The sequence below is a fragment of the Triplophysa dalaica genome, chromosome 7, assembly GCF_015846415.1.
Source record: "Triplophysa dalaica isolate WHDGS20190420 chromosome 7, ASM1584641v1, whole genome shotgun sequence".
NCBI lineage: Eukaryota > Metazoa > Chordata > Actinopteri > Cypriniformes > Nemacheilidae > Triplophysa > Triplophysa dalaica.
Genome location: NC_079548.1, coordinates 11,775,133 through 11,908,158, shown reverse-complemented (window position 1 = coordinate 11,908,158; position 133,026 = coordinate 11,775,133). Strand labels below are relative to the sequence as shown.

Sequence of the window (133,026 nt, the reverse complement as noted above, 5' to 3'; positions counted from 1 at the left end):
GAAGAGTGTCAGCATTTAGATTAATGCAGCTCTATTGACCTCTCCACTTTGGCCAGGAGATCATCTCAGGGGACATCTAGGCAGCTCCTGTTTACAAATTCCCAAGCGCACAGTCTCTTAGCAAAATGTTTTCTTTTTGACAATGGGTCAACACAAATGATCGGGAAATAAAAACACAGACACACACACGCTGTGCTAATTATCACCATCTGGTCAATAACATGCCAACAACGTACGCTTATCAAGCGAGGAGGCACGCTTCGCTGCCGAGGCCCGTCATAGAGTCACCATCTGGATGATGAGTTCACACGGCTCGCCGCACTCTATTCTCCAACACAAACACTGCCTTGCGCTACAGCGTGTAAATTAAGTCAATAGATATACTGTGCAACAGCTCTGTCTGTCCGCAGATGAGTGCTGTTTCTGTGATATCATGTCTGTTCAGGAGCTTTCGCACAAATCTAGACGAACAGACCTGGTCTGGGTGATCAGCCTTTGAAATGGAGAAGGTGGTGGGCAGAGGTCCATTTGTTCATAGATTACGGCGTTGTTATTGATATAAGAATGTTTTAGCTGTCCAGTTGTCAGGGCGATCTCTCATGTTTTGGAAGCTGCACAAGCAGGTTGTATATTACACCAAGCTTTGAGCCTAACCATCTGTCTCTGCCAACAAGAGCTTTTTACTCCTTATGTTAACCTCTTCATCTTATTCTGTCTTTTTTACCCGCCCCCTCCGTCACCTCTCCTTCTCTCTCCATCAATCACCGCAGAAGCCCAAGGCTTCGTCCATGGACTCCAATACCAAACTGACACGCTCTCTGCCCTGCCAGGTCCAAGTTAGTCAAGGGGAGAATCTGTGAGTATGAAACTACAGGACTGGCATGATTTGAACAATGCAGAATATATAGTAGAGCTGATCAGAGAAGATAGAGTTGCGTTTTGTTTTCTTTGTTGCAGAAACACAGACCAGTGGCCACAGAAACTGATCATGCAGCTCATCCCTCAGCAGCTTTTGGTAAATGTGAACTTTGTTATTCTCTGTTACATAGGATTTTCCCCCTTTTAACAAGTGGTTACTAAAGATACAGCCGCGTAAAAATTAGGAGACTATTTCAATTTTAATTTAATCTAGATATATTGTCTAGATATATTTTCTGTTGAATTTCAACAAACTCAAACCTCAGGAGTGACAAAGTCATCCAACAGCTATGTGAAAGACTGACAGGATGACAAGACACATTAAATCTGTGATCAAAATCGAGGTTATCACATATTTTTTTTTTACAAATATTACTGTTTGCAATATTTGAGGTCCAAAAAGGTACAGAGCATCTTTTCTGTTATTTTTACCTGTTTCTCCAGTCTTCATTTTCTGCAAATAGAAACAATATTTATATTTTCAAACCTATAGACACACTTGATTACACACTTGATCCACTATGAGTTTGTGTTGTTTAAATTACTCACGTACGGGCGATTGCCAACGAAAAACACAGACATATGATTTGGTTTCACTTACCGTGTCATGTCCGACATCTTTTAGTGCTGGGACCGCTCCATCTATCAGTTTCAAACGATCTGGAAATCCAGCGTTATATCCACTGTTTATATACCATCCATCACTGAAATAGTGAGAGAACTTGAAGGGTGTTTGTTGTTCACACCACCGCAAGAGCTGCAGGTGCAGGCCCGCAGCGTAGCCAATCTTGATGGCAAAAGTGTCTTCCTATCGTTGTTACGTAACGGTTTTTCATGTTCCAAAAAAACTTTCAAAAAACCTAGGGGGAGTGTATCGAGCACAGAAACAATACATAATGGACCTTTATCACATTTGCTGTATCCGGTAAGCGAAGCCGTGTGTCTCTTTTTTCATTAGCATAACAACACACTTAAAACTAATTTCTGAATCTGCTAACCAGAGGTGTTACTGCAGCACCCGGCTGCTTTAAAGCTGAATATCGACCTCCTCACCTCAGTTGAGGATAGCATGGGTGAGATTGATATTATGAAATGAAGTGCTTTTCTTTTAAATTAACATGTGGAAGTACGTTTGTGTGGAGTATGCGCTTGGAAACTGAAGATGTTTATCTCTTTAACTTACTGAATTGTTACTATAAAAATATCTCCCATCCAAATTCACATTCTGAATAATAAATACATTTATTTCCTAACCTACTACAGTCCTTTGTTTTCTCAATTACACATGGTTTTATTGTAATGAAAGTGTAGTTTTTGAAGTAAAACCAGAGGTATTTTATAGAGCTTGGTCATTTTTTGTAAGAGCAGTGTTGCCTAAGTGCGTTGTTAGTCCCTAAAATAGCTGAATGCATGGTAACTGCCTAAAAGAAATCTGATGATATGAAACACTTAATTAATCTTAAAAGAGTAACGTGATGACAGCTCGACTACTTTGAATATTAATGAATTTTGGTTTATTTGTGAATTACATGCTGCAAAATGACTGTCAATGAAAAATCTTTCAAAAACAACTGGTGATTAAAATGATTTAATACAAATAAATGCACATTGTGATCTTATTCAGCACACTGATCACTAATTTAGAGCACTGACTAACACCTTGTGATGAAATAATCAAGTATGTTTACCAGCCATTGCTTTTACAGATCGGATTTTAAAACTTCAAGATCGGTCGAGTTCGTAAAAATCTGTTCACAGTAATCATCAGAATATCTGGTCTCCTGTCTGGATTTTGAAATCATTTTGCGGACACTCATTATAAGAGACATTTAGTCAAATATGCCATTGAAGCCTATAAAAGTAATCACAATAATCAATACACTGCTTCGACAAGCACTTCCGGTGTTCAATTCCTCCGTGATAAAGTTCCATAAATCCAATCTTGTTTTTTGACAAGTTGACTATGTTTAACAAGAGAAGCCAATACGCTCAACTTTGTAAAGAAGTCAGAATGCATGAAACACCGTTAAATCACCCCTTTAAATTTGGCAGAAGGATTGTAAGTATTTCACAGAAAGAAACAAAAATGATAATTTAACCTAAACAAATACTATAAATGGTAAATTCAAAAACACTGAAAATAGTTTTTAAATGGTCCTTTCATTTATAAAATGTTCTGCAGTTTTTCAGCTGCTACTACTTAACACACAAAGTCATTCTTATTACAAAAACATTTTGTAGATCACTTGCAGTTTTACATTAACATTTTTTTTGTTACAATTTACCAATCTTCCATTAATGTGTACAAAGACATTTCAAGTGTCAGTGCAGTACTTTCATACAGAACTGCGATTAGTCTTTGCCAACCATCTCAGTCATCTGTGTTTACCTCTAGAGAGTAAACAGTTATTTCTCCTGAAGTTTTCTCACATTTTTTTGCTGCCTTGCAAGCACTCTGTATGCCCTTTGGGAAATGCAAATCTATTTATAATTCTTGCTTGAGGGTTTTTAACCCTCTCACTTTCTCTCCATCTGTCTCTTGTCTTTCAATAGACTACTCTTGGTCCTCTGTTTAGAAACTCACGTATGGTGCAGTTTCTCTTCACCAATAAAGATGTGGAATCATTGAAGGGGCTGTATCGCATTATGGCAAATGGATTTGTGAGTATACTTACGGCATCAAGAGATGAATCTGAAAATTCCTCTTAAAGTCCAAGTGCGGTCCAAATGCAGATTTCCAGGAGGGCATATTGAAAATGTTTTGCTTTTAATGTCTCAGGAAACATTTTTGTGTATTTTTCTAATTATCATTAATAAATGCTTAACATTTTATCAAGTATATGCAATCCCTAGGATCAAACCCACGACAAGAAGTATTTGTGCCTTTTAATTTTGTTATCTCTTAACCATTATGCAAGGATAATTTTCCAATTTTAATTTTCTTCTTCTACAGAAAATATGACATTTGTAACGACACTTTGTTACCTCTAGGGGGTGTCCTTCATCTGCTTTTAATGTCTGCAGCAGATAATATAAAATATAATTTTTTACATTTAGCAATGGAAAAAAAAGTCTCCCAAAACAAAATGAATAGCAGCAAAGTCAAACCACCAGCACCTCTGATGAAATAGGAAATGAATCTGAAATGAACTTGTACCCTGAAGCTAAGTCACTTGACACAGACGAACAGATCTGTCAGTAGTGAAACACCATTAACACTGATTAAATTCAGTTTTAGACTCTGTCTGTGTCTGAGAAATGCCTGCTTAGTTCATTTTAATCCTGTGCTCAAATACAATCATGTGGGCCCAGGCAGCTCTCCAGTCACTTTAGTTTGATGAGTGGATTGGCACATAGCTTGATGTATATTTTGTGTGTGTGTGTGTGTGTGTGTGTGTGTGTGTGTGTGTGTAGGCTGGCTGTGTACACTTCCCCCACAGTGCGCCGTGTGAGGTGCGGGTGCTGATGCTGCTCTACTCGTCTAGGAAAAGGATCTTCATGGGTCTGATTCCAAATGACCAGAGCGGATTTGTTAACGGCATTCGGCAGGTCATCACCAACCACAAACAAGTGCAGCAGCACCGCTCCGTAAGTTACACATACAAGGTTTAATTTAATTTCCAACCATTTCACCAATCTTCACGCATGAAATCACTGCTTATGGGCGGGGTTTTTCTCATTGGTGTGAAACACACACAAATTCATGTTTACAAATATCAGCATGAGAGCATAGACACAAGAATGACAAATACAGAGACAAATGACTCTAATACAGTTTTATTACATTACTGTGTGTTAAAGGCTTCTCATTATAATTCCACACTTGTCTTGTTCTCAGATGAGCAACGCAGCTCAGATGCAACCCGGACAGGTCCAACCCAATCAGAACTTCCTCAACAGACCGCCCGGTCCCATCACGCACGGCAACGTGCAACAGCAGGTAAGCCAGCAGCGCTGCCCCCACCCCCCTCTTTCCACCTGTCCGGCTCACACTTCCTTTCTCTGGCCCTGTGAACTGACCCTGTTTGTAAATCTCCTCTGCTTGAGACTGAATGACATGCATGCTGTTCTAAACCTTCCTCGACTTCTCTTCCTCTCTACCCTTCTCGTTTGCTTCAGTCTGTGGTGGTGGGCTTACCCTCCGTCAGTCAAGTCACACTGATGGAGGACCAACAGAGACAAAACAACATGGTGAGATTGAGATACATAATTACAGACGCACACACACACACACACACACACACACAGAAGAATGCATTTCCTGCAAGCATGGCTCGGATTCCAGCAATTTCAGCACCAATCTTGCGAGCGGCACCACATACATTTTCTTGTACATTTTCTTAGTGCAAAAGCACCCTCACTAGCCCGGCCCATGTCCGACAGCTTATCAGGATTCTCAGCCGGAGTCCAACTAAAGCTTGTTCTGTTTGTTGTACCTCCGCATTACAGGCTGTTGCAGCAATTAAAATTGTTCAGTTTTGTTTTTAATGGCAAATTATTCATATTTCGTTTCATTTTTTCGTTATTAAGGTAATTAAGAAGAATGTTTGGAGTATTTTTTAGGTTGTGGATAAGGTGCAGAACGCATAGTTTGATTGCCAACTGTGCTGGAGCATGAGTTTAAATTAACAATTCGCATGACACTGTTTAAATTGTTAAAATAGTTTAGAATAAATAAATAGTTAAAAAGTATAACAATAGTTTAGTTTTTAATGGTAAATGATATTATATTTCGTTTCTTTATTAGGTTTGTTTAGTATTATTCTTGGGTATTTTGTCTGTTGCTCAGGCACAGAACGCAGTATGTTTTCATCCGTGCCAATTTTAATGATTTGAATGCATGATGGGCATGAGTCTGCTTAATTTCCTCCTTAAAAAAAATTACACGGATGCTTGCCACACGATTATATGGTGCCCTGTTTCACTGTGTCCTAAACTTGTCAATATATTTGGTTTGTCGGACATTAAGCAGAGTTGCTCAGACCGATCGGTGTGTACCACAGGAGAAAGCTTCTGTCATTAATTGCTCTCGCGTTACTTTGGTATAAACTGATAGGTCTGCTCAACTCGCACATAAAACATAATAAATCAAAAACTTAACATACTCTGTTGTGCTGAGAGAGTGTACGCTTTACTTATGGGTTAACTCTATATTTATATTTATGCATTTGGCAGATGCTTTTATCCAAAGCGACTTACATTGCAGAATCCTATACATTTATACTTGGGTATGTGTAATCCCCTGAGATCGAACCTACAACCTTGCGTTGTTAACACAATGCTCTTACCACTGAGCTACAGGAAAGCGTATCAACTCTGAACAGTCGCCGCATCATCATAATTATGAATGTATGATCTGTTCCGGATAGTAAAGTGATACTGCCATGCGGGGGAGTGGGACAATGGCACTGTGAAAAAGGCCCGATGCGCATGCCGCGTTTTAATATATGGTAATAAATAAATTAGTTCAACTGTTAAACACTTTTTTGCTTAATTTTTTGATGGCTCATGCTATACATGTTTTGACTGTTTGTGACCTCCCATTTTACCACATGTTGTCACTTTTGCTCTTAAAATGCACCAGATTGCAGCATTTAAATTCATTTAAATTCCATGATACCACAATTTCAGCCTGCCATAGAGAAACGCAAATAATGACACCGCATGTTTGTACAAAAAATGCAGAAGATATTGGGAGAATTTTGTGTTGACGTAATAAGATTCTTTTTCCAAAAATTACCCGATAAATGGTGAATATGTACTGAAGGAAGAAGCAGAATGTACAGTTCCTCTCTTGCAAGTCTGGTTTACGTGCTGCAAACTGGCTTAAAAACCTGGAATATTTTCCATCTGTTTGAATATCAATCCGTGGGTGTGCTGTCTGCGGCTGAGACTAGAGGGAGGGTGGAAAATGGTCATGTACAGTTACTGTTTTTGGTGCAAGAAGCCTTGACTTGTGTTTTAAATAGACTTCTGGGAAAACAAATGCTGCAAAATTGCAGAATCTTTCCTCTTTAATGCCATTGACACTGCTCTCATCTATTATATCATTCTCTCGTTGAACTAATACGTACATACAATATTCTACACCCTTTTTTTTGTCTTCTGTTGCATTTCTTCATCACTGTAATTTTGGCTTCCATTAGATGAGAGCAGTCGCCACGGGCAATCAGCAGCCACCCGTCACTGGTGCTCTTCCCAATCAAGTAGCACAAGGTCAAGCCCAGGCTCCCGGCGGCATGCTCCGCCTCCCAAACCCAGGAGCCAATCCCCAACTCCGTAGCCTCCTACTAAGCCAACAGCAGCCTGTAAGTGTGTTCGACAAAGTGATTTACTTTATAAACAATTGTTTGAAATTCTCATCGCATCATCTTTCTTTCCTTTACAGCAGGGTGGGCTGCAGGGCATGCACCCCATCCAGCAGATGGGTCATCCAGCACCAGGAGGGGGTGCTCAGATGCAGGCCCAGTGGAGGCAGCCTCACCAAGGTACTGTGTTATTTACAGTAAAGTGGCATGAACGTCATTTAACATTGTTTAATTATATTTTTCATTCTCACAGGTCCAATGATGATGTCTAATGGTCCTCGGGGTCCAGTCTCACAAAACTCTGGGATGCCCCTGGTGTCCGGCGTCATGGAGGATGAAATTCTCATGGACCTTATTTAAGGATGACATTACTCATCATTCTTTGCTTCAGAGGTTTCATAACAGAACACAAGAAGTCATTTTACGTTTTGTTTGAAGCATAATGGAAGAATAGAGGCATTTAGGTGTGCTAAAGGAGTCGTATTTTCATACTCATGTATTCACCAATATATTTACACACAAACGCATTTATCACAGAGTCCTGTGGGCGGTAATGTTATTGTTTATCAAGTCTGTGCGAGTGTAGGGCTGAGAATGTTGCAAAACCAGGCCTCGTTTCATCGCCCTCTAACAATACGATGCCTCATTCAGCCCAATAAAATTAATCGATCAGGTTATTATTGTATTTTTATGAAAGTTTTACTTTCTATGGATTTTACTTTTCTTAATTTGTCTTTCGAAGTCTCGACTATGTTGTTTTATTAAGCTGAAATAAAGTTAATTTTGTCAAGCAATTTTTGTGTAAGGTCTGTATTTGAGTCTATAGAGCTCAGAATGAGTAATTGCCGGTGTATTTGTGGGTGTGTTAACCTGGTAGTGGTGTGCTAGCAGCCGGTAAGTGACTGAAATAGGCTGAGTGATAGGTTGCAAAATGCTTCATTCTGCCAAACGGTGTCACAGTCAGTGTTAAAATTAACCACTCCAATATGTCATGGAACCATACAGTGGACCCTTGTGCCAAGTAGTTCTACCAGATGGCTGCACTTGGCCGTGCTTTTCTTAGCATAATGTGGAATCGTGCTGACCACGTACACACATTGGACAGTGTACTAATGCTAAACACATGCACATTGTTGTATACAGTAAGCACATACCTTACGCTGTATGTGTGCTAGATAATTTAGACATCGTTTGGCATAAAGCATTGAAAACACGACTCTGATCTTGTGTGCTGAACAGTTATTTATAAGCTAAGAATCTGATATGATTTCTGATCATGCTTATTTTAGACAACCCCGAGGCGGTCATTATGAAACGGCATGTGATTAATGCAAGACATACTACATATCTGTCACATTACCAATGCATGTTCTAGATCCATCACAGGTCGAGCGATTAGTTCATTTCTTTGCAATGAACCACTGGTGTAACGGGATCATGGGCACGCAGTCCATGTCAAGTCACCGACTGCATTCCGGAAGGATTGTTAAACAGCCTCCGGTCAGAAAGCAGCCAACCATTTTCAAAACAATGCACACATAGACGTTTTCTACGCGATTTCGTTTTTGCACATGAACACATGTGGACTGCTCACTACACAGACACGCATTCTCACACAGACAGGAAGTGATGTTAGTCCCTGTCACCTGGGAGACGGATACGGTTGCTAAGATACACTGACACCGGGATCTGATTCTAAGCCATTTCTCCATCCCTTCCTTGCACACAACGCGTGCACTGATAGATAGAGGCTCTTCTGTTTCACATTGATGCCTGCTGATCCTGTTTGCTGTCATCCAGGTCACGTCAACATCTGAATCGCTTCGCGCTTTCTTCCTTCACTTTTTATATTCATTTAATCTCTTTTCATCTCTTTCTCGTTCCTTTTTCACACTCTCTGGTCTGTGATTCCTATTTAAAGCACTCTGTTTAGTTAGCGCTCCTTAGGATCTGGAGACTGTTTGCACGTATCGCAGTTTGATGTGTGTTGATGCCCATTTTCCGTCTAAATAAAGCATAGCAGCGAGTAAATAGCTTTTGCAAGTACAGTGATGACTGGGGCATGTACTCCAGTATGTTAAGCGTAAGTTGAGGAGTTGGGCCATTCTGCTCACTCATCTGGAAGAGAGAGTATTGTTGCAGTTCCAGTGGCCGTATGGCTGCGTTTTATCTTGCAGCGTCTGCTCTATCGACGTTGAGCTGTGGCCAAGGGAATAAGTGGGTCACAAAGCCACAGAGAGTTTGTTTTGGAGGGGGAATGCTTGAACTGACTTTGTTTTCGATATAAAACACAGTGGCTGCGGAACAGTTTTATCCCCAGAGATGTTTCTTCTGAAACGGTAAACAAATGTGACATCTTTCCAAATGCCAGAGTCATCAGACCTCAGGGCAGAGAGCGTTAGTCTTAGTAGATGCAATGGCTGAAACAGGACCATTGTTGCCGCCTTTGCCAGCTTTACCAGCTATGAATATTAAACTATATATATTGAATTGTTTTTGCCCCATGGCAACAGGATTGTTTTCTTGTAAATTATTGACAGCAGAGGCCAAACATACACAGACAAACTTCTGATGCTAAGTCCTTTTCCTTAGCATTAAACAATTTGGAGGATCTGTTGAAGGAAACGCAATATACTATACATGACTATGTCTTAAGAGGTCTATACAGACCTTACATAATAAAGTGTTTTGTTTTCATTTGCTTAGAAAGAGCTATTTCTATCTACATACACCGCGGGTCCCCTTGCATGGAATTCACCTTGTTGTTTCTACAGTAGCCCTAAACGGACAAACTATTCTATAGAGTGCGTTTCATAAGTACATTATATCCTTCGACAAAGATGCGAAAACGTAACGCCATCTTAGTACTGTGTCAGCCACCATAGTTCTTCGAAACGGGGGGAGTGAGCCGTTGGTTTCAATTCGAAACGTCATTCTAGATGCTGCTTAATTTCATTCACTGGACCTTTAAATTCTTAAAGTTCTTTAAATTTGATTAAATTTAGTGCATTTCAATTTAAACAATGTGCTATGTAAGTGTATTGACTGATTCTCATTGTGCAGGTGTTTTCACACAGCTAGTGTGGTATTACAAGGTTCTATTTTAAATTTTTTCAGGGTTTCTTGACCATTTGAAGAGTTCATTCTCTGAGAGCAGAGATGTTTATTGGGTGTAATTGCACACCGGTTTGAAGCTGATCTCTCTCTTCTATGTTACGTGTCCAGGCGCGGCGAGGCAACAGCTTGATGGTGAGGTGGGGCAAAAGCGCTGCCCAGAGCGCCATACTGACCATCTCTCTGAACGGGGTCAGTTTGGGTCAACATTAGTGAAAAGTGGAAGAAAAAAGGGCTAAAAAGATGCAATGCATTTCCTTCACAGATTAAACCTGATGCAAATCCGTAGCACGTCGGATGACACACGTGTAGGAACAGGAAGCGCTACTGTGATGTATGACAGGAAATATTATTAACCATAGAAGCCTTATGAGAAATGGTGTGAACGGGAAACACACAAGCTTATCAAAACAGGTTCACTGAGGTGGCAGTGTCAAGGTGCTTGTATGGTCAGTGGGCAGTGCCGCTATTTTTGAGCGTTGTGATTGGTTTAGCCTGCTTCACATATGATGTGGATGTGAGTGTTTTGTAGTGCAGGCAGTGATCCATTAAATGACTCCTGCGATGCTAACATAGCACACAAAAGCAGCCATCCAGAAAACATCCCCTCATGGAACATGTGCATCTTTACATGATTAAAACATCTCAGCAATCAGAGCAAAGCAGAGCACTAACATCACACTATAACACTATGCTCTCACGAGGTAAAGTGTGTGCATTTGTGCTAATGCTGTAGTTAAACTTTAATGCAATTGTAAGCAACAGCATTGCTTTCATTTTAGATGATGCGTGGAGTGTCGCACACATGACTGCATTGCAAATCATCATATTGTTTCGTCTTTCAAGTAGGCATGCAAAGAACAGGAGCCCCACCTTGATGTCAGCCAGCGAGGACAATACGGGGCTTGACACAAATATGGCATAAATTACTTAGCGCATTAAATATATTCTGACGTGCCCTTGAGATTTTGAGTTTTGATGGAGCTAAATGTGCTGACACGGTCTGCTGCAGCAACGTTAGCCACATGTCTGCTGGATCAGTGAAGAAAAGTGTTACAAAAGCACTGAGGCACAGAATGGCTTCTCTAGAACTAGTGCACGAGCAGTCTTAACAGGATGGGTGCTTCTAGGGGTGGACTTCCGGACCTTAAGCCCTCAATGCTCTTAATCATGTTGTCCTTTCATGCTTGGCATTTTTTTGTCACTGGCACAATGAGTCAGAGCTGAAGTTTCGCTTTAGATGTGATTTCGACTAGCAAACCACATTGCAGACAACTTTTTTTTCCATAAATATTTTTTATCACTCACCCTTTATGCTTGTCACTGGGTTTTGCAAATATCTAACCCTAAAAGTATTTAAAAGTGCTTGTCAATTCAATATTTTCATTTGAAATGTTTTTCCATTTCCTGGAAAAGAGCAAATGTGGAGGTTTTAAATGGACGGCAACCATATCGTTGAAATTCTGTTATAAACTGATGATGCAGTTCATTTATTTTGCCATTGTCAATAACCATGATATTAAAAACCATTATTATCGATATCATGTTAATACGATATATGATAATACTGCTATTCAGCACCTGTTTAAAATGTTTCTTTAAGTGTCACTCTCTCTGCTTCACTACACTCAAATTTTAAGTATAGGCAAAGTCTGTTTACGAAAGTCGTCCCCCTCAGCAGCCACGTTTGCAACCCCTCTGGGCAGCCATTGACAGGGCCACCCACATATTTCAAAAATCGCTGGAAAACAATTAAACAGCATTCTTGTGATCAATACAGTAGTTAAACATGACATGAACTGTATCATAACTTTGGTTTGCTTAGCTTAAATTGCACTATACATAACTTTTTTCAAGATCGCTGATCTACTGCGTCTGCTCACAGGCTGCCAAGCATCTCACGAGAGCCTCATCCCAGAGAATCGTGAGTCTACTGATTGACGATTGGCTGTTTTACTTGAATGTGGACTTCCTTCGTTAGAGCGGCCATATTGAGCGTTGCATTCCTCTCTATTCATTGTAACGGAACATCTTAATATTAATATCTTTAGTATAAGCACTAGGCTAAAAAATTTTTTTAACGCATACCATTATTTATTTATTTAATCTTAATATTGCTTTAAATACACACTTTTGGTCAAGATAATAGTGTAGATAAATTTTGATAGTGTGACAACCCTTTGGACGTTTTCATTGGACTAACGCACCTGGCGCCAAGTCAACTTCCAGATGCAGTATAAGTCAAATAATTTATGTAAAATATACAGAAATATTTGCCACAATGCACATTTAAACCTTTCAAATACTACTTTTGAACTATTATTACCTTTATATATATTTTTAGTTACAATAATATTTCACATAAATGCCACCTTACAGATGTAATACTTGAGAATTCATTTAAAGTGTGTTGCGTCGAAAGCATTACTATATTTCAGTAATGGTTTTCGTTATGCATCCACAAAGGTCCAGACTAAGCCCTGAATTGCTTCTGACCCTTGAACCTTCTAGAACCTCCCCTTCTTACAATAATAATTGCATTATAAAAATAAAACAAAAATTCTAATCCTTGTGGAGGATTATCACAGTGTACAAGCAAGCTCAACCGAGAAACTGTGCATTTGCTAAAGCTAGTAAATCATTGCAGCGCTCAAAGTTCTGCGCGCTTTCCCGCAGCTCCCCTTGAAGGGCGGTAATCGTACACACAGAGCCTAGTGTTGTTCAGAGAGCGAGAGCAGTGGGCACATTCCGTCTTCATCGTGTGAACTGCATTAATCTGCCGGCCAGCCCGCATCACTGTTCATTTAATGGCCTGTGGTGTCCGCATAATCAGTCATATCTCAGCCACCCCACAGAAGAGAATAAAGGTTTACAAAGATGGAACTGGGACAACACAGTACACGTGGCTTACGTACACACGTTCTGCAATGTCGCAGGCTACCATACCAGTTAAGCGGGGGAACTCTGGGCTAGAAGAAGGTTTTGTTTTAATTGGGGTGAAAGCGGAGGAGATGAGGCGATTGTAAATGAGGAGGGGGGACAGCTTGGAGTCTTAATCAATAGAGATTGAGGGCTTTGACTTAGAGAGAGAGAGCAGTCAACGGGGAGACAGAGAGAGATCCAGGAAGATTTCAACATAGGAGGGTGTCTGTGTGAGAGGGGAGGAGATTGGAAAGAGGAGAGAGAGGGAGGACGAGAGACACGGTGAGAGAGAGAGAACCGGAGGGAGGGAGGGAGGGGTATCCACTGCACTGTTGTGTGACTGGAAATTTAATAGAGAGAGGGAGGGAGGGAGGGAGAGGAGCAGGATGCTGAAGCTGGACGAGAAAGAGAGAGCGAACCCACTAGTGGAGAATTCCAGGGGAGAGCTGCGGGCTATGAACAATGCCTCCTCTACTACTGCATAGTGCAGGAGGGGGCAAAAGGCAGGAAAGGAAGGGGGCGGGTGGGGGTATTCAAAGAGAGCCAGGGAGCTTATGGTATAGATGTGATGTCAGTGAAGTGTGTGCTCTACTGTGTGCTGCAGAGAGCGGCGGATGCAGGGAGGACAAAAGTGAGGTGAAGGGGGTTCGTTCGGGGGCATGCTGATTTGAAGAGTGCTGGACCGTAAAAGAACCCGTGAGAAAGCAAAAGACGATTACGTACATCATTTCAGACTAAGAGACAAAACAGGCTGTTCCATCATTTCCTAGCAATTCAAAGAGAAAGAAGTATAAAGAGAGGTTGAGTCTGGTAATCTTTTCATCTGGTTCAACTTGAATAGACATTGTTTGTGTACATACTGTACTTGAAGAAAGGAACTATCCGCAGACCAAAATAGGGAAAGAAAAGTTGCCTAACATTTAGACTGTTATCAATTCATCACTAATCATCCTTCTGATATCTATTACTTCCTCCCTGCCCTATACCCCCCTCCCTCACCCTCTTTTGCAGAACACATTTTTCCCTCTGACCTCTCCCTCCTCCTCTCACACCTCATTTACCCCCAATTCCTCCAATCACCAACTCAAGTTGCCACGCCCCCATCTATCGAACGATATCTCGCACAATTATTTATCGCGATCTTGCTCAACCTCCAAGAAAAGCAAGCTTTAAATAAGGATGAAGGGCTGATTGAAGGAAGCGTTTAAAGTCATACGCTGGTGATCGCGAACGGGGGGCGGATTCGGCTACTGTATGCGCCTAGGCGTTGCTATGGGAACGCAACATCCGAAGCTGCGGCCGCGCACATGCGTTTTATCGCTCTCTCTCACACGCGCGCGCACAATATCACTTCCATACAAAAATTTGAAGTATGAGCCCGCAGCATTTCCTAAGCAAGTCGTTCTTACAGGTGTACAGGCCATTATCAGATTTCACTGCACATGATGTCGATCGAGCGCTATAAAGGGATGGCGAGCGTCTGTCTCCTTCATAGAGCAAATCGATTGACATGTCCTGCGCGTCTGATGTGACATGCATGAAATAAGGTCTTATTGACATTCACCTGCAACATTGCTCACCTTGGAAACTGCCCCCAGAGACAAACCATGAAACTCCGCTGTGTGTAGGCCTACACGTGTATGGTTGTATAACGGTAAACCCACGTTATTTATTTATTTTTGCTTTCTGGGTTTGAACTTTAAGTTATTCCAATTAACTGTATGCTTCTAAATAGCAACATCTATTATTGCATGGACTTTAATGGTTGGTAAAGGTTTTGCAATAAACTGTTATTCTAGTTTGTGTTCGGTACAGGTTCAGGCAAATATTTCTCTAAATGTTTTTAAACAGATTTGGATAAATTATTATATCTTATATGCAGTTCGTCTGTAAATGTCCTGTGGTTAAGTTAGTATCCTGCGTGTATTTTTCCACCTGACCCGCCACAACTCACAGACAGTGCTGCTTCTCTGCGAAAGGGTGAATCAATTTAAGAGAGAGAGCGAGAGAGAGAGAGAGAGAGAAAGAGAGAGAGAGAGAGAGAGAGAGAGAGAGAGGGGGTTAGACAGCGAGAGCTAGGGAGACTGAGAAAGACAGGGGAGAGGAGACATCGACTCCGCACCAGAGCTTCTGAAGGATATATTTATATTAACAGCAAATTAAGCAGAAAAAGGTAAGAAACAAATATCGTTGTACTAACTGCACAAATAAGTAGCGTATTTGTGCGTGTCATGTTGTGTTTTTGTTTCGCAGTCCAGGAAATGTGGGAATAAATAGTAATCGCAAACATCGCGTAGGCTACTATAACGACTATTGCATATTTTATATAGTTGTCATCTACATTAACCTAAAAGTTTAGGAAAATGTTGTTTTATTTTGTATGAATACAACAGAATGAATGCGGCAGAATGTGTGTGGCTCAGTGTATGTCCAGTTGCGCGCGCGCGTGTCTGTGCGTACGCGCGGTGGCGCACATCGATGTAAACTAATGAATGTGTGCTGTCGAGACACCTTTTAACCAACATGTAGTGACCTAGAACCATAAATCAAAGATGCAGTACTTTCGGTTATTGGTTTGCTTGTTTTTGCCTTTTTAGTAACGAGAGGCATTCGTTTTGATGTGATCGCACCTGCTTGCCTGGTAAAATGATCTAAATATTTTGGAAGCCTAAGTTAAGTCAGTGGTGGTAATTGATATTACGATTGTAATCAGGGTTTTGTTTACAACACGCAAAAGTCAACCTCATCACATTGTGTGGGAAGGATGCTCACCAATGCGCATTTTCTTAGTTTACTTGTCACGCTGTTTCTCGGTTTCGAAATAATCTATGTAGCAACGCACGGCATAGGATGAATCTGTCGGTTGAATCTGTCTAACGGCTACTATGGGTTAAGAGTTGATGGATTTTTGGGAAAATTATTTTATGTTATCATTTTGAAGACGTTTGAATTCATGGGCATAAATACAAAGGCACCGTTTGGCCTGTAATAAATCACTGAAGCACGCGCGAGCCCCAGCACTCAACAAGAAACAAACAGATTAGGTCAATAAATATAAAGATTTACTGCAATCTGCAACAAAGTGATACCAAGTTTGTAATGCTTATGTTATTGCTGTGGTGTTATTGTCTGTGACAGAAGTAGCTCATGGGCATGTACGCTATCTGATAAAGTGTGTGTGACATGAGCGGTGATGACTTGGGCATCTGTTGCTGAAGGAAGAGGAAGCACATAAGGCACTGGGGCAGTTCTTCACACTAGTTCATAATGCTGTTGAATGAGAGCTGATAGTAAAACACTCTTTCTGTTATGATGTCATATATACATATACATATTGATATGATATATTATTTCTGTGTAATTTAAGAATGAATACGTGCTACATTTTGGAATAGCTTGGCAATTTATGGCCAAAATTGTGATTTGTTCGGATGATCTAGAGTTTGAGATACTTCTGTAGTGCAGAGAATGATTGGCTTTTTACAGAGCTCTCAGGCTCCATTTCACTCCATATCAGAGAGAAATGGGCTTTCATTTCTTTCGTCATATATGTTCCCTTGGCAACATAAGCCATGACACACCACATTAATACATTTGAAAACAGCTTCGAGGAAGACATTTCATTGCAAGACAGGTGTCACTGGGCCAAAATGGCTGCGATCAGAATGATGACGGATGTTTGTTGGTAAACAATTGTTTTAATCATGTTGAGAAGCGGAGCATTTAAATAGCATTAGTCAGAGACGGTATGGTTGAGTGCAGATACACCAGCGCAGCTGCTAAAAATATGACCGGTAGTCTTAAAATGTGGAATCACAGAGGACCGTATTCATAAAAACCATGCACCATGTTAGAATTAATGCATGTTAATAACTTTCTAATGCTTGGAGTGAGCCGTTTACTAGATATGGATTTTCTTAAACATACAGGTGTTAAAATGAAAGGAGACATGAAGTTTTATGAATGATAATTTAAATGGCTTCATTAGTGCCATATTCCTCTCTCTGACTCTGCTTGTGAGGTATATTTCATGAGAAACTAACTGATACCTAATTCTGCTCTTTTGCTTTTTAAATCACAGGTTTGAGTGTGTGTGTTGGTTGACCTTTGATGCTTCACCTCACTTGCGTTTCATGTATCGTTTTTTCTTTGCACCATGGGGCTTTTGACTTCAGTGGGTCAAAAGATGGCAGACATCAGCCAATAGAGGAAGGTTTACACAGACATGCTTTAGGGAACAATTCACTGAGAACATAGGCATTGCTCCCTCAACCATTCTGCTTCAATTAGACCCTTCAGGGCTGCAACTCAGCAAGGTGCTTCTCAATGCCTGTGGCAAAACTAAATCTAAATAATTAGACAATGATTAAAAGGTGGTTTAGAGGCACACAAGGATGAAAGCCTGTTGACATCAAGGAAAAACAAAACACAGTTGCAGAACAGAACTAGTTGTACTGCTGTGGTTAGAATATGTAAATATAGAGATTAAGATGCTGCTGAACAGTTCAATATTCATTTTCTTCTACACGCTGTGGCCTTGACCATCTTTTAAAGAGGTGTTACCACTAGAACCCAAGCATTTGTGAAAATGCTTTAGAATATCAATAATTTTGAGTTAAATATAACTATTTTCTTTTTCAGATGTTTTAGAAATGAATAAAGCAACTTCATCTATTTAGTGTCTGTGTGCCTAGGGTTTAAACGTTTTGTGTTGCATTTGGTTTTCTTATTTATTTGTTTACTTCACCCTTGTTTATCTGTTTTCAGATCAGTAATAAAGATGTCCTGTAATTTATGAATTAAACTACAGCTCTCTTGAATTATTTCAGTGGTAAATCTGTCTTGTTTGCTCATAGAAAATGACAATGATAAGCAAATACACACACGCAGGAGATGGTTCAACACATCTGTACACTTGTCTCATAGCCAGATATTTAGATGCCTTACAGAAATGATTATACGGACACACACGTACTGGACTAAACTGCCACACATGCTTTTCCACGCAGTCCTCGTTGTACGTTTTCTTCTGAACAAAACTTGGATGTAAAAGAGAGACTGAGAGGACGTGGGAGGGTTTTTGTTGCTTGTTGGATGATGTTAACCAGACGCTAGTCTTTGGAGCGTCTGTGCCATGGGATCTGAGGGCTGAAAATTATGGCTGATGACATGCAGAGAAATATTGCAGTACAATATTGCTGATTGACAGCAGCAGTCAAACGATTGCAGTCCATATATGAGGATTTGTCTAAAGCGGTGTAAAGGGACTACACACACCGAAATGAGAAAAGCAAATAATCACATTCTGCGTTTAAATTTGAGATTCATCTTCCCTAATCTATTGCAGGACGATTTCTGCACAAGCATCGCCGAGCGAATGTAGTCTCCATCCAAGGTCATATAACACTATGCGAGAGCATAATGTTTAATGCATCCTGCTGTGCGTTTCATCTACTGTCTGTCTGATTTACGACTTTGAGGAAAGTTATAAAACCGTCTTGAGGGAGTCTGAGGTGTAATGTTTAGGGACAGAAGTTACACCATCATAACAAGTGCAAGACATTACTGGATTTCCTCTTTTATTTTAAAGTGCCGTGGATAAAATATAAACTTGTTTTAGACGAGGGAGGAAGACAATCCTTTTGGCTGCCTTCTTTGCCAGTTCAGGCTGAGCTGCTTTGGAACGATCTGCTGACTAGAGGGGCAAAGTCACAGTTTTTGTACAAAATGTCTTCGTGGCATTCAGGACACGGCACTTTTGGCCGGATTGCGAGAAGGCCATCTGCAGTCTTCTAAAGAACTGAAGGGATGGCTGGACTGGAGACAACTGCTGAATTGACCATTGCCCGAGAACACGCTCCTCCCTTAACGCCTCGTGCATCCGATCAGGGGTCGATATGTAGATAGTCTCTTATAAATCATCACATGTCAACTTGTGTGCGCCGGCACGGGGCGGAAGAGGCGCGGCGAGTGGTCTGCATACTCTGGCGCCGTTCCAAAACCAATAAATGAGGTGGATTGAGCCGATCGAGCCATGCAGGCGCTGACCCATCATAGTGCTGATTCTGGGCTCTTGCTCTCTCCCTGCAGAGCTGGGGCGTGGGGAAAGATGGCCAGGGCATAATTAGTAGTGATTGCTTTGATTGAGCTCCTCAGACCAGGCCTCTGTGCTGGTCCTTCAGGGGAAGAATGAAGACTGTCAGACCTTTAATTATTGAATAATTGTCAGTAAGGAATGGCAGTGCTGAGCGATATAAAATGAATACCCTAATCCAGCCCGAAGTGACATAATTAGAAATAGCGGGAACGTCTCTACGGACAGGAAGAGCTTGTGCCGTTGGAGTCTCCTGTGGCGAGGTCTGGAAACCCAGTGGAGCGGTGGAAGCCCACTCATGTGAAGGTAAAAGGCTTCGGGGATGGAAGGACATGGGTGAGAGGTCTGTCATTATGTGAGGCGAAAGGTTGAGGAGCTGGGCAAGATCTTACTCATGTGTTAGTAAAGATGGACAATGGGCATGCTTGGCCAGCATCAAGTTAACTTAATTGCTCACAAGGGATTATTAATGGGGCTGTGTGAAAACAAGGCAGCCCATGTGTTTAGATTATGTGTCCGTTAGTAGTTTTAACCTGTCCCGGTAAATTTAGTGCTGGTTTCAACCAGATTTTAGAAGCAGGTCACTTTCAAGGGAGCATTCTTAAAAGTCCATTGTATGAAATTTAGTTGCATCTAGTTGTGAGGTTGCAAATTACAATCAATGGCTCACTCCACCACTTCCCCCTCCCTTTCGAAGCACCACGATGGCTGACACCAAACTAAGATGTTCACGTTTTCGCTTTTTTGCCGAAGGAGATCATGTATTTACGAAATACACTCTGTTGGGTAGTTTGTGTGTTTGGGGCTACTGAAGAAACAACTTGGTGAATTCCATGCAAGAGGACCCACGGAGTAAGTAGATAGAAATAGCTCTTTATTTTGTAAAGTCTCTGAAGACATAGTACACCTCTGAAGACATAGTTATGTATATTATATTGCATTTCTGTCAATGGATCCTCCAAAAAATGACACACAGCACCTTTAACTCTTCAAAAAAGTGTATTGACTTTGAATGGAGAAAATATGGAGGGAGTTTAAGTTCACACATTCTTTCATTGCGTATTTCTGTTATGGCTTTACTTGAGTCATAAACGTTTCAGGCCTGTGATGTAATTCTGTACAGCTTTTTGAGGTAAGACGGGATTCCTTCAAAATGTACAGTACACTATGCAATGTGTTTGTAGTGACTGCAGCCATGCTGGGATTTATCCATGCGTGACTAATGCTAACTGCAAGTGATGGCACTATGTTTAACCCATTACGTTTGACTCAAAACACATAAGAACATCTGGAAATATTTCAGCCATGATCTTAACGCACATTGGCAGATTCATCCTGTCAATGCCAATGTCAACCCAAGATTGAGTCACGTGTTTGTAAGTCATTGATTACAGGGCAAACGCACGTTGAGATGTGATGCTACAGTATATAGATAAAGGATAGTCATGCTGATATTTCAAAATGAAGACAGACAGGAACTGCCTACTTCATGAGTAAACATCTAGAGCCTGACTTGCAAGGGTGGTCAGACAATGGTTCGATCATGTGTGAATAAAGCTGACTTGGGGTAATGGAAGTGGTCAGGCTATGGTTAGCTCATGTGTTTGGAGAGGCAGTTTGGTAATGAGAGCATTCAGGCTTCAGTGACCTCACAATGGAGGCACGATGGCCGTTCCACTGCATTGACCCAAACTATCTGGAAGGAGTTTGATTCGGGTCACCGGAGGAATAAGTGAGCCAGAGGAGGAGCAGAGCTTTGTGCAGCAGTATAGACAAGGCAATGTGTTTGTAAATGATTGAGAGAACTCATGTATAAGTCTGTATGCATTTGTGCATGTTTTTAACTTTTAGTTCTCCCGAAAATAAGCGTTTTGTCATCATTGTGTGTAATGTGGCTGACTCTTTCTTCGGTGGAACATTGAGAAATGTTTCAGTGGTTTTGTGTCCATACAATGGAAGTCAATGGGGGCCAGTGTTGTTTGGTTACCAACTTTCTTCTAAATATCTTATTTTGTATTCTGCAGAAAGATGAAAGACATGCAGGTTTGAATGTCACGAGAGAGTAAACGATGAAAGCATTTCGTTTTTGGTTTTAAGTTTTTTGACTGCTTTCTTTTATTTTAAAAGGTGATATATTTAGAATAGTGGATTAATTTAGAATAACGTATAAAAAGTACATTTGTTTTACCCCTTATATCTACACGCAACTTTGACTTGCCTACTGCAAGCACTTTGGCATAATTTGCACAATGATACACAGTATTGATGTTTATGTGTGTACGCACATGCTTTTGTCTGTGTATATGGGCCATTCTACAGAATTGGTGCAAAATCAGAGTTGGAAACATCTTGAAAATTCATTGTTTTAAAAAAAAAAAATGAATGTAAGCAAATTGTATAATATCAAAGGTACACATTTCTACTAATTGTTCAGTTAATTTTCATATTTTAATTTTAAAAAGTTTTGGAAAATTCATCCTCTCCCCAAATTATGTCAACACCGAAACATAATTGAATAAGAAGGACTATATTTACATATAAAAGTGTGTTTAAGTCTACTTTTTAAATATATTTTTGCTATTTAAAAATGTCCACATATAAATCAATAACATTTCCACTTTTAACAATATTTCAAGTTTCATTTATGAGATTTGTTGTATATTGAATCCAATCTTTCTTTGAAATCAGTATGATGAATACTATACCTTTTACAAAGTTAAGGATTTATTAGTTGGATATACATCGAAACCAAACACAGTCATAACATCTTAGTTGATGAATATATGTGCTTTATTTTTGACCGAACATTACATGTTGGTAATGTTTTGGTAGTGATCACAATATTTAATCTGTACAGCTGAATCAAATTTTAACATTTGATGTTATTACATATAACTAACATATGTTGCACATACGTAGCCAGCACATATAGCAGACACAAATCGGACAGTAAATATCTAATAGAAAACCTACAGCTCACATACTATATCACAACTTAAAGAAACTAAAATACTAATGATTTGCATAAATGCACAGAGAAATGTTTATTTCCCATAAATAAAGGATTAATTGTTCCTTTTTCTCAACAATGATACTCTTTTGGTAGTGAAAATCTTTGAACACTTTTGAGCTTTAAAGATGCTAATCAGCACATGATCGGCAAGCACAGTTCATAATTACATTTTATGGAATAACTCCCAAAAAAGTTAGCTTAATTGCAGAAAAAAGATGTTTGGTAGTGACTTTTGAACAGATTTACTTAAAAATGATATGACGGATCTACTCACCATTAAGCTTATAAGAGAGAGGGACACAGTGATGATTCTTGATAAAAAAAAATGAGGTGTGGCTAAAATCAGTCTCAGCCAATGGGCTAAAATTTACACTGTTTCGGTAGTCAGATGAAAATCCAGGACAAGTTTTTACATAAAGTTTAATAATTCAAAAATAAAATATTAAAAATAAATTAACTTCACAAAGGCACAAAAATTATATAATTTGCATAAATTGAAATTTAGGGGTATGGGTTCGGGCCACCCATCTTCAAATTGAAAGTACCCAAAAATTGATAATTTTATATATATTGAGCAACTGATATTTTAAATATTATTGTGGGTTTTGAAAGATGATAGAAGGATCTTAGTAAACAACTAAGATTTGAATCCTTGAATGCTTTTTAAATGTGTTTTTTATGTGGATCAACAGTTTGCACAAATTCTGTAGAATGGCCCATATATACAAGAATTTCTCTTTAATCTGTATAAACACATAGTACAAGTGAATGTGTGAGAATACGCATGTTGACTGTTTTTCACAAAGCGAGCCAGCCAGAATACAACATATCACGAGGACGATGATGATGTCTGATTGGAATTTCCCGACTCCAGCACAGATTCAGAGTCTCATCTGTGCTGTTTTTGTGGGGTTTTAAGCAGACATTGTCCCTGGGGGAGAGCTGATTTACTGTGAAGTGGTGGTCACCACGAGGTGTGTTTGTGTGTCTCATATTAATGGCATGCTCCAGGGTAAGAGGAAATAGTCACGAAGGAAGGTCTTAAATTTTAAACATACTTCACAATGCCATAGAAATATGTGCTGTATAGGTCCATTAGAGAAAGTGACGAAAGAGAAAAATGTACACCTTAATTGCATTTTTTCTAGTTTTGGAGTGAGAAAGATGTTTATGATAGTGACGCGATGCAGGTGAAAATTGGAGTTCACTAGTCCTCGTCACAGTACTATGACGAGGAGGATAGAGCTAGTTAAAAGAAGCACGAGTTAGGAACTATATAGACCTATGACCAGGTGGTTATTAACCCCAAATAAACACTTTAATAATCAATAAATAAATATTTGATTGGCAGAATACCAATATCGACCAATCAGAATCAAGTACTCTACAGGGCCATGTAATAACATCAGAGAAAGATAGAAGTGTCCGTGGTGTGACGTCAGCATTGTTGCTGTGATAAATCAAAGCCTTGGCTCCACATTTAGAATGATTATGCAGAGTGCCATCATGCGAATGTCCTGGCCTTTATTTCTTAACCCACACAATTCTCTCACTCCCTTTCTCCCTCCCTCTCAGGGATCCTGTGGGTGCTAGAAGTCTGCTGGGGGTTGACTCAGGCGTGCGCATTTATTTATTTCATTTACTTGTCCTTTCATTAATTTTTTGCTCGACCTTGTCATCTCTCTCTGTGTAGATACAGCCCCATGTAGCAGCAGTGGCAGTGCAGAGAGAAACAGGAAGTCCCAGGTGGGGTTGTGAGTCCCCAGCGCAGTGCGATGGAGCCGTCCCAACCACGTAGCCTCGGAGTCGGGCTCTGGTCGTCAGAAGCCACTGCTCATGTGATGGTGACACGCAAGATGGTGAGTTAGGCGGTTACTATAGCAACCCCAGGCTCTCAGCGCGTGCTTCCATTTCACCCAGTGTGGGAGAGAGGGATGGAGGGAGAATGCTGAAAGAGAGAAAGACAGCTGCCAGGAACTGCAGGGAAGGGTCTGGAGAGCAGAGAAAGAAAAAGCGGTGAATGAACAAGGAGATTGGGTAGGAAAGGACAGAGATGTCCATATGTCCACCTGCAGGCGAGCGAAACAAACAGACAGGTTTGCATGAGGGAAAAGACCTCAGAAACGAAAGCACTGCAGCATTGGCTGTCACATAAATGCAGCTTTTCTTTGCTCCGCTCTATTCATGTCCATCTCTCCTCACCTCCCTCCCCTACCTTACTGGCTTGCTTTGATTTTGATGGCACCGTGCTGAGATAGACATGGTGTATGTCTCCACAGTGACAAGTATCCATGGAGACATCCATCAGTCAGTATGTGTCAGCGTTTCCATGGGGACGAGGATCTGGGGGTGTTTGTCAGTCCTCTGTGTTCTTTTCTTATGCTTGCTGTGATAGTGTTTATCTGTGTTAGTGTTAGTCGTGGTGTCAATCAGCGTTTGTGAAACATCTAAATGTTAAACAACTGCATACAGTAACATGACTGTGCACAAAAACCTTTACACTCATACAGTCTGGTCTGCCATTTGTTGATGGTAAAATGTGTTACATAGTATATGTCATTTGCAGGTTGATTCAACATAAAGCATAAACACTGCGGCTCATTGCCGCATTTTAAGTAATTGTTGTTATTGTTTGTTTATGCGTATAACTGCTGCCAGTTTGTTTGACGTTCTATATACAGTGTACATTTCGAGCACAAGTTTTGTATTTTTTGCAGGGTTGTTGAGTAGAAAGTTTATATGTTTTACATTTTAATGCTTTAGAAAAGGGAACATGTACAGTTAGCTTTTTGTTATTGCAAAATAAATGCCAATGTCTGTACCAGGTATGGGAACAGACGGTACTGTGACAATCGAAGTGAAGGAGTTTATTCTGCGTTATCAACCATCTGACTGTATGTCATCCTGCTTCGCAATCCTGACACATGTGTAAATTATCTGTCACAAAATATATTGTTTTGAAATATTATATTAGCCCATTTGTAGCAAATACAAAACTTCCAGGAGGAATAAAATTCGAACATGCAATTTAGTTTAATTATTTGTAAATATAACCTTATTTATGTTATTAATTAGGCATTTTTATAAAAAAAATTGTAAGTTAATTATTTGTAAAAAATAATTTTCAAATAATTTAATAAAATATGTCAATTATTAATGATATAAATATGGCATGCATGTTTTATTAGTTTTATACAGTACACACCTTGAAATGTCACGACTAGCCAATCAGAATCAAGAATCAAAATTTGTATTCTAGAGTGCTGTTCAATAATGTTTGTTATTAAACGTCCAAAGTCATTTCAAATGAGTAAACGCACCTTAAAGCTCCTGTAAATACAAACATTACACCCAAACATGTTTATACTGAAAGACAAACATCACACTCACGCACAAGTGCAGACAGAGGCATAGATTTCACAAGAGGATTCCAAGGCACACTGACCGAGACACCCGTCTGCATGATTCTAGCCTGCAGAGCCCCATAAAATCAGAGGAACTGAAGAGAGAGAGACACACAAATGGACACAAAGAAAGATGGTCAAAAGTGCTGAAGTTTTCACCAAAGCCCCTGGAAACATGGATTGCTGAGATGAGCTGGCAGGGCGTCAGGCGCACAGTGTATCAGCGTGATGGTTTACATGCTTCTGTAAATGGCTGAGAGACGTTCTGATTAATAGCTGCTGCTCTGCTCCCCTCGCAGCCAAACAGGAATCAGGAGGATCAACACTTTAACACTGCAAAGTGCCAATTAATTGTTTGCCAGAAGCACTTGTATATATGTCACACAACCTAGGGGTGTTTTGTTTCACGAAAGCGCTTCTATTCAGAGAGAGTCGAGCACAAGCTTTGGCTGTGGTGCCTCGGTAATGCTAAATGCAGATCGTAGGTTCTTAAAGGGATAGTTCACCCAAAAAGCGAACATTTCTTCTGCAGAACACAAGAGACGATATTTGAAGAACGTTGGTAACCAACCAACACTGACCCCCATTGATTTCCATTGTATGTGCCCAAAGCCACAGTGACATTTCTCAAAATATCTTATTTTGTTTTTCACATAACCGTATACTGTAAGAGAACGTTTAAACTATTATGTTGCAGTATAAATTGTATTAACTCTCCAAAGCTGTTCTTTAGTCGCTTTTGGCTCTTTACAATTGTAGATTATGTCTTTAGTCTTTGAAAGGAAGTGTAAGAGTGAAAAATCTGAATGTGTTTGTATGTATCTGTGAGAGACAGTGTACAGTGTGTGCCTAACATCTGATAAGATCACAGAGCGCTTATGACTTGTTTTTCCACACACACTCGATGTATCAGCGTGCCCTGCAGGTGTGAGTTATTTATACGGCTGCCTCATATGTGCACGCGCTTGATATCGTACAATCCCGCGCCATCATCTCCAATCCTCCGTTGTAACATCACTGCATCCCCGGCGAAACAGAGCTTTAAAACTTTATGACACATGAGAGTGGAGGATCTCTCCTCTGCCATCAGCATCCCCATCATTCCCAATCACAGCCCATCACATCTCATCCAGCCCCGCAGTCTCTCACAGACTGTTAGAATCCGTCCGCAAACAGATCACGTCCTCGGCAGACGGCGATGTTTCTCTGGCGTGTAAAAGTGAAATAGAGGCTGATCTCGGGTCTGGATTAATTTGCTGTGATATGACCATCTGTATGGTGGTGAGTGTTGGTGCTGGGTCCCGTGTGGCCGCGCTCACCTTTCGGCTCGCCTAGCCGTGGGAAGAGTATCGACTGTCACCATCGATTTACCTGTACAAACATCCAGTTCGAACCCCACGTAGAATATTTCAATAACCTGGGGGCTCCTCTCCCCAGAGCCTGCACATAAATCAGCCACTACACAGGCAGCACAAAGCAGTGGAGTTAGCATACTATTAGTCATGTCTCATACAGAGGGGAGCCGGCCGCATTGTGCCAGCGCCGTGTATAAGTGGACGAGCGCGCGTGGAGGAGTGTGTGGGCACGTAACGTCAGAACCTCATTCATTGGTGAAAGTCTTGGACTTGGCTTAAACAGCTGCGAATCTTAGAGTAATGCAAGCGTGGTGCCCATTATTTAGTTGTGTGTAGTGAGACTCAGAGAAAGGGTGACAACCAAAACTGTAGTTTCAAGCGTTATTATACGTTATTAAAAACATGCATATGCAGTGGTTTATGTCATTTCAAATTTTGTTTAAATGTATATTTTCTTATCCGTCTGGTGAAAAGGCATGGGCCTGCTCAATATGAACAATGTACTAACTGTGTACACTTACAAAAATTATTCTGAAATCCTCTGAGGAATCTTTTCATTGTTTCATCTATGAAAAGTTACAAAATATGACATCTTTAATTTGCACGGTGGGAGTCAGCCTTTATAGTTTTATACATTCACAGCACAGAAGCAAATGGGTTATGCAGTTAATGTGAAGCGCTACTCATATGCGTACCATATGCTAGTTAATAAAATCATACCGATAGCATGAAAAGGATGTGGAAACCGTAATTGGATTGGAGAATTAATTTTATTTTAAAGCGGCCGTAACACACACGGTTTCTGCCAATCTCATATTAATCTTGAATACCTATAGAGTAATATTGCATACTTATGAGTATTTAGATTGATCACATTTATAAAAGATAAATACAGCTTTACGATTATTTCAGAATCCATACGGCGCGTGGGAGGAGTAGGCTGAAATAAAGCACGTGCACACCCATTGTCAACAAAAACACAGACATCAGTTTCACTCAACGCATGTTGTTCATGTCCGGCATCTTTTAGTGCTGGGACGGCTCCATATATCAGTTTCAAATGATCTCCAGATCCAGCGTTATATCCACCGTTTATATAACATTCATCACCCACATGCAGTGATCCAAAACAACACCTGAACTTCACAAACGTATCCTCTCTCTCCTGCACATAAGTGAAAGTGACGTCTGCGCATGCGTCTTCTCCTGCCCTCATTGCTGCCGCTTTTCCGGGAGAATTGTCCAACAAGGGACTAAGAAAATTTGTTACGAAACAACTTTATATGTTCAAAAAAGACTTTCCGAAACCTGTACATTAGATGGGGGGATTGTGTCGAGCACAGAAATACCACGTAATGCATCCATCTCGTTTTTTGACAAGTTGACCATGTATCTCAAGCATGAGAAGACAGCACGTTTAGTAAAAGAAATTTGTAAAGAAATCAGAATCCATGAAACACCCTTGCATGGTCGCTTTAAAATAGATCCCACATGGACTGTATCCTTAAATATACTGTAATATGATGACTGTTTGATCATTCATACACAGTATAATGTGCACGTGAAAAGCTGAACAATTGTGCTAAAGCTGTGAGATTTTACTTATTTGATATGTTGTTGAAGTGAAGACAGGTGCAGAATGCATAACTGAACTGGTTTTCTGCAATCTGAGATTGTTGTTTGGATTTGAGAAAAGACACATATGGGGCCTGTGTACAATGTGTGTTTAAAGGAGTAGCAGCTTGCATGTTTTTTTACCACTAATGTTACTTAAAGGAACATTTCTTTACTGACATCATTTTAAAACCTATGCGTTTGTACCCCCATAGCAGAATATCTTAAAGCGGCCATTCCCTGTGATGCCAATTTTCAAACTTTAGTTTGTGTGTAATATTGCTGTTAGAGCATTAACAATATCCGCAAAATGATAAAGCTCAAAGTTCAATGGCAAGCGAGATATTGTCTTTAACAGAATTTGCCTTTCAAGGACTACAGAAAACGGTTGTAATCGGACTACAGCCCTATTTTTCCCGGGTTTATGATGTCACTATTCCGAGTTTTTGAGAAACCTCCGCCCAAAGGATTACGGCAAAAAGGTGCGAGGCCTTCCTTAGAGAAGAGGAAGAGCTGCTGGAGTAGTGTTCGGTTATCAGAGATTGAAAACATTTGATTGAGCTACGCGCTAAACTACTTTCACTTACATCACAGTCCTACAGCTGGTAATAATAATTCGGCTACACATTCAAAGAAAACCAACGGTCAAAATTTTACATCGGCTGTGAAAGCTGTTCTGTGCAATACACTGATATTGTGTGCGTGTGTGTGCGCTTACCTCTAAAACACTTCTATGAAACGCCCTTTGAAGTCTTCCATGCAAATGTCTCCTGGTCAATCTGCTTGTTTTATTATCCAACTTATGTCCAAAATATAACGTCAAAACTAAAGCTTCTGTAATTAGTGTTAATTAATATAACCAGACTGACCTAATTGGTCCAGTGTCATTTCCCTCACCATAGTAGGAAAAAATTTAGATCTCTAACAAAGATTGACGTTTGCACATGCAGTAGCAGACCTCAGTTACACTTCGATCGATCCACATGTTTTTATCTGATGAAGTGAAGTGGACGCCATTGTTACTGTTTATTGCTAAAAGCCAAAACTTATGAATGCACATGCACTGAGAGGGAAACCGACCAATCACAACAGCCAGAGAAGCTAAAACTCGGTGAAATGGTAAGGGTGGGCATCTTCAGACACACGCTCTAAGAAGGGAACCAATCCCGACCGACCTGGTCAGCTTTACCAATCAGAGTGTTTCGGGAGGAGGGATTTTATATAGACCGGAAGAAATCCAGTCGTTTTGTTAAAAGAGGCACAGCGGTGAACAATAGACTTGAATTATGTGAAATATAAAGTGTTTTTTGAAACTAAAAACATAATCAAAGCTTCAAAAACTTTAAAAGAATGGCTCCTTTAAAGTATCATTATGTAGCTTTTGCTATAAAACTAGTTTATAGTCCCCAATAGCTACCAACCTAAAAAAAAAGGCTCCTGTGCTACTGTATACTCCTGGTGTTCTCAAGCTGAACTGTGTGAGAAAATGAAGATATATGAAACAACAGGAGGTTGAGTGAAAAATGACAAAATGTGAATTTCTGTGTGTACTACCTCCCAGAACACCCTCACTCAGCTCAGAAAATTTGTAACTCCCTAACAATTTGAAAGTGCCTTTCCCGACATATAAATGAACAATGTGAGAAAAAGAGAGCCTTTTGCTTCAATATGCGATACATAGTCTTTTTAAGCGGGTGAGTACCATAATGTTGCGCAACGAGTGCATTTATTTATGTAAAAGCTTTGGCTCAGTGCGTCTCTGAGGCTGTTTACTTGGATTCAGTATGGCAGTTTAGAACCCCCAGACCAATGCAATAATAGCTGACAAGATACAGATGAAAATGAGGCGGAGCAAACCCTCCTTAAAACAAAGATTTGTTGACTTCCCCAACCTAAGGCATGCAGCAGGACTGCAGCTGATCTCTAAGGTTACCAAATCGATAAATAATGGAGAGAAAAGTTAAATTTATTTCCACAGTCGTTCCACAAACCTTTATGTGGATGAACAGTGAAGGGTGCACTTTTACTGACCATAGAGAAACAACAGAATGAAAACCATGTCAGCTCCATTCCCACGTGACTGTCTAAAAATAAAATATTGCTACGCATCACATTAAATTAGCCCAACAGAGCTTCATTCTTTCTAGAAATAGATACACTGTAATTGTAAGATATATATATATTGTATTTTGCAGTGATGTGCTTGATATGAACTTGGTATAAAAACATACCAAAAGGCAAAGATAAATGTTTACTGTTTACTCACAGATCCAAAAATTCCCATGAATCTGTGATGCAGTGCCTGCGAGCTTGGATTTAGACATTAAATTTTTCGAGGAAACAAAATCCGCATCAAACATTCAGGGTATCAACAAAAACTGCTCATCGTAGAAAATATGGTATCACCTTTTATTATTTGTTTAACTAAAAGGACTGCATTGTCATAAAAAATACATTATTTTAATAAGCAACAATTTAAACATTTAACAGTATTCACATTTATCTGGCCTTAAATGACACTCAGTTTGAACGTTCTCTCAGTGAAGGACATCGGGCACATAAGCAGATGTGAAAATTGATGGGTAGATTAGTATCAGGGATGTGTTGGATTCCTGTGGACTGGCTCTCACTGTAAGTGCCACAGGACAAAACTGACCATCTTATTAAATATTATGACCATCCTAAAACAGGATATTAATGTAGACCATAGGTAAACTTGTCAAAACCTAGCTAAAGTATTTTAAATAAATATATTGTTTAATGCATAAAATCATCCTACATAACATAAAAAAGATTCTGTGAAAACAAAACATTGCTATCTTTAATATTGACTGAGGTCATGTGAAAGATTTAAATTATTGGGAAATTAATGCTTGAAATCAAACTTTGATGCTTGTTATCGCCAAATTAGATTTTGAGTCTTTAGTCTGGGTCACTTCATAATGCTTATAAACATTCTTTTTTAGAAATGTACATAAGATAGGAAGATACTATGTACCAGTGGTTTGAAGTTGATCTGACCTAAAAACTGCTCACAGGTCTCTTCAGAGAGGCTCACAGACAGTAGGATAAATGCACTATATTCAACTGCAAGCATCTTTAAAATGTTGCATAATTACAATTACTTTAGAAAAGTGATAATCAGGGTTTAGGCCAAACACAATGTGTGTTTGTTTAGACGTTTTTATAGGAAAACTAACAAACTGCCATCAATAACTCAATACATACATTAATGAATTTTTAATGTTTCATTTTGAGGACATTTGTTTACAAACAGTGCAGGTACTAGGGCTTTCACAATCAGATTTTCTTTAGTGTAGTGTCCGGCACTGGATTATTAAGGTTATTATCAGATGTGTTGTATCATCAGAACTACTGCCATAAATAATTTGTAATGTCATAGGTTGTCCACTCTTATATCTCTAAAAAGCATTAAAATGACTTTTTAAGCCATGTCAGGGTCATCATGTCTCCCTAATCAAACCGTATGATAGCCTTTAACCACAAATGTACTGTTTTGAAATGACTACTTCTTACTACACCTTAGCCTGCGAACACGATGTTAAACACCTGCGGTTTAGAATAAATAATTATTATGGCATGCAGTGATTTAAGTATGCATCCACAGTATGTAAGTCTTTTCCCAATGGTGATGACTGCTGTAGAGTTTATGTTAGTTCGCTCACTGTCTGGCGTGATGATAAGGTGCTTAACTCACAGCTGAGTCTAGTTAACAGACTGTATGGCGTTGTGCGGAGAAAATGTAGTGCCCAGTTATTGGATTTACTTACATTTTATTACCATCATTGCAACAGTGAGCATCTAGCGTTTTATGTTATCTGCACCGTCAATGTTGTTGTTTCCCGCGCTGTGAAGCTGTGAATACTCTTTGAACATGATGGTCAGATATCTTTAGAGATATCGCTCACTGAATGCCAGAGGCCATTCTATATAATTCTATGTTTTCTGAGAGCCCACGGATTTATTGATGTCTTGTGTAGTAGGAAATTTCCCTGTAATAATACTCTGGTCTCTGCTAAAGCCGTGCAGCCACCCAACTTAGAGGCAACTGCAGCTCAAATTAATTGTCACACAATTTTATTACAAGGAACACAATAACAGCTCAACATACACGTCGTTGTGCCAGTGCATCTGTCAATGGCAATCTGCCCGACAAATAATTACCATTTTTCATCATAGGTCCACATGTTTTGTTGTATAACAGCAGATGAATGGGTTATCTCGGGGGTTCTGCTTACCCGGCAGATTTCTTTATTTTAGCAGACCCCCTTGTATTGTGGCGTCCCACCCCAAACATCTCAGAAATAGGCACAGTTACTGGACTGAACTTTGAAGTAAAAATAGAATAAGCATTTCTTCCTCGCATGAGCTGGCATACATACGGCCGAAGGGGGGATTGTGCTCACATTAACAGTGTTTTCCTTCAAATCTCTCGCTGCGTTGTGTTTGGTTCATGATAGGATCTTAAATGCAGTATTGAGGCATCGCTTGATATTACAGGTGATATAATGGACAGTTTTGAACAGTAGCATTCAACAAAAAGGCCGCATCACAAGCCCCAGAATCCATGTTAGTGGCATATTTCTAAAATTGGACTTTCCCTGAGGAGAAAGCAGCACTCAGTAACCCCTGTGTGACTGCATTCAGCATCGGTGCTAAAAGTAAGACATGTTGTAAGTGTGTGTATACTCATTGAAAGGTTAAATGTGATGTAGTTCAACTGGTAAAGCATGATACTGGCAATGTCAAGCTCATGGGATTTATTCCCAGGGAAAGCTTAAATGTTCTTTAAAGGGATGGTTCACCCAAAAAATGAAATTTCTGTCATCATTTACTCACACTTTCTTTCTTGTGCAGAACCCAGATTATTATTTTTTTTATAATGTTTGTAACAGAAAAACAACGGTCCATACAATAGAAGTCAATGAGTACAACCGTTGTTCGTTTATCAACTTTGTTCAAAATTTCTACTTTTGTGTTCTGCAGAAGAAAGGTTTGAAATGACAAGACGGTGAGTAAATGATGACAGAAATGAAGTCACTTAAACCTTTTGAGTCACTTAATCCCAATGAGACGGAAGATGCGATTGTGTGCTTTTCCGCATCGTGACATATATCCGATTGAAACGGGTTCAGAGGTTAGAGGAGATTTAGGATGGGGCTTAATGGTGCTCCTTCACTTTGGTTTGTTTACTATGGTTTGTTGGGCATGGAGGGATAAGAATGGGCAAAGAAGGCCTGGTCATTGGGCATTGAGTATATTCTTACCTCTTTTTGTTGCTTACGTCATGTGTTGGAGAGTTGAGAGGGGTAGAGGGGTAGAGGAGCTTAATGTTTTTGATTAAAGATTACAAGTGCAAATGAAAAATATAAAAATAATGGTGCGCAGGGATAAATCATTTATAATAATCACTGCAACACTTTGTAAAACACTTTCATGGTGATTTGTAAAATGCATTAAATGTAATGTCATTTTTTATTTTAAAATATTTTTCCAGCCTAACATGTAGATCTTTACAAGTTAACTTTACCTGAAGGTTGAAATTAAAAAACTGAATGTCTACATGTTTGTGTAATTCCGTAGTCACACTAGACTTCTCCTTTCATTGACCTCTATTGATTCGCATGTGAATGTATGTGGCTGACAGAATGAAAGCTTGTGTAAAAAATTCTCATTATGATACATTTTAAAGGTCAAGTTTGGTCAACTCAGACCTGTGAATTTGTATCATGTGACAATGTGTGACCAGTAGAAGATTGAAAGATCACGGCATGACCTTTTTGAAACGTAAAAAAAGCATTTTGTAAACCAATTAAGCTTTACATTAACAAAAATAACAATAGCAGTGTAAATATTTCCATATATCCATTGTGTGAACTCTTTTAGTCCATTTCTGAAGGTTTTTCTGGTTGTTGCCCACACAGTATCTCACAGAAGTGAGTACATCCCTTCACATTTTTGTAAATATTTTTTTATATCTTTTCATGTGACAAAAATGAAGAAATTATACTTTGCTACAATGTAAAATCGTGAGTTTGCCAAGTGGTTGATGTCCTCAAGACAACATTTTTTGTCGACCTAAGGAAAAAAAAACATTTTTATAGATTAAACCTAAACCCACATCAAACCCCAACCCTAACCTTAAATTACCCCTCTGGAAGCACATAATCCTGGTTGGAAGATTAAATTTAAAATAAACTGTAAACTTATTTCTTTAATCTGATTGGTTGATTTAAATGTTGTCCCAGGGTCAACATGATGTTGTCCTAAGGATACCACTTGGCAAAAACAGGAGAGCCAGTTTTACAGGAAAGGTTCCACTCACACCAGGCCTCGCCATGGACAACCAAAGAAGTTGAATGCACGTGCTCAGCGTCATATCCATATGTTGTCATTGGGAAATAGACGTATGAGTGCTGCCAGTATTGCTGCAGAGGTTGAAGGGGTAGGGGGTCAGCCTGTCAGTGCGCAGATCATACGCAGCACATTGGATCAAATCGGTCTGTATGGCTGTCGTCCCAGAAGGAAGCCTCTTCTAAAGATGATGCAGAAGAATCCCGCAAACAGTTTGCTGAAGACAAGCAGATTTAGGACATAGATTACCAGAACCATGTCCTGTGGTCTGATGAGAACAAGATAAGTTTATTTGGTTCAGATGGCGTCAAGCATTTGGCGGCAACCAGTTGAGGAGAACAAAGACAAGTTTGTCTTGCCTACAGTCAAGCATGGTGGTTGGAGTGTCATGGTCTGGGGCTGCATGAGTGCTGCCGGCATTTGGGAGCTACATTTCATTGAGGGAGGGATGAATGCAAACAAGTACTGTGACATACTGAAGCAGACCATGATCCACTACCTTTGGAGACTGGACCGCAGGACAGTATTCCAACATGTTAATGACCCCCAAAAGAATCTGAGGGTAAAGATGATGGAATGGCCAAGCATGTCTCAAGACCTAAACCCTATTGAGCATCTATGGGGCATCCTCAAATGGAAGGTAGAGGAGTGCAAGGTCTTTAACATCCACCAGCTCTGTGATGTCGTCATGGAGGAGTGGAAGAGGACTCCAGGCAACTTGTGAAGCTCTGGTGATCTCCATGCCCAAGAGGGTTAAGACAGTCTTGGAAAATAATGGTGGCCACACAAAATATTGACACTTTGGGATAATCTGGACATTTTCACTTAGTAGTGTACTCACTTTTGTTGACAGCCATTTAGACATTAATGGCTGTGTGTTGAGTTATTTTGAGGGGACAGCAAATTAACACTGTTACACAAGCTGTACACTCACTACCTCTACATTGTAGCAACGTTTCATTTCTTCAGTGTTGTCACATGAAAAGATATAATTCAATATTTTCAAACATGTGAGGAGTATACTCACTTCTGTGAGATACTGTATATCCGTATATATATTTTAAAATCTAGCGTGACAGCAGAATAAGGGGTTTGTGTAGGTGTAGGGTCAAGGGATAGAAAATATCATCAGTCTGATATGAAAGTCCTCAAAAATAAAGTGAAACAAATGTGTCTCCATTTATGCCTGAAAGAATGAGAGAAAGGTTGGTTAAAAAAGGTATCCATGGTAACTCTGTTCTAAGATTTAAGAAAAAGAGAGAAAGGGATGAGAACTGCTGCTGATTCTCCAGGAGACTGATGCAGAACACAGGCTATGTTTCAGTGCAGCAGGTTAACCTTTCATCAGACTAAGAGGCCAATGCTGTATTTACACACCAACCGAACACAAGCACAGGGGGAGTGTAAGAACGAATTAAAGAGAGGAAGAGACAATAAAGGCAATCAGTGAGTTTAACACTCGGATAGAAAGGGTGCGATACAGGAAGAGGAAAATTTTAAGCTTGTGTGGCGCAGGGGCCATAACAGGATCACAGTGCCTCGTGAGTGTGCCCCAAACACGTTTTGTGCAAAGGGACCCGACGATTCAAACCACATTTCCCAACAGGCTCACAGCTGACTCAATATCCTGTCATCAATGTCATTTTGGACTCCATTTCCCATCAACATCACAGCAGATGCCATGTCCCATTACAGCCCTTTAATTGGCAGTTGGCTCTCAGAGCTAATTGTAGCTCTTGTCAATCATGCATGAAGATGACACAACATAGATGGATAAAATAAGGTGATTGTAATTTCCTGCATGATGTTTTAATAATTATCCTTTGGTGAGCACTCTTGCCACTTTCTTTCACCTCACACTGTCCAATGGGCATGGCTGGACCAATTTCAGGGGTCCATTTTGTCCCCATGTCATTTACTGTTAGGTAGACCGGTTAACATGTACTTGTTTCCTGCCCTTTTAAATGCAGACCATCTTTGCAAATGTAGGCATGTTTCCCATTTGCTCCTATTGTTTCCATTCCATTGTTACACTGCCATTAGTCTCACCCTGCACTGGCACAGTATTTATGCCAAATGTTTATATCATTTGAAAAGCAGTATTATTACTAAATTAAAACCGTATAATTTACATTTATGCATTTGGCAGATGCGGTTTTCCATAGCAACCTACAATGTATTTAAGCTATACATTTTGGCAGTATGTGTATTCCATGGGAATTGAACTCATGACTTTTACGTTGCTAATACAATACTCTTTTCATTGACCTACAGTAACAATTATAATTAAGGTTAATAATATTTATTAATTTAATCCTCTAATCTGACGCCCGTATTGCATTAAGAAGTTAAAGGAAAAATTGCCACTTAATAGTTGTCTTCCCTTGTCTTTTAGAACACGTCACAGTAAAACCAACACAAAGTAAGATTTGAGTCTACTGAATAAAGATTAATACTGTAGCCCAGTAACCAGGATCTAGTCACGCCTTTGCCATTAGGAACGAGCGAGTCGGGTATTGCTGCAGGTAGTTGTGACTGTATTAGTGATGCCATAGTTCCAGTGTTTATAGAACATGGCCTGGGGTTTGGCTTTCTGTTATATGACAGCTATACAAATTGCTTTGCCCATAACGCCTGGTTATGGTCACAGTCAAGCGGCAGCAAGGTTCATCATATTTGTTCCCCTGACTGCAGCGTGTGTTTTAGCTGGGGTTCATCATCTTGTAAATGCTTTAAGGTTCAGTGTATGAAATTTAGTGGCATCTAGCAGTCAGGTTTGCAAATTTGCGAACGGCTCACTCCACCCCTGCTGACACAGAACTGAAATGTTGTCTCATTTTCGCTTCTTGCCGAAAGAGATAACATTTGCGAAATGCGATCTGTAGTCCAGTTTATCCAATTAGGGCTCTTGTAGAAACAACATGATGAATTTCATGCATGGTGACCCGCAGTGTATGTAGATAGAAAAAGCTAATTCTAAAGTAATTAAATATAACTCTTCATTATGTAAGGTCTTCATACACATCTGAAGAGTTATGTATATTATATTGCATTTCTGTCCATAGATCCTCCAAAAACTACACACCGGTCCTTTAAGAGACTGGGTCTTATTCAACAGATTTCAGGATATGATGGCATGAACTTCTGTTTCTAATAAATAAAATACAAGTTACAATTATAAATTCTGAATTTTAAAATGTCTTAAAATACTCCTAAAGAATTAGCATTCTTTAAACTAGGTTAATATGTGGTGTTTAAGGTTTCTATGTGTCAAAAATCGTATTATACCTTATAACAGGGCTCGTTAGAATGCTTGATTCTGATTGGCCAGTCGCGACATTTGAAGGTTTGTTATTTCCAGATAATAAAACTAATAACACTGGGTAACCCAGATGCAGCAAATCATTTTAAAATGTTTTTGGACAACTTAAATATAAATATGTTATTTAATAACATATGACATTGTATTTACAAATTATTAAACAAATTGCCTGTTCATGACATATGAACGCCGTTTCTAACCTTAAAACCGAAAATAAACGGTTTTCCTCGTGAAGGTCTGCATTCCATAAAAATGAGCTAATAAAATATTTCAAAATTCAGTTTGTTTCTAATGTGGCAAATAGCAAATTGTTATCACGAAACAATCCTCCATTTCTGCCATAACAACCAGTACATTATCCCTTACATATTGACCGCATGATTAAAATAAAGAGGAACAACACATGTATGTGATTCTGCCAGGAATTTATTTTAAATAACCTTGTTTGTGCGCATAGAAAAACATTTGGAAGCAACTATTATTAGTGAATGAGAGCCGGTGTGATATGTTTGTACTGGATGTGTGCATGCTTGTGCTATCGTGTAACACAGTTGGTCTGATCGGTCATTGAAATACACATAATATAAATACACAGTACACACACACTGCAGTGCAGTTATCCCTCTACTCTCTACATCTCTGCCTGTTTCATATTCAATACTTTCTGTCAAGCTTTGCTTGTCCTCTCTTGGAGAAATTATTAATTAATGTATCTGTCTCGCTCTTCTGTACCTCTTTTCCCCTATCCTCTATCTCATCTTTTTAGCATTTCTTACTTTCTGTCTGTTTCATACTGTCTGTCTCTAGTTCACATTTCACTCTAGTCTCTCTCTCTCTCTCTTTCAGTATTCATCTATTAGTGTTGATGATTCTGTTCTGGCCCTGCAGCTGTACAGTCATCTATCAGTTTAATAATCTCTCTTCTTTTATTCCTCTTTTATTTATATATTTTTACTGTGCCGAGTGTAAAGCCCTGTGTGAAATGAACATGCATGTCAGTGTATGATAATTAGGGCCATCATCATTAGTAATGCTCTGTGTCTTGCTGGATACCCTTATATAGTTACTGGAATCTAAATAATCTGCAGTGAGCGCTGAACCCTCCTGCTTGAGGTTCGAGCTAGCCATCCATCAGCTTTAGCACACTGCACCATTTAATGCTGCTCTAAGACCCCATGAGCTTAAAGTCTATGGGCAAGTATGGGCATAAAGATTAGTACTATAGTTCACCAAAGCAGTATTATTGTAGTAAGGCACAAGGAATGTTAGCATACAAATCTTGCCAGATCTGTTACGAGTTTTTGCTAAAAGGAAAAAGGCTAATAATACAAATTTTATCCAGAATTTATTCTTAAAAAACATGTGAACACAACATGTTTGGTGTATTTACACTCACGTACTTTAAACTAACAAACGAAATTAAGACATAATGTTAGTGTTTGTGCTGTCAGGGTTATCCACCATCTCCCATGCAATGCACATTGCGTCATTCACTACGTAGGACATAACAAAAGTGCGAACAATTGGCTGATATGAGGTGCCGCTTCTGCTAAAGTGTAGCATGATGTCACGGAATATCTAGAATTTGTTTTGCGCAAGTGCCAGGCTGTCAGTTTTGAATGCATATATCTTCTTAATGTGAATTTGGTCAGAGCATAGCAGTATATCAGTTTATTAACGTACTTAAGGCCAACATATTTTTAATCAAAGGGAGAAAAATGAATTTTGATTTCACTGGAGCTTTAAATAATATGCTGACAAACACTTTAAAAAATATATTGGTAAGATATTTGCAAAATCCAGTGAAAAACATGAAGGGTAAGTTATTATTAGAGATGCACCAATATATCAGCCAAAAAAAGATCGAAAGATCTCACTTTGAATATTCAACTCGGCTGATAAATTTAGTTTCGGTGCATCTCTCTACTAATAATAATGATTTATCACAAATAATTCAAATCATGAAATATGGAGACACAAGGTTTCAGAAGGATAGCAACAAAATGAAACTCTTTACCTTTCTGAAACCATAAAAAACTGTTTTGTCTCGTGTCACCTTGATGCATTATTTAAGTTTTACAAGTAATTATTATGTGGCATTATTTTACTTACTCTGTGAACTTTAAATAATGTCCATATTTTACTCTCAAAGAGGTGGAAAACATGACTTAAGCTGTCCTAATTTTTGTTTCTCTTTTGCAGTAAAACATGTATCCATCACAAAGAGGCCTGTCAAATCAGAAGACCCTTTGGAGCAAAGAAGGCACAACATATGTGATTGTATCTGTACTTTGAAAAAGTAAACAAGCTACTGACCAAGGAGGATTTCTCTTAAAAAAAGCAAACGTGAATTCCATTCCTGGAAAAGCTATATAATTTGAGAGACTAAATATTCAGCAGGACATCTGAACCTTTAATACCAGCCTATCAACTTTTGGAATACAGGAAGGGTCATGACCCAGTTGCCATGCGCATCACCACGGTGACCAGCCTTTCTAGTCCCTCCCCCCTCCTCCTCTTATTGGCTCAGCTGCTTCTGCGGCTTATCCTACCTGTTCAACAGGCAGCAGGAGCCGCTTCAACCTGTCCCACTCCCTGCAGTTGTTCCAATCAAGCTAGTCGAGTGATCTGTACAAGACGAAACTTAGACGAGGTGCCTGATCATATATCAAACAACACACGATACCTCAACTTACAAGAGAACTCGATACAGGTAAATACTCATGTAACAAATCTCAATAAAATGGAAGGAAGGAGGCGGGAACCGGCAAACATTTAAACATTTAATAAAGTAATATAACAGCCGGCGGCCCCTCACGGACGACCGCCGGCGAACAAAACATAATATAAATACAAACATAACATACGTTCGGGCCCGGTCCTCTCTCTTCGACGGTCCGGTCGCTCGTTCCTTTTATATTCTCCCATCTCCTACGTGATTCGAGGCCAGTGTGCGCACAGCTGGCGCTAATTCACAATTACTCACCGGACTCGAACCACGGTCTCGCCCCGCCTACTCTACTACATACCCCCATCACCCCTCACAGGCCGGGGGGTACCCCCGCGACTGTGCAAGCTCCCTCCCCCTCCCTCGGGGGGGGTGGGGTGGGGGGTATGCAGCGACGAGACGAGACAACGGAGACGGGAGCCCTCGGAGCGACCGGAAAGAGAGAGGGGAGAGAGGAAAAAAAAAAAATCCGGTTCCCCGACATGCTGCCGCTCGTTCCTCAACCAGCCGGAGTACTCTCCTTCGCGGTGCCTTGCGGTGGCCCTGGGGCTTCGGTGGACGGCTCGACCGTCCGCCCCCTGGCGGCCGGCGGTGGCTCCTCCTTTATCCGGGAGTCGGGGCGGGTTCCCCGTCCCCTGTTCCTCCCCCTTGGACGGACGGACGCAGGCTCCGGCCTCTGGCAGGCGGTGGCTCACCCGGCACTTCCGCCCCCTGCTCCTCCCCCTCGGGGGACGGACACAGGCTCCGGCCTCTGGCGGACGGCGGCAACCCCCCCGCTCCCACTTGGACGAAAGCCACCCCACCTCGACCCAGGGGCGCGGCAGCAAAGGTCGCCGTTCCACCGAAGTTTTGACGGTGGCCGCACTGTGCACTTCCGTTTCCCCAGAGCCACCGCTTCGGGCAGCCACTGGCGGACGCCCTTCGACCGCGCTGCCCGAACTCTCCGGCACCGCGAGGCCACTCGGCGGCGAGGACTCTCCGACAGCATGTCTCTCCTTCCTCCCGGGTTTCGGCACCAATGTAACAAATCTCAATAAAATGGAAGGAAGGAGGCGGGAACCGGCAAACATTTAAACATTTAATAAAGTAATATAACAGCCGGCGGCCCCTCACGGACGACCGCCGGCGAACAAAACATAATATAAATACAAACATAACATACGTTCGGGCCCGGTCCTCTCTCTTCGACGGTCCGGTCGCTCGTTCCTTTTATATTCTCCCATCTCCTACGTGATTCGAGGCCGGTGTGCGCACAGCTGGCGCTAATTCACAATTACTCACCGGACTCGAACCACGGTCTCGCCCCGCCTACTCTACTACAACTCACCAGACAAATCATTTCCCATCATGCATTGTGAGTGCAACACGTGTCACTGTGTTTTATTGTATGTTTTTTATAGACTGAAATATTGAATGTTGTGTAAGCGCAAATCATTTTTTCAGTCTCTGCAAATGCTGAGGTTTTGAGATGTTGAGTCAGGTGTTCGTATGACCTACTTTGAGTGTGGAGGTTCGTGTTTATTCTTAAGATGAATTAATGGCAAACATACAGCGAACCCCAGCGCTGAAAGCGTTAACAAAAACAACCCTATTCAAAAATAAAGCATGATAACAATAATAATGCTTTTCATCAAGGCTCCATTTTAGCATAAAAATTCTGATTTGGTTTGTTGTGTCCTCGAGCCCCACTTGAAATGATTAAAAATCTAAAAATATTTTAATACCTGAAGGCATCCTAGTTTCTTTGGCTTCTTTTTCTCCCTTAGCAATGTACCACAAGAGCGCAGCTCTGACAGTTTCCACCTTACTCTTCTACACCCCCAACCCAGTGCGTTTAACACCCTCCACCCCTCCTCTGCTCTATATACAGAGGGGATTGTGGCTGAAGGCCAGCAGAAAGCTTCTCTCTTACCAAGAAAATCAGCTCTGGCAGCATCAAATGCACAGAGCCGCACAAAACCCATCGGTTTTTTTTTTTTTTTTTTTATTCTAATTAGTTAATGACTGTTTTTGATTTTTGGTTACTTATTATTTTTGGTTATTTTTGATAACTGTCAATATATTAAATTATTTAAAATATATTTTTGAAAATATATATGATTATAAAGTGTTAATATGTTACAATATATTGAATATTGCATACACGCTTCTCATATATTGAGAAATATTAGCACTTGATTCCAGTGTATGAAAATGAATTGTTTAATATATTGCAACATATTTTCCAGTATACTCTCTCTCTTTCAGTATTCATATATATATATATATATATATATATATATATATTTGTTTCGTAAGGGTAATGCTTACTGAGGTTTATACTTTTTTAATGTGTTCTCATGTAGTTGTATTGCCTTGGGTTTTAATTGTAAAGTTTCACGTAGTGGTGGGAATATCAGAGACTCACTGGGGAGACTGGTTGGGGACTTTTTAATATTTTTAAACCAGAGATGCAGAAAATGTCACTATATTTACTGTATGTATAGAGTTTGGATGGAAATTCTTTAAATTTGGAGATAAAACCCCCTAGAAATTCACTTCCTGGACTCCATCTGCTGCAGTCCACCCCATTTCTTGCCCTGGTTATAAGATTAAATTGTAAAACTATTTATATCAATACAAGTTAAACTAAATATTATATAAATATTTTATTTATTTAAATCAACTTAATAAATATACAATTGAATAATATTTAATAATTATATATATTTAACTTATAAATTTTTGTGTATATTAATTCTGTTAACAAGAAGATGGTTTGACACACTGTTGTACAACATAACCATATTATTCATTTGTTTATTTTGTTTGTTTGTATTGTTGTTTTATTGATGAGACACGGATGTCAATTAAGGAAACCTATCCTAAACTGTTTTTTACTTTTATCAGGTCATAAAATCAGACACATTCAAGCATTTGCAGCACCTGGAAATCCTCCAGCTCTCCAAGAACCAGATACGTCTGATAGAGGTCGGTGCTTTCAATGGCCTCCCAAACCTCAACACTTTGGAACTGTTTGACAACCGCCTCACTCTGGTACCATCACAGGCTTTCGAGTACCTCAGCAAGCTGCGTGAACTGTGGTTACGAAACAATCCGATTGAGACCTTACCAGCATATGCTTTTCACCGGGTCACCTCACTGCGGCGTCTTGACCTCGGTGAACTTAAGAAGTTGGATTATATATCTGACGCAGCCTTTGTCGGACTTATTCACCTGCGCTACCTGAACTTGGGAATGTGTGGCCTGAAGGACATCCCTAACTTGACTCCCCTGGAGCGACTGGAAGAGCTGGAGTTGTCTGGGAACCGTTTGGAAATCATTAGACCCGGATCGTTCCAAGGCCTGAATGCATTGCGTAAACTGTGGCTCATGCACTCTCAAATGTCTGTCATTGAGCGAAATGCATTTGACGATCTCAAGAACCTGGAGGAGCTCAACCTATCCCACAATTCGCTACACTCATTGCCCCATGACCTTTTCACACCTCTGCAGAAGCTGGAGAGAGTGCATCTTAACCATAACCCATGGGTCTGCAACTGCGACGTGCTGTGGCTAAGTTGGTGGCTTAAAGAAACCGTGCCGAGCAACACAACCTGCTGTGCGCGGTGCCATGCACCGCCCTACCTGAAGGGAAAATACATCGGAGAGCTGGACCAGAGCCATTTCACCTGCTATGCCCCTGTTATCGTGGAGCCACCAACTGACCTCAATGTGACCGAGGGGATGGCCGCAGAGCTCAAGTGTCGCACCGGCACCTCCATGACCTCTGTCAACTGGATCACACCAAATGGAACCTTAATGACCCACGGCTCTTATCGAGTCAGGATTTCTGTTCTGCACGATGGCACACTGAACTTCACCAACGTGACGCTGCGTGACACGGGTCAGTACACCTGCATGGTGACCAACTCTGCTGGGAACACCACTGCAACTGCTGTTTTAAATGTGACCTCTGCAGATGTCAACTTCAACTACACCTACTTCACCACAGTCACAGTAGAAACTGTTGAGACTACAGGAGAGGAAGATTCTGCTTTGCGTGTCTTTAATGAGACTTTCATCAATATCCTTGGCACTACAACCTCTGGGCACCTCTTGCCTGATGCTTTCCCTACTACTGCTTCTTCTCTGTCTATCCTTGGCTCATCCTCTTCTCCCCGTGCGACCAAACCCACATTCACTGTTCCCATCTCTGAGCCTAACTACCCTTCTGGGCTAGACGATGTGATGAAGACCACCAAGATCATTATTGGTTGTTTTGTGGCCATTACCTTCATGGCGGCTGTCATGCTGGTGGTATTCTACAAGTTGAGGAAGCAGCACCAGTTGCACAAACACCACGGTCCGGCACGAACAATCGAAATCATTAATGTTGAAGATGAGATTGGATCTGCAGCGGGCAATCGTGGCAGTGGCATCTCAGGAGGATCAACAGTACCACAAGGAGGGTCTGGCGGACAGAGCCTGAGGCTTCACCATCCCGAGATTGTCAACCTCCCCAACCTTGCCCGAGCGGAGCATCTGAACCATTACTACAAAGCCCATCACTTCAACAATAACATGATGGGTCTGGGTCTTGGTGGAGGATCTGGCGGAGGCCTAAATAATAACAACAACCCTTCTCCCTGCTCCCAGGCCCAGAATACCCCCATCTCATGCACCCAGGTGCCTGTTTCTGCAGGAAGTATGTGCTCCATGCCTTCTTCAATGCCCCTGCCGACTCTTGGCATTCACGGGTCACTGAAAGGGCTTATGAGTAAAGCCCAGAACCCACAGATTGAGCCATTGCTCTTTAAGAGCAGCTCCAAAGAGAATGTCCAAGAAACCCAGATTTGAAGTTGAGAAAGAGAGAGAGGGAGGGAGATAAATGTAAAGGAAGTCAGAAACAGTTGAAGGGTATTGGCTATTCAACCCTATGGGTATGTTCTCAGGAGTCATGAGAAAAGGTAGAGCCAGCATTGTATGAAATATCACTTGCACGAGAATAAGACACAGCTGTGAAATCACTACAAAGTCAATGCGCTGGCATTGACAGTTTTGAGGAGGATAACAGCAAACCACATCACTACTTAAATCTTTGACACACTCTGATCCACCTGTATTTGGGTGAATATCGAACATTAGCAACACACATTTCCCAATACAATATGAATCATTACATTACTGTTTTATGTGAGGTTGATAATTATGTGCCAAACTTGCAGCAATCTGTGCCAAAGCAAAATCTTTGCACATCAACATCACTACGCATGTGTACAAACACAACTCAGAATGTGAAAGATCAATATACTAGCTTCACATATACAAAACTCCATACACAAAGCAGAGATGCTGCAAAATCAGAATACACCGTACACACCATTAGGCAAGAAGTGTATATAGAAATACATGAGCATAAGCTGAAGTGTCTACGGACACAAGTGGCTGGAACGAAAGACCACCCATGAAAATGGTTTGGAGTGCAACAGTAAGGCTCAGAGAAGAAAATGGATCATTAAGATTTTGTCATGGTTCACAGTCCTGCAGAAGGAAAGATGAATAAGTAGACCAGCACTGTGCAGAGGACTCGTGTTCGATAATTATAAACTCAGATTCTCCCGTCTCGCAAAGGATCTCACATGTGAGGTGAAGAGAGGAAAATGGAAAAAATACCTACCAAGGAAATAGACAAAGGAAGCTATATCAGTTTTAAGAGAATATATAAACTATGAAAGTATAAGTGATATATAAATATATTTTCATTCAGAGAAATAAATTATGAAGAATCTTTACATTTTTCTGACTAAAAGCCACGGCTTTTGAAGAACCCTCGTGGGACTTCATTCTGAGGGGTTAAGGAACAGGATGAATATACGAATTCTGGAAATTGTATTTGATTACAAATACTTTGGCTTTGTTTTTTAAGTCTTGAAAGGTTTCCCTTTTTTCGGTTCTATAACTAACAGGGTCATTGAGGAGAGGTCATTTTAATTCACATTATAAATAGACTTCTGTATAACTCTTCTGGCCTTTGAGATCCAAATCGGGTCAATTTCAGTATCACCATTATCAATGGAATTATAAAGACAGTGATGATGATACGTTGTAATGCAATGAAAGTGTAGAAGCTGATCTACATGCTGCTATACAAAAATGGATTAAATTATGAAATCTGATTACAAAGCAGAGTAAAATAAGGTTACGGTTGACATTACAATTACTATCATCATTATTGAAAACCATCAAGTGTCAACAGCATAGCAGATTGTTTTAGTCGGTTTCTTTGTTTTTACCTAGAGGTGATGTTTGTAATTCATTGTGTAAAAAGTGATTGTCGCTACAGCTGATGATCATCTCATTGAAAAAGCAGTGGAATTACAGTTCTGGAAGCACTACAGTATGAAGTCGTAACTACAACAACTAAAAAAAAGAATCGGACGGGCCTTAAAATGGTTCCCTCAATGGCCTGTCCTCTCTGTTTTGTACAAGACTAAACTTTACCAGGACCCTGCTTCTTTGCCAATGTGATTCAACATGATTCAGAACATAACACAAACTCTGGCGATTACTGCAGGGGTAAAATGGATTATAGTGAACACTGTGTCCAGAGATGTGGATGATGGAACTGCTGTTTAAAGCAAATTCTGACAGAAAATGGAGGACCCAATTTGAAAGGTAAGAGAACCCCACTCAGTGAGAGAGAATGGAGCTTGGAATTTTTTTAATGAAAATGGACAAATAAAAAGGAAAACTATAGAAACTTATAGAGCTCTTTTAAAACAAAACTATTATGATAAGTGTCTTTCATTATTTGTTTTTACCTAGTTTCATTTTGTTTTTTCTTTATCGAAATCAAGTGTTATCTTAATTGTAATATTGTTATTGTTATTATAATTAGCTAATATTACACTCGTTATAATTATGAAAAATGTTCTGTTAGCAGAAGTCACTTCGAAATTGAAAAAAATATAAATATATGGCACACAAACGGCAACTGAATTTGTGAAACTCGGTGGCATTGATTTGTTCTTTGTTTTTGTCTTTTCTTTTCTCATGTATTTTGAGGTATCACTGTATGTAACCGTTGGAGATTATAGCTTGGAGAAACTTCTCCAAAAGTACATAGAGAATGTGATGTGGCTGGTGGTTGTGTCTTTCTCTGCACAGAACCAGCTATGAGAGAGAGATATACACTTGTTCTTAGAATGTCACCCATTATCATTGCCGGGAAGTGCGATTGTGCGTGTCAACACCCTGTTGCCACGGCAACACGCCTTTGCGCTAATGTGCCAAACACTGTCGAAGCCGGGGTGCCGTCTTCATGGGTGCCCTTGTCTGTGTTTGTCAAACCTCGTTACCCTGCAACACATACAAATAATCACGCACGAGCGTGCTGCCACCACCGTCTCAATTGTCATCCGACATATTGTCGCACCCATACTCTGGCACAGCTTCCCAGTAGGTTCCTATGGTGAGGTTTCCCTGGCAACTGTTGCTGCTGCGACAGTCCCCATCACAGCATTCAGGTCTCGGATGCAAATGCGAGGACGGAGGCAGAATAGGACACCATTTACGAGGACATAACCGCCTCGCTTACCCCGCACTGTGTTATCCGTGTTCTTAAATCAGAAATTAGCATATTTACGCCACTAAGACTGCACCTCGGCTCTGCATATCAATAAACCTCCTTATCATTGACATTCATGAACCTGGAGTAGCAGTTAGCGAGATGTCCGTATCTAATACACCATTAATCTTCCATAGGTACATCCTTTAAACTACATTAATTCATATTCTCCCTCTCATACCAGAGATTTGCATATGCTCATTCGGTTCCAGAGTGATTAACATAAACATCTGTTTGTGTGTCCATATGTGCGTACCAGAGAGCAATCGTGTTACGTTTATGCTTGAGGCATCTGCTTTCTTTCCAAAGCAACTTATAAGAAAGTGTTGCCAAGCAGACTGGTTGTAGGACAGGGCAGAGACTGTTATAACATATCACATATCGCATCCTCTCCGAGCTTACATTTTATAAAGCTTCTTAAAGTCTTTATAAAGCATTTGAAAGCAGTGTCAAAGGTATAAAGACGGGAGCCTTTCTCTCCTTCGTAGCATTGCGGAATCTGAGTCACAGGGATGGAAACTTAAAACACACACACTCGTACACACAGAGCTGATGATTCTGAGCTCTCTCATAAACATACTTTGCAGAGAAAAACCTGCCCACCAGCCGGTTAGGACTTATGCAAAGAGCATCCGAGTGGTGTTGCAGGTTGGGCTTAACCGTGTGTCTCTGTGTGAGTGTATGATTATTACAATTGCTCAAGAAATCTGCCATATCGGCTTTTGTAAGCTTATTTTAAGACGTTCATGTATTTTCATCAATGTTTCATTATTGATATGGTTTTGTTGCCCCTGTGTGTGTGTTTTAAAGAAAGACTGTGTTTTTAGTTGTCTTTGTGTGTCTTTGAGTCTGCATATGCAAGGTGTGTGTGTTTGCGTGTCTGAGTTGACACATCAGTGTGTTTTTTACTGTGTTAAGAGACAAGACTGTCATGAGAGAAGATGAGAGGCAGACATCCATTTTAAATCCCCAGTTTAAATCACTTTAGCATATTTTTCTCAGCTTCAGGCTTGTGTGTGATCTTCTGAATAATGCTCTTACTTGAATGTGAAAAAAATCTGCTTGGGTTTCATTTGCATCGTTTTAATCCTCGTACCCCAATCTAGAAGTCAGGGGGCAGCCTTTTTCATTCTTAACCGTTTAAAACAGGTGCCGCTCCTTTTATATCAGTGGCCCTGATACTGTATACATGGTCATAAATTTAGAAGATACATATTAATGATGCTCTTTGTTTTGTGATATAGTTGCACTCATGCTAGGGCTTTGACAGTCAAATCTAGGGCAGTTCTTGCTTTTGGGCTTATTCCAACGCTTACTTCAAAGATTTGTTTTGGGTTGTCGGCACTTTGGTCCTGCATTCATCAGAGCAGGTCTATTGTTTCATCTATTGCTCTGTTGGGCCATGAGGTGTCAAAATCTGATCCACAACATCGAGTATAGGAGTTCCTGAAGAATACACAAACAACTACCTAGAAAAATGTTTTATTTGATAGATCTGAAGTCGTAATATATTTCAACAATTGTCAATGAGAAAAACAATGATATATGGCAACATCAATTTATGGTTAATACTTAAAAAACACTGCAGAGAAAAATTAAGAGAGAACTCAAAAATTATTTTCAATGTTAAAGTACAATTATAATTGTTAGTTTGAGACAAGATTTCTTAAAAAAAAAAAGGTTTCCGATTTGCCTTTATTGAGACTGGTCAAAACAACACAAAAAGATGCTATGTTTCAAAGAAAACAAGTCATAAACATTTATGTTTAAATAATACTATTGTTTTCACATGTATTTTAGGATCCGTTTGAAAATAAATATATGTTGAAATAAGCTTGATATTTATGCGTATTTGCATCCTCTTAGTCTTTAACATTGCTGTTAGGTAACATTATTTAATTTTTGAGGGTTGTTTCTGTTTAAATGAACAGATACTAAACTGGAATTGCCACAATACAAGCAGAAATGCTGGTTGAAGGCGAAACTGCAGTGATCTCTTTTAACGTCTCATGAGCTATAAAAGAGCAACATTCAGTTGCCTCGATCCTAAAACAAAGTTCATAGCCTGTGTGCTGGTAAAACCATAGTGATGGTACATCTCCAAACCAGCTGCAAGGGATGGTGTCATTCTTCACATACTATATAACACTGGTTCATTGTAATTGTCAGGCCTAGACAGAACAGACAGATCTTTCGTGACAGGGTGTGGATGTAGCTTGTGTCCCTAACAAACGCAATTTTTACACAGCCCATCACAGGACTCCGACACTGATTCTACCACTTGTGACCCTCGTTTAAAAGACAGCACTGCAGCACACGTGTAGCCTCATGCATTTTTGATTATTTGGTCACCCGGTGCCCAAAATGAACACTGGCCACATACCAAATGTGAGTAAAACATGGCCAGTCCCCTTATAAGAGACTTCAACATAGTCTGGTTTACATTCATTGAAATGATAGGCTGTCCACTTTCTTATTTAAAAATAAACTTGATTCAAGAAAAAAAGAAAAATTTGTGTCACACTTCAGTAAAGGGGGATATTTTCGCTTTTTACAAACCATTCACAATGTTTTTTCCCCAATAATCTCTGAATTTGTTGCTTATTAATAGTGAGTAAGGTAGTTGTTAGGTTAAGATATTGGGTAGGATTAGGGATGTAGAGTATGGTCACGTAAAATATGTGCTTTATATAAGTACTGATAAACAGCCTATATGCCAATAATAGGCACGCTTATAACTTGTTTATAGTGAGAATTGCCCCCTTTACTGTTTCATTGATGTACTTTTCAACATGAATCCCATTGAAGTCTTTTTTTGTTTGTTTTATACAACCTACATTAAAGCAAATAGCAAAAATAATAAATTGCTCAGAAGTCCTTAATAATGCATTGTAATAGCAATGTCTGTTTTGATTGTGGTTTATATTTTCACGCCCGTCATTTATTTTAACCATCGTTGAATATCATAACAAAAATAGTAAAAATATCTCATATTATGCAAAATACAATATCATGGCTGGTAAATAAACATTTACGGCCGATACATTTCCAAAATTAACATTGACAGGCGTAGCAATGAGTACATTTTAGAGTCCGCTGACTGCTTTGCCGGTTATGAAACACCGAACCTAATTTTATCTCCTTTTTACATCCCGAATGACAAACTCCTGTTGAATTATGCATGATTATTGTAATTGGCCACGTATTACTGTTATTTGTTGCATACAGAACTGTTGTCGGTCTGTTCTGTAGCTAAGTATGAAAAGAGAGAGAGAGGGCCAGCGGGTTGTAGAAAACTTATATAGCCCCTGAGATTGAGTGTGTGTGACAGAGTTGGAACTGCACTGCAAAAAATGACTTTCTTGCTTAGTATTTTTGTCTTGCTTTCCACTACAAATGTCAAAAGATTCTTGAATCAAGAAAATAAGTCTTGTTTTTAGACAAAAATATGAAATTTCAGTGAATTTTTGCTTAAAACAAGGAAAAAATCTGCCAATGTGGTAAGAAAAATAATCTTGAATTCAGTGACAAAAAACATGTAAAGCTTAATCCAAGATCATTTTTCTTACACCATTGGCAGAAAATACTAAGTAAGAAAGTCATTTTTTGCAGTGTGAGCATTAAACAAAGTCTGTGTGTGTGTTTGTGTGTGTGGCACACACATGATTTATTGTGTTCGTAGTTTGTTTGAACGTTGCTTGGTTTGCCATTGTAGTTGTTGTGTGGGCTGTCTGATACCTATCAAGACATTTATGCCCGTGTGTGTGTTTGAGGAGTTTCATGTTGAGAATGAGATCAGTTGTTCGCAGCATCTCTTTGCGTCATCGTGGTGATCAGCATAAGAGCCCACAGCAGCTTGTCAAACACTGATTGCTCCCGAGTACACACACACTAATGCAAGATTGTATCCCAGATTCTCACCTCCGTCAATACAGCGCGATTATGCTTAGTGTTCGAATTTAGCAAAGATGTTGAGGGGTGCTGAGGACGTTGAGAAGTAGGTCTTGGAAAGCGGAAAACAGAGGCAATGGATAATATGTAAAAGCAAAGATGTTTTTCATGTCATGTTTAGGATCTTAAGATATTTTTTGGATACTCCTTCTGTAGTTTGTTTCCTTGTTCTCAAGCAGAAAAATACCATTGCAGAGTTGCTTTTTCATATTAATCTCCATCTGACATCACGGAGGTGCTGACCTCATGTTGTAAAAACACATTTAAACCCTCTTGGCCTGATTTTAGAAATAACTGGGAAGGCCGTGACAGCACTTAAGGGGCTCGTGTCTAGGGACTCTACGAAGACTGCTTATCTATTTTTTGAGACCGCTTTAGTGGTTTGGATTCAGTTTTTTAGGGGTCATGAATTATGGCACGAGGTGTCCCTTTTGATAGCGGCCATGTGAATGTGCGGCACCCTGTTTTGTGTTCTTTCCTGGAAGCAAAATTGTTTAAGGCAATTTGCTACACTAGACTGTGCAATGGCTATGGAGATGGAGATGAAGTTACAGTTGAGCGAGTTCGCCAACAGGCATAAATTATATTGCCAAGTATCAGTTCCCATAGCAAATTTCGTAGATCTGTCTGGACAAATTTTTCAATATTGTTTTCATTTTCTTTCAATTCCGCGTGCCCTCCCACAGTGCACTTTGGTTTGGAGACATTGTGATCCGTTCTGGTCCTCTGGTCTAGAAAGTCCTATGACACTCCATCTTGTTCAGAGGGTGTGCCAGCGTCCTGAGTTATTCGGCCCTGTTAAAATCGCTGAAGCAGCATCTTAGCTACTCTCTAGGGATGAACTAGGGGTTGAGCTTCAAACTTGTGCCCTTTCTGGCTCTACCGCTCCCAGCGCAGTTATTGTTCATGGGTTTTGAGCACGGTAATGGATAGTTGGCCAGTTTGACGTTGGCTCGAAAGACGTTCGAAAGTAAGGGTTTGTGTTAAAGAAGCGATTCACTGAAAAACTTTGAAGTGCACGATCTCCCAAACCCCCTAGATCCCGGCAGAGGGACTGGTGAGTGAGCAATGAGACGTGACCTAATCACCTTATGAGGAACCAGCTCAGACTGCGATAGCGGGGAGCTTCCCACGCTGGAGCTTCAGCAAAACCTGATCTGAGTTCTCAGGGTCAGAGTGCCGACGCTGACTGAGACTAAGCGAACCAAAGGATCTGACCCAATTGCAGCATGAAGCAGGCGAAACATAAGCATGTCATTGTCTCAGTGCGTAAAATCTGAACAGACATTTCGGAGCAATAACTTTAAAAGGCAGAGAGCGCTGCAACAGTAAACATTCATCAATATGAAATAAAGTTTAACTACAATTATTGGTTTTACTTTAAACTTTTCGCCTCTCTTTCAACTTTCGAGTTTTTCATTTGAGCCATTGAGTTTCTCTCTATCTCTCTCCTATCCAATTGTGTTGTTAGAATACGTCTGTGTTTTACACCAAAGGCATTTCTAGACCCTATTAAAGTCACTTTTTGCCTCTCTAAATAGTTTGGCGACTGTTCTTAAAAACAGCATTTGAAGTTAACTCTTCTAATTATTTCTCGCTGAATATTTAATGAACAGTCAGAAGAATATTTAAAACATTAAGTGTTATCCATCCTTGTAGACGGGCCTACGTATACAAGAGTCGCAGTATTGTCTAGTGCAGCAGGGGGCGCTGTTCTGCACACAGCTCTAACACAAACTCGCTCAGGTTCAAAATTTGGCTGATCTGCATGGCCCGGTCAGCCCTGCTGGTTTCTGTTCTTACTACAACTGATCTGCCCCCAAAGAGCATATTTCTTCAACAAATTGTTGAATGTATTCAGGCAAAATTGAATTTAATGTTGTTTTAAAAGTTATTACAGTAGATAACTTCCAGCAACTCTATCTTGAAATCACAGCATTAAAAACTTGTCTGCTGTCTGGTGACATCATAGAGTAGCTTAGGATAGTCACTAGTGAAGGGTCGATCAACATTGTCATGACATTATTTTCCTTTGCCTCCAGAGTGATTAGTCACATGACATCAAAGTGCCCATGAGCGATGGCAAATTTCAAATCCTGCAGCTGCTAGCCAAGCAACCACAGATGAAATGAAAGAGACTGTTACTGGAGGTCTATCACGCACTTTTCTAGTATAACCATACATGCAATAAAATGCAAACAAATCCCCCATACTGACAAATTGATGCTTCATTAGTTCATTCTTAAAACACAACTGTACTGTAATCGCCAAAAAATCCTTTAAGCCTAAATGTCTCGATCAGATACCTGCCTCAAATCTGATGGTAAATTTATGATGAAGAACAAGAGGAGAGAAAATAGAAAGAGAGGTGAGCCTGGTTGTCATAGGGCGTTCGGACATGTCTTGTCACTTTGCATCATGTCTTATTTGAGTGTATGTGTGCGTGTGTAGGTTTGTCTGTGACAGCATCAAGAAAGAAAGGTTTTCATATATGAACCAAACAACGTGTGTATGGGCATACTGTATACAGGTGTATGTGTAAACATGTATACATCCTAATTATGTGTTGCTTTGGTCATGTCAACAGTTTGTGTGTGAGAGAGAGTGCAGATGTCTGTCTGTCAGCTAAATTGAGCAGTCCGGTGATTTGTGTGTGTGTGTGTGTGTGCGCAGGGACATTGCTGTGCTTGTATGTCAAGCATTGCTTTGGGCTGTGATGACCTCACTGTTAGTAACCTGCAGGAATGTGAGGCGCACTACTGACATCACCCCCTCTCCTCTTTTCTCACCCTCTTCCTCCTTTCTTACATCTATATCTTCCGACATGCGGATAACACATCAGACCTTTTCTTTCTGAGTCACCAGCTAACAGAGAGAGAAAAATATGCGACATCTTATCCTCTTCATTCTGCCCTTTAACCTTTCTATTGTCATATTTTAGGAGATTTCAGTCAAATCTGAAATCGCCGAATTTTTTGGCATTTGAACCAGAGTTTGTTTGGACATTCACCTTTGGCCTTTTTAAATGTTACGCAGCCATGAATAGCTGCTTTATGAATTACTCAAAAATGTTACATTAAATTGTTTTAATCCACTTTTGGACTGTGACTGCGTTTGTCCTACTATTTCTCTCAAGACGGATATTTATAACTTTCTTTAACAAATAGCAGAACACCGCAAGTTGTTATAAATACTTGGAATATTAAAAAGTGAAGAAATTAGAGTTAGAAATTGGACACCTTTTGCACTTATTTCTGCATTCTCAATTTTGTATTATCGTAATAGACTTAAGTAAAATCAGGTCCTAAAGGGGGATACACACGGACCATAATTATGATTTTTTTATGATTTTCTATATCGTTCAATTTACCAAGAAGGATTTATCCCCTCCTTTTTCTCTCTCTCTCTCTCTCACTCCATCATCCTAAGAGCCAGAAATTCATGACTGTCTGCTGTCTGACATGCAAACACACACACACACTGCAACCTCCATCCTCTCTTGAGAGAGAGAAAAAAACAAAAACACTACAGAGGAGGAAACTGATGCCTCAGATATTTCCTTCCCTCTATTCAATTAAACATTCCCCCCATCTGCCACTTTGAGCTGCTCCAATCTGAAATATTAAAAGTAGTTGCTTATTGAAACGTGATTGTTTTACCTGACTTCGTTTTAAACCGGTTAGATAAATCGCTCTGGAGTGTGTGTATTATTAACATCTGAAATGTGTTGTGTGTGCGCAATGCGTGTGTCTGTGTGTGGAGGAGGGCAGATTTGTTCTGCTGTAATGGTTCTGTGCCAAATCTTTTTCAGACCCTTCAATCTTTGTTCATGTGCCATACTGATAAATTTATGGAATAAAAGTGTTCTTTTTTCACAAAATGAGCATTGAACTGTGGGTGGTTATTTTGGATGTTTTTCATGTTGAAAACAGGATCAAACACACACTGAATGCAACATAGAATGTTTATACATCTTAAAATTCAACACGAAGCAACATATTATATCTTTGAGTTAAACTGGATAGTAATATATGGCAGACTTTTTTAAACAGGCATTAATGTATCACATACAAAAAGAAGGTATGTGGGAAATAAAATAAAAAATGTGTTTAAAAGCGAGAAAGTTTTGAGAAAGTGACCTAATGGATGTTTGTACAGTAAAGGAATTGTTGTGTGTTTGGATGTCATTCTGCCAGTGTCTTATAGCTGCTTTGACACACGAGCTGTGACTTGCTGGCTGTAGGGTGTTAAAATTGACCTCGGTGGCTGACCTCCGCCTGCGCTGTATGATGTGCAAGTGTGTGTGTCTCTCTCTACGTTGATGTTTAGCCTGAAGTCTACATGCCTCCTGTTCTGGGTGGGGGTTAGCTGAGGGGTCAGCGTCTGAAAACTGACTCAGGGGTACAATTATTAACTAACCCAAGGGTATGTGTGTGACTGTGCTTATTTTCTCTGTGTGTAAGGGGGTGGCAGTGCCTGTTTGCGTTCCTTCATGTCCATTTGAATTTTACTTATTAGATCCAAAAACAAGGAAAGTGCAGAATGTTCCAGAGCGGAGCTGTGCTCTACTTGTTCTGCGTAAAGGTTGACGTTTCATTCCACCCCACTGGAAGTGTTTTCTGATGATGTGGAAAAAAAACGGTGCAACCTCAAATGTTTATGGGCATGTGTGTTTCTGAAGTGATAGCTTTGAATTGATGAAAATGGTGTATTTTCTCTCCATGATAAAAGTATCATGGTAGCATGTTTTTTGACAGCATGGTAATTCATTCACTAATTTGGCAGATTTTTTTATTCAACGCGACTTAAAGTGCATTCAAGGTTTATATTCTTCGCAATATTTTGACAAAATTTAAGACATAAACATGTACAATAGTAGTACCATGGTAATCTTAAGAACCTAACCGTACAATGTAAATCATATGGTATACAAAATATATACATTATAAACATTCAGTACTATGTTATATATCGAAATACCGTGGTATTTTTTATCTCTCAGGTACCCTAGTAAAAAATATAATACTTTAATGTAAGGAAGATTTCAAATGTAAAATGTTATTGTGTGAGTGTTAATGTTCACCCTCATGACCGTGCTTCAACTCTAAGGTATATTCCCCCTAAAAAAATAAAATCTTTTCATCGTTTACTCATCTTTTGTCATTTCAAACCTTCTTCATTCATTAAAAACACAAAAGAAGATATTTTGAAGAATGCTGGTAACTGAACAATCACGATTACCATTCGTTTCTATTGCATGGATACAAAACCAATCCAAGTACCTCAGTTTTTCGGTTACCAACATTCTTCTTCATCTGTGTTTTAAGGAAGAAAGAAGGTTTGAAATGACAAGACTGTGAGTAATTCATGACAGAAGTTTAATTTTGAGTGAACTATCCCTTTAACACATCACCTCTTAAACTGAAAGCTTCATGTACTGTATTGACACATTATGGATAGATTTTTCTTTCCTTCTCAGTAAATTTTCAGATAAAGAGTCCTTAGCGGAGTTGCATTTCCACTTTGTTTGCCTTAAAAACCATCTATCTTCCGCAACCCGAGTTTTATGAAATGAATGCGGCCCTACCAAAGGTCAATACAGGTCTCGGATCTCTGCGCTGCCTTAAGATCCCTACCCTCGACATTCCAACCCCCCTTGAGCAACCTGTCCCCGCCTTTGCCAATCCGCTCTACGCTGATACAGTTGTAAAGAGCAACCTTGGAGACAAGGGCTAATCATCCATCCCATAGCTACCCTTTCAATCTCCCCCAAACCCCGCCCCAGTTTTGTTACCTCTAATTGATTGTATGTGTCGGTTTCAGTATATTTACTGGGTTTTCTGTAATTTTCCAATGATCAACTCTCACATCCTGTCGTCTCTTTCTGGTGTGTCATCATCTTGCTCTCTCTCTCTCTCTCTGTCTCTGTCTCCTTTGTTCGTCCTGTAGAAGGACGTTTGTTTTCCTGTGGGGAAAAGGAAAATCGACGCTGAAAGATGAGTTATTGATTGCATAGCAGGGTGCATGAGTGAGTAAGTGAGGGACAGAAAGAGGGTGATGGGGGGGGGACAGGGGGTTGCAATGACAGATCAACAACATTACACATAACAGCAGGCTTATCTGTGTATCACATGCATATGTGCAGCATACAAGACTTAAATATAACTTGTTGACACTTATGGGGAAATACAGACGTTACAGAGATTGTTCATGCAAAATTATCATTATTGCATTTTTACTCACTCTCATATAGTTCCAAATGATTTTAACCTTTAAGTAAAAGGCATGCATAAGTCATTATTCAGTGAAAAATCTGACATCCTTGAATGCTTCAGTCCCTATCAGCCCCGGTTCTATAGGCTGGCTTGAATGGCGGGCAATCAAATGGTTGTACAGATACATTACATATGTTTGCTCTTATATTATGTCTCCTTGGAATTATAAGGTTCTATCTGCATTCTGAGCAGTTTTGAGATAAACTGTTTGTCCACCGAGGCGTTTACGCCTGCGGCCGGCGTCTTTTTTCAATTGTTTCAACGGTAACGGCATGCTTTTAAAAAAACCCATCATTTGACGTTTCAGCGTTCAGCGCCGGCGTTCGACCGACCGCCCAGAGTTGAAAAATACTCAACTTTGAGCAGAACGCTGCGTCTCCAGCGGGCGTTTTCAGCCGAGCTCCTATCGTTTTCAGCCGCGTAAATGCACCTCGGTGGACACAGCCCCATATTGAGCTTCAAAGTTTTTGCATTCTATTTGACTCTTTTTATAAAGCCTTTAGATAAAAGTCCCAAAATGTACACAACATAAAGAATAAAATATCACATTAGGTTAATACAAAATAAAAATATGTAAATAAGTAAATTTTGACGAAAATGTCAGACAGAACCTAGTAATTCCAAAGCGACAATTTGTCTGCAGTCGAAAGATTTTTGGGGGCGCCCAAGAAAAACTGGAGAGGCAATGCCCCCCTAGCCCCCCCACCAGACCTGGCCCTATTCATTGTAATTGCACAAAGTACAGATACAACTCTCAAAATGTCTTCTTATAAAACAAAATCACAGGTGTGTGTAACATTTCACACAATGACAAAATAATACCTCAAAGTCTACTTTAAAAGGTTGTATTCACAGTGCATGCGGTGTACGGCTTGATTAAAAAGTCTGTACTAAATTTAAAGGTCTAATACTTCACACCTCTGTCTGATACGATCATTTAAGGCAATGAGGTTGCAAACACAGCCTATCCTATTTCAATAAATTACTTCTGTATGTATCTTTAAAAAAAGCCCAGTTGCTTTATTTTGAAATGATCAATTAGGGAAGCGTTACAAAGCATGCTCTCCTTGGTATGGAGAAGCATTCTCCATGTTACATGGAGAACCGAGAATTAAAAACACTTGTTCATTGCAGAAATGACAGAACATCAGGTTACATCACAAATGTCACCACGGTCACCGTTGCTATCGGAGATATGCTGTTTCCATGGCAGTGAGGGGCTTGAGGATCTATGTGCTCAGAGTTCAGAATCATTTTTCTGGGTATAGAAGCACAGCAATGCAGAGTGCTTAAATACATTCTGTTCTTATGAGTCTATAATCAGCACACGTATACAGTACACAAGTGTAAAACGCATAACAGTTTGTCAAAAGCAACATCATGTCTTGGTTGCACACAAATGGATCATTAAGGGGTCAATGTTTTTCACACTTGGGCTAGAAGAAAAAAAACAAATGAGATCTATTTAATAAATCTATTTACATAATTGTTTTTTTCAGGCAGCAATGCGATTAGACGGTGAGAATATGGAGACATTTCAGTGTTATACACTTTAGATTGTTCTCCTGAGAAGCACACCAAATGTGATCATACTAATGATCATTCAGGAGATCTCAACAGTCTCTCAAATTGTGCTCACGTTTGCTCTGATATTTTGTCGTCTGGAAATATAATTAATTATTAAGGTTCTGAGATATTTGTTTTGATATAGATATAGTTTCTGCATTCTAAATGACTCTGTAGATAAACCTTTAGACAAAAGTCCCAAAATGTACACAACATAAAGAAGAAAATATCACATAATGTAAAGTGATTACAAAATAAGAATATGTAAATAACTCAATTTTGACAAAAAATACCTTATGCAGTAATTTCAAGGCGACAATTCGTCTGCAGTCAAAAACTAGAAATTTCTTAAGACTAATTTGGGCATCAGAGCTGTCTTCTTTGTAGTGTACACATATATACTCTATATAATTGAACTCTGTGTAATTTTTTTATTTTATTGTTTACTCAAACCTGTCTTATGCTATTTTATATTATACATATAAATAATAAAATAATATATCATTAAAGGTTTGTTATTAAAAATTTTACTGCCACGCCATGGTTTATTTGTTAACTGCCCATAAATATTTGGTACCAAAATGTAATTTTGAGGTACTAAAATGCACTAAAAGTGTCATTTTTGATATGGTACCTCCCCAGTGACTGCTTTTGTACCTATTTTTCTGAGAGTGCATCGACTCACACTTGACAAACAAATCCACATACACATGTGCTCTATAACTGGATATTAAATTGCCTATTTCAACAGGAGGTGATATCAGCCAGCGTTCAATTAAATTAGTGATATCAAAGCAGATCTATTTATAGATTAAACAAGAAAAGCCTTTAGGAATCAAAACACACTATGTAGGGTGGAAGAAGAATTATTTTCGTTATAACAGGTGATACCAGCAGACTCATACCTGTTGAGGGCAGATTCAGTACCTGAGTCGATGACTTGGCAGGGTTATTTACTCATTCAAGTACTGAATGTCACAGCTGGATCTTTGGCTCAGGTGTTCAGCAGCACACAGACCATACACGTCCCTACTAGCATTAGTGTGTCAGCGTCTGTATTTGGACTATGCACACACACATGACACATCCATCCACAGGTAGTGCACATACCCAATCGGCTTAAAATTTCCGGTGGTCTTAAAACAGGACCTTTAATGAAACTGCATTATTTATAGAGCAATCTGATAGGGATGCCTCGGCCATTATCCGCATAATGGCTCTTTTGGATATTGATGAATACTTGTCTATATTTGTATTCACGTGGGGAACCAATGTCACATCTCCCCGGTTACCCTGGATACCGTCGTCGGCTAAATGACACAACAATAATACAGATAACAATGGCAGCACTGTTTAAAGAGAGAGTTTTCAGCCTGCGGGGAGAACAGACAGGAGTTTGAGAGGAGAGCTAGATGAACAGCCCTAGTGAGCGTGAGAGGAGAGAGAGGGGAGGCGGAGGAGGAGGGAGGAGTAAATACACAATTGGTGATCAGTGAAGTAGCATTAGCATTGTTCACACATCCCCTGCCTCATCTCTCCTAACCCCCCCTCGCGGCCTCTCTTCCTTGCTGCAGCGTTACCATGACAACCGAGAAATCTGGGAATACCTCTGTCCTTCAGAGAGAGGGAGCAAGAGGGAAGTGAAGGAAGGAAAGAAAGTGTGGGGGTGAGAAGCGGGTTGAGCAACACAGGGACTTAATGCAGAGAGAGAGAGAGAGAGAGAGAGAGAGATGCAAATAGACGTGGTAAGTGAAATTAGATTTGCTGACAGACTACATGAAAAGCCTTATCAGATGAACGGCTGAAGTTACAATCTCATCACAAGCTTGCTCACAGAACTCTCTGGAAGAGTAAAGAAGCGATGACATTTTAAGAAGAATCATCGCTGTGACTCAGACAGGACACTTTTTCGGAGTCCTCAAAGCGTTGCTATATGTTTATCTCTTCCCCCATCCAAGTTTCTCACACTACCTCCTCACGGTATGGTGAGGCCGCCGTTACTATGACGACAAGTGGCCTAAAATAGTTAATTCTCACCCGCTGATTTCTACGTGGTGCTGTTTTCTTCTCTTACCTCCGAGTGCACGTCCCCACCTTGCCAAATGCCCACCTTATTGCTCACTTTACTGAGGGACGCGATACATAGGTAAACTAACCCTCTCTCTCCGTCTATACTTTCTCTCTTCCAAACCTCGCTTTACCTTTCTCCCCCTCCATCCCTCTCGCTGCAAAGATTGCGTTCAGATTCGTTTTATTGGCAGCTTGTGTTTCCATGGCAACGGCTTGAAACCATGGTAACTATTTGAACTGAGCCAAACGCTCTTTCAGAACTGCTGCATTCATTCTCCCTCTCTCTCCGAGCATCCAGTCGGGCAGGGACCGTGTATGCATGCATCTGTGTGTATAAATGAGTATGCAACTTGGTAGCATTTCAACACTTCTGCATAAAGTATGCCGTATGTGCACATGCAAACGTACCGCATGGATGCATTACTTGCGCCACATTTTGCAGTAATTGTATTAGCCATCGGATTGCACATCATCAGGTGGAAATGTGCATCCATAACCATAAAACTGAATTGAATACATATTCATTGCTCAGGATGATCATGCGCATGGGTTTATGGCCCATATTTTCCAGCTGAAAAGAATTTCCATGCTGTCTTGATGCTCTGGTGCATTTGGAAACATCAGCATCTTATGCTGTGGTCCAGCCTATACAGTATGCTTAACTTCACTTGGATGGTCACATGTCATCTAATAGATTCACCTTTTCATTTTTCATTTCATTTGTTTTTCTTCTGGGACAGGCCCTCTTTGCTCACTCCTGTGGTTAGTCTAATTCTGATCCACACTTTTCCCTGTGTTTGGACTCTCGACAACTGGATGTTATCCTGCTGTTCATGCAAAGTCACAGTGTCTGGTGAGAGGAAAGAACCAGCTATGACCCTGCCTCCTTTCTACTCATTAGCATGCTTGAACTCTTGCTCTACAGTATTTATGATTAAGCATGAAGGTGCACTTACTTTTATTGTCCCAAAGCACAGCATAATGGATTGGGAACAGCAGAACTGTGTATTATGTTTTTTTGGCAGACCAATTTGTGGAAATTTGGAGAAAGTGTTGGAGTTACATTATAACAAAAAAATGGTTCAAATTAACAGCTTGCATTTTGCGACTCCAGGTTTTTACTAAATCGCACCTCTTGTGTTGGCTTATTGCAGTGAAGATGTGCAGACAGATTTATTATTTAGAATTTTTAATGAGAATTTACATACTTAGATTTCACTTCATCTCCACATGGAATGTCCTCAGTGGCATAATCTTAAGGGCACTGAATGTTGAAAACATTTATGTGCTGTACATGAGAGTCTGATTCTTCTTAATTAATAGGTGCAGTGTTTAAGCTTGGGCTGGTTCTAAATCAGACCCCCATCTATTAGATGATAAGCACCACGCAGACACTTTCAGCAATAGTGCAACAGACACATGTTAGAACAAATGCTTCTTTCATGTTATAGTGTCTTTGTTTGCAAGTTAAAGTGATGTAACCAAAACAAAACCTCACAGATGTAGTTTCTCCGTTGAGGTAACCAATCATGAGCCACGAGGATGCAAATGCTTTTCTTTCTCACACTCTGCCAGCACTTACAGCACGGTAGACAATTTACAAATGGCTCACAAGACCTGAATAAATGTATTGCTCAGCGTAATGTGCTGAGATCAGTAAATGTTCGTTCAAAGCCAACAGTATTTAACAGAACGAAAGTGAGCCTGAGAGACGCCAATACAGGATGTTAACTTGATGTTCTCCATTTGCACAGGTGAGGAACACAAGTTACACGCCTTCACTTGACTGAATTTAAGGTTCCCATTCCGCTAACTGTGAACACAAAACTAGAAAACACAAGTCTGGCAAGCTCCACTCAGATTGGCCCGCTTTATTCAACATCCAGGAGTGAAGGCATACAGATGTTTTTTTTTCATTTCGTGATAAGTCATGCTTACGGGACCAGCTTGAGAAACGTTTGCCAAGTTAGTGAAGTACACATTTTTTTGTTTTGTTGGCAGCACTAGGAAGTTAAACAGTATGTAAAATGGTCAGTACTTATTTCTTATGGACAGGTACAAATTCTTATCCCTATACACATTTTCTGCTATTTTAAATCTGCTATTATGATGACAGTTTACTGGCCAGTTTACTGTTTTGTATTGCAAAGCTTTCCTGTAGCTCAGTGGTAAGAGCATTGCGTTAACAACGCAAGGTTATGGGTTCGATCCCAGGGGATAGCAAATACCTATGTAAAATGTATAGGATAAAGCTATGTAAGTCGCTTTGGATAAAAGCGTCTGCCAGATGCATAAATGTAAATGTTAATGCAAATAAACCTTACCTAAATAGGTACCACATTGCTCAAAATCAGCAACTAAAAAAATGATGAAAGTGTACTCAAGACGTATTATATCTAAAGATAAAGCTGAGAAAAGCAGTTCAAAATTAGACACAAGGTAACTTAGATTTTATGATTACGAATAACCATAAAAAATCGAACATCAATTATTTTTGTGTTTTTTGTATACCTTGCTATAAGCTATCCAAAGCTGACAGAATTGAACATATGAATGAAACGCAGAAACAACAGTATGTTTGATCTTAACCATGCATAATTCAGAAAGTTCATAATTCCTGGGGGGATATGAATAATACAACCTCTACTAGGTACGGTTTGGTTCGGAGACTTGTAGGATTCACTTTGAGTTTAGCCACTCACTTGACATGTCTAGCTTAAGTTTCGTGCACTACAGAATTACGCTTGAAATGAGACGTGAAGGTAAAGATTTGAGTCTTGCTTGTGACTTGCATATGTGTGACTTACTCCCACCTCTGCTGTTTCCCCACTGCGCCTGTGAGTGCAGATCTAAATTGGGTCCTGAGTCCCAGCATGATGCCTGCTGAAAATGAGGATGTGCTTGTCTGTATGTACTGCGAGACATTTCTCAGAGACAGATTGAATATTTAATGATTTCTCTTTTTCTCCTTAAAAGTCAAGATATCAAATGTTCCCTTTGATTGTTCTGTTACAACCGAGTTTCAAGGAAACGTCCAGATCAACTTTTAGGGACACGTTTCTTCTTTGAAATGTACATGTAGACATTTAAGACAGCATGTTTTAAAACACCATTCAATGACAGCTCAATAAATCTATTACTTATTGTTTTCCGAACATTTCGCTCACAGTTTTGTTACAGGTTTGGAGGGATGACCAACGAATGTCATCGGATAACCATGAACAACATATTTTTGCAACACATCCTCCTGTTTTAAAGGTTTCCTGTGTTTTGTTTTCGTCCATTCTTATCATTAAATCTGAGTTTTTTTCCTTTTCTCCCACAGCCACTAAACTGTAATTAGCGTAAATCTTTTAATTAAAAGACCTCAGAGCCTTTTTAGACACACTGTGATAGCAGATGAACCCACATAACTACAGCAGACGTGTCAATGACAATTAGACAAACACAGCAAAACCATGCAGTCCAGCAGTCTTCACAAAATGGAAATGAAGAATTTCAAGGACATATAGCAAGAGAGTGAAACATTTTGAATAAGCTGATACACCTGTTTGGAGCGCAAGTTCTTTCCAATTTTAAAGGTCCAGTGTGTAATTGTTTGGAGGATCTATTGACAGAAATGCAATATAATACACATAACTATGTCTTCAGAGATGTATACAGACCTTACATAGTAAAGTGTTATGTTTTATTACCTTAGAATGAGCTATTTCTATCTACATACACCGCGGGTCTCCATGCATGGAATTCACCGTGTTTTTTACACAGTAGCCTTAAACTGCTCTACACACCACGTTTCGTAAATATGTAAAACAATTATCAATAATATCAAGACTATAAACAGTAATATTGTACAGTAATATTGTACAGATATTCCAGGTCTCCACTTGTACCCAACCCTGCCTACAACAGATTTGGAAATAATCCATTTGTGCCACAACTGACACAAGCATTAATGATATACAGCAGTCGTTTTGTATTACTAGAGTATGAAATTACAAATCTACAGATGTTATGAGTATCCTCACCATGGCGCATTAAGCTCATTATACGGGTCATGAATTGAGGTAAAACCCAGCCACCTTAATGATCGGAACAGCAGACAGAATACAGCGCAGCAGCATCTAATAAATATGTGGGGAAATGTGTACATTTTCACAGAGCAGTATCTGACTATGGGCCACTGCATGAGACACCAGCTTGTGCGAATACAAGACTATCTGCGTGCGTGCGTCTGACTGTTTGCCATAAATGAGGTTATGAGGTGGATATTGTTACAGGGCTCCAATCCACTGTTCTCTCAAGTTTCTATACTGTAATTACATGCATGAAAATCTCCCTCTGTTCTCTCGTGAAATTCATGCATAATTACTTGCATAATTACAGTTCTCTCCATTCTGCCGTTATGATTTTGTCTGGCTCACCCAGGCTCTCTTTCTCCATTTCGTTCGCTCGTTTCTCCGGGCCCGTTCTATAGCGACATTCACAGTATTGAATGGCTTACAGCGCTTCTCTTTAGACTCCTCCTGAGCACAGTCAAAATAAAGAGTGTGAGGAGCCCTACTGCGGGGATAGTGCCACAGACTATCTGCTTATATGTTTGCAGCGCTTGCATGGGTCCTTGTGCTCCGCAGTTAAGAGAGCTGGGTAAGAGAGATGCAAAGATGTCAACTTTACCCATTTCGTTTTTATGGAGAGAATGTGGTGTCCCAGAAGTACATTTAGTAAGATTGCTAAGCAACAGAATGTCATTAAAGAGGGAGTAAAGGAGCATGGAAGGCTAAAGTGGAACATTGATAGGACCACGACAGTTGGATGTGGGGTCTCCTGACAGATATGTAATGCTGAATGTTTGTCACTTTTTCTTGTTGGGGTTGTCTTGGGGTGTATTTGGATCAGTTCTTGCCAGTAAATATATAGGAAAACCTTAAATCACCCAGAATGTGGGGGCCAGACAATGTTTTGAACGGGAATTCATACTGTTGATATGATCAAATTCTAAAATTATAGAAAAAATGCTTTGTATAAAACCAGGAGTGTGTTTGTGTGTGAAAAGATTACTATTCACTATGGGAACATCCAAATGTATTACTAAATTTTGAACTAATTGTATTAAATTAAGAGTGTGGGTGGTTAAACCTATATTTTCTAATATAATTTCCTTTGTTGCTCACTTGTCATGGCCTGCAAATACGTGATCACGTGGAAATGTTGCAAATGACGATGCTTGTCTGTTGACATCGTATTAATTCCGCAACAGGTGGCATTTTTAGGATTAATTTAAGTCTATATAACACTTCACGATGGCCAATTGTGTGAATGTCCTAAAGCTATTAGGTTCAGTTAGATATGTGCGCTCTCTGCTGGTCACTCAAAGTAAGTTTTGTTTCTTTCCTGAGATGTCAAACTGACAAACATAACTGCTCTACTTCTTTCGTCGTATTGTCATCCAAATGTAACGACACACTTAACTTTAATTTAACCTTTTTTAATGCATGAAAAGCTTGTACTCGTTCACGCGCACAAATTCGCTCGGAAGAGTTCATGCGTAAACTCTCACACCCACCTTATGTTGCAAGTCTCATGGATGAGGATGATAAAGAAGCGTGGTCCTGGATAGAGTTAACACGAGCATCTCCCGGCGGAGCGGCGTCGGTGTGTTTGTTTTACGGGTGTGTAAATTAGCAGTAATTCGTTTGCTCAGTAATGACGCGGGAGCGCGCTAATTGGGGCAGTGTTGATGGGCGCGTAAATGAATCTCTAGTGTGTTATGCTAATGAGACCCTGATTCTCCAGCTCTCCTCCTGACTGAGCCGGCGCCTTCATAAGCAGACGTAAGTAGAAATGTCAAATAAAATGTAATTTTGTACACAAACCTGTGAACAAACGAAAAGTAGTGGGGCTGGTGAAATAACACACATGAGCTTTTATTTCAAGCAATTTGACCTGCAAAACCTGACATACTGTAGGCTACTCACAAAGCCTACCTCAAGCATAAACAATTGACTACATTATACTATATGTTAGGCTTAATATTATACTATAGAACTATGACACTAAAATACATCGCGTTAGTTGTTTAATCCGTGGTATTGTTTTAAGTGCTTTGACGTACCATGTGACAAAGCACATAAGATTCATTCATCAATACCATCTGATGCCATTCATGTACCAGTACTATTTTGTTAAGCATAACTTAAGAAAAGCAGAAAACTACATAATGACGGATTTTTATGCTAAGTCCATAACTCTAATTGTCTGTCCTGTTACACACTTGAAGTCCATATCACTGCTGTACTGACATCTTCAGTGTCTTTCGGGGTTTTGCATTTGCTTCTTCACCTCATCTTTGTCTTTTACGACTATAAAGGAAAAACAAAAATAGAAATGTAACTAAAGAATGTAAAATAAATAAAGATCATGAAAAACATAACGCTAAAAGTACGTGTTACAGTCGGCACCCTGGGGTGACTGACTTTGCAGAGTTTTTGGCCATACCTCGGACCTCCAGCTTGCACTCCACTTCATCCACTCCTAGGTCATTGATAGCTCTGCATGTGTACTTCCCTCCATCAAACAAGCCTGGTTTACGGATGTTTAAAGTCAGCACGCCCTGGTTATTCCGCATGAGAAACTTTGGGTCCTCCCCAATAATCATCTTATTTTTCATCCAGATTATCTTTGGCTGGCAAGAGAGCAAGCGAAAAAGCAGTACTGTAAAATGCATTAAAAACATATGTTAGCGTGGATGAGTATTTATAGTTGGACAAACGTACTTTGGGGTAACCACGGACTGCACAGCTGATAGCAGCGCTGTAACCTGCGATGACACATCTGTCCACGAGAGGTGTGATAAACTTGGGGGAGCTGTTCATGTCTTTTTCCTTGTAGGGCAGTTTTTTGCATTGAAGGCCTAAGAGAAGAGACGAGACATTTTGCACATCTGCACATTTTGTACGTCTCCCTTGTGTAACACAACTGTCTGAAGTTCACAAACTAAAAACCACTACAATAATCAAGAAGGAATGCAATGTGAACTGTACGGATTCACAAGAACTTTTCAAACTGTCTATGTAGCCTACCTGTTTTAGTGATGGTAGCGGTGTTTTTGCTGACACTGGCATCATCACTCAGGCCACAGATGTTCTCGCTGAAGACACGGAACGAGAACTCGTTCCCCATTACCAGATCGGACACGGTGCAACTCGGTCTGCGATTGTGCTCGAGAACCGTGAACCATTCCTGAAATTCACAAGTGAGTGAATGAGAGATGAGCAAGTGAATGAAGATGTGCACAGATTTTTTCTTAAAATCAGCATGCTGGTTTCACTTTTGTCTTGCACAATAAAAACTGATATGAACCATGATATGAACTGAAACTAGAATATGCATAAAATGGATTAGCACATCCATATGTGCCATAAATCATGTTTGCAATGCACAAAATGACCCATAATGCCTTGCGTGTGCGCGTAGGGCCGATGCTTAAGACTTCCGGTTCGCCGCTTGATCCCATTAGTAAGGCACTACCATGTTGCTTGAATGCTTTTAAATGGACGTTATAATACTTTTTTGTCATTTAAAACAGCAGAATGTCAAAGAGCAGTGTCTAAATTATTTCACAGGGGTCGCACGGGCATGACTTTTTAACCTATACTGTAAAAAACAACTTCGTTTCTCAACATAAGAAGTTGGAAAGCTACATCTACTGGGAGGGGGACATTAAACTTCAGCCTGCAGGCACATTTGATGTATCGTCTTATGTATGTAGACGGCCAAGAGCTTTACATTTATAAAAAGGTACGTTATGCAGTGTTAACATTGGATGAATTCTTTGCATAACCATTAACAGTTCACATTTCTGAAGCAGAGGTTGATGAATCCAGTGTTTTTAACAGGGAAGTCATAATCTAACGGGAAAATTTTGATACCTAAACCAGATATAAATAAACCTTATCACATCGCGTTGGATCTTTTATAAAATAACGCAGTATTGGATAGATCTGGATGCTTCAGTGTGACTGGTTCTGGTATGTCATACCGATATATACATATATGTATATGTAGCGATACACCTGCTCTGTTGTTAAATGTGCCTTTATTTGTAGAGCTACAATGCTGACTTGGCCAAATAAACACTTCAATGCATACACAACATACAAAATACTTTTAAATAGTGTCAATTTCCGTGTGTTTGAATACAGCGCAACTGTAATATTAAACTTAAACTTCATTTTATATTATAATAAATTATTATAATGTCACTTAGCCCTGGATGTATGCTTCATATGTAAATGGTGATGTGGTATGAAATAACAATAAAGTAAATAACTCAGTCAAAATATGTTGTGATGTATTTGAGAGGTGCAGAATGCAGTAGTCGGAGCTAAGACCGAGCCATCTTTAAATGTTATTTACTTTAAGCTCTTGTTGTGTCACGTGGTAACACTCATTCGTAAGGTTTTCTGAGCATTCTGTGGCTGTTGTGACAGCATTTTACCCCCAAAAAACTTTATTTTTAACCATTAACAGAAATATTCTCTAACATAGTAACGAATACAAAGCGGGAGTGCGGAGCATCAAACAGAAAATTAAAGGTTAATGTCGCCCTCCATGGAGACGTCAAGAAAGAGGTGGATATGATGAACTTGGGACTGTACACAGCTGCAAGGATTTCCAGCCATTCATCTACACGAAGTCAGTCACTGATGTTTGGTGTCTGGCTAACAGTCAACGTTGTAATTCATCCTAAAGGTGTTCAGTAGGGTTCATGTCTGGGCTTTGTACAGCCCAGTCAAGTTCCTTTGAAGACCCATAATTAAATTGAACAAATTACTACTAAATGATGCAGAACATTACAAGGGGCTGACCACGTGCTTCTGGTCACATATCGCCCTGTAAATCTGTCTGGCATGCGTATATAGAAAGCAACATATATAGCAAATAAAGAAAGAGGTGTTGTTAGTCTAGGTTTACCTTGGTTTTCAAGTCAGCCTTTTGAATGGTGTAGCCGATGATCTCACTGTTGCCATTGTCTTTCGGTGGTTTCCATTCCAAAGCAGCATTGAAGCCCCAAACATCAGTCACAGTGACATTCATCGGTGGCCCAGGCTTGTCTTCAAGTGTATGTGTTTGGAGGAGAAAGGACAAAGGAAAAAATGATGGTAGGTATTTTTAGCCAAGATACTAGTTAATGTGTGCTAATCTGAGAACGGGCTACAAGTGAGCGAGCGAGGATAAGAATGATAAAGATGAAAGAGAGGGATAAAATGATTAGAAAGGGATGAGAACTAGAGAGGTAGAGAAAGTGAGCTCAAACTCAAAAGGAGAGAACTAAATTGAGAGAGAGGAAGAGGTAGAGTTTGCGGCTGGAAGCGTTTGGCATTAATCCTGGGCAGGGTGCTGGGATGCTGGCAGCAAACTGTGACTAAATGGCTGTCTGGCTCATCTGAAGGGTTTTGCACCCTCATTAGTTTACCTCCCCGCGGGAACACAGAGTGAGTGTCCCCTAATCCTATTCTAATCCCGTTCAACACACGGAATAATCCAAACAACACCCCACAGAATAATCCCTGCAATCGTACTGACCTATGACACCTTCAATTTTGGTAAGAGTGAGTGTTTTATTTGAAAGCTTTATGACTGTTTAGGGAAAAAAAGCATCACTTTTGAAAGTGATCCTTAGACAGAGTTTACGGGAGTATTACCCTGACTCACATCTAACTTCAAAGAGAAACAAACCTTTTTGTACTGTAAATTTTAATCGTGTAATTTCATCCTTATAGCTGTGTCCCCAGTGATGTCTATAATGTTAATGTACAGTATCTCTTAAGATAATTGAGCAGAATCTCGCACATTTTCGGTTATAATGAACATGTCTATTCAAATCTTGCAGTTCATACTAACCCACAATCTGGATCTGAATATTCGCTTTGTCCTCCATGTTCTCGATCTGCACGGAGAGTGTGTACTGTCCAGAATGTTCTCTAACTGACTGCCTGATGAACAGGATGGTGTCCACATCAGATGTGCGGATATTCACCCCAGCTATGTCCAGAGGTGCACCATCTTTTAACCAGGTCACTATCGGACGTGGTTTGCCCTGAGAACAGAAGAGAGGAGAAACTTTACATGATGATATAAATTAACTATCTGTGAACTAATCTAACCTGTATGATAAATAATCTACAAAATGCTTAATTTTGAGGCTATTGGACAAAATTATTTGGCAGAAACAAAACCACAACATGGTTTTATTTCATGAACAGCCACATAAAATTAAAAAACAATAAAAAAATTCATTTAATCTGCATTTCTAAATCTATTGCAGCCGTTTCAGTCCCGTTTCTGTTGAATTTCAACAAAATCAAACCTCAGGAGCCACAAAGTCATCCAACAGAAATGTGAAAGACGGACCGCATGACAAGACACATAAAAACTGTGATAAAGATCCAGGTTATCACATAAAATAAAGCAATAAGCACCAAGAAGCAGTGATTTACAGAGCATTTTATAACAGCTAAGGGCGTTGTGTCACGATGCGAAGCGGAGTGCCTAAAACCCCCATGGCTGTTATAAAATGCACTTGTAACCCACTGCTTTGTGGGGCTTATTGCTTTTATAAAACAGTTATTCCATATGCGTATCAGGGTTTCCTAAAATAAAGTAAATAAAGTGATATTTAGGCTATGTAATACGGTCAGCAGTTATAAATAAGGGTATTTTATAACGGCTTAGAACTCGGCTCAACCAATAAGAATCAAGTGCCAGAACTGATGTAAATTCATTTTTGAACTTTTCCTACTGTTGTATTGCTTAAAAAAACGAACAAGTGAACATGGACATGTTTACAATATCTTTGTAAAAAATTTTTTTGACTAAAATATTTTAATAAAGAACGAAGCTGTGAATTGTCCAAAATTGGCTGTGAAAGGATGAATGATTGTGGATTACGGACCTGGAAGGGAATGACAACGTTGATCTTCTCGCCCACCCTTTTGATATATTTAGTCCTAAGTTGCCGTGGAAGATGGATTTTAGGGCGTTCTAAGAACCAGCAGAGTAAGAGAGGTTAAGGAATAAGAGAAAATAAAACGTGTTGAGCGTTACAGAAACTGAAAATGAAGTGCAGAGACAACTGTTAAAGTATGTGTAATATTTTATATTTAAGCAATCTATGTACACCCTTAAGAGATGTGTGCGTCAACCTTACCGACAATCTCCCGGATAGTGACAGCTTGCCCTGTCACAGCTGGAGGGCTACGGCCAGCAATGTTCACAGCTGTCACCCTGAACAGCATCTTCTCTCCCACAGGCAGGCCTTTGACCCTGTAACTGTTCTTCTCAACAGGGGTCTCGTTGGCCTGCACCCATTCAGTGCCTGAGAGTACCACCGGGGGCAGAGAAAGAAAGAAAGAAAGAAAGAACGAGCCAAACCAGCAAGATGTGTAAACATGTCAAAGAATGATCAAAAATAATTTTACTGTGATGGCATGCAAAATGAAACTCCTTTGTGACCCCAATAAGGAAGGCATTTTTAGTTAGGTCTTCAGCTAACAAGTTTGCTTTTGCCGCTTACCTCCCTCAACACAATATTCAATGAAGTATCCGTCAATTCCACCGGCCCCAATCCTCTCAGGTGGAAGCCATTTCAAAAGACAGCTACCATCAGTGATGTCATCCACCAACAGCCGTGTCGGTTCACTGGTTGGAGCTAGGACGGATGAGGAAAACAAGATGAAAGCATTCAGGTGTAAGAAAAGTCTGTGCCTATAGCCTAATATTTTCGTGTCATGTCTACACTCTTCTTTTAAACAAAAGCTAAAAAAGGCCAAAAATATTTGTTTTGGGACCCAATAATAGCAGTTAAATTGGAACCAACCAATGGGCATGAATGGTTTGGAGGTGGCGCTTGGCTGGGAGATACCAATCCCATTAACAGCAAACACCCTCATCTCATACAACACGCCTTCAATCATCTTCTTGGCCTCGTATGTTGTGGTTTCATAAATGTCAAAGTTTAGCTTAGTCCACCTGGAAGAACCCTTCTTCTTTCTTTCCATTAGGTATCCTGGAATTACAACCAAAGCTGCAAGTCAAATTCTATACATACATTGAGAAGACAACGCATAACTTATGCAGCTGCTGAAAAAAATGAGACCATTCTAAATGTTCATTTGATCAGCATTTCTAGATGTACTGTGGTAATTCCAGTCAAGTGTCTGTTGAATTTTAACAAAATCAAACAGCTAGAGTGACAAAGTCATCCGACAGCATTGTGAAAGACAAAGTTATCATTTGTCAATCATTTGTAACTTCTCCTAAATACAGTTATTACTGTTTTATTGCTTAACTTAATTTCTTTGCAGTATTTGAGGTCTGAAAAAATACCGAGCATCTTTTCTATAATTTTGACCTGTTTCTCCAGTTTTAATTTTCTGCAAATAAATGCAAATAGAAACAATATTTTTATTTGAAATTTGGTGGACATATGGTTGTAGTTCACAGAATGAAACAAAAATGATCATTGTACCTAAACACATATAATAGTAACTTGTAAAATCAGAAAAACTGACTTTGAAATGGTCTCTTCATTTTTTTCTACGGCTGTATAGTATAAACAAACTGATACAGAAAACATTATAAAAAACAAAAGCATGTACAATTTTTATTACGAACAAATGTGAGGATCAGTTTTACCTTTTACTGGAACGCCACCATCAAATTTGGGTGGCTCCCACTGGATAGAGGCAGTGTCCTCTCCCACTCCAGTGCATTTCACATTCTCAGGTGGATCAGGTACATCTGAACACAATGCAGAGCTTGGTCAGATAAAGAAGAAAGTGGGCAGAATAATGCACAAAATGGGGGGGGGGGGTTGGAGGACAGACAGAGTGACCCGTATGAAAACAAAATCCAAATTAGATCTTTTTTTGTCTCGTTTGGTCTTACTAGAAGGCAATAAGAAAAAATGAGACTCTTGATTCTTGAATATCCTGAGAAAAGTAACCTAGTCATCTCAAAATAATAAAAAAGTGGACACTGTCTTGAGCTACTAAGCGCCAAAAGTCAATAAATCGATCTATATGCTATCTTTATGCGTTGTATATATCTTAACTCTTGTCAGCAATTATTTAAGAAATGTCTGTGATGTCTTTATTTCATTGAAACTTGCTTTGTCCATTTTGACCTTACCAACTATCTTAACAAAGACATCAGCCTTGTCTTCTCCAGCAGGGTTGGTAACAGTGATGTGATATAGGCCCTCATCAGATCTCTCTGCCCCTTCGATAACAAAGCAGCTCAGGTTCTTCCTGGCCTCCACTCTTACGCGCCCCTCAGACTCGCCGATCTCCTGCATCATACACACACGTCAAATTCTCAAACAAACAAATACATTGGATATGTTGCTTTTCTTTCAAACAAGTATGTTTTGCAGTGACTCTTTGTAGGAGAATGAGTAAATTTTTCAACTGGAGAAAATTAGTCTAACTGAATCTGATTTTAAGCAAACGTGTCATATGCCCATGTGGACCATTTGGCAGGTTGTGTGACAATTTGGCAGCGGTTCCGCACCGTATCTCCTTTTTTCCAGGAGACAGTGGGGGCGGGATCGCCTGTGATGTCAACATCAAAACGGAGCTTGTTTCCCGCAACGACGATGATGGTGTTTTTGTTGACCATGCTGCCGGTGGTGTCCAAATGGATTTTGGGAGGTTCTGGATGATAATTATAGACAGAATTCAAACAGTAAAATTATTGGAAAAATAATTAATACAGTCTCAAATTTACGCATTGAGAGACTTTTTGATGTAGGAGACATACTTACCTTGACGAGGAACATAATCGATCTTGATCTCTGAGGTGGAAAAAGTATAGAGCTCAGGGTCATGGTTAAAATTAACCAGGTGAAAAATAAAGAAACAAAACGTTGTTTCTGATTATATGCCTTACCCAAGAAGTTAAGTTTGGCTGAAAGGGAAAGAGCGTAACCATCAGGTACGAAGGTATAATCTCCTGCATCATCAGGCTTGACACCATCTATCACCAGTTTGTGAGTCCTGAAATGCCAGCAATGAACGTTACTATGACAACAGCGATGTATGCATATTCATCTGTGACCAAAAATAAATTTTATTAAGAATTTCTGCCTAGTTATGGTAAACTGTTTTAGTGTCCTGACATTAGAGAATTCAAGGCTATCAGAGAAGTCAAGGTCAAGGTGAGCTGGTAAATGTGTGAATCGATGGGATCTTAGTGAGAAGACCAATATACCTGCCAATGTGTGTCATTTTGATGCGGTCGCTGGGAATGACCTCCACTCCATCCTTAAACCATTTGCCGGTTACTTTCTCATCAGACACTTCACACTTGAAGACTGCCTGTTCTGAGGCCTTCAGTGTCAGATCTGCTATATTCTGGAGGATCTCCAGCTCCTTCTCTGAAAACGAGCAGAGGACAATGGACCATTACCAATACGCAAAATACACTCCAAATTATTTCTGTTTGGCCTCAGAGTGCAAGAGGGCAGAAAATAATCAGTGAGCAACAGATGAATTTTATCATTAGAAATACATTCCACTATTTTAAAGAAGTACCTTCCACTTCCAGCTCTCCCTTGGACTCCCCCCCACTAGTGAACACATGGTACATTCCAATGTCCTCTGTAGTCGCCTCATTGATGATGAGCCAGTGCTTAGTGCCATCTTTCTTAAAGCGATACTTTCCATCTCGGCTCAGTTCCACTCCATCCTTCATCCTGAGTGAGATGAAGAGAGGGAGAGCGAGACAGAGGGAGAGTAAGACAAAAATGGAGATTGAACATAATGTTAATAAGAAAAAGCAGAACAAGGAGATCTTTGGCAGGACAATTGAAGATGAAATAAGAAAGAATGGGGGCTGTATAAAAGGGAGCAAAGAAAGACAAAAATAAAACATGACAGAAAGAGAGAGAGAGGGTGAGACAGAAAGGGGACAAGGAAAGGGAAAGCATATCCAGGCTTTTGATACAGTTGGATACAGTATGGATGGGTAATCTTGAAATACTGTATACTTTTGATATAGGTGTTTTATTGAGATGACTGATTTGCACATTTAAATGTTATTTTCTGGTGTTTTTAATCAACATCCCGATAATGTTGTTCTTTAAGCATGAGAATAAAAAGCAGTGAAAGCTTTCAAGTGCATAACCTATAACTGTCTACTTCCGCTCAGTTAAATACAAGCAGAGATGCTGAAGAGCACAAGCAGTCACTGCACTACTGTGCTCATTCACAGCATTCATTCATAGTGTGTACCAGAGCTTATGACAAACAAATAAACATCAAGGTCAACGTTATATTTAATATAGACTAATTGGTTTTTGTGGTGTTTGATAACACTTAAAATTCTAGTTGTTAAAGTCCCCATGAAATCAAAATCAAAGTATTCTGGGCTTTTTTGTTTTTAATGCTTATGTGTCAGTGCACATAGGTTTCCATTTAAGTCTGTATTCAAAATAAAGCATTTACTTTGATTGTATAAACGGTGTGTAATGGTTAACCCAATTGTAACAAAATGATAAAGCACAAAAACGGTTTATTACTAAATTTAGAATATAGTCATATTTTGGAATTTATTGTAGATGTGAAGATCAATAGCAGCAAAAAAGAATTGTGTGTGAATTTGATTGATACATCAAAAATGATTGAACAAAACAATGACCTAACCTTCAAAGCATATTAAAATTGCATTAGCTATGTATTTACAGGGTGGTTGGCCATATGTATTCATTATTTAAAACGTTTTTCAAACTTTTTTTACATTGCTACAAGGCGTTCAAATCCAAATTCAGGGGTTTAGCTTGTCAACAGGTTAAATCTCTATGCTAGTGAGCTGATTTATTTACCATGTAATTTGCATTTAGAATTAAAATCGATTTGCTCTAAATTATCTGGTGGCCAGAGTTATACACTGATCAGTTTGGTGTATTGACTCACCATTTCACATTGGCTCCCTCATCAGACACCTCGACTTCAAATTCTACCTTCTCCCCAACCACCACGTGGACGTCGTCAAGCATCTTAGTGATGGTGACTGGGGGCTCTGTTGGAATAAATACACCAATAAGCAGCTATTATGTAAGAAAGATGTATAAGGGACCTATGTAATTTTCATAAATGTCATTTATGTAAAGCAGAAAATATAACACAATTGTAACTACTATGCAAGGGCAGGTGAAGGCCTCAATGCTATACATTTATGAAAAACTTACACAAATCCAAAAAAACATCCTTCCAAGAACTAAAACATACAAAAGCAGATATTTTAAAATAAATGGCCAAAAGAAAAACAAGGGAACGTAGGCCAACGAAGACAGCTTTAAAATAATCAATAGGACGGATGGCTACCAATCAAGGACAGACAAACCGGTCGCGGGACAAAAAACAGACGCTGCAGATAAGCAGACAGAATAAATGTGTGAAATTTATAAACTAATGATGACGGTGATGATGATGATGATGACAATGTACCTTGGACAAAGACCTCAGTGAAACTCTTCTCCTCCCCAATCACACATTCATATGCTGCATCGTCGGCCAGAGTGCACTTGTTAATAGTGAGCTTACGGATACCACCCACACTCTCAAAGATATATCTAACAGAGAAAGATAGATTCACAAAGTATCAAAGGATCATAATAACTTTTACACAAAACAAAGTATTTCTTTTCTCTTCAGAAACGGATCTCACTTTGCGGAGGGTTTGATCTCCTGTCCATTTTTTAGCCATTTGACTTGAGCATTGGGATCAGTGAGCTCCACAGAAAGCATAATTTTCTTGCCTTTCTCCACAGAATAAGCGGGATCCATTTTTCTCAGGAAGGCTGATAGAAAAAGAATATATAAACACAAATGCTAAACACAGCCGTACTTTATTTAGTATGACTTCACATTCGCTTGTACTGTTAACACTTTCCATACTATGAATGTATTTGGATTTGGGTGTCTTGTCATTGCACATCTCTTGTGTATCTCACCATCGCTCTTTTTGGGCTCAACCTTCTTCATCTTCTTTAGCCTCTTGAGCATGCCCCGGAGGTCAGTGATGCCGTATTCAAATGCAATCTTCTCATAGTCGCATGGTTTAGCCTTCTTCAGGATCTCCCAAACATCCACTTCCTCCTCAGGCTGTTCCTTATGCTTTTTCTCTCTGAGGAGCAGATAAAAATGATTCATTTTGAGACAGACTAGAAAAACAACATAGAGGGTGTGGACATTGTAGCAAACCTTTTCTTGAGTAAACCACTGAAGTCAAGCTCTCCTGCATCCTCTCCTGCATCTCCACTGTAAATAGTAGAAAGTAAATGAAAAAAAAATCAATGAGATTCGAGGATTTTGCAAGCAAAACAACTAAACTAACATAGTAGATTTAAGTATATAACAAACAATTAACAAAATAAATAGTAACACTTTATTATAGGGGGCACTTCTCACTTTTAACTAGTTGTTATTAGCATACATATTATTGGCATATTGGTTGTTTGTAACTACTTATTAGGCACATATTCTGCATGATGACCATACTCTACATCCCTAATCCTACCCAATACCTAAACCTAACAACTACATTACTAACTATTAATAATAATAAGCAACAATTTAAGAGTTAATTGGGGGGAAAAGTCATAGTTAATGGTGTGTTAATAGCGAGAATTGACCCCTATCAAAATAAACCAAATAAACAATATATGGCAATGTAACATAATGCTTACTGCAGGACACAAAGGCATCCCCACACACATAGCCTTTCATAAAGTTCCTTGTAATTACAACCCCACAAAAATACTATTTAACATTATCATTTTGCACAAAAATAAAAGAAAGCATAACAAAAAACAATCAACAACAAAGAACAAAAATATCTGATAAAAAAGCGTAGACGGACTGACACATGTGCAATGAAAAACAATAGAGAATCCAGGGTACAAAGCAATTTGTGTGTACAGATAAAAAAAGCTGGTACAAAGGGAGACAACATGTACAAATACTCTAAGAACTATATCATAATAAATAAACATCTACCAGTAGGCTACAAACACACTTGCAATCTTTAATGAGACAGACACCAAACAAACTCACGATCGTTTGAACGCCTCCAAAATATTTGTTTGCTGAGCATCAGGAGCAGCTGGGAAGAAGTTGAAACAAATGATGATGAAAAATCGTGAGAGTTTGATTTGCTCCACAATTTGATTGCTGTCAAAGCCAATAAAAGTGTAGTGCTGATGTACTAAGTGCTATGTAACTAACAAGGATGATCTAATCTGTAAAATACCTGCTGAATAATGAATAAGCTCAGAGATGTGCTGTGAGTACATACACCCAAGTGTGTAAACCCCTTTTATGAGTTGTTAGATGTTCTGAATGCGATTTTCAAACTGGGATCTGTAGACCCCCAGTGGGTCTCAAAGGGTAAATGTAAGAAAGAAATCCAGTGAGGAAAAGTATTTCTTATTTATATCTCATTCTTTGTGAAATAGCTTTAAATGTTAAATATATGTTTGAACGTTGGTTCATATTTATCATGCGTATATCTTATATGAGTCAAAGTGATTCAAAATGAATGATCAGGTCACATATTGCTGCTGTCCTTCTGAAACCTTGCATCGCCATATTTCTTCATTTTTATTTTTTGCCATAAATCATTATTATTAGTCACCCTTTAGGATTGCGACTGGGATTTGTAGAAATATAACCAATAAAACTATTAAAAGGTGTGTAATTTTTTTTAAATGAAATCATTTTAAAAGTACATCTTTTTTACAATTCCTAAAAAACAGCGAATTTGTAAATAAAAGGTTTCCGAATTACAGCGACTATAGGTTATAGAATAGCTGTTTTTTGTTGTAGATGTACATTTACGTTGAAATTATGTTTGAAACGGTTTTATGTGATTTTTTTATGGAGGGTCATCACACATGTGGGGCTCCTTAGCATTGAAAAGGTTTGTAATCCCTTTTTATTATGTATATCAATGAACATTAAAATTGTTATGATGATGATTTTTATTGTTGTTGTTGAACAACACTGCAAAAAAATCCTGTAAAAAAATGAAATATTCCAGCAGCTAGACTGCCAAAAAAATGAAAAATATGTAAAATTGGCAGTTTATTTATTGGTTAATTTACCACATTTAAAAAATGTGAAACTTGAACTTTCTGTCAAATAAAACAGAAAATTCCATAAAACTGCAGTGTCGTGTGATGTTTTACCTTCAACAGTCACATCAAATGTGCAGCTGTCACACTTGTCTTTGGCTGTGACCTCACAGCGATAACCTCCTGCATGCCCATCCTTTGCCTTAATAATGCTCATCGTATAGGTGTATATCTGTCAAATAGAAAGTGCAGATCGTTACTCTCTTTTGGAAACAAATAAAATTTCCAGTGGATCTCCAAGAATCAAAAACACAATCCTTCACTCACCTTGGTGTTCCTGTCATAGGCTTCTTTGAACTGCATGTGTTTGCCAGCCTTGCTGCCTAAATCCAGCCATTTCCCCTTCAACCATTTCATGGTTGGCTTCCTTAGCATCTGTGAGGAATCCACCTTAGCCACAAATGTGATATCTTTCCCTATTGTCAAGGGTGCAAAGAAGAGAAGTGTTTATCCATATACTGTATGTGTGTCTTTAAATAAAAATCTCTTCACTTTTCACTAGGCCATGGGTCTTCAATCCAGCTCCCAGAAGAGAACTGTTACACAGAATTAATGGAGCTATACTCTAGGGGTGGATTTGAAGAGCTTTGAACTTTCCCCTTGAATTTTAGTTTACATCCAAGTGTTGGATTAAATACTGTACAGCAACGAATTTGAGGAGGGTTGAGTGAGAATCTGACCTATTTGTACCGTGGCACTCTGTGGTTTCTCCACAAACAGACCAGTGATTTCAGACATCTCAGGCTCTTCTCCTGGGACACGTTCTACATGGGGTCAGAGAAAAAGTGTAAGCTGATGCACTACTGACAGCTAAAAGGAATAGAAATCAAAAACAGGCTAAATACACAGACAACAAGAACAGAAATTAAGAATTCACCATGATCCTTGAATCAATTATGTATTTGACATATTATTCCATGACATAAACCCATTATAACAAAAACAAAAGTTTGTAGCATTAAACTTTCACCCTTTCCAGTTGCACTGGGATGTGAAAGACATTCACACAATTTCCTTTTGCATGACAAATATTTAGACTTTTTTCATGTATATGTCATTGACAATACATGCTTAAGGATTTGTGTGTCTTACCATCCTCAGGCAATTCTGTATCAGAGAAAAACAGAAAGACAAAGTAAGACAAACTATTCCAACTTAATAATACAGGCCAAGACGTCATGGATCTTCTAAGGTTGACCATATTAAGAGGCATTTCTAAACACTAAACATACTAACATATAAAAAAGTGCACATTAATTAAGTTATTTTCTTTATAAAAAAGTCATACAAATCAAAACCTAACCATATTGGTCTTTCTGCAAACCATCGACAAAGTGGTATTTGCAGTATTTTAATGCATGGTTACATAGAATTGAATGGATGCCTTTGATTGGGAATTATTTAAAACCAATTTTTGCATTCCCTTCCCTCTCACCGTCAGCTCTAAAGAAAAGATATTTAAAAGTTAATATGAAATAGACAATATAAATAAAATGTTTACTTTTTAAATGCACAGCCATTTGCTGCAAAAACTGTCCGTGGTGGGACCAGCGCCAGATGACATCATGCATTTCCATAAAACCAGAGAAAGAACGTTCCAGCACATTGGCTCTCTGTTTTATGTTTATGCAGGTTATTGTAATATACTGAACAGTACAAATCACAGTGCAATGCATAGTTTGGCTAATACTCAAAAAACTTAGCAAAATTCATTCTCTTAAAGGGATACTTCAGCCAAGAAATAAGATTTCCCCATGTTTTACTCGATCTCAAGGCATCCTAACTGAATAAGCAGTGGGAGTTATACTACCACGTATCCTTTTTCTTCCAAGCGGTAGAATTGAAGGGAATGTGGGGCAATTTTTTGAAGCTCCAATAGAGTTCATCCATTAAAAAAGGTCTTCTAATATTGACAACACTATTGATAATGTCTAACTTCTATTAACTTTCTCGACTGTGCACGAAACAGGTGCTCATATTGAGTTAGGCTTTCTTGAGGGTGAGTAAAACGTTGGGAAATTTTGTTTCTTGGCTGAAGTGTCCCTTTAATGAGGTAAACAACCCAAGTATATAACTGGGTATATAGTTCAAATACAAAAAATGTCCTAGATACACTTAACCCAAATTAGACCTACACCCAACAGAAGCTTGACACCAATGTAAGCCACTAAACATATGCACTGTGAAAATGCTTTAAGCTCGTGTCCAGCCTTCTGCGTTCTAACCTCAAGTTGCTAAATGTCTTGACCCCGCACACTGCCACTCCTTCAAAATCAGATCCAGACATTTCTAACGGTGAAACATTCAGAAGGACACACTTCAGAGTATCAGTATACTACACATTCCTGGATTCTTGGGTCTGGTCTGCCACACCAAGAGTTTAAAAATAAAACAAGGTTGCGTGTGAGACATCAAAATGATGGTTATGGAAAAAGATTCATGTCAGGGGGAGTAAACCTAAACCTATTGATTTTTTTAAACATCTAACAAAACATGCAAAATAAACCTAGGGAAAATTGGCCAGAGGTTGAAACAACTTTTTTTATGCACGCCAGCACACATATATTGATATATACCCACCATAATATTTAAAGTATATATCTAACTTATTTCACCTGAAGTAAATATTTGCTCATTTGTTTTAGCAAATTCTTTATCTGAATGCAAAAAACAGTACATCTTAAACCAAACTAAGCTGGTTTGCTGACCCTGGTTGATTTAAGCTGATCTTAGTTGGTTTAAGATGCCTAGCCAAGCTGGACTTCAGCTGGTCTCCCAGCCCGACCAGTTAAGGTCTGCAAACTTAAGTCAATAAATTGTTTGATCATTGGTCTCAATTTAGCCAGTCAGAACCCCTGTGACAGAGCTAGTGTATAGGCTACCGACAGAGACAGTGACTGACGTTTGTTTATGTGCAGAATCACAACGACGCAACTAGCACTTTGACAAATATGCAAACGCACACATGGCGAGACATTAGGAGGATTTCTTTCTCTTACCATCACGGCCCTCATCCGCTAAATGACAAGAAACAATGAAAGCATTATTAGGATAAAGCAGCACATAAAGAGAGACGTGTTACAAACACCAACATACAACACCATACAGCATAACTACTGAATTACAAAGTAGACAGTTGGTCTGGGCGTCCTGTACTCAGTCTACTGTTAAAGAAAAAACTTCAAACATTGTTTCTGGAAAACTGAAAAAAAACTCAAACATTGTTTTCAGCACATGTTAATGCAAACATATCTTGAACCGTCATGTTGGACCAAGGGCACTGGTTTGAAATGTCATTAAATATATGAAATAAAATTCTGTGTGCAGTATATTTTCTTATTGTATATTTTCTTGTATATTTAGGGACTCCAAGGGCCTCTCGAACTTACTGAAAATGACTGCTAAGATAACTAAATTTCAATCAAAAATATTTCAAGTATCTCTAAACAGTATCTCTATTGTTTTTGTGAAATATTTCAGAAATAAAAGGTCAGATTCTATTTGAATGAAAATCATGATTTATAAAAATGAATAAAAACTGAGTTATCCGTTTCTGCTTTCTTCATTTTAAACAGTATATTTCTATTGCACAATAAAACAAAAATCCAAAACATATTTTTAAAAAGAGCCTTGTAGTCACACATGCACACTCACCTTTTCATTTCATCATACTATCCTACCAAGTGCTTTGGCACTGCTCTAGAACATAACAATATCTTCTACAGTGCACATATTTCAACACGGTGTACAGTTATAGAGCAACTGTGTTGCATTATCATAATCAGATTCTGTGCACATTAAGCGCAAAAATTACTGAATTAAATGTTATGAGCTCTAAACCTTACAGCTTAAACAATGATAAGAATATATTTGTGAATACATTTAACATAAAAAGTACAAATAGCCAAAGCATTGAATTGTGTGATATATGAACTGTAAATACAGATTTTTTTTATGATTTTTGCAATCTACTGTTGTTTTGTTTTGTGATTCATACAATTCAGCAACAAGAAAATGTCTCCTGGTTTCATAATGTTCTCGCAACAGGAGTGAATTAAGTTTGCTCTTTTTATGAAGATATGCATTAGGTAGACATTACCAGTCAACCAAATGACTACATCTTTATGCATTTGCCTTTATGTTCAGTCATTTTTACTTTGATTGACTAAATCCTTTATATGAACTGTGGGAATATAGTTTGTTATTAAACGGTTCACTTCACAGAGAATTGCGAGTTGATTCAGGTGTGGTTGCTGAGTGACGTTGATGTGTAATAAAGGGCAAATTTCAGGTCTAAGGTTTGGAACAAGTTGTTTGAATTTACAGTATATATAATAACTGACTTGATGTTAACTTATACAAACTAATAGAAGTAATGCAACCTCTTGGACCCCTGACAGACTGAATTAAGACAAAAGGCATCTGGAGATTATTCAGGTGACTCACCTTCTGCAGGCTTATCTGTGAAAGAAGAGATACAGAGAGTGAGTCTGCCTGCTTCTGAAGAAGGAGTAAAAAATCTTAACGGTTAATACTGGGTGTACTGGAGGAGTATTAAAGGGGTCATATGATCACAAATATTATCATTTGTTTTTGATATAATGCAATGTGTATACACGATTTAAGGTTAAAAAACTCTGTATTTTCCACATACTGATTTTTTTCAAGGCTCAGCGCTCTGAAAAGTGAAGTGTGCTATGATAGCCCAGTTAACCAGTGTGTATTGAATGGTTGAATAGTGCAAGCGTATGACAGAAATGTAACGCTTCTTGCAGTATTTGGAACATCAGGTTCCAAAGCAATTGTACTGACGGTTACGCCCAACTTACTTGTGTAAACATTTGGGCGGTCTTAGTCAAATCATGCCACAAACTGACGTAGATTTGTGGAGGTGTGGTTACAAGAGGTGTTTCAGGCAGCATTTGCGATTAGATAGAATGCATCTTTTGTTTTCCGACACTTAAATTTTTGCAATTTTACATGTCTAATACATGCATGGGCAACTATAAACACTCCAAAGACACATAAAAACACGTGTTCACACCATATGACCCCTTTAAGACTGAAGAGATCACAGTTGCAGGTACATACCAGCAGGGGGAGTCTCCTGCTTCTCTGCCTTAGCAGCTGAAAAAAATAAATGTAAAGTTAGTATTCAAAGGAGGCCATAATAGTTTAGAAACAAAACAGTCCGCAACTTTTATATATCAAAACTAAAACACTTATACATTTGGTCAGAGTCAATTTATTTGCAACCATCATGAACATTCAGGCAACTCAACACAACATACATACAATTTGACCCAGAATGCTAATATTTGCTTGCATAAGCTACTTAAAACAATAAATCCTAAATTATTTCTGGTAGCTGTACCTATAAACCATAACGAAACAAAATTCCATTCACTTTAAAGCTTTTCAAGTGACTAGTCTTAAGGGTGGACCCCATTATAAACCCATTTTCCAACACATCAACTATCTTTTAAAGTGCTGATATGTTTTACAAACAGGTCATTTGAGAATCTCCTCTATCCTTTGGTCAACATTAGGTGTGAACAGCTTTGCTCCAGACTGCCAGCCTCCTCCTTCAACCTCACAAACCGTGTCTCTCTCTCTCCTCAAGACACAACCTTGGCCCCAGATTGACTCCGCGGATCTGAGGGAGGGGTCGCCCCTTTACTCTTTAACATTAGGACATAAGACACCACACTTAGCCTTGGCCCCTAGGGTCAGATTGCGTGACCGCCCTCAGGTTCTGGTCTCTGCCGGCATACCCACATCCCGACACGTCTATTTTTGATAAGGTTTGTCTTTCAGGGCGCAATACGTTAATGGTTCTCAGGCACTTCTGGTATATCTCCTTGTCTCGGAGGAGAAAGATCCAGCGAGTTATAAATGCTTCTCCTGCCTCAGGATCTAAGACCCTGGCTGAGATGTCCATCCAAAAAAGGACAGGGGTCACAAGAGAGTTGTAGGTCACTTTTTTACATGAACAGGAACATGTAACAACTTGGATAATTACTGTGAAATACACAAGTTCTCTGAGATGACATTGTGGACTCGTGAGGAACAGGTCTGGCAGCTTTAATTCGCTTAATAGAGTTTAGTTATAATATTAAAATACGACATATAAATCTGCTGGCACTGCAATGTGTGCATGTAGCTTGCTGTTGCTATGGAAACAAATCTAATTCACACACTTGAGTAAACATCTATTAATCTATTTTATTTGTCTTGCCTCCTATCCTTGCAAAAAATGTCCACGCCTCTCCACTTTGGTATGTACTCATTTAGCTTACGGACCAGCAAAATTCAGCTGATAAAGGTCAGGCAACTACTTTTTTAGGCACCATTTTAGGGATAAACATCCAAGAATATGCTGGTGTTAGTCACAGGGTACTACCATAGATGCATAGTACATTTCTTTGTTCTGTTAAACAAAAAATGAGATATTTTTAAGAATGTAGGAAAGCAAACATTTCTGGGGCACCATTGTAATTTTTCCTACTATTGTAATCAATGGTGACCAAGAACTGCTCGGTTACAAGCACTCTTCGAAGTACCTTTCTCGGTGTTCATCAGAACTAAAAAATGTATACAGATTTAAAACAACTTGAGGGAGAGTAAATGATGACAGAATTTGTTTTTTGGGTGAACTGTCCCTTTAAGTCAGTAGGTAAGTCATTTGGTCTACATGAAATTGCCTGTCAGTGAGATAGGTTGTTAAAACACAGTAGTAAATTATCAGTAGATTTATGCAGCTGTGTTATGTTCTACACAGGCAGACACATTTTTATGATTTGCTTTTACTATGTCACCCCATCCTTGGTGGATTCTTTGGCAACCATTCGTCAGCGCTGCCTCTGTCATTCAAGTTGGTTCTGATCACTGATACACACAATCAAGGTGCTAAAACTTAACATACACTCACACACGCACACCTTCTCTTGTCATTGTAAACCTGAATGACTTTCTTTCTCCTGCCCAACTAAATAGGAGATATTTTGATGAATGGTGAATAACTACTGCCACATTGACGTCAATGGAAACCACTGAGACATTTCACAAAATATCTTCCTTTGTGTCACACAGAAGAAAGTGTCAGGTTTTAATGACATATGATTGCATAAACCATTACTTTAACTAAATTTACCAAGTCATTTCTTACAATTTTTAATAATTTCTTCTGGCGAGCAACAGAACAGGGCCAAAGAGAGGTAACCAAGAGGACCAACAAATTAAATGTGGCCATGTTAAATTAGCACAGAGTAGATTCGGGTGTCTAAGTGTATGTTTCATGAACATCACATGAGAGTGTAAACGAGTTGGTCTTAATCCCTCTCCTCTCCTTTGCCTCCTCTGTGACTGCGTACACCCCATCTTCACACATAAATCTATAAACAGACTGAAGAATATGTCTGTTTTCTTTCCTCTTCATTTCAGAGGGATACAAATATGGAAGCGTCTAAACACTAAAGCATAATAGCCATTACTGTTTCGCCTTGCGCCAGGCTCATGGATCACACTGCTATTCTGAAACCCAGTAAAACATCCACACACTGCACTGAAATTGAGAACAGTATGAAATTCCAGCATCAGCACTTTAAACTCGTATATGTGGCCGCACTCTGAATTTGCTCACTTTAGTACATAAACCTTCAAGTGCATCGCTCTGCTTTGCTGACAAAACACTCTCGCTCTCTATGTTCTGTTAGGAAACCTCTGTGGAATGTACACTGAGTTAATCTCTTGAGACATTTACTTCACTACTGTCTGTATCTCTTCCTTCACCGCTGCTCCTGCAGTGGCTGTGACTCTATCGCAATAGGAAAATGCCATCTTTAAGCCGTAAGCTTTCAGCACAGTTGAAATACAGATGCAGTCAAAGATAATATAATGGTTAGGCATGATAAGAACAGACTGTCAGGCCACAGAAACTATCACACTTGATATCTACATCTTTAAAGGAAAATCTCTTCCTACTGTTTGAAATGTAGTTAAATTGGTAGTTTTTTCCAAAAAAAAAACATTTTGCATCATTTATTCACCCTTCTGACATTCAAAACCTGTATAACTTTCTTCTGCAGAACACAAAAGAAAATATTTTGAAAAATGTTTTTGCGGTTTGTGTACATACAATGGTAATGGGGGCCAATGTTGTTTTGTTACCACATCCTTAAAATATCTTCTTTTGTGTTCTCCGGGTTTTGAATGCCATCGAGGTGGGTAATTGATGACAGGAATTTTTATTTTTGGCCAAACCAACGCTTTAATGGTGTCAGATTTTCCAGACATCTTTGGATGTAATAACTGGGAGCAGGAGCCCTGAAGCTTTCACTTTGTTTGTCTTAAGTAAACATGTCAAGCCATTCTGCCCCGCATTAATGTTGACAAATATTCTTCTCATAGCCCCCTATACTATATATAATATCCCTTTTAATTAAATATTATTTTATTAAATATTTAATATATTATTATTATTATTATTAAATTAATTAAATATCATTTTATTTCAGATTAGGTATATGGATGCAATATTTGTGTGCATGCTTTATGACCCGTAAGTTAAAGCAACAAAACCATTATAAAAGGAACAAAATGCAATAAATAACGGAAATACAAAATAACAAGAAATATGATATTGAAACTGGCCCGCATCCTATTTATACTTTTGGATTCTGGCCCTCAGAGAAAAGTAGTTGAAGACCCCGGCTATATATGGTCTTGATGATTTTAGACTTGTCACATACAGTGCTATACAAACAGAATCTGAAAAGACGCTTGGAGTGTTTACAACCAGCCTGTGGTGTTTGAGGTGTGACTAACACTTGAAAACTGTGATCTCTGCCACTCGAAAGTGTAGCATACAGTCATGCCAACCAATCCTAAAAGGCCTTTTAATATGTAAAAATCCATTTTGCAATGCGTGTAAAAATGTTTTATTGAATATAAATAAACAATAAAAATAAAATAAATAATATTTAACGTTTATGGGGTCTTGGTCTTAAGGCTTAAATTTGTTCTGCATGGGTCATAAGCTAAAAGTGATAATTACATGAAAAACAAGTGTCTTCACCATTACAGTGAACTTGTAACAATTTGATGGCTCCTTAAAGAAGTAACTGAACTAAAAACTAGTTGAGTTAATAAAGGCTACAATAACTTTCAGTTCATTAAGATGGACAGACAATTCTTTGACTATCAAGAATCAGGATATGGACTTGAGAGGTCTAGTGTTGGTCTGGACTTTAAGGGGTCTACCATCTAGTTTTGTCGTGTGAGTCTTTGGTGGTCTTGTATTGATCTGGGTCTTGGAGGATATGGACTGATGTCCAATAAATAAATTAAATTATTTCATTTAAAAAGTTACAATTTGAGAATAAGAGCATTTTAAAGTAACTGGAATGAAATGCATGACGTGTTGGTGTTTCTAAAATTAATTATCCCATCCAAAAAGATATAATTTTTTTCTCAGGCCTCGTTCAACAGGGATCCAGATTGAAAGTAGCTATTTTTACAAGCAGGAGTGTGATGAAGTGCCACTGGCATTAGAAACATTTGGAGTGGATACAAGCGCACGGAGGGTCGTCGGCAGATGATGAAGCTTCCCTCTTTTATGAGGATGAGAGAGTGATTCTTTTGGCAGAGAGGGGAAACACTTCACCGTGATGGTGCAATAACTATCAGTCTCCCACTGTGGGTGACGGACATGATGATTTGAGTTATAGACTTAGATCGTAAACATCTCCTTCCTGCATATTTATATTAAATGATAGATGAGTGGTCGAGGACAAACATGGAGATTGGGATGCGAGAAAACGGTGACTGTGCAGGAAGAGGGATTTACACTAGTTAAGCAGGGTGATATCTGGTCATGGTTTATGTAGCCAGAGAATAAAAATAAACTGGTTGCTGTGCGTCATTATGTATGTAATTACAGTATAATCTATATGAAGCTATTAAAGATTTAAAGTTAGACTAAATATAACTTCAGCTATATTCTTATATATGCAAAACTGTCTAAGGTGATCAAAAAAGGCTGGTTTTCCTCTTTGTCATCTTTGATTGGTTAACCAAATAGATAGCCCCACCCCAGGCTCATGCTATTGACAACGATGGTGTATTTTGATAGTGTCGCAGGGTTCAAGTTGAGCCAGGAAAGAAGAAATTTTAAAACATAAAATCAGTCTTCAGGTTTACACATATAAACAGAAGAAATACTTCATGATTCAACATGTAATATATTTTATAATTAATTAGTATCGCCAGTATTTATAAACTAAAGACAGGCTATTGTTAAACATTGACAAACACTTATGTGATGTTGAAATAAATAGCAGCCTCTGACAGCAATATCTCTCTCTCTCTCTCCATAGCACATATATGGATAAGATTTATACCAGGGACGCCGATGAAGCAGAAGATGTAACGCTGTGATGGAAATGTAGAAGATTTAACAGAGATAAACAGACACAAATTGGCACCCTGGTTGTGATTGTTCTGGTCTTATCTTCTTTAAACGGGATCACGGTCCAGAGCAGGTGTGCTCAATCCTGCTCCTGGATATCTACCTTCCTGCAGAGTTTAATGAAACACTCCTGAACCAGCTTATCAAGGACATTAGGTTCTTAAATATTTCATGATTTACGATCTCCAGGAGCAGAACTGAGCAGTCTTGGTGTATGAAATATTCAATAGCAGTTATGATACCGTCATAGTTATCATAGTACGATATTAGGTCATGCAACACGTATCCCATTACGGTTATGTTGGAGGACATATTTCTGAACCTTTAAAAGTGTGCGCTCATACATCTGTGTGCGATCCATCATGAATAAGACACATGCCAAAGAGAGCATTGTGATGATGATGGTATAAGGTCAGGCTATACTAGCACAGTAAGAAATGAGACGTTGAATGCCAGGACACCCAGTCGTCCCTGTCAATGTGTGAATGTGTGGGTGGATTTACTTAGATATACACTTTTGTTGGATTATTTAGACAAAAAACTCCCTGGGGATGTATGAAGATACAAACTAGATTAAAAATAAAACAAAACCTTGAATATTTCTTAATACTCTGGTTTACTTTGGATTACAGGGCACGAGGGGATAGTCCATGCACCCAACAAAAATCTGTCATCATTTATTCACCCTCATGTCGTTCAAAACCTGTATATGACTCTTTCTTCGGTGAGATGCAAAAGAAGATATTTTGAGAAAAGTCTCTGTGTGTCTAGAAATAGAAGTCATTGGGGCAAATGTTGTTTGGCTATATGCTTTCTCTTTAAAATACCTTGTTCTGTGTTCTGCAGAACAAAAACAATCATACAGACTTGGAAGGAAAATTTGGATGATTAAATAATGACAGTATTGTGACATGACATTTAACTGCCATGCTAAAACCTGGAAATAATCTCAGATCGTGTCTGTGCAGTCCTACTTCACTGTTATACTGTAGTACTATTATTACAAAGTCTATTATCACAGAGCAACATGCAGGGGCACACCCGTCTCTAAACACATGACCACTGTCAACATGTCCATTTGTAAAAGTTCACACCCTACCGACTCCTCAAGGCCGCGAGGCTATTCTGGAACCTGTTTATTAAAGAATCGTGCTCCCCGACAGTAACTATGGTTCCAGGAGATCCAGTCAGACTTTATCTGGACAAGCTTTCATTCACAGCAAAGAGGGTTGTGTGTGGGGTGGAAGGACCTAGCATGTGAGTGTAAAATGTAAGAATCAGTGAAGGGAAAAGATAGTTTTTATGTGTGGTCCTTGAAGAGTGAGTGTGGGATAAATGATGAAAAAATGGGAAATGAAAAGAAATTAAATGAGACAAAGGGGTAAGGGGGTAGCAGGTCACTGCTTACTTATGGGGCAAGTTATTTGACACTGCTGATGTCATGCTCTCAGACTGGCCGCAACCGCATGTGAGGCAATAGGGCGAAGTTACAGTAGAAGGAAAAAATGAATCATAAGAGACACCGAAGACATGGAAGGAATGGTCACACAAGACATAGCAAAAATACTGACATGATCCCGTGTTTTTAAAAGGTCATTCTGGGGAAAAGACTTGCTTATGCGTATGCTAAGTGTGTCCCTATGACTTACTACTGTTCCATAGATCAGTTTGGCCAGTTTGAATGTCTCCATTCAAAAAAAAAAATGTTTTGGAGCATAAATTCCTGAACATGACCTGCGTAAGAATTATTGCAGTTTCCAATGTGCAGTTACTGGAATTTCTTGTTCCATTTACAGTAATTACAAAAATGATCCTCCTTTTCCACAGTTAAGCATCTTAGTGCCACAATCTCTTTATATTACTTTCTGGTGCATTCAAATGAATCAAATGCAATTTCTTTACTATTCTGCTGTCATATTATAATGCTGACTTCCAGCTGGACCACAAAACCTGCCCATACCCGCTCATGTAGAGGGCCAGTGTCTTTCAGAGTTTATCTTCCACCGTCTAGTCTATTTGGTCATCAGTCATCCTTATCCAACATAATATCAGCAGTAATAAAGTAAAGATCTCGATGTCACACTGATGGGATTGATTTTGAATTGTACTGTACTTAGAAGGGTTTAAAGAATAATCAATAGATTCATTTTTAAATTCAGAATTTCACCTGCAGGGTAAATCAACCAATGAATGTTTACACAAAGGCAATTATTAAAAAACATATCTGCAGGGCAAACACAAATTAATCTGCCAACATTGCATGTAGCTTTATGATCTACTCCGGGAGTATTAGAGTAATGTTTATTTGAAGAGCTCTTTTACAAAACACTATAAATCCATTTGAAATTTTTTATGAAAATGTCATTTTTTTACCTAGACCCAGACATTTTGTTAATATTCAATTAATCCTCTTAAAAGGGTCTGTTGGCTCAGTCTGAACATGTTAAACAATGATTGTTAAATGAAACAACCATATTGTCGATTATAAATTCAAAGTTTATTTTTATTTTTTTCAAAACGCTACAAATCCATCCTTTTTTTCAAAAAAATGTTGGTTTATTTCATAAAAACAAACAAACAAGAGAACATTAAACATATGACATCAGGGTTTTCATACTATAAATGAATATATATCAAATAAATGCAAATGCATGAAATAAATAACAGCCAAATAAAGAAAAAAAGTCACAAACTAAATAGTAAAATAAAATAAATATTTTCAATTTCAAGTTTCAATATTTTCCACCACATACAACAAATAATTTAAATATAACACAAACAAATAGCACTAACGAGCGAATTCTGATTGGTCATATCGCATTTAGGCTAAAAACAGGTTCGGGACTTATAGCGTTTTGGAAAGAAACTGCATCTTGCCTTACACTTTAAATAAGGAAATACAGCGATTTGGCATGAAACATTGATGGAGCAGTGAATAGGTTTAGTACACAGCAAAATGGCATGACAAACTCATTTTTTTTTTAAATTTGCCGTTTAAATTAATGCGTTTTGGAAAAGAGCTCTTCATTTGTAACTGAATTTAGACATTTTTTATGCTTTTTCCTTGAAAGTAAAATTATGTTTTTCATTAAACTAATGTGTAATGCAAAGCTATTTTCATCACTGCTTGATTTTTACTGACTCAAGAAATCATAACCGAGAAAAGTATCACCTGTGTTTAGTCACGTCGACCCCTATACATCCACTGTTTGCTGCCAAAACATAAAACTGATATCTCACTCCTGTTGCTGCCAAACTAACCTATAAAACTAATCTTTCACCACCTGTCAGAGCTAAGATGGTGTAACCATCTCCTTACAATAAGTAATACATTCAGACCATTGATTCAGAAACATTAACCACATGAGACTGTTTTTCTCAGTCAACAAAGGGTGTGATTCAATTCTTGACTGGCCAGTAACTGAAATTGACAATGAGTTCATCTTATTGGCATATACGTCAACTATATGATTACAGAGGAAACACAAATCTTGGACAGAAACTTAACAATACAACTAGAAAAGGGCATCGTTTCTATAAGTGTAATGTTAAATAAATAAAAACAGTGATGATTAAGATAAATTGCTGTTATAAATGCTGAATCATAAATGAAAGGCTTACCTGGCTTCTTTGGTTCAGGCATGGTGGGTTGTCATATGTCGGTCACTCTCACTTTTCTTTCTACTATACTTTACAAATCTGTCATCCCTTTTTATTTACTCCTCCCTTGGCAAGCTTGTCCCCACCATCCTTAAGAAACTTTGAGGAGGGCGGGCGAGGAAAAAAACGATGCAGGGAGGGAGAGTCACACAACAAGTGTCACTTGAGATCTTATCGGAATCCAATTTGTCTGCAGCAAGAAGACCAGAGTAAAGAAAGAGACCAGAGTAAAACCAGGATAGACATTGTAACGAAGGCAAAATGTTAACTGTTTATCTTCTTAAACAGGCCAGTTCCCTCAAAAATGGTCATCTTTATTAACCCTGAAAATGTTTCATGATTTTTTATGTGCTCGATATAACTTTTCCCCCTCTGTAGAAGTTTGTTTGAAAACACAATACAATCTATCTTGTACCTGTGATCACCCACGAACAAATATGAATCTGACAGATAGGCCACACTGATATAGAGGTCTTTTTGGCTAGATAGTTGTGAAAACCTGGACACAGGCATTAAAAACAACATTTGCTCATTGCTAGTAAGGCTCACCATTCCAAATGAGTCTGATAGAACGCTGTCAGGATGTGACATAAGTACATCTGAAACCTGACCATTGAACCCATCGCTCAATTCTCTAACCATCCCTTTTATTTAAGAGAACATGTGATGACACAGAACACATTAATTAGGCAGGCACTTAAATTCTTAATACTGATCATGTGATGTATTAGTTTTACTTACACTCTTCCAAAACTGCAGTTTAGCAATACTTGAAACTCCAATAAACCTTGAATCAATTCTAATTAGGATTGCTATATTTCGCTAGTGCAACTTGAGAGGCAGGTATCAAAGAGAGCAAGAAACAAATGAGAGCAATAAGGGACTTGCACTCCACAAGTACACACAGACACACACACTAGAAGCTATTTATACTCTTCTATTTCCATCAACTAGACCTCAAAGAACACTATCTACATGCACCTATTGCAAATAATTTTATTGATTGAGTAATTCACTTTCATCAATATTTGAGTTCTTTTCTGTGGGTTTACAGACATGTTAAAAGTTCTGTGTGTAACTTTTTGGAGGACAGAAATGCAATATAATATAAATAACTAAGCGTTCATGGGTGTATTATGACCTTATGTAATGAAGCGTTATGTTTTTATTACCTTTGAATGAGCTATTTCTATCTACATACACCGCGGTTCCCCTTACATGGAATCTGCAATGTTGTTTCTACAGTAGCCCTAAACAGAAATAACTGCAAAATGTCGTAAATACGTTACCCCCTTCAGCAAAGAAGTGAAAACATAACAACATCCTAGTTCTGTGTCAGCCGCCGTAGTGCTTCAAAGGGAGGGAGATGAGTGAGCTGTTCTTTGCAATTCGCAACCTGACCATTAGATGCTACTAAATTTCATACACTGGAACTTTAAGACACATTTAAATATGAAACTCCTCGGCAAGGACCTCTTGGATTTTAAAATATTAGCACATCAAAATTTACATAATTTTATTTAAAGGGGTGATATGACACGGCTAAAATGAGTACTTTCATTTGTAATTGATGTAATGCAAGGTCTATACACGATTTAAGGTTCAAAAACAGTATATTTTCTACATACCGTGCATGTTTGTGTCTCCTCTTCACTCCTCCTCTCTGAAACGTGCAGATTTTTAACAAAGATCATAGCTCTGTAAAGCGAAATGTGCTATGATTTGCCAGTTAACCGGTGCGTAGTGATTGGTCGATTACTGCAAGCGCGTGACAAAAATGTAATATTTGGAACATCAGGTTCCAAAGCAATTATACTGACAGGTACGCCCACCTTACTTGCGAATACATTTTGGCGGTCCTAGTCAACTCATACCACGAACTGACGTAGATTTGTGGGGTTGTGGTTACACAAGGCGTTTCAGGCAGGTCTGGGTGTGCACTCGCTTTTAGATAGAATGCATCTTTTGCTCCGACACTTTAATTTTTGCATTTCATTTTTCGAAAACATCAGCAATGTAACAAGACACCAACTGGTCCAAAGTGCTATTCTAATCTATTTGATTAAATTACAGCTTAAATATTGGCTTGGTAAAGAGATAAAGCATGCATAGATGCACAGCTCCTAAACAGACTATTAACAACTAAGACTGCTCCATAATGAAACATATACCGTAAGACGTAATGCTCCTTTACATTAAAATTTCAAAGCATGAGTCTTATGACACACATTCCTTTATGATAGTGAGATGGCTAATTATAGTTATGAAGGCGTGTTTTCCCACACTATTGTCTGATGCTGTGCTGACAGAGAGCAAAGGCTGGATGGAATAGATATTGGTTTCAAAGTAAGAATGCCTTGGAAATCACATGAGAGTTCATGGAGAACCTTAGCTCTCCTGCTGAAATGGTCTATTAATCATACAGGCTATCAGAGAGACGTGTTTAGTTAGGGTAATGCCAATACCCCATGCCATATCACTTACTCCAGTGTCATCTGATTAATGTAATGGAACGTGTGTGTTGGTTTGTGTCTTGCCATGGTACTTGATGGTAGTTTGTGGGTCCCTATATGCCTTACTGTGTGACACAGTGCAGTATTGATTTGAGGGGAATTGTGTTAAGACAAACATCGACTTTGCTCTACAGAACAATAGAAATGGAGCAATAAGTAATCGTGGGATACATATTGTAATCGATTGTAATCGATCTAAACATTGATCAACCTTTGGCAGTTAGCGTTCATCCTGCAAATGTTTTTATGCTGTTATAATCATATTGACAGTTAATTAAATTTCTTACAAGGACGGTTATGTGGATAGTTACCAAGTTGTTGGATGTAAAATATTTGTGTAGACATATTTTTTAACTCTCTTGAAGAACTAGAAAACATACAGTATACCAACGAAAAAGGTAATTTGCAATATTTTTATCTCAATTTGGAATAACAGTTAACTCGTCAAAACTATGGAGTAACGAATCGAGATTTTGCTGTGTCGAAAGTATATATTCAAATAAAAAATTTGCTGAAATATACTCTTGACATTTTATCTGCCAGTTTTTCAGTTATTTATCACCATGCTTTTTTAATAGGATTGAAGAGATACTCCACCCAAAAAAAAGGACATTCTGTCACAAATTACTCCCCTCAAACTGTTCCAAACCTATATAAATGTCTTTGTTCTGTTGAACACAAAGAAAGTTATTTGGAAGATTGTTAGCAACTATCAAAACTACCATAGTAGTAAAAATTTAAGTGGAGGTCAAAGGTGCCCTAGAACTGTTTGCTTTCCTAAATTCTTCAAAACATTTCATTTTGTGATCAACAGAAAATGATCAAATACATTTTCCTCCTATGGTGGTGTCAATGATGTTGCAGACAAAGTACAGTTAGTTGTTTACATTTTTCCAAATATCTTTGTTTGTGTTCAACAGAGCAAAGAGATGTATACAGGTTTGAAACAACTTGAGGGTGAGAAAATTATGACAGAAAAAAATTGGATGGTGTATCCCTTTGCAGGACTCCTATAGGCTGCTTTTCTAAATCATTCCGTCATCTATTTCAACATTACTATTAAATACAATTATAGTTATTAAAACAGTTATTTTGTGATAAAGAAAATAACTGTTATATTTATTATATATTTTATTTATTTATTATGTACAATTATATTTTTGTTTAAAAAAGAAAACATCTCTTATTTATGAAACTTACTTACTTAACTTATTTATGGAAGTGTTTCCTACACTTGTGACAGGAAACGTTCACATTATAGTGAAAAGTTTAGCGTACACACAAAGCAGAAAGAAAGGCAAATGGGGGTAACTGTTTAGGCCACTGTAGGTGTGCTAGCATGCGTTACTTAACCACTCTCTAGCGTCCATGTCTTGCAATTGCATCCATTTTTGTGACTGTGTGACTTCCAAATGTATCAAGAGTTACTAACCTGTAACACATCTCAAAATACATCTGTTTGACGAAATTTGAGCCACTGAGCTTGGAAACACTTTGTGTGTTATTTGATAAAATATCGACAAAGATGTGAATAGCGGCTCCAGCTGGTCGGGATTCATGTTGCATAAAATACAGGTGTCATTTCACTGTTAAAACAGTGGGGGGCAGTGCAGTTCTTATTTTCTAAAGATTTTAATGTTGTTTAAATAGACCATTTTAGGTTATTTTATTTTTTTAAATCACCCTAATATATTTTGAAGACATAGGATGATGTATAAAGCGGCACATTAATTTGTTGCTTAAACAAATAAGGAAAAAATCGAATATAATAATTCAATCTTTTAAGTAAATCCATCTTAAAAATTGTAATGTGATGCATAACACAAAAGACTGAGTCCCGCTATATCGCTCAGGCTGCACTGCAGTGTCTATTCACAGGCGCGATCCCACTACTGATCGACACGGGGGCTTTGACCTGCTCCGTTTCCGGCCTGGGCCGGTTCACCCCTCCTTAGACGACCTGGTAGTCCCGAGCTCCCCCAGGAGCACCATATCGATACCGAACTTAGTGCGGACACCCGATCGGCATAGTCCACAGCAGCCCAGAACCCCTGAGCTCAAGCGGTCCGCCAGCCTCAGCCTCCCAGTAGCTTGGATTACAGGCACACGCCACTGTGCCCGGCGATAGTGCGAGAGATTTCAGCATCTCTTCAATGCATCCGTTCTACATGCTCAGTGGCGCCTCTAGTGTCGAAAGAATCACATTTTCACAGTTAAGAGTTTCACGACACGATCATAAATATTATTTTATGTATCTATTTTAATAAGATTCTTGGGTTGATGGTACGATTGTTGAGAAAATAAAAAAATATATTGGTTTGACTAAACATAACATATCTAAAGAGCTGAAGACCTCTATTGTAAAGTCTAACATTACGTTATCTACGTATCTACTGTATTGTCTACTGAAATACATGGTTTAAAAAAACTCAAACATTTGGAGAAATTAAATTAAAGTACTGAAATGATCTAAACTCTAGAATAAGAGAGAGGAAAGGGCTGCTTTAGAAATAAATCTTTTTTAATTAAGCAACAACGTTTATGTTTCTAGGACTTTTGTTTTGAAAGACTCTAGTTCCGGTTAAACGAGTCTCTCAAGGCTCGCGAGTCGCGATAAAATGGCGACGATCAGAGCCTTGTCTGTTATCCTGCCCTTCCTTTCAACTATAACGTTATTATGGCCTGAATCTGGCGAATGCAATAATGGTCGGAGGGTGAGTTGTGCATGTTCGCAATATCTTATACTTATATTATGTGGATTTGGAGTGGGCTTGCTTGTGGTTAGCCTTCAGCGTTGCTATCAAATCTGCTTTAATGCAACTGCAATTGTCACTGTCACTATGGCTTAATAAGTGATATTGTGTCTATGTCAGTCAGGAGATGGCCTTGACACAGATTTCAGCGGATTATCTGTGCCAATCGAGCACTCCTTTGAAGTGGGTGAGTAACCAATCATTGTTAAGATTTATAGAAGTTAATTTTGTCGTGAAATCATCACTGCTGATCTGTTTGATAGACGATGTCCCCAGATTTCGCCTTCGTGGTGCTCTACAGTTCAGGGGTGGAAGAGAGAGCAGCGTGTATCTCTCTCAAAACCAACTCTCAGAGAAAGATAGGAATACACTTAAGGTGAGAACACACGTCCCATTTGTAGGAACGTGAAGATGTTAATTTAATTCTGAAAAAGGTTGAATAGATGTCCTTCTGTCTTTTAGGACGTGGCTGCAGTTGATGGTTTATATAGGATCCGTGTGCCTAGAGTGTCTCTGCAGGCAGATCGGCAGTCAGAGAGACAACATGATGGTCACCTTACTGCATTTGTCAGAGCTGTAAGTTAACTCTCCCTCCTGCCAAACATTATCATTGGATACACATTAAAATTCAGGTTGTTGCACCAAAAACGAGTTAATTTTTTAAATATGTAGCTGTGCACATTCGCGTCCTTTGTCGTTTATTATTTTTGAGCAAAATTGGATATATTTCACCTATAAGCATTGTCTCTATCTTCCCTCATTTCAAAGTGCTCATTGGTGGAGTCCCATCTCAGTGATATCATCACTCTTCACACTGATGTCAGCGGATATGTTATCGGTATTTCCATAGTGACAATCCCTGGGTCATGTCGGGGGATAGAGGTGGAAGATGAAGTTGACCTGGAAGTCTTTAACACAACAATAAGTGTTGTGGCACCAGTCACTGCACCTGTGTAAGTGGACAAACACACACAATCAGCTACATTCATGCTGGAACCTTTTTTAGGTATTCATTCATTAAATGAACTGAAAGATGTTGACTCAATGAGCAATTCCTACTTTTCTTTCCTACAATATCGTACACTTTTTGTGAATACTCTGCCCTTGTATTGGATACTTGACAGGGTCCGTTTTAAGTTTGTATGAAAATGTGTCTGTTTCTTTAGACCTGAAACGGCGCCTTACATTGAGAGGATGGAACAGGAAATGGAAAAGAAAGGGAAAAACCCACAAGAACAGAAATCCTTCTTTGCCAAATATGTGAGTATTTCTTGATTTCTGCTTTATGATGAATACACTCATTAACATTTATGTGTTAGACTAATTATAAATGAGATCTTTTTCCCAGCTTTGTTGTTAGAAAAGCTCCCCTCTCGTCCTTCATTTAACCTTCTTCTGTGGGATAACTATTTTTCCGAGAGGCCTTTATTCCTGCTATTAGTTCTATGGCTCTTTGGTATTCATATATTTATTCTTTGCCTTTTGTATTTTCTTATCAGTTGTTTTATATTTGAGGATTACCGTTCCCAAGCTGACCACGCTTTTGTTTTATTTTGCGCTAACTGTTTTTTTTTTTTTTTTCTGCTTTTCTCCATGTTATTTGTTTATCCTGTCCAGTCCTGAACTGCTGCAGTCTATGATATTACTAGGACTAACATCCCTGTTTTAACTTCCTTTCTTAATTCTGCAGCAGCGTGTGTTGTGGTCTGCTTTTCTGTGTCCACCATGCTGTGACTCTGCTATGTCTGTGTTGACTTTGTGCTGGTCTGTGCTGTGTTCCAGTGGTATTTGATTCTGGGAGGAGCAGTGTTCCTCATGGCCACCAATTCAGCACAAACCCCACCAGGGGGCGCCAGAGAGCAGACCTGATTTCATTCATTTCAAGTACTGAAATCCCATTTTAGTAACTTGGTTACTCTTTCACTCCAGCTGCTTTCATTGTATTTTGGTGTGTGTGTGTGTGTGTGTGTGTATTTGGGCCTGTAGGCGCACCCAAAAGTCCTCTGATTTCTTCCTCTTTCAGCTTGACATTCAGTTGTCTGTGGGCCTTTTTATGTAATTTTCCTGCCGGGTCATGATCAAATCAGAGGTGTCTGGATGTTAATAGTTTCAAAGATTTCTTATGCCTTCAGCAATCAGGTTGCCCACTTATATTATTGGGTGATACGGTCTCAAGCTGGTGAGCAGAGCTCATCTCCACCTCACGTTCATGACCCACTCTGCTTGCTTCACTTTTACCTGTTTTTTTTTTCAGTCTCATTTCTCCTTTCCTGTGGAAATAATTTGTACAAATCAGCAAGTGGTGGAGGTTGAACAAAAGAGAGTGAGGAATGATGAAACTGAAAATCGTGTGCCTGGGAAATCTTGTCTGTTAAATCAATTCACCTATTATTGCCCTGCACCAAATTTTGACACGACGGATCATCATTTAAATGCTTTTCACACAAATTTTAAAACCCTTTTGTTTTTCTGTTCTTTTTTATCACCAGTGGATGTACATCGTCCCTCTTGTTCTTTTCCTGATGATGTCTGGAGCTCAAGATCAGTCTGGAGGCGGAGGCGGAGGAGGTGCAGCCAATGGTGGAGGACGATGATTCTCATGCAACCGAAACTTGTGTTGTACATAATAATTTAAAACAGATTTTTGAATTCATTCACACAACTAATGATGGGAATAAATGTGGAAGAAAGAATTGTTTCTGGAGAAAAGATGTTAACTTATAACTACGTTCTTGGATTGCATTTTTACTACTGATTTAATAAAACCTTTCGTGACTCTCACCAAAATCATTTCTGTATTGTTTAGTGTTTATAAATCCCTCTAAATACGGTCAACCTTAGAAGATCCAAGACGTCTTAGTAGTAGAGATACGTAACAGAGTAGTGATAAAAAAAGTAGTAGCATTTATATTGCTTCTAAAGAGCATGTTGGTACTGGACAGAGACAGTACATAATCCAATGCTCTATCTATAGATCATTTAAAAATATAAAATACAAGAATTCTGATGAGACCTTAATCTGAGGTCCTGACTCACTGTGGTCATTAATAACCCAGGATGTCCTTCAAATAACATCCAGGTTGATGCTGCGCATTGGTGGTGGTTGAGAAGATTCACCTCCTTCAGTGTAAAGTGCTTTGAGTACCCAGAAAAGCACTATATAAATGTAATAAATTATTGTATTAAAGCTCTTGTTTTCTTGTTTTAAGTCATGATGATGTTGGGTATACCAACCCTCTCAACATCTTTCCCCCATACATTCCTGTGTGTGCCCCACAGTGATAAAAAGTTATCTGTCTTTTTTTAATACAAGTTGTTTGTGTAACTAGAGATCTCATGTCTCATGCACTTGGAGTGTCAGTAGACTTGTATTTGATTTGAACCGAAATATGTGGGTTTGAAAAGAATATAAAGAACAAAATGATGTCACAAATGAACTTAATCCATGCCATACAAAACAAAAAAATGTTTTTGGTTAAACCTTCAACAATATAAAGATGTTTTACAACAAATTAGATATGTTTCAATGGGTTTTTTTAAAAACCCATGTCATTTACAAAGTTTCTCATCTAAATTCCTAAAAAATTACTGTATGAGAACACATTTACAAACTTAATCTTGACCTTGCTAGATATGGCTAACTTCTGAGATGTTATCGGTCATCTAATCATTTAAACATTCCCTTCATTTGTCTATAAGAACGTGTAGTGTAAACAAAACCGATCCGAAATGAATGTTATGTACTGTATTCATGTGCCTCTGTTTCTCTCGTTGTCTGGTGACAGTCGTTCTCATCCTATGGGCCTGTTTGTCATGGGTTTGTTCATGTGTAAACTTGTCAGAGTGCAGTAAATCTAAATCTTACAAGGCTTAGTGCAGACCACACAAGTTCTCTGAGTTTTTATTGTTCAGTTAAGCCTCATGCCATTTCAAGCCAGTATCGGTGTGACACAACAGAAGATGCATTTTACTGGATGCTCTTGCAATTACAATGAGCGGCGAAAGAGGCCTTCAATAGCACCATGAAATTTGTGCACCATAAAAGGTCCAGACATCCACCCTAGGTCTCCTCCGCATGTCTATTGAAAAGTGATAATATCTGATTTTTGAATGAATCATTCTTTTTAATCAGATTTGGATCTGACTACAATTATAGATACCGTTTCGGAGAGACAAAAAGTCAGTGGTATGTTAAGTGATCTGCTGGCATGTGAAGGTCTTGCACCTTTGCGCTTACAGCGGCGAATCATCAGTGATTCCAGCCACCCGAATCACAGGCTGCTCTCCTTAATGCCTTCGGGCAGATGAGACCGAGGGCTATTTGACTGATACACTCCACAAGTTCACACTTCTTTTTACCATGCACTACAGTTTCATGGACTATAATGCATCATGCATTGCACCTAATACAATAACCATTCATTACCAAACGTACATACCTATATCTGTACTGTGTGCCCTATAGGGTTGTGTACATGTGTACACCTGCATATTTAATGTGTATCTTGTGTATATTGTGTATATACTGTCCATATGTGTATAATATATATTGTCTTTTTTGTACAGTCTGTCTATTTTTACTTTGCACTGTTCGTCTGCACTACATACTGTCTCTTAAATCTGTAAAGTCATACAGTTGTTTGTCATATGTTGTCTGTCCAACTGAATTCTACTTTGTATGGAGAGCGAACCCAAGACTTTCACTCACCACGCGTGGTGATGTGACAATACAAGTGAGTTCTTTGTATATGTGAACGATACCAGCTCAGATTATACAGCAGTGGTGGTTAACTCTTTTGTTTTTCAGATTTAGGGGTGTCACTATGAACTACATTGTACATCTTACAATGGATGTGAGTGTATATCCTTGAATTTAATGGTTGGTATTAGGTAACTTGTGAATTGTTCTACAAATAGATCCTATTCAGTGAAGAACTTTCATCACAGCACTGATGAATGCCAAGAAGCACGTGGTTGAAACTGAGACAGAACAGTGTTGTGTGCCATGGTAAGGGCATCCCTCTCCTCTCTCTCTCTCTCTCTCTCTCTCTCTGTCTCTCCCCCTCTGTCTGTATTTCCTCTTTCAATAAAAAGAAATGGCCATGCACAAAAAACAAAAACTCATACTTCATCTATAGACCGCTTTGGAAGATGTAAACAACGCTGGTCCAGAGGAACCTCCTGTTTCCGTTTTAACACTACATAAAGTTTTTTTAAAAAATACAATCAATAGAGTATTTACAACCAAATTAAAATTTTGAATGAATATCTTAAAGATTTCATTATGTGTTAGATGTAAAAATAAAATAAAGCTGAAAGTGCTTCTGGACCAGTGTTAACATCTTGCAAAGTGGTCTATATGATATTAGTAATAGTATAACTTCAGTAATACATTCTGGACACAAAACAAACAACTGCTATAAAATCCCATGGCATGAGACACAAGCACACATAAATATCTTAGGAAAAGGAAACATAAACCTCTGTTCGGAGAGACCTCCGTGAGTGTTCAGTCATAAATCTCACATTCTGACACCGTCTCGCCAGCCATGTCGTCATGACAACCAGAGAGCACCTTCCAGTGATGCCACTGTGATTCCGAGCTCTTGACAGCAAAGTTTTTGTGTTTGCTCTGTTAATAACAATAGAGAATGTGGGCCTTAGCGGTATATTATATGTATGACAATTGCTGGTAAATTTAATTGATTCACTGCAAAACGTAACTATTGTTTTTTTATATACAGGCATGTCTTTAAGCATTTAATATGTGCATCGGTGCATATTATATGAATGTGACACTTTTCAATACTTGTTAACTTTTAGTTTTTCAGCATGTATTAATCTTTGATCATGTTAATGTCCATTCAATTATTACTTATTATTCAAACAATATCAATATGTTAATTATTGACTACAATGAATTAAATTCAGCATTTGATTTTATTGCATTATTACATTTTTTTGGAAATAATGAAATTTAATAAATGCTGTGTATTGTTCATTGTTGGTTTATGCATTAACTAGTGAACAAATGCAACCTTATTGCAAAGTGTTACCATATGGTTTAAAGATGTTATAAATGTTGTAGATATTATAAAGTTAACATAATATCGCATTCATGTCATTGCAAATCTGTATGACTTTTTTCTCCTGCAGAACAACAAAGATAATATTTAACACTATCCCAGTTGATGGACACAAAATCACTGAAACGTGTCTCAAAATACCTTTTTTGTATTACACAGAAGAAAGAGTGCTATACAGGTTTTGAATAACGTGAGGGTGAATAAATAAGTCAAGTTTTATTGTCTGATGAACTTATCCCTTCAATAATAGTTTCATTGCTGTAATACATTTTCTTTAATACTAGTAGCATGTGTTTTATGCAGCTCAGACTAAAACAGTTCAACACAGGTGTTCAGGTTTGCATGTAAATAATGTGTCATTCCGTTGATGCTATTTCAGACTGGTTAGGATGTCTCTTAAAACCTCCTACACATTCACTATACACACACAATATACTGCTTTAGCTAAACATAGCATACAGTTGCCATCTTTCAAAATTCCACCGCCTAACTCACATGCCTTCAAAGAGAGAGGAGCTTATGAAACAAGAGGACTGCATGGAAGGGATGCTATTTCTTATTACGATGTTAAAGAGAGAACAGAAGTGTTAAGGAGAATAGCGTGAAAAGAATTATAGGTGGGAGGACGAGGGATACACCTGTTTCATTCATCAGGAATGAGGATACTGACATAATAACAACAGTATAAGGACTGAATAGACTAGAAACATCCTGATGTGATTTGAGATGAAGCCTTATATCTGTAATTTCCAATAACATCTAGAGCTTCACTGTTTCTCTGACTACGCTGCACTTTTGCTGCATCAAATATCACATTCACAAGCAATTGAAGTGATTAGATTTTTGGAGGCCCCCTAAGATTTCGCATCCAGGAGCCAAGACAAATGGTCTACTGCCCTGTGTCAACACCACTTGATTTCAGTGAATCATTTATTACCTTCAACAATTCAAACGGCTCCATACCTTGAAGGTGTTTTTAGAAATAAGATTACTTTTTACTCCCTCCAGGAGGCCAAACTGTTCTGACTGTTCATACCAAAGTTGTTGTGGATACATAACATTTGCCACGGCATAAAAGATGTGAGAGTAATGCGAGCCCAATGTCAAACCCTCTGATGAGCTATGAAACTATACTTACTTCTCTTTGTATAATGTGTTGCATTTATTAAACTCATTTGCTAAATTCTTTTAGTTTTCATTGAGATTAGTTAAAATCACATGCTGTGTCTAATGAAAGATTTCTTTTAGAGTTTGATTACACATTTTTTATATTCCACTTTTATCGTCCAAAATATTTTATTGTTTAAAAGTTATCAGTCATAGATCAGATTTATATTGCATGTATAGGTAAGCAAATGTGCAATATGTCTTGTTGTCCTACTGTATATCCTTTTATTGACTCTTTTGATGTTAAACGCATGACATCTCAGCCACGTGCTCATCACATACACCCCCCTATAGGCAGTGTGCTTGACACCCCCCCTTTCTCAGTTTGAATAAGAGGGAACTTTGACACTGAGAGAGCTTAAGAGTCGAAAGACGCTCATCCATACCAGCAATGCCCATCATTACCCCAAGCACCAACGGAATCATGCCTGAAGTAAAGAAAGCAGGTAAGGTCAGCTGTTTTTTGCATCCCCTGTATTTAGGATTTTTTATTGTCAGGTTCACCACTACACCTTTTTTTCTAAACAGCATTTTTAAATGAATGAAAATAAGAATTTTAATAGCTTAAAATGTAAGAGTAGATACTGATTTTATTTTAAATAATATACTATAATAATGTGTAAAATATTTAAGATTGTTTTTATTGTTTTTATTGTTATCAAAATAATAAACATAACCTGATATATAATTTATATTATAATAGTATATTATCATGAAAATATTCACACAAGTTGACATGGTACATTTTAATACATATTTTTATTCTATAAGTACACTTGTACAGAATCTATGCAAATTGTTGCTGCCTGAACATAACATAATATAAACAGATGTTTTGCGTTGCTGCAATAAAAAATTGGAAATTGTTTCAATCGTTTTCATGTATTAAGGTAAAGACTTTGACAGATTGATCACATGCATCATTTTTTGCAGTGTATTATGGTATATTGAAGCTACATGACAAAGTATTTGTCGTCTCTTCTTACGTTGTGCATGGTACTGAATCTCACTGACATATGAAATGGTTTCTTAATGTAAAAAAAATGTGCGTCCAGTTGTGTTAATGCGTAATAAATCAATAATAATAATTCAATGCAGACTATCAAATGCACCTGACACAACCAGCCATCTCAACCCCCCAACCCCCAACTCAGGATGTACAGTATTTAAAGATCTGGTGACAGTACCCAAACTAAAAGTGTCACCACAATGCTGTTTTGATTGAATGTTATTATGAGAGTTGTGTGTTGTGAATTCTCAGAGACAATCGAGATCATAGGGAAACAGAAAAGGCTGGACAGCATGAGGAAAGGGCACCTTGTGCATTACTCTCCTACTATTAGTCATCCAGCTCTTGTGCAGCTTAAGGTATCACAGAAAAATAATAATAGTCTTTACAGAGCAGCTCTTTACAGCTGCTCTTTTCAATCTTTCACCAACAAACGGTTATAAATCAAGAGGAAAGTTGACTACGGAAGACCTTGTACAATCTCTTTCAGCTCTGCCTACATTTCAGGATAAGCATGTTGTCAAATATCCTCTAGGCTTTATGAAGACTTAAAGTGTCTTTTCACTTGCGCTCTATTTCAAGAAGAACTACATCAGAGGAACAGAATGTTGTATCGAACCTAAAACATTAAAATTGCATTAATTATGAGAGTTATTGCATTGTTGCATTAATCAATCATAAATCTTTATAGTCAAAAATATGTAATGAATTAGAGGTGTTGTAAATAATTTAAGGAAATGAGAGCATTGGAGAATGAAACTGACAGACACATAAAATAATGCCAAAGTGAAGCGATCGATTAGCATCAGATTATCAAATTAATTTATAATTAATTTACAGTTTTTCATAAGTTGTTCTCTAAAATGATCATATAGTTGTATCGTATCACTTTCACACGTCGCCTTCAGCGTGTCTAACTCATCCATCAACTCAACAACAATCTCATACACACACAACTTAAATTTCAAGTCCAAGTTCAATTTCAGGTTAGTGTTCATAAGTGGCATACTGAAAAAAAAGCATTAATAATTTTTAAAGTGTTTCCAACATACCTGCGCAGTGCATACAATAAGAACTTCTACACCAAATAAGCGATATTGAAATAAAATTAAAAAAGCTTTTTCCTTTGATTTCTAATGTTAAATCTCTTTGATAAGACCCTCAAACAATTTATTTTTTCTTATAGTACGTATTTATTCCGGCAAGACTAGAAACCATATGTGCATTTTACACCATGAGTTTGTAATTCTTAGCAATTTAGGTCAGCATGAAAAACCAGCTCTCTCCAATGCTAAAAGATCTGATCTAACCCATACTTGAGAACTTCTCCCATATGCCGGGATAGAGTGTCTTTCTCCTGACTGTCTCTGATAGATTACACCTCTAAAATTTCCCTTTACAGACATGAATCCCTCTATTTGTGCATCTGTCTGTTCATGTCATTTTCCGTCGGGCCTGTTTCAAGTAAGCAATCAACAGAGGGCCGACACTCACCATGGGGTTTTCAACACGTGGCAGGAATCAAAATCAAATCCATCTCCTTCATCCTCAAATCATCATGCACATCACATCGATCTAACTATCAAATAAGAACCGTACCGGTGTGCCAATTGCGGCAGGTTGCATGGAAGGAGTTGGCAAAGCACACCACAGACCTGTCCAACACAAACAGCACTGTCATTGAGAACCAAAGACACCAAAGCCTAGGAAAGACCCTGAACATCATCAACATAGCTGCCAAAGCTAAAAAAAGTTGAAGTTCAACAGTGTTACACAACAGAAGAAGATTCTTAAGCCGATCACGGTTGTTCAAGTTCATGTCATGCCAATATTATGTTAGAGATGGTATGAATCCGCTGAAGTTTGTTCAAGCACAAAACAACATGTCAACAGAACAACATGTCAACAACAAATCTGACTATGATTAATGTTACATTTACAAATCATTTTGAAAAACACAATAGGATTTCCCATTGTGACACCTTCTGGGATTCTACGATGAATCCAGAATGTCCAAACTAAAGAAAGTGGCATTCAATTTAATAGCATAATACTGTTTATACATAAACTCTTAATCTGGGATTTTTATATTAAATCAACATTGTAGATTTACTGATGAATTATGAAGCTATGTATACATTTACATTTAGGCATTTGGCATACGCTTTTATCCAAAGCGACTAACATTGCAATGTCCTGTACATTCATACATAGGTATGTGCAATCCCCTGGGATCGAACCCACAACCTTGCGTTTTTGACACTATGCTCTTCCCACTGAGCTACATGTATAAAAATGTTTACACAAAAGATAACTGATACATCTCTTGCCCAGACATCGTGTACAACTGAGCTCAAGTCTTGTATTGGCATCCTCTTCTCACAAAACACCACGGTCGATTTGCCACAAGTAAAGACATCTATACTCTCACCTCATATTGCTTATAATAAACTTGTGTAATTTAATCTTTTTTTTAGACTTTTATACATTGAAATATATATTTATATTTTTATACTTTCGATATTTTACAATTCTTTTATATCTTTACAAATAATATATTAATATATTATTTTACTTTTAAATAATTGTATTATTTTTCAAAATATTTATATCATTTTAAAACATTTAAATAATTTAAAAAATATAAAATTTGAATTACATATTTTTTAGATCTTTTCGAGAGTCAACAATCTGTCGTGGATGGATGTTACAAAATATTGCCTCTCAAGTCAATATATTGTTTGGTACATGCCAGTTTAATTAAACAAAATATGCCACTGCCCAACATGCAGTATCACTAATATACATTATGGCACTAACTTATCATGTCAGTGTCCTACTTTGTATGTTTGTATGTGTAATTTTGGAGCCTTACTCCATGACCAGGGATATAGAATGTAGTATGTTGGCTGTCATGCACTGCCACCCCCCTCTTGTTCTGAATGATTCACTCCATACCAGCCCCTATAAGGAAAAGGCCCTTAGAGAGGATGAAACGGGCTATTACTGATGGAGTGACCTGTCAGCAGCAGATGCTTATCTTCAGCCCTGATCTCTTTACCACCTTCAACCCATCCCTCTATTTCGATGCATATTTGCATTTGGATTACATTCACAACATGAGTAACTGGATTAATGATCTCAGCCCATAACATAACAACGAGCCAAATTCTCTCTGTCATATTTGATTAACCTCAATTTGTTCTGGGCTGTATCTCATAATTACTTGATGGCCTAATGGGCCTGTCATAACATGTATAGAGCGCCTCATTGATAACAGCTACCTACAGATGTTCGCTCTCAAAGGTTTGTGACCTTGTTGAAGTATGGGATAAAAGATGATGATGCCGACAAAATAAATACAGTTTGTTCTCAGTGATTGTCAACCAGGCCACAAACCGTGGTGGAGGTCTTGAACAGGTGTAAGAGCTCCCTGTCCTCAATGCAGTGCAGCTGACCCTATCACTTAGGGGTGTGCTCTGTCACGAAAACCCATTATACTGATGTCAGTCAACCTCACCCTGTACGAATAGTATCTATAGTTAGTCGGGCAGTAGGGACAGTTCACCCAAAAAGTAATTCTGTCATAATTTATTCACCCACATGTCATTTAAAACCTGTGTATGACTCTTTCTGCTGTTGAATGTAAAAGATTGTATTACTATATGTGAAATGCTTTAGTAGGTTTGTGTCTATACAATAAAAGTCAATAGGGTCAATGTTTACCAGCGTTCGTCAAAATATCTTTGTTTGTGTTCTGCACAAAAGAGAAAGTCATACGGGTTGGTAATGACATGAGGGTGAATGCAGGTCAACTGTAAGCATGACCCTTAAGATATGATTATATTTACATGATTCAGTGTGTGTTATCAGATATCACTGAAAGTAATACAAAATGATGTCATTATACTTTTATTAGACTCTTCTGACTTACACTACACTTACAGTATTGCGGAAAGAATCCAATAGAGGTCACAATGGTGATGGAAGGATGCACACACTCAAAAACAGGTGTCAAGAAAAGGGTCTTTACAGTAATACAAATAGAACAACCGATTCATAAATGTTTTCTTATTATAAAAATAACCCTTTCCAACTGATTTTTTTAACATCAGAGGTTCTTAAAGGAACAGTTCACACAAAAATAAAAACGCTGTCATTATTTAGCCTACTCACGCTCTAGTTGTTTCAAATCTGTATGCATGTCTTTGTTCTGATGAACACAGAGAAAGATATTTGGAAGAATGCTTGTAACCCAACAGTTCTTGGCCACCATTGACTACCATAGTATTAACATTTACAATGGTAGACCTGTTTGCTTTCCAACTACTTTTTTTTTCAGGACAGGAAAAAAAGTGGGTGAGAGAGGGGGTGGGATCGGAAAAGGACCACAAGTTGGGACTCGAACTTGGGTCGCCTGGATCACAACAGCGCCATATGTCAGAACACTAACCACAAGGCTATCGGCTCAAACAGCTTTCCTACATTTTAACCAATACAACATTGGGGCCCATTGACTTCCATTGAATATTTCTCAAAATATCTTTGTGTTCCACAGAAGCACGCATCATACACTTGTTTTATAGGACATGCGGGTGATTAAAGATCTTTATTTTGCCAGCCCGTCCTGTGCTATACAGCACATGAACACATTTGTCACACTTAAACTGACAGTCATCTTACACGGTCACCAAGAATTATTATGACCCAAGGGAGGGGCGTGACAGAGATTCACAATATCAAAACGAAAATTACAGAGCTCAGACATGATTCTGAGAATGTGCTGGACAAAACCAACTGTGGATAGAAACTGTGCGTTAAACCTGTAAGCAGAGTGCTGGGCATAAACATGCCAACACCACTAACACTTTTGAAATGAGGCACAGCAGAAAGAAAAAGTATTCTTGGAAACTGGTGTCGGAGCCAGGGATGTGTTTGTGGTAAATGTAAGTTGAGGCCTAGCATGCTTCTTATGTAACCTTACCCCTGACAGGCATGGGTAAACTATATGATTCAGTGCTAACAACGGCAGGGGTACATGAATGACATACCTCGTGGTGATATATTACACACCATAGCTATAGAAGGGGGACTAGAAGGTATGATATGGAATGTAGGACACGAGGAGTTAATAAAGGCCAGCACTGGTTGTAATTCTTTGATTCGACTGACCTTTCTACATTTTCATCTCCACAGGAAGAAAAGGATCAAAAGCTGATATAAAACCTGCAGGTATCTGACATCTACAACATAGAGCAAGTCTATTCACCAGTGAAAACTGTTATTTAAAGTTGCCATAAGCAACTTCGTTTTTAAGTTCGTTTTTTTGTTAACTTTGGCTAATTTAGACAAACCCACATGTACAAAATGACTTACAGGCAACGTTTCTTATTGCTTAGGTTTCTGGGTGCTCCCAGACTTCGGGATGCAAAAAGCATATTTATTTCACATATGTGACCCTGGACAACAAAACCAGTTTTATGTGACAATTTTTCGAAATTGAGATTTCTACATAATTTGAAAGCTGAATAATTAAGCTTTCTATTGATGTATAAGTTGTTATGATATGATCATATCTGGTGGAGATATAACCGTTTAAAACTCAGGACTCTGAGAGTGCAAAATAATCCAAATATTAAGAAAATTGCCTTTGAAGTTGTTAATAAGAGGCACTGTTACTGGCCATCCCCTCAGAAAAATAAAGTTTTGATATATTTAGCATAGGGAATTTACAAAATATCTTCATGGAACATGATCTTTACTTAATATCCTTATGATTTTGGGCATAAAAGAAAAATCAATAATTTTGACCCATACAATGTATTTTTGACTTTGACTACAATGTTCCTGTGCCACTTAAAACTGGTTTTGTGATCCAGGATCACATATTAACACACTGACATAAATGGAAATACACTATTTTTATAATAGAACAGATGTCCCGCTTGAACACATACACTTACATCAACATAACACGTAAATCTGATAATATGGTTTGCATGTGTGTTAATGGCCATGACATTTTGAAGGTGAGTGCAGGGCTACTGCTGTCTTCACAGCTATCTAAATGGTGTTAATGGGCGAGGGGGTCATAACACAATGTAAGTCACATGAAGCTTAGATAGGTTCTGTCAATTAAACAGGATCTTGCGCTTACAGTAATACTTTAATTACATAGCGTGGCCTCTTTCTTCTCTCCATTACAGAAAAGGCACCGCCATATGACCCTGACATCCCAGAACCCAATTCTAGAGATGAGCTGATGAAATGTACGTGTGGTACAAACACACACTAGTTTTATTCATTGTTTTTGTTATACAGTTGTTGCACATGTACTTTTCTCTCTATCAGTTTGGATGAACGTCTCTCTGGATGACAGAACTGCTCAGAAAACGTTGTGGCTCTCTGAAGGTGGAGCCAAGGTGTCACGTATGTCTGAGGAAGTGTGTCCTGTTTTAGACAGACCTGAGAGATATGAACATTCACCACAGGTATATAAGTGTCCGTATTTGTCACTTCATGACATCTTATGTTTAATGTACTGTATGCATAAAACAAAAATGCAAATTTTCCTTTAATAACATATTTCTGCAATGTTCCTCTAAAGGTGCTGTGTAAGGAGGGTGTTTTGGGCAACCGTGGGTATTGGGAGGTGGACTGTGAGGGCTGGGTGGTGCTTGGAGCAGTATGTGAAAGCACAGGACGAAAAAATAAGGATGGTCCGTGTGGCATAGGAGAGAATGAGCTCTCATGGGGTATGGGCTGGGCTGGCTCCTGCTACCATGTGTGGCACGATGGGAAAAACATGGAAGTCCAAGCTCCCCTCTGTCCCACCATTGGCATCTATGCAGACCAGCCAGCTGGAATCATCAAGTTTTACCTTGTGGAGGATGGTGAGAACGGCTCCAAGCAGGTCAGACTGATCCATCGGTTTCAAACAGTAATCAATGAGAAGCTCTACCCCGGTTTCTGGGTGGCCAGGCAGTCCTACTGTTGGATTCGGAAGAAGGATCAGTAGGAGAGTAAAATCATGAAGGGCTGGGGAATTGTTGGGGGGGAAAGGGATTAAAAATTACAAGAGAAGTGATACCAAGTGTCATATTAATTTAAAAGAACATCAGAATACTTTGCTTGTTTTTCAAACCCTACAACGTGATTTCCTGTAATTCAGTTAACAACAATATAATGAGAAACACTTCTGTAAATCAAAACTCTTGTGTTCTAACATGTTAAAATATCAATGGAAGTTATTGCCAGCCTGTTTTAAATTCACTTTTATTACAATCAGCTGGGTTGGCAAAAACACATATGAACACTTTTACAACCAAAACAGTCATGGTGAACCTACAAATTAAATCTCATTGTTACACACAAATTGCTTTATTTGAACAAGTTTCTTTGTGTAGTATATACTAGTGATTTGAATAGTCGTTTTGTGTTAAGGATCTAAATAACTTTATATTGTTCAATAAGACAAATATATGTCAGACTTTTAAGTATCTCTGTTCTTAAAGTACTTAATAAAATAACCATTTGTGTTATCGGATTACTGTTTATGGTCATAAAAACAATTAACGTATGTTGAATATACATGCATAACATACTTCACATGAAGGATTAGCACTGCCCTCTGCTGTGCACCTGAGGCATAGTCTTTACACATTTTGGTTGAAGCAAGAACTTCAGAAACGTAGGAGCAAAAATAAGACAATTCAACAACAACTGTTTTATTCAAAACGCATTTACTTAAACATCAAACAGCTGTGAAATGTTTGAGATGGACATATAGTTCAATTTTGTAGTGTTGTAAACCTTCCCATTTAGACATCTGTCTGGTTCAGAGAAATTATGACACTGATCAACAGCACAACATTGTGCGTCCTTGCACGTCAAGCACATTAAAATGCAAAGATGCACCTACAGAGACAGTTCACCTAAAATTACAATATCTATCATGCCGTTTCAAATCCATACAACTTATTCTTCTTTCGAATACAAATTGAGAGTCTTTCTTTAAGTTCATTAAACGGAAAAACTGGGTCAAAGTTTTTAAAAGCGTTTTTTGGGTTCCTCAAAGTAAAGTCATACAGGTTTGAAACAACATGAAAGTGACAGAGATGTATTTTATTGTGAGAACTATCCCTTTGTTTTACAGTCGAAAATTCAGAACATTTGTGATCTCAAAACTTAAAGTTGTCAGAACCTTCAAATCTAAACTAAACCTGAAAAAAAAGAAATGAAAATCTTCTGGACAGTATTTGAAATAAAGGCAAGTGCAAACAGGTAAAGAGTGACATCATTGTATGCCTTTACATCTACTCAGCATTGGCAATCTTGCCAGGGAATATGGACTACTGAACTCACCTGAATTTAGTAGTCTATATTTCTTATGTACATGTAGTGAGCCAATGTACAATGCACCCCTGTTGATAGAATTGTTTCTTTTTACTGATCGTATGTGAGCTTATTTACACACTGAAAACACTTCTGCAGAGGACAATACTGGGAGTGATTAGTCATGCAGTGATGTTCATTTGGTCAGTTAGTGTTTCTCAAAATAAAACGCACTACACAACTAAAATCTGCCCTAACCGTTTAGTCTAAACCCATAAGTTAATTCTTAACTTCTTTCAATTTCGCCCACTCGTCCTTCTGCAAAAATAAACGTTTTCTATTAAAAGGTTTTGTCATTTTCTGTGTGATTTAAATACTTATGATATTCAAGAGAAGTTTTAGGTTTTGGCAATGTCGTTCGCTAAAAATATCCATCAAACCATGTTTCACTGTGTCTTATAAACTTATAGACTTCCACTCAATTCGCTTTCACGCACAAACAAGTTAACGGCTGGACTACCCACCCACCCATTCTCATGCAGACACACACTCAATCCTACATCCACACAATTGTCTTCTCTCAGTGCTTGAGAGAAAAGTCTCCCGTATTAAGACGAGGTCGCGGCAGTGCTCCAAACATCTCGGTTCCATCGGTGGCCCCCGGGACCAGCAGAGCTTTCATACTGGCAGCTATGTGGTCTAAATCTGCACAGCCCACCTAAAAGACAAAAGCCCATTTCCATCAAACTGAACACGAGTGTGATTACACGGCTACTGAATGACAGGAATAAAAATCTATATACATATCAGGCATTCTTATCATTTTTCACAAAAAGACTAAATGTCTGTCATCAGGTGAGCTGAAAGGATAGTTCACCCAAAAGTGAAAATTCTTTCAGGTAATTCTAAACCTGAATGAATGACTTACTTCTGCAGAACACAATAGATATTTTGAAGAATGTTGGTAACCAAACAACACTGGTCCCCATTGACTTCCATTGTATGGACAATAAACCACAGAGACATTTCTCTAAATAACTTCTTTTGTGTTGAAGCGTCATGAACATGTTTTTAATGACATGAGGTTGAACAAATTGTGGGTGAACTTTCTCTTTAAATAGCATTTCTCCAGATTAACAGCACCAAGACTCAACTTGGACACCTAGTTGATTCTAACATTAGCTTGTGACAGAGTAAACAAGTCATTACAAAAAGCATAAACCTACTGATTGAAATGGTGCTTTTTAATTTTTATTCAAGTTTTACAGACATTTTTTTCAATATGGACTTTGGAGCCCATTTGGGTTTAAGACATCACATATGTATGTGATGTCTTATTGTGTCTTTTTAGCAAGGTTTGTACAGCATAGTGGTCAACTACTGTTGTTTTTATTGTGCTTTATAAATACATTTATTGATATGTACTCTATGAAATTAAGTGGAACAGCTCTAATTGTTAATGAACACTCATGGTGTCAGTGTGTTACTAACCCGTTCACCACTGTGGGAGTCACCCTGCTGGGCACGGTTGTTCCGGAAGCCCCACACTGGTACAGACACAGGCAGGGAACGTGCCAATGCCATGGGGTTTGAAGAACGAGTCAAGTGACCCATTGCCATGCCACGTGGAGGGGGAGGGGCTTCTTCACTCAGTGACCCTGACAGCAACAAAACAGATAAGATAGTAAGAGATTAAATAAAAAGCAAAACACAATTGGCCATTCAAAGACAGACATGAAATCTTGCTACTAGACTTATCTTCAGTTCAAAACTGAGCACTTAATCTATCTATAAGTTCAATTCTCACCATCAGTGCTCTCCTCCTCCCCATCAGATTCAAAGAAGGGCTCACAGTCACGGGACAGAGAATCCTCGTCCATGGAGAATACCCCTAAGAGCAGATTAAATTGATTTTACATTCAGATATCACTGCAACAGTACAAAACATCTCCCCATATCAGGACCTGACACATGAACATACCAGCCGATTCATTTAAGTTATGCCTCCTTTCATCCTCTTCTTCCTCATCCTCTTCCTCCAAGTCCACAATGTCAGTTCTTTCTCTTGCCTTCTCACATTCCTCCATCGCTCTTTCATGTTCTCCATTCCCAAGAAGCCCTACAGGCTGACCAATGGCAGCAGGTGAGCTGTAGATTGACGGGTAGCTCTGGGAATAAATTCTTGTATTGGGACTAACACTGCCGACTCCATCCCCAATCAGGCTCTTGAAAATAAACAATGATAAATCATGAGGTTATCATGAGTTCACTTTCTCAATTTCCGCAAATCTGAGATAAGACTAACAGGCACCTAAACAACCACCACTCACCAGCCTTCCGGAGGGCACGTCCACACCCAGTTTGGCTCCTCCCTCTTCTGTATTCAAACGTGCATGTCTCTGTGCCGTCAGTAAAGTGGTGGAGTGCAGCACTGCGATGTCATCCATGTACCTCCGTGAAGACTCAGCCAGTGCCCCTTGACCCCAAACGTGATATGCATAATCGCACTTCCTGCTTGCGGATGACACGATTCCGCCACCTTCGTGATTCCTTACTCCTTCACCTTCAGGCCCAGTGTATCTGAACTTCTTGTACGCAGTCAGAATAGCCAAATCACACCCAGACTTTTGACTATAGACCTCAGCTGCAGCAAGCAGTGCCAGCCAACTCTCCTTATGGTTATCTGGGATCTCAGGGTTAGAGGATTTGGTGACCGAGGCCATGGCGGGTGCAAAATAACCAACGGTTTGCAATGTAAAAATGCTGGTGTCAAATCGGGAGGCGTGTTATTTGCCTACTAGCTATTTGTGTCTCTCTCCTAGAATCTTTTGTTTATTATGCATGTATTTAACACTCTTTGGTAAAGAGAACTTGGTTTTGCTGATGGGACATCTAAAAGAGGCACATTTGTAATGAAGTGACGGTGTCTGCGTGCATGAGAGAACTAGGGGAGAGAGGAAGATCGTCACTTGCTGGTGTAACCTAGAAAAAACAACATGAATAAATAAATAATGTTTTAATACATATTGATGATCAAGACTACTGTTTGTTGTTATTCATGCACAATTAATTCACATAACGCATTTGGGTAGCTTAACAAAACAATTAGCTTGACACCCCCTTTTAATTTGAGGGGTAAACCACACCTCCACACGTTGCTGAGCTTTTGTGCCACAATAAAATCGATCTGCAGGCCTGTTGTGCATGCAGCGAATCTGTTTGTCTCTCGCATTTTCGAAGCAACGTGATACACAGCAAAGCCAACAAGAATGCTTTTCTTGTTTGTCAATGTCAGCTTTTTATTAAGTAGGTCATGTTACTGTCAAAATAAGTGGTAAAACAACGCGGTGTTTGCATTGCGCCATACACTGATTTTAAGCTTGTTGATTGCTTTACTAGTAATGTTGCCTGGCCAAGTCCAATTCAGGCCAGTGGACTACAACGTTAGCAACGCAGCTAATAGCAAATCTCGCGATTGCTCGTCTGTTAACGCTTTGCATGAAGAGAAAAGCATTTGATTCATTATAAAAAGAAAGAACGAGGCATTGACTTACACGCTTTAAATCCTCCCACCTCTGTCACAGTCGTCATTCAGTCCCAAACTTTATCAAGCCCTCTTTTGATCGGAGCCTCTTGCCTGTGACCGTCTCGTCTCTCCCCTAGACTCCAGCGCAGCGACGTGCACAGCGCTGTTTACAATAGAGAAAGACGCACGAACGCGCGACGGGCGTGCGCGTTCACATGCATAAATACCTAAATATGCAAGATTTTATAGAAAAATAATGTACATTTATGTCACCTTTATGTATCTAAATGCACTAATAATGATTTATATGAGATCATAAGAAAGCATTATTTTCTATTTTTTGGCAAACACCTTAATGGTTTTCCATGCACCTATTTCAGGTTTTCCAAGCACCTATTTACAAGGTATTTCAGAAAGCTGTGACATAGGCCTACCTGGGTAAGTTTAAAGATAGTTAGCTGATAACCTTAACTGTCTGTTCCAAAAAAGGAGATAACTTTCATGGTGTTTAAGTTACCATAGGAACTGACTCTCTGAAGATAACCTGCTCCAGAGCAGGTTATGTTCCAGGGTTAGTTCATTTCAAGATAATGTTACTGCGCTTCAGGTGTTGTCTGCGAATGTGTGCGCTTTTGATGAGCTTTTGAAGATTACGTATGATATAATAATTGAACAGCAATATTACAAATACATTTCCAGTTTCGCCCATCGCAGTTCAGCATTTTATCATAAACTTTATTATGTAACCTAAAAGTCTTTAAATAAAATAATGTGAGCTGTTATTATTAAACTAATTTAAGGCTCTATGTATTATATTGAATACAGTATGTATAATTTCAATTAGGTTTATTAAAACATCACAAAAAATCACTGGATGTATATGCACACCTTACGATTTCCAACAAATAAAGGATAATTTATGCAGAACAATTTATCGAGCAATTGCATATCATCTTGTCCACTTAATCTGCAATATTTGGTGCATTGGTTTAAGAATAGTTGTTGTTAGACAGCCAGAATAAAAACTCAAATGTTGCGAGTTTGATTCCCAGGCTGGCAGGTTTCCAAGGCTTTATTAGGTGACCAAAATGGGATTTCCTTAGGCATACAGTTCACAATCACATATTTCAATTCTTATTATAACTTTAAATCCATTTACATAATAAAACACATCAAAATACTGACATATTCCTTAAAAATGTTCTCAGCCTTCTCTTACGGTTTAGTATTGAAAGACATTTCTCCAAATTACAATTGGCCCTTCAGGATAGGCCTTTGCATCTCTTTAAACATTGGAAAGCCATGGCCTTTTAGCTAACAAAGTCAAACCAAAAATTAAAATGGATACATATGAAATACATTCATTTAAAAGGGATATACATGACATGTTGGAGCTGTAACTGTGTACCTAAAGTTTCATTCTACCACTGTCACAGCAGACCTTCCTCCTCTAATGCAAATGAATTTTCACGGTTAGTGTGTACTGAAATCTAAACAACATTTTTTTATTATTATGACAAATGTAGCAGTTTCTACAATTAAAGGAGTCTCCATTAATCACTAGCAACTGTTCACAAAAATTGGTGATACAAGGCAATGCCCGTTTTCACATAAACAAATAAAAGTCTTTTTTTTAAGAACAAAAGAGAGGTTCAATATACAGCCTACACAATTATCAGTGTAATTAAATACATGTAAAATACACTGTTAGAAACCCATACATGGTAAAATAACAAATCTAACAGAGATGAATACAATTTTTTAATATCTTAGTATAAATAGCATAAATCTAAGCTATCTATATAATTTATAGCGTTTATAGTTTTAATTCAAACGTATAATTTCAATTACACAATACTTATGTTTTTTAATTTAGCACTTTAACGATGTAGATTTAAGTCTTTTGAGTTACAAACCGATTTGTAACGTTGTTTCACACTCAAAAACTTTAAGCTTCTTAACCATCTCCATGGATATTTGTGAAATATGTGATTCATTGGCATTGTCTTCAAGTCGCTCCTGTAAGCGCGCATTAACTCTGGCTAACTTGCGGGAGGTTGTTTAAACTTACCCTTCATACGTGTTCTGGAACCGACAAATCCCGAGAAAACAAGGTTTGGCTTAATCAACCCAGAGTTCAGGGTTTAGCTTTCTCGAATACACCCCTGCTGGTGTTTATGAAAATATAATTAATCAATAATTTTCTGTTCACACATTTGGCTGAAGGGATTGTAGACCTCAAAACGACAATTTTCTATCATTGGGACAGACGAATGACAAAATATGTATGTGTATTTGTAAAACGAATAAAGTCACTATTGTTACAGAAAAGACAAGTTCACAAGATCTGTGTACCCGATTGGCTGCTACGGAGGGGGCGGTGCCCTACATGACAGAACGGAAGTGAGATTGTTTTGGTCGAGCTACGTAGCAGCATAGGTATGGAGGCGAAGCAAGAGAGTCACAAGGTGAGCAGTAAGATTGAGTTTATATGGACGTTTTATATCTGACATTATATGCGCCAAAATTCTACGTAACAATTTGATCTTTTCACGTGTTAACTTTCACTTGATTTAGGTGTTTTCGACAGCTTTAGCTAGTTAGCTAGTGCGCAGTCTGTTGACTGGCTGTTGACAGGGAACGCTCGGGTTTGATGGTTTAGTCACCATTGTCATGCATTTGTCATCGTCATGTACTGAAAACAGTTACATCACTGTCACAAGTGTAGCTTATTGGAATGTTATTGATTCACTTAACTTGTCAAACCAGTAAACTGCTCATAAAATCTGGGTTGTTATGGAGAGTTTAATGATCTACTGTCGATTTCTCTCTTTGCTGTGCACGCGATAAATAGTGTATGTTATGTTTAATACAAGTGTTCATCATTGATACAAGTATATAATTCTTACATTTCTTTTCTTTTCTGACTTCGTCAGCTGAAATGTCAAACAATTTAAGTATATAAGGGAATTAATAACATTTTAGACCTAGTAATGACTTAGTGTTGTGTTGTGAAAACACAACATTTACATTTTTAATCTTTTTTAATTCTTTTAAAAGGAACAAACTATCTTAACCTCAATTTTTTAATGTCTTAAATCAAATCTGTGTGTTTTGTTGACAAGTGATCTTTAAAAGTGTTGTATCATGTCATTTGTCAGCTGATTTTTGAGAAGGAGGGGGTTTTTCTCCACACCAATGCCAAGAGAAGCAATCAGGACACAACCATCCCCGGCTTTATTCGGATAGTTGAGAGGGTAAGATCTGAATGTATCTGTCTTTATCTAATAGTTTCCGCATAGGCATTCTGGATAGGAATCAAATATGTGACCCTGCACGACAAAACCAGTCTTAAGGGTCAATTTTTTTAAATTGAGATTTTAAAATCATCTGAAAGCTGAAGAAATAAGCTTTCTATTGATATATGGTTTGTTAGGATAGGAAACTATCTGGCGGAACAACAACTGTTTACAAAGCTGGAATCTGAGGGTGCAAAAAACAAAATATTGACAAAATCGCCTATGAAATTGTTTATCTGAGGCACTGTAGCAGGCCATCCACTCACAAAAATAAAGTTTTTGTACATTCTCGGTAGGAAATGTATAAAATATCTTCATGGAACATGATCTTTACTTAATATCCTAATGATATTTGACAAAAAGAAAAATCAAATAATTTTACCCCTTCAATTTTTTTTAGCGATTATTAAAAATGTTCATGTGCTACTTAAGACTGGTTTTGTTGTCCAGATTCACATAATATCATCCATGTTAGTTTGGATGTAACATGACTCTAAATGGTTAAAAATGGACACTGCTACCTACTGCAATGGACGCCATGAATAAGAGGGATAGACACTTTTTCTTAAGTGATGACAATAAAAAATTAAACAGCATATGAAGCCTTGGCTGGATATACTTCTTTTTTTTTTATACTTCATTTGAACTCATGCAGGATGGGGAGCCAGCATTGGAATGGAGCCCTATTGAGGAGGATGGGAGAAACGCTCCTGCTGTCTTCTACACCAAAAAGGTTGGTAAATAAAGACTTACAGAATTGAACACTTTTGTTGCTTGTTAGGGTCAAAGTTTACATACTTGATTGGGGTGGCGGTGTAGTTAATCTTAGATCAATATTTAACAAAGTTTTTTTCCATTTACTTGGAAACACTTTCTCCTATCCCATCCTAACATGAATAGACTAGAAATAAACTTTGGGTTGATTTCCCTAAGAAGTGTAAACACTGTTGTACTACTTTTTGTTTGTTTGAGATTGGCTCAACCGGCATCTTACTATTGGGGAGGGGATTATGTTTGTACAAGCAACAGCAGGTTCGGGGAGTGTTTGGTTAACCACATTTACCAGTTCTGTATATTGTGCTATTTTAACCTTTAAAAGGAAGTCACCCAAATCACCCAAAAGTATCTTATAACATTCACTGGGCCTCAATCATGTAAATGTTTGGATTCATGAAAATGTTTGTATTTCAAAAATTTTAGCTAGTACGAAAGAAATTTACACCTGCTCCCTATCACGTGTAAATGGTGCTTAAACATTCAAACATTCTGTATTCTTTTCGACAAACTGATGACACTGTGTTTTGATGCACTATGTATCATAAGGATATTTCACGAGTTTCTTTACCCTTTCTTGTTTAATTTTTTACTCTATAACTTTGGGTAAAGTACAGAGCTCGTCACTGTCATGTTTTTCACAGCCGTCCAATCACAGTGGAGGAGAGGTGGGACAAACACTACGTTTGACCAACCATCATACTTGTACAACATAACAATGGAGAAACTATTATTATGGGTTACTGCATCTTTATATTCAGTAATATTTTTCAAAATAAGATACTAGTAACATTTCACTGCCGTGAATATTCCAAATCACACCAACCAAGGCGTCTCTGGAAAACGTGCATCCTCGAAAAGAGATCACAAGCGCCACCAGCTGGTCGTTTTTAGGCGTGCACCAGGTATTTCAGATGGCTTAAAACGCCTTTGGTTGCCACAGTTTAATTTATTAGTTTATTGTTAGGCATATAGCCTATTAGTCTCTTTTATTTCTAGTAGTCTGCATTTAGGTTATATAATGTAGCCAAACTTGAGAAAGGAGTCCAGAGGATCCTACCGTTTTCATAGATAACTAATTTGCGTAGTAGTAATTCATAGACAGGGATTATGCAAATTGTGAATGAGCATGCATGGGCACCCTGTTTACGAGTGATTGGACTTCATTAACATACACACTTTTTACAATCAAATCTGATGTTTACGAAGTATTTGTGAATCCGATGGAAAGTTTCCAGGAAGGTCCTTTTTACGTGCAAACTACTGTACATTTACATATATGCAAATTACAAATGTTTCATGAATGAGTCCCATTCTGTTTTTGAAAGGATGGGGAGGAAGGTGAAGAAGAGACAAAGTTTGACCCTGGCTATGAGCCAGACTGGGCCGTCATCAGTACAGTCAAGCAGAACAGACAACAAGTCCGTTCACCAGTTGTGGAAACAGGTGCTGTTCTAAATAAATATTCATCTACAATTAACTTCTCTATTAGCTGATTTTTTGTGTGCATCTTTTCCCCCAACACACTAATTGTAAAAGAAAGTTGGTGGGTTTTTTATATGCACTAACATGTATGAACATTGTTGCACCTTTATCTGTTGGCAGGTCACTGGAGCGCCTTCTCCCTACCCCTGTCAGAGCTGTACTGCCTAAAAAGAGCGCGGTTCTCTCTAGGCAAGAACTTCCTGGTGCTGACCACCAGAGGGGGCGATCCTCTCCCTCCACTGCACTTCCATCGAGGGGGCACTAGAGAGCTGCTCTTATCCATGCAGCGGTACATCAGACTAGCCCCGTGAGTCGCATTCAAATTGTTCATATTTCTCCTCCTCACAGGGCTTAAAGATATCCGGCACCCTGCCGGAAAAAAAAATACTTATTAAATATGATATGAAAGCTCAAGTTCATAAATTCGCCTACCAATGGTATGAGAGGAACAAGGCTATCAGTTTCAACCAAACAAACATAACAAGCCTAATCTGGCAGGGGTGCATATTTTTCGGCACAACACCGGAGTGGAGAGATCACGTTGGAGAGTACTTTAGCAAGCGAAAAGTCAGCAGGAACGGAATATTAGACTCAAACAAATGAAAAGAAAACCGCTCACTGCTGACTCCATAACCTTTGTAGCTTTAATGGGAATTTATATTGTTTTCGTTTCACAGGTTGTAGTGCAAAATTTGCCAGTAGGAGTTTAAAAACGGTAAATAAACCTGCTTCCACTTATCATTATTAAAAAAACGAGCTCAACAACGTGATCACTTTTGCTTTTTTGAGGGCTCATTTATGCTTACTTGCTTTGACCAACTGTGATCTAATTACTATGTGTTGTGGATGTGACTTGTGCCATATCGTCACCATTACCTATGAAACAAATTATTAAATTACTGCTTACTACATGGTTACTCTCATGTTGAATTTATGCCCACGCTCTAGGTCGCCCCTCGATGGTAGACTCTTTCTGGCATACCCGCATGATTCTGGAGCCCTTTCGCAGTCGTTTGATGAGCTGCACCTTTTTGACGATACCAGTGCAGACCTTGTCTCTGTAAGTCTATGGCCTGTATGTTAAATTTTATTTAAGTGTGGTTTTCTAAAGCCAGAAACACAAACGTGGCATCTGATGGTTGTACGCACAGAGGTTCATTCAAGACCCTTACGCCACCACGTTTGGCGGGTTCTCCAAAGTGACAAACTTCTTCCGGGGAGCACTCAGACCCCCGGAGTCACCCCTCGGTAACCGATCGCCACAGGCTGGTCATGGTCCCCACCCGAGTGATGAAGAACCTGGCTTTGAGCTCATCACTTGCGTGAGTCACGGAGCATCTCATGTGTCCATCTAGTAGTTATATGAATATAAATGTTGATTTGGTGCATAAACATTAATAATGAGCCTTTGATGTTTCTCAAGGGGGCTGAGCTCGGACCCAGACCGGTTGTCGAAAGAGGAGAACCATTGAATGATTTTGATCAGTTTTTGGATTCAGAGGGGCGTGTCACAGATCCACAGCGAGTCAAAGAGCTGGTGTTTAGAGGGGTGGGTCAATGTTTTTAATGCATAAATGTATAGAATAATTCTGGTATGAACTGATAATAAATCTTCCTACTAGAAAAAAGTTTTCCTTCACATTTTGTTTTTAGGGCATTGTTCCATCTCAGCGGAAGGAGGTGTGGAAATTCTTACTAGGATTTTACCCATGGAATAGTACAACCAAAGAGAGAGAGGACATTCTGAGAGTCAAAACGTGAGCTTTACATTTCCATTTAATCTAAAAAAGGCTTCAAAATTTTAACTGCATTTTTTGCTCAACTGATTATTGGAATTTTCTAGCCTTGTTTCAGCACATGACATGTATTTGTATCAATCTGCTAAGAATACACTGATGCAATATGCATTCTGTCGTGCTTTCATACATGTGTATACCAAAATAAAAATACATTCTTCTAAAAAGTTGAATGTTTGTTGTTCTGTTTTAAACAGAGATGAGTATTTCAGAATGAAGGTTCAGTGGAAATCGGTTAGTGAAGATCAGGAGATGAGGAACTCTCTCTTCCGAGGACACCGCAGCCTCATAGGTCAGTTTATTTGTCTGTCATCCCACATGCTGGTCCTGTCCTAAATGTCCCAACTTGAGAATGGGTTCTGCACCAGCCTTTAAACCTGTTGAAGAACATTAAACCTAAAATGAAGAACATAGTAGCATAATTTGATGCATTTTGATTGGTTAAGTGGAAAATTACTAATTTATGAATTGAATTTGTTGTATTTTACTGATTTGGACAGAACGGGATGTGAACCGAACGGACAGACAACATTCCTTCTTTTCTGGAAATGAAAACCCAGGGCTTGCACTGCTACACGATGTCCTGATGACATACTGCATGTTTAACTTTGATCTAGGCAAGTGTGGGGGGTGTATGTTTTTCCACCTAATATCCACCAGAGGGCAGTGTTTCATAAAATTCTGTCTTATTTATTTCTAGGTTATGTCCAGGGGATGAGTGATCTACTAGCTCCTCTCCTTTTTGTTACTCAGAATGAGGTGGAGTCCTTCTGGTGTCTGACAGGCTTTATGGAGCTTGTGGTCAGTAAACACTCTTGTTTACAGACTCTGTATTGTTAAGTTAATGCAGGGCTTCTCAACCTTTGACTCCGCAGCCCCCCATTGTATTCAACACTATTCAAAGGCCCACCTCCCACTCACAATAAAACTGAAAATTTCCTACCCAGTGAAATATATATGAGCTTGACGTTAACTGGAAAAAAATTATTCATTATAAAATGGCCAAACAATTAGAAACATTTTAATGCTCATGTTAAAATATTAGTAATTTTGAGGGCCCCATGGAAGTCAGCTGGGGTCGCCATGTTGGAGGCGGACCCCCTGTTGAGAACTACCGAGTTAATGAGAGTTTCTGTTTCCTCAGCACCAAAACTTTGAAGAGTCTCAGGAGGCCATGAAACAACAACTCTTTCAGCTCAGCCTCCTACTACGAGCAGTTGATCCAGAGCTGTGTGACTACCTGGGTAAACACAAATATTGTATATAGTACATGTGTTTTTTTATATTTTATTTACATACAAAAACATGCAATGCCTTAAAATCCTAAAGCTAAAATAAAATATCTGTGCGGTAACAAGATTAACATTCCTATCTGTCTCTATCTCTCTGTCAGATTCTCAGGACAGTGGCTCGCTTTGCTTTTGTTTCCGATGGTTACTGATTTGGTTTAAGAGAGAATTCACTTTTGAAGACATTCTAAGTCTCTGGGAGGTAAGAGAAGTCCGATTTGTAAACCACAAAACGTCAACCCTCTTTCACATTTATTCACACTTTATTGTACTCGGTTTAAAGATCCTCCTACAATGTTTCTCAGGTGTTTTGGACACGTCTGCCCTGTGAAAACTTTCACTTACTTATGGCCTGCGCCATTCTTGAATCACAAAGACAAGAGCTAATTGGATCAAATCATGACTTTAATTCAATACTTAAGGTTTGTATAGAATTGTTTTAGTTTGTGGAATCAGAAAGCCATTGGAACATAAAGAGTTGAATCAAGTTACCCAGATGTATTTTGTGTGTGTATGTTTGTTTACAGCACATTAATGAGCTGACCATGAAGCTGAATCTGCGCGTACTGGTCTGTGATGCAGAAGCTATTTATTTGCAGCTGGCCCATTGCAAGGTGATTCATTTTTGCAGACACTTAGTCCATTAGCAAGACAAAATACAGATGTAAACAATACAAACAATTAAAAAAATCAGTTATACCAATGTTATCTCATACTTGACTGGTATCGTACAGTACCACAGTAAACCCAGGGTTTGACATCAACATTATATTAAATGCCGAGAATAATCTAACTGACATGTAAATTTATACATCAGATTTCTCATTACAGCCGGAAAGGGTTGAACCCATGACTCACAAAACAGTTCACTTGCACTGCTCCACCTTGGCTTTTTCAACAATATTATAAGCAATTCCTGAAGCTTACTTTTTAAACCCACAAATGCCCCGTATAAAGAGATGTGCAATAAGGTCTAAAAAGGTTTATCGTTACCTCATCAGAACACATATAAAATTTTGAATTCGAAGCGTACACCATAAACGGAACAAACATGTAGAAGTTGTTAAAAACCAGCACTACTTGGAGGAGAAAAAATAAATGATAAATTAAATTGTCACTATACATTAAAAGGGGCTTGCGAAAGTAACCCCCCCGCCTCACTACATTACCTACTTTAAATGCAGCTGAAGTACTATTGTCCCATTTTATCTGCATAGTTTGTTTGGCACACCAATATCTCAAAATTCCTAATAAACTATTTGTTTTAATTTAATAAACAACTTTTCATGAATAACTCCATCAAACGCCTTTGAGGCATCAATAACACTGGGTTCACACCAAACGCGAATTAAGCGTTTTGCGTGAGTAATTAACAGACAAAGTCAATGCAAAGACTCGTATAGACGCAATGATTAGTCGATGTAATAGTATTCTTTCAAGAACCTTAGATAGTACACAGGCCAATGCAATTGGGTGAGATGGGACAGTGCTCAAAATTACCATATACATGTGATATATTATGTAATACATACCATGCAATGCTTAATACCTTCTCTTTTCTCAGGAGCTTCCTGTAAAAGTGCAGGAAGTCCTAGGATTATATGTCCCATCAAAACCAGCAGAAGAGAATCCACACTCGGTGCCAAGAGAGACTGACAACCTGCTCAGCCAGTCAGAGGTCAGAGGAGCTACAGCCTGCCAGTCTGATAATGGCCAGACACCACAGTGCCCACCTCCAACATACCCTTGATTCATGTAGTGAGCATTTTAAAAGAAATTTAATTCATACATTTGTTTCTGAAATTTTGGTGAACGTAATCCAGAGAGAAATCTACAACTGCAGCAACCTAATTAGAAAATGAGACTTTTATACATTACTTTCCTGAGAGAACATTTTCAACAAGCTGTCTGTGGTGTGTGAATGACTGATGCAGATAAAGTCATGAAACAGATGAAAATCATACATCCTGTAATGCTTATAGTGTGTGCATAATTTTACAGCTCACAGATTACTACATATTTTACCCATTCATATTTTTCTTGATACAAAAGAATTGTATATCTCATTGTTGATGTGGTTATATGTTTTTGAGTTATTTTTCTTCATGCATTTGTATGTTATTGTATATTCTAGTTTTTCTCATTACCTGTCTCAACTTTTTCATTCTTCATAGAGATTGTAATGGTCACTTTTATTAACAATATAATGCCGTGCATGTAATGTGGCTTAAACTTGTAATTGCCGTATAATAATATTAATTGTATAGAATAAAATACATATAGGAATTACGTGTTGTGTTCTTTGTTTTTTACCATGGTGCGTTTTTCACATGAATAAAACGGTGAACTTTTGTAACTGACCTTTTGTTGAAAATCAGCCTGGTTACTCTTTATTTTCTGGTAAGCACCTTACTAAGCAAATCTGACCATTATTATTATTCGTGATGGATTCATGTATTTGAGCATACCATGTGCTATTATTATATAACACACAAAAAAAAAATCTGTCCTCATTTATTAACCCTCAAAACCAAAAAAAAGGTTTTGTGTTCATACAATGGAGTTCAATTTGTTGGTGATCAGCATTCCTTAAAATATCTTCTCTGTTCTGCAGAAGAAAGAAATTCATAAAGTTTTGAAATTACGCAAGGGCAAATAAATGACAGAATTCTCATTTTTTGCTGAACAATCCTTTTAAGAAGACTCAACAGAAAACACCTTACCATCACTGACATTTCAGATAAATGTAAAAGTGTAGTTCTTTGTGGCTATGTTTTCCCTGTGCTTTTCTTTTTCTACATTTGTTCTAACAGATCCTCCTCACCTATGAGGGTGAGCAGAACTGATCTGTTCAAAGAATTTTAAATGATCTTCCAGTTAGCACTGAACACATTAAGAATGACTCAACTTTTATGTGTCTAAGATGATAACTTTTAAGTATTTAAGATGAGTGCTTCAGAAAACTAATTTTCAATATTTGACATATGTTTTGTTAAACCATGAAAATTCATGTTTGGAACTGAACGACACG

The 133,026-nt window shown here is 38.6% G+C and overlaps 7 protein-coding genes and 1 long non-coding RNA gene across 12 annotated transcripts in view; 5 read left to right on the top strand and 3 right to left on the bottom strand.

The window, feature by feature from the left end:
• The window catches only part of med25 (mediator complex subunit 25), a 13,822-nt gene extending 5,802 nt beyond the window's left edge, over nt 1-8,020 (top strand). Inside the window, exons 12-20 of one of the 3 annotated variants that reach the window (XM_056753671.1) lie at nt 774-856; nt 958-1,015; nt 3,472-3,579; nt 4,333-4,506; nt 4,757-4,858; nt 5,038-5,109; nt 7,065-7,226; nt 7,307-7,406; nt 7,480-8,020. In XM_056753671.1, the coding sequence (XP_056609649.1) occupies nt 774-856; nt 958-1,015; nt 3,472-3,579; nt 4,333-4,506; nt 4,757-4,858; nt 5,038-5,109; nt 7,065-7,226; nt 7,307-7,406; nt 7,480-7,586 (966 nt within the window). In that variant the 3' untranslated portion in view covers nt 7,587-8,020. Of the gene's footprint in view, nt 1-770; nt 857-957; nt 1,016-3,471; nt 3,580-4,332; nt 4,507-4,756; nt 4,859-5,037; nt 5,110-7,064; nt 7,227-7,306; nt 7,407-7,479 lie in introns of all 3 variants that reach the window. The other 2 variants (XM_056753670.1, XM_056753672.1) reach the window with 2 other exon arrangements.
• Nucleotides 8,021-15,360: 7,340 nt separating this feature from the next.
• lrrc4ba (leucine rich repeat containing 4Ba) lies at nt 15,361-50,194 on the top strand. Of its 2 annotated transcripts, none has more exons than XM_056752705.1 (3): nt 15,361-15,435; nt 40,642-41,152; nt 44,057-50,194. In XM_056752705.1, exons 2-3 carry the CDS (start codon nt 40,907-40,909, stop codon nt 46,004-46,006), a joined length of 2,196 nt encoding a protein of 731 aa, XP_056608683.1. In that variant the 5' UTR covers nt 15,361-15,435; nt 40,642-40,906; the 3' UTR covers nt 46,007-50,194. The 2 variants fall into 2 exon arrangements, with proteins under 2 accessions (XP_056608683.1, XP_056608682.1); XM_056752704.1 differs by lacking the exon at nt 15,361-15,435 and adding an exon at nt 24,092-24,228.
• Nucleotides 50,195-68,544: 18,350 nt separating this feature from the next.
• On the bottom strand, nt 68,545-83,502 carry mybpc2a (myosin binding protein Ca). The gene is made up of 27 exons (XM_056753622.1): nt 82,929-83,502; nt 82,517-82,600; nt 82,104-82,252; nt 81,891-82,008; nt 80,758-80,806; nt 79,906-79,962; nt 79,656-79,828; nt 79,370-79,502; nt 79,150-79,274; nt 78,616-78,721; nt 77,236-77,396; nt 76,913-77,078; nt 76,592-76,698; nt 76,467-76,496; nt 76,214-76,356; nt 75,833-75,992; nt 75,338-75,442; nt 74,520-74,708; nt 74,217-74,351; nt 73,851-74,018; nt 73,596-73,684; nt 72,545-72,740; nt 71,615-71,754; nt 69,721-69,880; nt 69,415-69,551; nt 69,137-69,323; nt 68,545-69,000 (listed from the first exon to the last, which is right to left on the bottom strand). Exons 1-27 carry the CDS (start codon nt 83,047-83,049, stop codon nt 68,945-68,947), a joined length of 3,444 nt encoding a protein of 1,147 aa, XP_056609600.1. The 5' UTR covers nt 83,050-83,502; the 3' UTR covers nt 68,545-68,944.
• A 2,680-nt stretch (nt 83,503-86,182) lies between these two features.
• On the bottom strand, nt 86,183-95,944 carry LOC130426714 (uncharacterized). Its single transcript, XR_008907220.1, has 3 exons — nt 95,926-95,944; nt 86,928-86,963; nt 86,183-86,297 (listed from the first exon to the last, which is right to left on the bottom strand). It is a non-coding gene; the product is annotated as an uncharacterized LOC130426714 (long non-coding RNA).
• A 5,118-nt stretch (nt 95,945-101,062) lies between these two features.
• Nucleotides 101,063-104,017, top strand: emc10 (ER membrane protein complex subunit 10). Of its 2 annotated transcripts, XM_056753058.1 has the most exons (8): nt 101,063-101,191; nt 101,351-101,417; nt 101,494-101,606; nt 101,693-101,806; nt 101,999-102,183; nt 102,397-102,490; nt 103,013-103,114; nt 103,720-104,017. In XM_056753058.1, the coding sequence occupies exons 1-7, from the start codon at nt 101,096-101,098 to the stop codon at nt 103,097-103,099; spliced, it is 756 nt and encodes a 251-aa protein (XP_056609036.1). In that variant the 5' UTR covers nt 101,063-101,095; the 3' UTR covers nt 103,100-103,114; nt 103,720-104,017. The 2 variants fall into 2 exon arrangements, with proteins under 2 accessions (XP_056609036.1, XP_056609035.1); XM_056753057.1 differs by lacking the exon at nt 103,013-103,114.
• A 4,857-nt stretch (nt 104,018-108,874) lies between these two features.
• Nucleotides 108,875-116,510, top strand: zgc:195001 (uncharacterized protein LOC567531 homolog). Its single transcript, XM_056751785.1, has 5 exons — nt 108,875-108,929; nt 114,689-114,724; nt 115,699-115,761; nt 115,844-115,983; nt 116,100-116,510. The coding sequence occupies exons 1-5, from the start codon at nt 108,875-108,877 to the stop codon at nt 116,508-116,510; spliced, it is 705 nt and encodes a 234-aa protein (XP_056607763.1).
• Nucleotides 116,511-117,195: 685 nt separating this feature from the next.
• On the bottom strand, nt 117,196-121,518 carry akt1s1 (AKT1 substrate 1 (proline-rich)). The gene is made up of 6 exons (XM_056754014.1): nt 121,381-121,518; nt 120,157-120,808; nt 119,808-120,051; nt 119,634-119,717; nt 119,318-119,484; nt 117,196-118,544 (listed from the first exon to the last, which is right to left on the bottom strand). Exons 2-6 carry the CDS (start codon nt 120,547-120,549, stop codon nt 118,407-118,409), a joined length of 1,026 nt encoding a protein of 341 aa, XP_056609992.1. The 5' UTR covers nt 120,550-120,808; nt 121,381-121,518; the 3' UTR covers nt 117,196-118,406.
• A 2,201-nt stretch (nt 121,519-123,719) lies between these two features.
• Nucleotides 123,720-132,284, top strand: tbc1d17 (TBC1 domain family, member 17). The gene is made up of 17 exons (XM_056753743.1): nt 123,720-123,820; nt 124,514-124,609; nt 125,307-125,384; nt 126,754-126,871; nt 127,031-127,217; nt 127,859-127,970; nt 128,062-128,232; nt 128,334-128,459; nt 128,564-128,667; nt 128,904-128,998; nt 129,207-129,323; nt 129,407-129,507; nt 129,851-129,950; nt 130,100-130,197; nt 130,301-130,417; nt 130,523-130,609; nt 131,560-132,284. Exons 1-17 carry the CDS (start codon nt 123,794-123,796, stop codon nt 131,743-131,745), a joined length of 1,920 nt encoding a protein of 639 aa, XP_056609721.1. The 5' UTR covers nt 123,720-123,793; the 3' UTR covers nt 131,746-132,284.
• The last annotated feature ends 742 nt before the right edge of the window (nt 132,285-133,026 follow it).

Excerpts from the sequence above, each read along its gene's own strand:
- zgc:195001 (XM_056751785.1), top strand. The coding sequence starts at position 108,875 with ATGCCCATCATTACCCCAAGCACCAACGGAATCATGCCTGAAGTAAAG. Across the intron at positions 108,930-114,688 it reads GCCTGAAGTAAAGAAAGCAG|GAAGAAAAGGATCAAAAGCT; the intron begins GTAAGGTCAGCT and ends TCATCTCCACAG. Across the intron at positions 115,984-116,099 it reads GATATGAACATTCACCACAG|GTGCTGTGTAAGGAGGGTGT; the intron begins GTATATAAGTGT and ends GTTCCTCTAAAG.
- akt1s1 (XM_056754014.1), bottom strand. The coding sequence starts at position 120,549 with ATGGCCTCGGTCACCAAATCCTCTAACCCTGAGATCCCAGATAACCAT. Across the intron at positions 120,052-120,156 it reads ACGTGCCCTCCGGAAGGCTG|AGCCTGATTGGGGATGGAGT; the intron begins GTGAGTGGTGGT and ends TTTATTTTCAAG. Across the intron at positions 119,485-119,633 it reads GGAGGAGGAGAGCACTGATG|GGTCACTGAGTGAAGAAGCC; the intron begins GTGAGAATTGAA and ends TGTTGCTGTCAG.
- tbc1d17 (XM_056753743.1), top strand. The coding sequence starts at position 123,794 with ATGGAGGCGAAGCAAGAGAGTCACAAG. Across the intron at positions 124,610-125,306 it reads TTATTCGGATAGTTGAGAGG|GATGGGGAGCCAGCATTGGA; the intron begins GTAAGATCTGAA and ends GAACTCATGCAG. Across the intron at positions 129,951-130,099 it reads AGAGCTGTGTGACTACCTGG|ATTCTCAGGACAGTGGCTCG; the intron begins GTAAACACAAAT and ends TCTCTCTGTCAG.
- lrrc4ba (XM_056752705.1), top strand. The coding sequence starts at position 40,907 with ATGCGCATCACCACGGTGACCAGCCTTTCTAGTCCCTCCCCCCTCCTC. Across the intron at positions 41,153-44,056 it reads TACAAGAGAACTCGATACAG|GTCATAAAATCAGACACATT; the intron begins GTAAATACTCAT and ends TACTTTTATCAG.
- emc10 (XM_056753057.1), top strand. The coding sequence starts at position 101,096 with ATGGCGACGATCAGAGCCTTGTCTGTTATCCTGCCCTTCCTTTCAACT. Across the intron at positions 102,184-102,396 it reads GCACCAGTCACTGCACCTGT|ACCTGAAACGGCGCCTTACA; the intron begins GTAAGTGGACAA and ends CTGTTTCTTTAG. Across the intron at positions 102,491-103,719 it reads AATCCTTCTTTGCCAAATAT|TGGATGTACATCGTCCCTCT; the intron begins GTGAGTATTTCT and ends TTTTATCACCAG.
- mybpc2a (XM_056753622.1), bottom strand. The coding sequence starts at position 83,049 with ATGCCTCTTAATATGGTCAACCTTAGAAGATCCATGACGTCTTGGCCT. Across the intron at positions 79,275-79,369 it reads GAGATCAAACCCTCCGCAAA|ATATATCTTTGAGAGTGTGG; the intron begins GTGAGATCCGTT and ends TTTCTCTGTTAG. Across the intron at positions 76,699-76,912 it reads AAAATGACACACATTGGCAG|GACTCACAAACTGGTGATAG; the intron begins GTATATTGGTCT and ends CTGGCATTTCAG.